This window comes from Ctenopharyngodon idella, chromosome 1, assembly GCF_019924925.1.
Source record: "Ctenopharyngodon idella isolate HZGC_01 chromosome 1, HZGC01, whole genome shotgun sequence".
Taxonomy (NCBI): domain Eukaryota; kingdom Metazoa; phylum Chordata; class Actinopteri; order Cypriniformes; family Xenocyprididae; genus Ctenopharyngodon; species Ctenopharyngodon idella.
The window spans coordinates 8,408,769-8,552,947 of NC_067220.1; the positions used below are offsets into that span (position 1 = coordinate 8,408,769).

The 144,179-nt window shown below is 37.2% G+C and overlaps 3 protein-coding genes and 1 long non-coding RNA gene across 10 annotated transcripts in view; 3 read left to right on the forward strand and 1 right to left on the reverse strand.

Annotated features, from left to right (window-relative positions):
- Positions 1-5,303: 5,303 nt before the first annotated feature.
- Positions 5,304-88,492, forward strand: nrp2a (neuropilin 2a). Its single transcript, XM_051890620.1, is given in 18 exon segments — positions 5,304-6,010; positions 17,428-17,605; positions 28,677-28,858; positions 40,133-40,363; positions 41,482-41,637; positions 42,697-42,866; positions 45,470-45,625; positions 55,197-55,341; positions 56,182-56,531; positions 57,650-57,794; positions 65,370-65,453; positions 65,893-66,054; positions 70,822-70,901; positions 70,903-71,082; positions 72,391-72,484; positions 75,242-75,274; positions 84,312-84,371; positions 86,222-88,492. Coding segments are annotated over 18 exon segments (2,784 nt in total). The 5' UTR covers positions 5,304-5,937; the 3' UTR covers positions 86,527-88,492.
- A 14,630-nt stretch (positions 88,493-103,122) lies between these two features.
- On the reverse strand, positions 103,123-132,406 carry cpo (carboxypeptidase O). 3 transcript variants are annotated; one of them, XM_051908880.1, is made up of 9 exons: positions 132,316-132,406; positions 108,309-108,369; positions 108,125-108,226; positions 106,031-106,135; positions 105,332-105,448; positions 105,138-105,231; positions 104,397-104,599; positions 104,223-104,307; positions 103,123-103,523 (listed from the first exon to the last, which is right to left on the reverse strand). In XM_051908880.1, the coding sequence occupies exons 2-9, from the start codon at positions 108,315-108,317 to the stop codon at positions 103,258-103,260; spliced, it is 981 nt and encodes a 326-aa protein (XP_051764840.1). In that variant the 5' UTR covers positions 108,318-108,369; positions 132,316-132,406; the 3' UTR covers positions 103,123-103,257. The 3 variants fall into 3 exon arrangements, with proteins under 3 accessions (XP_051764840.1, XP_051764845.1, XP_051764831.1); XM_051908885.1 differs by lacking the exon at positions 132,316-132,406 and adding an exon at positions 111,517-111,668; XM_051908871.1 differs by lacking the exon at positions 132,316-132,406 and adding an exon at positions 108,624-108,779.
- On the forward strand, positions 111,826-130,098 carry LOC127520606 (uncharacterized). The gene is made up of 3 exons (XR_007932163.1): positions 111,826-112,008; positions 127,807-127,906; positions 129,794-130,098. It is a non-coding gene; the product is annotated as an uncharacterized LOC127520606 (long non-coding RNA).
- A 2,635-nt stretch (positions 132,407-135,041) lies between the features above and the next one.
- The window catches only part of fn1b (fibronectin 1b), a 27,518-nt gene continuing 18,380 nt past the window's right edge, over positions 135,042-144,179 (forward strand). For all 5 annotated transcript variants that reach the window (XM_051888044.1, XM_051888361.1, XM_051888127.1 and 2 more), the window contains exons 1-12: positions 135,042-135,387; positions 135,546-135,671; positions 135,894-136,031; positions 136,161-136,292; positions 136,664-136,801; positions 138,240-138,401; positions 138,801-138,998; positions 139,484-139,666; positions 139,905-140,081; positions 140,975-141,127; positions 141,277-141,405; positions 141,661-141,801. In XM_051888044.1, the coding sequence (XP_051744004.1) occupies positions 135,228-135,387; positions 135,546-135,671; positions 135,894-136,031; positions 136,161-136,292; positions 136,664-136,801; positions 138,240-138,401; positions 138,801-138,998; positions 139,484-139,666; positions 139,905-140,081; positions 140,975-141,127; positions 141,277-141,405; positions 141,661-141,801 (1,837 nt within the window). In that variant the 5' untranslated portion in view covers positions 135,042-135,227. The remainder of the gene's footprint in view (positions 135,388-135,545; positions 135,672-135,893; positions 136,032-136,160; positions 136,293-136,663; positions 136,802-138,239; positions 138,402-138,800; positions 138,999-139,483; positions 139,667-139,904; positions 140,082-140,974; positions 141,128-141,276; positions 141,406-141,660; positions 141,802-144,179) is intronic.

Genomic DNA, 144,179 nt, shown 5'->3' on the forward strand with positions numbered 1-144,179 from the left:
TGACCTCATAGTCTTTGAAGCCCTGCCATTGCTCCTGTGTGGAGAGGGGTGTTGAGTGAGAACGACCTGATGGCCCATTGTACACATGGTTCTCTGTTCCTCACACACACTGGAAAAATGATTTTGTGGTGAATAGAAAGGATTCTGTCCTGAGTAAGAACAGAGCTCAGTTTGACTGCTCAGGACAAACAAGGGACTCATGAACAACCATCACAAAACAAAAAAACAGTCGTGGATCATCCAGGTAACCACACACAGTATTAAGAATCAATGGTTCACATACTTATGAATGGGGTTATTTTAATAAATTCAGTTATTTTTTTTTTTTTGTCTTGTGGATTATATGTAAACATCTTTTATGTAAAATATCTTACTCAGGACAGTACTAAATAAAAAAATAACATGCATTTTGTATTATCTCCCTTATTTTGTTAAAATTATTAACATTTTCACAGATTCTGCAAGTGGTTCACATACTTTTTCTTGCAACTGTATTTACAGAGTAATGCAATTAAATAAAAATCTAATCAATAGTGTGTTATAAAGTCATGTTATCATACAGATTAGACAACATGCCTTCAGTCCACCACATCATTGTGCTGATTTATAATGTTCCTTAAACAAGTCTACTATATATATGACTGTATGTATTTTTGTTATTTTATACAGAGCCCCACACATGTGCACACGATTTACTAACTCGTTCCCTCCATTCGCTAAATCGTGCGCACGATTTACTATTTCGTTCCCACGATTTGCTAAATCGTGCTCACAATTTACTATTTCGTTCCCTCAATTTGGAAAATCGTGTGCACTATTTACTATTTCGTTCCCTCGATTTGCGAAATCGTGCTTACGATTTACTATTTCATTGGTAAATTGATGCATGAATTAGCCTACAATTTTTCCTTAATTTCATGTGTGAGGCTCCGTAGAAATGCTTTAAGATGTATTTACTCACTTCATTTTTTTTTTTTTTTTTTGTTTGTTTAGGTCACACATGTGCGGATATGCTCTTATGGTAGCATCAGACAGACAAAATACACAAAATCAGCCTCACCAGGAACCTTTTCGATGGAGATGTGATGATGGATGTGATTTTCACTATTTCATTATAATCAAAAGAGTATCTTACACCATAAACAACCATAACTTATAAATGACATATGTTTTGATTGGCTCTTCATCAAATATGGCCAGAATAAAAATGATCATTGGCTTTTTTTATTATTATTATTTTTTAGATTTTTAGACTTTGGCACAAAAAACACCCCAACCTTGTCTGCTTAAAGTTAACTAAAAGTTGCATGCATAAAAACGGGTAAAATCTAGCAAAACAAGTCCAATAAATTGGCCTGTTTGAGTAGTCAGTACTAAAGCTGAATGTAAAACACTGCTGTGTTGCATGAAAATCTGTCCTTCCACTTGACTACTGTAAATTCCTGGTGTGAAGGCCTCCCCAAAAGCAGTTCTCAGTGAAGTATTTTCGGCATGGCATAGCTGTGCTGTGTCATTAAAAAACCTCTGTGTCTGTAGTTAGAGCTTTTGATTGTAGCTTGGCTTGGGTGGGGTGGGTTCTGTTCTGTGGCCACCGGTCCAGAAACATATGACATTTCAGCCTTATAGTTCACGGTTGTCATTTCATTTCTGCCAACAGACTGAGAAACAAACCTTTAATCCTTAAATTGTGTGTTCTGCACAAAAAACATGCATGTTCTGGCTTTATAGTATTGAACATTATGGTACTGAATACTTCACTGTATACATTTTTAAATAGAAGTTAAACAGTAGGCATTATTCTATGATTTACTGTAAGCTTAAGATGTTATGCTACAATGTCGTCACACAATCTCATCAGGTTGCTTGTGAGTGGCATCCAGTTATCATCTTGGAAATTAAATTGTCTCGGAAAGGGAAGGTTGAGGACCTATTATGCCCCTTTTACAAGATGTAATATAAGTCTCTGGTGTCCCCAGAATGTGTCTGTGAAGTTTCAGCTCAAAATACCCCACAGATAATTTATCATAGCTTGTCAAATTTGCCTCTATTTGGGTGTGAGCAAAAACACGGCATTTTTTGTGTGTCCCTTTAAATGCAAATGAGATGCTGCTCCCCGCCCCCTTTCCAGAAGAGGGCGGAGCTTTAACAGCTCGCGCTTCGGTTGCTCAACAACAACAAAGCTGGAGAATCTCACGCAGCCAAAATGAGGATTGTCAGTAACGGTGTTCAGCCTTACATTGTTCAAACTGGAGTCGGACACTGATGGAGAGACTCAGGAAGAAGTTACAACTTTTAGAATGCAACTGGATGTTTCTAAATGGTTGGTGGATAAATTTATGTAATTGCTGTGGAGTTGATTCAACTCATCGACTAGCATGTGCCGTCATGTTAATCTTTTGTGCAAATCCAGCATTGAATTGACCCTCGTTTGTGAAGCAGTCCGGCGTAAAATGACGGCATGGTAACAACACTCTACTACAACAACTCTTCCTCTTCTCTAAAGCAGCCCAACATGGCCTCGCCCCCTTTGTTGTGTGTTCTCGGAGGCGGGGTTTATGTAAATTTTAAGGTTAGTGATGTCACCAAGTGATGCTTGTCATAGTCCCTCCCAGCCGTTTGTTGTAGTCCTTAAAAAGCAATTTCTGTAAAAGAAAATATCTCCCTTTGCATTGAACTTTGAGTGTTGTAACTTTGCAGATGTTGTTTATGCTCAAACAGCAACATTACACACTAACTAAAGTTTAAAAAGTGAAATCATAATCAAGGACCCCTTTAATACCCGTGGTTCCTTACTAAACATTGAGGTCTTAAGAAGTGAAACAATCAGTCTTTGCAAGAAACCGAGGCTGTGGAATAGAGGTAATAATGCTGTAAATAATGTTCAGTTTCTTGCAGAGATCGATCGTTTCACTTCTTAAGACCTCAGTGTATCGCCAAGAGCCGTGGGTATTAAATTTGTTTTGTCTGCATATGTTTTTTGAATCTCAAAGTGACGGCACTCATTGACTTCCATTATATATATCACAGAGGACCATGTTTTCAGCTAAAAATCTTCTTTACTGTTCTACTGAAGAAAAAAAAAGTCACCTACATCTTGGATGGCCTGAGGGTGAGTAAACTAACAGCAAATTTTGAACTACCCCTTTAAGTATTCTATGTAACACAAAATTAGCTTTACTGTATACTACAGTATATACGGCACAAATAATAAGAGTACTATGTTGGTATTCTCTTTTGAACATAAGCATTTTGCATGAGTGAGGTATAAGAAAAATGAAATCCTCAATGTATCCTTTAACAGCCTAAACGGATGAGATTTTTTGAAATAAGAACCCGTGAAATGTTAGTTCATCAGGAAGGAATGGCTATGCACTAGACATTAATCTAGTCCAACTGCTGTGAAGGTCGACAGATCTGGCTATGCTCCTGCTCTGCCCTTGACGACCCGCGCTGTTCAGGTCGTGTGGTCAGGTCTGTCCCCCTGCAGGTCAAATCACGCAATGACTTCTGGGCTATGGCAGAACATGAAATAAACATTGCCACACATTGCCTCATGTAATTGTGCATTGCCCACATTGCCTGATATCACAATGACCATTACTATGCACGTGGGCAAGACAGTGAACTTTGCATTTGTATTGCGTGCAAGTCACCTACCTGGAAAGGTGAACTTGAATTTGTACAATTTATCATAGTTTCATCATGTCATATGATCCTCAAAAGTTAATTGCATTTCAGGCTGTGTATTATTGCTAGAGAGGAAGGCCAGTCAAAATCCAAAAATAACATGCACTGTAGCTTTGAATGCGTGCGTGTGTGTGTGTGTGTGTGTGTGTATTACTGGCAACTGATGAGGTAGGCTACACAAGTGTGTGAGAGGGTGAGAGAGAGGGAGACTGCAAGTGCTGATGTCTGATTCACAAATGAATCATTGTTTGGAAATGGTTAAGTATCTGCAAGTCACATGACTCTTTGAGAGAACATTAACAATTTGTCTTGTTCGAAAACAGTGATAAAAGTTATCACATGGCTATGTAATAGGCCTACTTCTGATTGTTCAATTGCTGCATTCAGCAAATATGTTTGTAAAGACAATAAACTGAATAATTTACTATTGTGCTTTGTAGGTTACTTATTAGAAAATGTATCGGTAAAATAGGAAAATGCACCAGTTCTGTGACCACGTTTGAGAAATTGCTAGATCGACTAATTATTTTTGAGCCAATTCATTGAAATGAAGCGATTCGCTCAAATGAACCCATAGGCGTAGAACGCGAGAGAAAGGATGATTCACAAACGGATTAACGGATAAACCAATTTTGAAATCGCTTGAATCGTTCGCATGTATTTAGTAATAATAATAATAATTCATGTAAAAATTCTGTGTTAAATTGAACTTCGAGCGATGGCAGATTCTATGGACCCGTTCATTAAAACGAACCGATTCGCTAAAATTAATCCGACTCTCGCGCTTAGAACCCAAGAGAAAAACAGATGATTCAGAAACGAATCTTTAAAAAAATATTTTGAATCGCTGGAACCGTTAGTAGGCTATTTATTTAACAACAACAATAATAATCATAATAATCATAATAACATAATAATAATTCATGTAAAATTATGTGGTAACTTCGAGCGATGGCCGATTATATGGACCCGTTCATTAAAACGAACCGATTCGCTAAAATTATTGCGACTCTCAGCGCCTAGAACCCATAAGAAAAACAGATGATTCAAAAACGAATCTTTAAAAAAAATCTTTTGAATCGCTGGAACCGTTAGTAGGCTATTTATTTAGCAACAACAACAACAATAATAATAATAATGTAAAAATTCTGTGGTAACATCGAGCGATGGCCGTTTCTATGGACCCGTTCATTAAAACCCTATGATTAAAACGAATCGATTCGTTCAAATTAATTCGACTCTCAGAACCAAAGAGAAATGATGATTCAGAAACGAATCTTTAAAAATATATATTTTGAATCGCTGGAACCGTTAGTATTTATTTAGCAACAACAACAACAACAACAACAACAACAATAATAATAATAATATGGGTAAAATGCCTCGCGGGACCTCTGTGATAACTTGTGCGAGGACCAGTAGCCTACTATGGATCCGTTCATTGAAACGAACTGATTCGCTGAAATGAACCGAACTTTTCAACCTGAGAGAGAGAGAGAGAGAGAGAGAGAGAGAGAGAGAGAGAGAGAGAGAGAGAGAGATGTTCTCTAATCAGTGGCTGAGGGGAGGCGGGCCAAGAAAGCTCAGTGTAATGCGATAGCTGCGCCGCTCAGAAATGCTATTACACACATACTGACTCACTCACACACATACACTCGCGCTCTCGAGCACATCCACACGCGCTGCCACAGCTCTGCGCGAGCACAGCAGTGCGCTTCAACACGCTTCTCTGTGCGTATCACCAGTTCCACTCCTGTCTGGCAGTTTGGACAAAACTTGATGCCTTCTGAGTATGATCGAATGACTTACAAGAGCAAGAAGATATCAGAACACTTAAGCTGTGTCCGGAGGGCAGCGTGTTTTAAGAAGACGATTAAGGGAGAAATCCCTGCGGAAACCTCTATCAACCCATCGGAGACCAATAAGGCAATGGAGCGCAATAACGCACGCAAATCCGTGACGGCTTCATAACGGAATACAGTTGAAGACCTCTAATTTGTTTTAAAACAGGTTTTGTGACAAAGCATGACTTTTTATGAATACATGAAATAGATCATGTCATGCACAGTTTGCATTTGCTGTGCGCAATGGGCTCAACAGAACTGCATTTGAATATGATATTCTGAGCATTATAAAGACAAAAAGGCTTGTTTCTGTGCTTTTCTTAGTCTGAATTATCGACATTTGTTCCTTGAAGAAGATCACTAGTTGAACACAGGCCACTTCTTCAAGGCAGCACATTTTGGAAAGATGGATTTCTGGATATCTCACCAAGGGATTGCATTTATCTTTTGCTTCGTTCTGAAAGTCAGCGCAAAAGAAAGTAAGTTTCTTTTTCTTTTTTTTTCTTCTTTAACTTTCATAACGGTATCTGTGTGTCTAAATTCCCATCCTGTGAGGCTATCCGCAAATGGCAAACAGATTTCTCTCCTGGCGACGCGAGCGTGTGTTTCTGCTGTCCGGGCGAACCATGCTGGGAAAAGGAGAGCTTCTGGTTTTATTTAGTGGATAAAAAGAACAGCTTTATTTATTTAAAAAAAAGGGGGGCAAATAAATGGTACACATTATTTGAGCCCTGCAGAACTGCTTTCCCTCGCACTGTTTGTTCATATCCTTAAAATGAATGTTTTGCTGAGATATTATCTCTTTTCACACAATATTCATGTCAAGATGAAACCGAGACAGACTTGGGAAGCTGGATAGCTTAGATTTCCAGACCAAAGTGGGCGGTAATATAGTTCATTTATAATCATAAAAAGTAAGGTCAACTAAAAAAACTTTAAGGCTTTTAGAGATTGATGTCATATGAGAACTTTTTTAAGTTTCTCCAATACATCATAATGCAGATCTAAATACCCGTAATTTAACATCAAGATCTTTTTCTATAAAGAACCATGTAGATAAAGCAAATATTGCTACAAAAAGCCATAGAAATACATTTTTAAGAGGGTAAAGCACAAAGTAAAATAGAGCCATGTTCACTGTAACCTTTTCAGAAAATATCAGTATGTCTTGTTACGAGTTTGATAGTATAATGAACCTGATTTTTGGTAGTAGGCTAGTATTCAACTGAATTAGCCTGTGAAGTTTTTGCGCTTCTGGCGATATTTAGGGTATATGGTATTAGATAGCCTATAGTAACTGAATAATTACGATATTCATGTAGGCTACCATTATATTTGCGGCAGGCTATTCCGAAGTACTTCAAAATACACTATCAGCCAATGTGTATTAAGGCAGTAACATAGATATTTGTACTTTCACAGAAAAGTACACTGTCAGTAATACCATAGGCTAGTTATGGTGTCAAATGCGAATATTCGCCATTGTAACGACGAGAAAACGAAAAAACTGTCATTCTGGCACAAATATAATAACTATTACCTGCTAGTCGTTGACGGTTTTATAGAAAATATCTTTGCGCGAGCTCAGCAGATGGAATTTACTGACATATTTTTCGGTAAAAAGTCGACCCCGACAGGGGTCTTTGTATTTGGTTCCTCACCGTTGAGTAGCCTAGTGAACAGTCGTTGTTGGTCTTCATAAGGGGATTTCACAGGGAAACAGAGTCACGGCGCGAGCGGACTTCAGAGCGCACGAGTTTCAGCCCGCCTCACGCGCGTACAAAACACGTAGCCTAACGCATATCGTATTTTTGTTAATTACGATGCGTTTCGCCCATTTCTCCCGGAATAACAAAACAATGGTTCATTAGAATCTGTCAAATAACCAGAAGTGATAAGGCTGCAACACCACAATGCCGTCCAAGTTTTCACAGGAGATGTTTTCAAAGATATCGTCAACAATACATCGTTAATTTGAACGCTAACAGCTATTAAAAGAGAAAATAAGCATTTGATTTGGCTAATTGGTCTTTTGACGACTCGGAACCTTGAGATACTGTGATCCTAATGAATGATGCTTTGTATAAGTATCACCATGTACAACAACCTATTAAACTAACAGTGCAGTTTACAGTCATCTCTGCCCCATTCCTATCAAAGTATAGCCTATATATAGGCTGTATTTACAGTGCAGCAGCACCTGCAGTTTTAGGCCAACAGGTCGAAACAAAAAATGATGAAGCAGCTTGAATTAGTGGTGAAAGGTCTTCAAATAATGGAAAGTTGCAGCTGCAGATGAATGAGCAGTAGAGTCTTACTTTGAATATGGATGATATTGTGGCTTGACTTTGGCTCTCCACCATTGTTGTATTATTGCTCTTGATATATAAAAACTTTCATCCAAAAGTATCTGGATTATGGGTGCGATGGCATTGCAGAAGGAATAACCACTTTAAAGTGGCTGAAGCTTTAGAAATGGAGCTCATAAATTGCAGTAGTGTGAAGCGCAGATAAATAGAGATGGCGTTTTACAATGTTGTTTATTTTCTGCAATTACTTTGATAATTGTTTTCATACTTATTTGGGGGTGATTTATGTAAACAGTTTTGATTCGTGAGCTTACATCTTGTGCAGACAATTATGGCATTATTTTAAGGTCGGGTGTTAAAAAACCCATTTGGACTACAGCCTGAAACTGCATACATGCAGCGGTCTCGCAGGTACTTCTGTGACGCCCCCTTCCCAGAGCGGCACCGACTGCAACAAGCGCAACACAATACGCTGAATTATGGACAACAAAGACACAGCGTCTCTTGTGTGAGGTCCATGCCTTTAGGGGCACTTCTCCGTTTTTGTCCGTGCCAAAAAATGACACATTGACCCACATAGAATGATATCAGACTGTCCAGAACAGAGTCTTTTTCTTTATGATCAAAAGCTCTATTTTTACCTGCCTCTCATTTGTACCTCCTATAATCAAACCTCTTATTCACATCTGGAACCTTCCTTCCAGGGAGTTTACCTGATGTTTACCCTAGACTTTTCTTGCAAATCCCTGTTTGAAAGGGAAAAGGTTCAGGATCATTGCATTGATGTATTTTTGCAGTGTATTTTAAGTTAGAGGAACCGGTGATGCATTTAGAGGGAGGAAACTATTATATTTAATCCAATTCTTGGGAAAACAACGTGGCAGAGAGCATGTTAAACTTCATTTTTACTCTTTTTGAGTGGCATTTGCCCATGCAAAACTTGCTGGCATGATGCTACAAATCTAGAAAGTGCTGGGTTAAAAACAACCCAAGTTGGGTTGAAAATGGACAAACCCAGCAATTGGGTTGTTTTAACCCAGCGGTTGGATTAAATGTTTTCCCAACGTGCTGGGTAGTTTTATTTAACCCAAATATTGTTTAAAAATGACTATATGGCTGGCTTAAAATCAACCCAAAATAGGTTGAGAGCATAGGTTGAAAACAGTGGCAGAGAGCATTTTAAACTGCATTTTAACTCTTTTTGAGTGGCGGTTGCCCATGCAAAACCTGCTGCCATAATACAATAGGGTGTAATGGGTGATTGCCACATGTTTTTGCTAGGATATTTTTGGTGGTTACTTACTGAAAAAGAGCCAACCTCCAAGTCTCTATGATATTCTGGTACTTCTATGGGATGTTTCTGCCAATTTTATCACCCTTCAGGCAAACATCCCAAGTCTGATGTCTTAGAAAAGTAATGGCATGCATCTCCAAGCTGCGCAGTTTGAGGTATCGTTCATGTCTGTAGCACAAACTGTGCAATTTTAACCAAAGTTTAATTTTTATGTTTAAGGGTTTGTTCAAATAACTATTCTGAGCATTAGTGATAGCGATATTCGCCTACTGTATGTTAGCAGCTTTCCTTTACCTCTAGGACAACTTTTTTGGCGTCCAGTTTAGCTTGATACACCTGATTAAAGGATGAAAAGACACATATAAATACTTCATGTGAACAAACAAAGCACTTAGTTCTCCCCAGCGTTCCTGCAGATAGACAGAAAGACGTTATCTACTCACACGTACACACATCATCTTTTCATCTGTAACACCCCGAGTGGTTGTGTATGCCGTTTCATCCTATTTTTCTGGTGTTCATGAATAGAAGAGGTACTAATCTATGCAGAAGCTAGCTCGGAAAAGAAGGTCAGAAATTTGCATTTGGGGCCAGGAAACCACGACCGGATCAATCCCTGCAGAGGCAGTGGGTGCCGAGAATTCCCTGGATTGCTTGAATTGAGGAGGAATTAAAAATATAGCATAAATAATTGAAACGGCCCCTCCTAGTTAGTGTCATTTTGAGCTTTTAGTGGAGCATGTGTGTGGGTGTAAGAGGGAAGACAGACAACGTGACACATTGATGTTTGTAAATTAGGACACCGCAGAAGTTTCGGTGAACGGTAACTGTAAAATTCATGATGCATGATCAGATGTTCACTGGGAATTGGTGACTGAAGTGTATTAGAAAATATTTAAAATCTGATTGGATGCACTGTGTTCGAAGTCTTTACAAAATAGCTGATGCATGGACACGACACGTGACCGCACATCTTTTGATTTCCATGGTAATTAAGCAAACGTTTGTTTTTTGTTTCTTGGAAGCAGCCTAAAGTTGGTCTAATAAACTGTATTAGTTGCTTATTGTGATTACATGTAATTATTTATTGTATTTAATGTCTTTATACTATTTAGTTCCGGTCCAGTTGTTGGTCTTGTGGTTTATGATGCTCTAACAGTGCTGTTTATGAAGGTCGGTGGCTTTTCTAAAGAATAGAGAAGGTTTAAAGTGATTTAGAAGATGTGGAATCTGTTCCAAAAAGTGAAGTCAAGAAGTTTCAGCAATGAAAATGTTTTTTAAAGGGATAATTCTCTTTTAAAAAAATGACAATTCTGTTATCATTTGCTCACCCTTATGTTTTTACAAACCAATATGGAAAAAGTACACCATAAAAGTACAATGAAAGAGGCCAATAGGATTTGTCCGTTATATTTCATGTCATTTGAAGCCACATGAAAGCTGTGTGTGAAGAATAGAATGAAATTTATTTCGTATATGGACTCTTTTGGTAGCAATGAAACTCGTGAGAAAGAGTGTGAGTGAGCAAGAGAAAGAGAGAGCTTTGGTAAGGATGAATGGATCGGTGCTGATTTCCTCACCGCGGGTGACAGCACTTTTTAATTAAGGTGCGAATGGAAGGATGCAGAGAGAAACGGAGAGAAAAAGAGTGGGAGAGAGAGATGGAGATATATCATGGCCTCTCTACATGATTGCAACTTATCGCCGCAGTGACAGCTCAGCACAGCGATGATTCCATTAATAGAAATTAATATCAGCAGAGATGAACAAAACATCTGGACACGCACACTCAAAATACACATACACACACACACACACACACAGAGAGAGAGAGAGAGAGAGAGATTTGTATTTAGGGAACTGTACATTTTAGGTCCTTTTTTGTTTTACTGCATTTTGACTCTTTTAGTCTTTTAAATACTTCAACTAGAATCTCACGTTATTAAGGGTTAGACAAAAAAAGATAAATCGATCATTATTTTAATTTTATCTTTGTCGTTCAAAACATTTTTGACCTTTAGACTGAAATATGAGTCATTATTTACTGCTAATTCTTCCCTCTAATGATCCATAACTACTGCAACTGGATCACTGAGTCAGTGAATTGAACCTGAGAACTGAATCAGTTTGAACACTGAACAAAATATTCAGACTTTTTTTTTTTTTTTTTTTTTTTTAAACTGGATTCATTGAAATGATCTAACTCAAAAGAATGTTTTGTTCACTAATCGGACATGTCTTCGTCTCTCATGAACTCTCATGAATGTGTCAAGAAGAGCCAGGGCGAATTGATTAAAGGGATAGTTCACCCCAAAATGAAAATTCTGTTATTTACTCACCCTCATGTCGTTCCAAACCCACAAGAGTTTCGTTCATCTTCGGAACACAAATAAAGATCTTTTTAATGAAATCTGAGAGCTTTCTGTCCCTCTATGGACAGCTACACTAACACGAGAATGAACCTCATTGGTTCTTGCGGAAGCTCAAACGTGATGCGTAACACGAGAATGAACCTCATTGGTTCTTGCTGAAGCTCAAAAGTGATGCATAACACGAGAATGAACCTCATTGGTTCTTGCTGAAGCTCAAAAGTGATGCGTAACACAAGAATGAACCTCATTGGTTCTTGCTGAAGCTCAAATGTGATGCGTAACACAAGAATGAACCTCATTGGTTCTTGCTGAAGCTCAAATGTGATGCTTAACACAAGAATGAACCTCACTGGTTCTTGCACGCGTCAAGCGAACATGCTTGAGCTTCTGTTTACCACAACTGATTAGTTTTACGATCTCTTTATTTACTTTTTGAAGCGTCAAAGTGTCAGTTGTGTAGCTGTCAATGGAGGGACAGAAATCTCTCAGATTTCATTAAAAATATCTTCATTTGTGTTCCGAAGATAAAAGTCTTACAGGTTTGGAATGACATGAGGGTGAGTAAATGATGACAGAATTTAAATTTTTGGGTGAACTAACACTTTAAGTTTGAACCTTGTGAGAGAAGTGGCGATGATCAGTATGGAGAAATCATTCAGTCAGATCTTTTGAATGAATCAGTAAAAAAAACCTGATCTGAAATGTTTACAAAGACTCAATCCAGTGATCCAGTCACAGCTTACTGTTAATGACTTAAATTTCAGCGTGTTCCTCACAAAAAAGATGCTGCGCAAATCATATGGATCATGTTTATGGATTTTATTTTAGGATGAACGAACCGTTTAAAATGACACAAAACCTTATTTTTATTCTTTGTTCATTCCAGCAGCCAGTTCTGAAATCTCTTCTGGAGGCTGTCTGTAGCCCCTCTCCCCGTCTGTCTCCTTACATGAAAGGACAGATCTGTCTAAAAAAGTGCCGAGCACGCAAAATCCCCCCTCATGGATTTATCCTCAAGACCCTCTTCCCTGAAAACACACAATAGAGCGATAGACACAGCCACAGAATACATGCAGACTGAATGAAAATGCTAGAATGATTGCTATCTGTCTGTCCTTTTGTGTTCCTGTAATATATTGGGTAATAATACCGAGATGAGGTGAGGAATTCATAGGAAGGGAACTGTCAAGTCATCTTCAGCACAAAATAATAAAAAAAGGAAATAATAAAAAAGGAAATGAAGCGTATTGTTAGGACCGTTTTTTTTCATGATGACTTTAACAACAAACCTCCAATTCTCATTAATGTAAAGAAAATAAAAAATGATTAATAATGTTATTTAAATGGAATTTAACATCATATTAACATATCTATCTATCTATCTATCTATATGGTAACACTTTAGTTTAGGGTCCAATTCTCACTATTAACTAGTTGCTTATTATCACTTATACTACGGGCTGTTGAATGCTCGAATCTGATTGGTTGATCAACGTTCTAAGGTGTGCAGTTATTTTCAGGGAAACGCACGGCTAAAGTAGTTCTAGGCAGGTCTTGACCGCATTACAGTTCCATATCACTGCGCCAAACGTTTTCAGTTATCTCAATAGGTCCTTACAGCCTACAACCGCAAAAGAAACAAAACCCACAATGACACCGACCAAGCAAATAAATATAGAAAACAATAGGGTGAAGACGAAAAATTATTGTCACGGTTTTTGCCACAAAATACGTTTTATTGTGTCTGGAAAGCGCATACTCTTTCTCGCGCGCGCTCTCTCTCTTTCAAACGTACTGTATAACGTAAGTACGGACACGCACTCGCACAGAAACCTGTCGTCAGCGCTGCTCTGATGAATTAATCAGTAAAATGACTCACCAGCGAGGTAATAACTGTGCGATTCTTGAGGTAGATAAACTTATAGTTGCGTTAATAACTGTATCAACGGTATTATTCTGCTATCAAGGTTCAAGCCTCCGTTACTAGTTCTGAAATTACGTTTTGGAATTAGCAACGGAGGCTTGGGATGAGATGCGTAAGAAATTAGTCCTACACACAAGAGTGTTTTAAGGACAAAAACCTGACAAATGTCTTGAAATACACCATCGAAACAGTGTCTTGAGGTGTGGTAACCGTAGTATAAGCGGAATAATTGACTCCGGGCCATTGAATTCTTAGAAAATAATGCACACCCGAGGTGTAACTCCGCTTCGCGTCGTGGCCGCATTGCCTCATTACCACACCGGGTGTGCATTATTTCCTAAGAATTCAATGGCCCGTCGTCAATTATTCCTCACGCATGTAACTAGGATATTAGTTGTTTATTAGTACTTATAAAGCACATATTAATGCCTTATTCTGCATAACCATATTCTACATCCCTTAATCTTTCCCAATTCCTAAACGTAACAACTACCTTACTGACTATTAATAAGCAGTAATTAGGGGTTTATTGAGGCAAAAGTCGTAGTTAATAGTGAGAATTGGACCCTAAAGTGTGTCCATATATACATTAAGGCAATACATATTTCTTTATATCTATTTCTTGTAATTTTTTATTAGTGTGTGTGCGCTTGGCTAGATTTTCCCCTTCGGAGGATGCAGTTAAAAGGGTTAGAAGGATTCGGTTGTTGCCTTAAATGCCACCTCATTTTAAGTGTACCTTTTACAGAGACATAATAGCAGTGGAAATGTCAACACTTGAAAGAAGCCCCAACCATCCTTATACCTTTTATTCAGGCCCTTATGACTGGCACATCAGCACATATGGGAGTATTGGCTTCAGGCAATAGTCAACTCCATGTCTCAAGATTTTCCACCACACCAATGCATAGCTCTGAAGATCTTTAGCATGGTTTTAGGATGCCCTGCAGCTCGCTTTTGAAGGGCAATTTCACAAGTTTTCTGAAAATTCTTAGATATTGAGAGTTTTGGAGTTGTGCATGGAGTCTCTTTGAGTCTAATTTTTTATTTGATTCTCTCTGGCTGCATCTCTATTCCGGTGTTGCTTTAATATCAGAGACTCCATTCCTTCTCAACCCTCTAAACTTGGGAAATGATCATATAATGTTAGAAATGTGCCCACTGGTATATATTCTCCTATGCACTAGCTTTTACCAGTTGTGGGGTAAGGATGAAGTAGTCATGAAGTTTGTTCAGTCAGAGAGGAGGAGGAGTTTTCCTAACGCTAGGTAGACAGCCGTGTTTATCTATGTATTTGCAGAAGCCAACATCAGACCCAGAACTGTCAATCAAACCACCCTCTTCCTCTCTGAGCCTGCACTATTCCCACTTTCCCTTTCCGATGTGTGCTGTGATGTATCCTACTAAACATAAGTGTGTTAGCGAGCTCCACTCACCTTTTGTGGAGGTGTACATTTTGTTTTTTTATCAGGCAGAAAATATAATCTCTAGGCTTGTCTTCTCATAAGATTGGTGACAATAACCATGTTCTCAATGTCTGAGTCATTGCTTTTTTTGCAGTACCTTTTTAACTCTGTAACCTCTAAAAATGAATATGCTTCTATTATATGAAAAATAAAATATGCTCAGGTTAAGCTCAGCTTTAATTGTAATGTTAGCTTACTTTAAAAAGTCAAAGTTTATATATATAATTGTGAACTAATTTAAAATTAATATAATTGGGATGTTCTGATAAAAGCAAACAAATTTATTTGATTTCCATTTTTGCAATTTGTGAGTTATATATATGTATGTAAGTATGTGTATATATATATATATATATATATATATATATATATATATATATATATATATGAAGATTTCGTGAAAATGTGCTGCATAGTAGTAATGACCTGTCTGCTAATTCCTCAGTTGTCGTTTGGCTGGTATGTGGTTAAAAACCCCTCTGCACGGTTGTCATGGTGAAAGACCAGAAAGTATTTCTGTCTCCTAATCTTAGCTCCATTTAGAATAATAATGACCAGAATGATATCCGCTACTGTATGTGTGAGGGCGGCATGAAAAAGGACTGTTTCGCATGTTAGAGTGAACGCTAGAATGTGGAAGGAGTGTTTGGTGAAGATAGCAGGGAGAGCACATTGGGTGGGGTGGTAGAAGAAAGCTTTGTTATGCTGGATCCTATTGCAGCTTTGGGGATGACCCTTGAACCTCCAGAGAAGAGCCCTGCGTGTCACTTCCTGTCTTAAGAGTTGGCTTATATTTTGTAGAGAGCATCATAAATTTATTGAATGCTTCTTAGCATTGTGGGGAAAGGTTGACAGAATATAAGGTAATTGGAAATGTGGGTGTCATGTCACGAATTGTCAAATTAAAACTTTATTTACTGTAGATATACAGTATATACGCATAGCAATATCATTAGGGAGATATTATTTTAGCTTTAAGTCAGCATTCCCTAACAGTTTTACCTAATGTGATGTATTTCCCACAGGCGTTGGTGACATCACCCAACTTGCACCAGTTAGTGACATAGGAACTTATATTAATGAAGGAAATAGGATTGATTTTGATTTCATGATGGTTTTATCTTCATATAGTGTTGTTTTTGTCCCTAGTGTGTTTTGAAAACATAGGTAATCCTGTTAGCCATGCAGTGCTCACTCAGAGATTTGGTAGCGTTTGTGATTTATGTATTTAATTTGCCTTGCGTTCACGCCACTCTGCTTGGCCAAACTAGTGTTAAAGGGATAGTTAACCCAAAAATGAAAATTATCCCATAATTTACTCACCCTCAAGCTATCCTAGGTGTATATGACTTTCTTCTTTCAGCCGAACACAATCAAAGTTATACTGAAAATTATCCTGGCTCTTCCAAGCTTTATAATGGGAGTGAATGGTACCCAAGATTTTGAAGTTCCAAAAAGTGCATCCATCCATTATAAAAGCAATCCATACGACTCCAGTGGGTTAATAAATGCCTTCTGAAGTGAAGTGATGGGTTTTTGTAAGAAAAATATCCATATTTAAAACTTTATACACTATAATCACTGGCTTCTGGTCGTACGTGAGTTGAGTTCTGGCAGAAGAGTGACCTCTGACCCGACACATGACGTATTGACGAACGTGGAATCGCAGAGGATAGAGCAAAACAAAATCAAGAATTAAAAGTCAATGTTGGAATGTCGGAGTATTTCGACATAGGAGGAGCTTGAGTTTGTTGCCCAGCCCTATTTGTTTGAACCGCGAGAGGCGTCTACTCTGACCTAAGCTTATGCTACTCCTACATCCTACGTCATATGTCGTGTCAGAGGTCACTCTTCCACTGGAACTCAACTTGCGTACGGCCGTTCCCGGAAGCCAGTAATTATAGTTTATAAAGTTTAAAATATGGATATTATTCTTACAAACACCCATCACTTCTATTTCAAAAGGCATTTAATAACCCACTGGAGCCATATGGATTAGGTTTATGATGTATGGATGCGTTTTTTGGGACTTCAAAAACTTGGGCGCCATTCAATCCCATTACAAAGCTCGGAAGAGCCAGGATATTTTTTTAATATAACTCCAATTGTGTTCAGCTTAAAGAAAAAAGTTATATACACCTAGGATGGCTTGAGGGTGAGTAAATTATGGGATCATTTTTATTTTCGGGTGAACTATCCCTTTAAGTATGTGCAGGGTTGCCAGGTTTTCACAACAAAACCTGCGCAATTGCTACTCAAAACTAGCCCAGTCGCTTTTCAGTGGGGGTCCCCCGGTAAAAATCGCATTCTGGGGGCATTTTTTGGCGGGATTCCCCTGGTAAATTTCACATTCAAGGGGCTAAATATGTTATTTGGGGTTGCTTCAACCTGCGGCAACAATGTTAAAGTAGCCTAATTCCGCGGGAAAACCGTAGACTTGACAACGCTGAGTATGTGGCTAATAACTAACTTATCTAAAACACTGCCTCACCTAACTTTCTTTCTGTTTGTCTCTTACCCATTTGTCTTAGTTGAGACATGTGGAGGCCACCTGGATGCCAGCGATGCTGGTTACATCACATCTCCAGGATATCCCCTGGAATACCCGCCCCATCAGAGCTGCCAGTGGGTGATCAGCGCACCTGAACCCTCACAGCGCATCGTGCTCAACTTCAACCCCCACTTTGAGCTGGAACGACTGGATTGCAGGTGAGAAGAATGTGTGGGATAAAGGAAATTAGTTTGAAAAAAGAGAAAAATTAAGCACTTGTCCTATGGAATGACGAACGATAAGGACGTGCGTGCAATTAATTTACCTCCGATGGAGCATTCGCAAACCCTGCCCTGTGTGCTGAATTGTTGATGAGGGGAAAGTGGCAGATAAGGGAAAAAAAGGGTGTGAAAGAGGCTTCTCTTAATTTATCGGATGAGAGAGAAAGATGTGAGTCAGGGGGAAGGGAGTATGTGGAAAACAGAGATATGTGGTATGGAGAATTTAGAAGAAAAAGGCGACTTGGAGAGGAGGAGTGCTAGGTGGAACTATGTGAGAAGAGGAATGACGTTAAGAGAGATATAATAGGGTTTAGAGCGAGCCTAAAGGGCTTACGCAGGGATGCAGTGCAGCTGTCACTGAGAAAGGGGGTCGTCTAGAAGGCTTTTTGTGGAACTGTTTCCCCTCAGCTGTAAAATTAATTATGTTCATCCATAGACTCTCACTTCTCAGAGTCTGACTTACATTACAATGACCAGGAAATCGGTTCTACCAATGTCAGTCCGTTTCTTTTACCCTTATATAGCTTTGAGACTTGGGGTATCCTAAAAAAGGGGTGGTCAATCCTGATTCTGGAGGGCCATTATCCTGCAGCATTTAGGTCCAGTTCTAATTAAACACATCCGAACCAGTTAATCAAGGTGTTTAGGATTGCTAGAAACTTTTAGGAGAATGTGCTGGTGAAGTTTGGAGCTAAACTCGACAGGAGCAGGATTAGACACCCTTGTCCCACAAGCTGTTTGTTTAATAGATTTCTAAAGTTTTACTGTTGTTCAGATGGCATATTCTGTTCATCAACAAATTTACAAAGAAAATTCAGGTTCTGAATTCTAAATAGCCAATCACACTTTCAATAAGAACAGTGAAAGCTAGCAATGAAAGAAAAAGCTGAGTAGAGTTCACAATGTGGTGATCTATTCCCCAAAGTCATGACAAATCTGGACAAGGTGTACATTGTTAAAGAAATAGTTCACCTGAAAATAAAAATCTTGTCATCATTTACTCACCCTCACACCGTTCCAATCCTGTATGACTTTCTTTCTTCTGGGGAATTGAAAGGAAGGTACTCCCCCTCAGTTTTAGTACAACATGAGACTGAGAAAATGATGACAGAATTTTCATTTTTGGGTGAACTACTCCATTAAGTCTCTCTAAAAGACTAGTGACAAATGGTCTTGTACTTTAGATACATTAGTCTAAATTACTGTCTGTTAATTTACTGTCTGAAATTACTGTCGTCTTTGAGGCTGCATTGTCCCTGCTGGTGTGAAATGAATGTTGTTTTTAAGCACTTTCCTTTATGAGTGGTTTAAACCCACTGTGGTTTCCCTATGGGCCACCAATTTGTAGCAGCAGTGGGGGAGGGCGTATCTCAGTTACATCTGTAGGATTTGCCTAAAAAAAACAACCAGACGTGAAGATACAGGTACCATTTTAAATTAGACCATGTGCCGAGTCTTTATTTATGTTTAAGACATTCACTGATTTATGCTTTGTGGTACATTTGGAGATTTATCCAAACAGTCAAGGAAGAGACATTGGGAAGAAGGGGGGAGAGATAGAGAAGGACAGACACCAAAAATACCCCCCTCAGTGGCTGATCTGTTCTGCTGATACAGCTCAGGCTAATGCTCCCTTCACTCCCTAAATGAACATTCTGAATTTGCTGTGTATAAATGTTCAATCTCTTTTCCTGCTTGGGTGGCTTCACCTGGTTGGACAGCTCCACTCTGGCTGTATTTGTTGTTGAGATTAGGCTACTGTACAGAGGTTTCAGAGAGGTAATACCTTGAAAAACATTCCCAATTGGACCCCAAAACAGGTAAACGCATCAGGTCACTTGGCATAAGTGGAAATGTAAAGGTTGCCCAAAATTGAGTGAATGAATAGTATTGATATTCTCTTGCATGATTTACAGTAAAACAGGGGAGAATGTTCAGTCCTGCGCTTGGAGGGCCATTTTCCTGCAGAGTTTAGCTCCAACACACTTGCCTGGAAGTTTCTAGTGATCTTGAAGGCCTTGATTAGTTGGTTAATGTGTTTAATTAGGGATGGAGCTACACTCTGCAGGAAGGTGACCCTACAAGTGTAGTATTAGACACCCCTGTGATAAAACATCCAGTTGCCGATTGGAGGCTCCAACAGAGACTGTTGACAATATGACAACCGACAGTACAGCTATATGTCAACCTTCAGCAATTTGATCGCTGGCGGAACCCTTTTTCACCAAGTACAGCATGTTCCTGGATCAACATCTTTGTTGATCCTGGAACAACATTCCAGTCAACCAATCAGATTTGAGGGACAAGTTTACAGGTTATGTCATGTTTAGGCTTACAATCAGGATTAGGTGCTTCTACATCAGTGTTATTCACATCATTTAGGGGAATGTTTAGGGGAAGGCAAATGGTTAGGACTAAATTTTCAGACAGTAATGTTGTTCCTGGATCAACAAAATATGTTCCTGGAATTCAGCAAAATCAGGACGTGCATCAGTGTGGATGCCCCTTCAGACTTTAGTAGTCTGGTGTAAAGAGAATGTGCTTATCTTGGTTACTTGCAAGTGTCTGAAACAAAACTCTTGAATAGATTTCAATGCCAAAAATGTCCCAAATCCAGCAAGTAGTTCCTTGGAAGTCTCATACTGGCCTGGTTTCCTAACAAACTGATATAAATCTGCCCACCCTGGATAGTGAGTAAAACCAGCCCATCAGATTAGAGTTTGACATTTTGGGAAAGCTCTTGCCATTTTTTTGTGTGTGCAGTGTACACCATACACTTTCAGAAACAGTGTTCAAAAATTTTACTATTAGGGGTGCTATAGTTTGTCACTGGGGTAGTACCCTTAAGAGGGCAAAATTGTACCTCATCTACACCTAAAAGGTGCATATTGCCTTAGAATAGTGTAATATGTATTATTGAGGTACTACTATGAACCATTATGGGGTAAATGTCCTTTTGAGGGTATTACCCCAGTGACAACTGTTGGTACAATTTTTGCACATTTGTTCTGAGAGTCCATCTGAGGCTGATACTAGATATTAGCAGGGAATGAGTGTTTATTTGCCGTCAGTTCAGTAGTGGGCTAAAATTGAGCTGGAAGGTCTTTTGTAGTTGTGGTTTGAGAGATTGCAGAAGTAGAAAACACACTGCCAATGTACCACACTCGTTCTTAACCCTCATTACTATGTTCCACTGAAAGAGTGGAAGGAAATTGGCAAGAAATGAGTAATGGAAAATCTGAAGAGGTGTCAGATGCTTTACGATACCGTGCTTCGTAAACAGGTCCCTTTCTAATGGTCCACTTCAAGCGTCCATCTCCTCCATCTGTATTTTGCTATATATACAATAAGTCTTCGTCAGCACATTTAGGCAAGGTATGATTGAAAGGCCTGGCTCCGTCTTTTAGATGGCAAACACTTACACACACTAGCAAGCACATTTAAATTCACCTTGTGCTTATGAGTGCTGGCTTGGAGTCTCCGTTGCTCAGAGGAGCTGCTTCGGTTTAGCTTAGCTTGCACAATTTACTCTAGACAAGGTCAAAGCAGCTTCTTGTGCCCTAAACCATACTAACTAATGTGCTTCTAAAAAGCATCTTGTGGCTCACATGATGTAGTTAGGATAGGTGTGGTATGAACGACATTTTTCAAGGGGCACTTCAGCAGGCAATTTTTATTCCAGTAGCAAAGCCAGATGGCTTTTACCTGGAGGGCTGTGAGCAGATTGATCTGAGATAGATGCAATGAAAATGGCAAATGAAATATCTGGCCATATCTTTAATGTGATACTCTTCTCCTTTGAGAAAAAAGAAAAAGAGTGGTGAGGTCAGAAGAGACCTCATGAGAATATCCATCCATCCATCCATCCATCCATCCATCCATCCATCCATCCATCCTTCTTTCAGTCCACCCATTTGTCTCATTATCATTCTCCCAATAGATCACCATTATATTTTCTCACCCTAACACATTACTCTATATGCAAACAGCAAGTTCCTTCTGAATGCTAAGCACTGTGTCCATGTAATGCATACAGAGGTAAAAGTAAACTGTTGTAGAAGGATTTAAATGCTGTACTGCAGGGGAAGGGCTTAAATCGAAACCAGATCTGATTCAGAATCACCTCTTAGACATAAAATATTGACAGAGAGACAGTTGTTTGGGCTGAGGAGGGAATCTAGAAGACTTACTGGTAAGAGTGAGACAGATGTGAGCGATGAAGTCTGCATCACTCAAGGGAGTCTACGCTTCACTCTAGTGATGAAAGTTCTCGCGTTTACTATGCAGTGATATCTGCAGATGTTGAGGTGCTAAGATATTGAGCAGCATCAGCGTTTCTAAACTGCGAGCATGATATCACCCTATTTCCACTTTTCCTTGGGGACAAGGGATCAATGCATGTCCTTTGCCCTTAATGAAGAATCAATGGACCCAGCACGTTCAGGAGAGTGAGGTCATGGTCAAGAAGGTCACAAACCAGCGGACCAAAGGCCACAAGGGTCATGTGTGCACAAAATGAGCGTCATATAAATAAAAACACCATGAACAGTATAATAAAGGCTGTTCTTAAATCAGTATTTTTTTAACAAACATTATGAATTGTTTCCAGCTTCTACAATCTGATATACCTAATATCATACGTAATGTAGGCTACATAAACCTGTGACCGCATATCAGTTCATTTCAAGCTGCAGCTTACTTGGAAATGCAACTGTATGTTTGTCAGCATTATTGGCAATTGGCATACATTACTCCTTTGTCCACTAACTGGCCACAGTCAATCAATTTTCTGGATATCGATAGCCTTTATACATGTATACATCACAGTTAGTAAAGGCTTGTCTTAGTAGAGCTTGATGATGATTTCATATGCTTGATAATTATTCAAATAGGTCAATAATGTTTTTTTAGGACACAGCAATTTCAGTGATGTTTTTAGGGCATTGGAAATATATCAGCAACCCTGAAGTGTAGCAAGATATTGATAGCTTAAAAAAATGCAATCAATCTGGAGCAGTATAAAGTGACACATTTGGGAATTCAAAGATTTAAAAAAGTCTCTTTTTACCCCGAGAAGCCAATTTCCCCCTGAAAAAAGTTTTAATATCGTTGATGGGAAAAAAAGGACCTAATGCATTCTGATAAGGCCTAAGGCTTTCAATGGCAACATAATGGGAATTTGGAGATGGCTCGTTTTGACGGGAATCTCGGAAGACCAGAAAATTCTCTCTTCTAAAGGTGTGAGATTTGGGGAAAAAAATCACAAATGTTGCTTTATAGCCAGTTTTAGTGTTGTTTATGAAAGCCTCAGGCTCCTGCGGTCTACCCCAGTCATCCGTAAATGTCAGCGCTGTATCGGACAGCCATGCTATTTGTTTCCCGACCGGATTGAAGATGGCAACCCTCCCTCCCCCTTGGGAACCCTCCCCGGCATCTATTTAATATTTCACAGGCACTTATAGCTTATTAGGCAGCCCCCCCGGGGGCCAAGCGTGCAGCTTTCCATGCAGACTCTCAGCATTATTTAATTTCAATTTTAGTGTATTGGCCGGTTGACGAGCCGTCCTGGAGCACGTCCTGCGGCTGCTGGCCTAAAAGCATGGCAGAATTTAAATGAGCGGCCATTGTGCTGTTTGATATTGAAAAGCCAGTGTGATTGTGTGTCGGACTGAATTATATTCTGAAAGCCACTGAGCTGAGTATGAGAAAGATAGAGCTACAGGACGTCTTCATAGGACAAAAAAAAGATATGCCATGCAGCTGTTTGATTTTTAGCTAAGTTTCATTTCCAGGAATCAGCAAGGAAGTTACACAGTGCTGACATATTTCTTATTGAAACAGGAAGTTGTGGCGGGAGATATCAAAGTTCTGTTTTATTAAATAGCCAATAGGCTCAAGTTTATGTCAACCATGTGAACTTTGAACCATGATTTGCTACTTGCTATTGAAAGCCAGAAGCAGATGGTTTGTCATTTTAGAGAAAATTTTATTGGACAAATTCCACCCCTTTCCATTCATCCATCCATCCATCCATCCATCCATCCATCCATCCATCCATCCATCCATCCATCCATCCATCCATCCAGGCTTTACTCACCCTCAAGCCTATCCAAGGTGTATATGAATTTCTTCTTTCAGATGAACACAATCTGATAAATATTCTGACACATCTAAGCTTGATAATGGCAGTGAACAGGACCAACGAGTATAAAGCTCAAGAAAGTGCATCCATCCAAAGCAAAACATACTCCACACAGCTCCGGGGTGTTAATAAAGGCCTTCTGAAGTGAAGCGATGCGTTTGTGTAAGAAAAAATATCCATTTTTAACAAGTTATAAAGTAAAATAACTAGCTTCCGCCAGACTGCCTTTGCTGTTCAAAACACTTACGCTACGTCCTACTCCTTCCGTATTCAACTTACGAAAAAGCTTAACTGATGCAACATCTATCTATTGTCCACTACTGTAAGGCCCTTCTATGTATACCATGATACCAATGCCATATATTTACTATGGTATTGTTTGATTACCATTCTTTTACCACAGTAGGCTACCATTAGTTACTTTTATGGTGCTATAAGGTACATAGAAGAACATGTTATCATAGCAGTGTCCACAATGCATAATATTACTCTCATATATTTTTTATGTGCAATGGACGCCTAAGCCAAATATAAGATCTGACAGTGATGTTTACCAAGCCAGAGGGTCTTGTGGTATGATTTAAGAAGCACATGCTGGAGTGTTGTTTATTGTGTAGGTAGTCAGTTTCAGGCAGTTCAGAGATTAATGGGGTCCAGGCTTATGTTACGCCCAGTGTCACCAGAGCACATCTCTTTTTTTCCATTTGATCACAGGCAGGCTACAAACACACTCAAGTACTGTATATGCACAAGACAAACAAGGATAGTAGCATCCGTACCCCTGTGTATCTGTCTGTCTGTGTATTTCTCCAGACAAACTGCTCTTTAGGGCAGCTAGTGACACCTCAGGGGACTGTGTAGGCCTGGAAAAAAATGCTTGAAAAACACCGTAGGTGTGAAAAGCAATTAGCAGTGAAGAGGCTGGAGGGGAGAGGAGACAGAAAGTGAGATTGGAGAGGAAGACATGTCTGAACATGAGACAGGGACACGGGGCCTTTGCCCTCCTCGTGTCAAGCCTCTCTTCCCAGCGCACACTTACAGACATACCACTGTCTAGGGAGTTTTTATTGCCGCCTGTAGCACCTGAATAACCATTGAATCGTGCATAATTAGCATGCATAATCACTGCTCTATTGCACCGCGGTAAACAATTTGAGCTGTACGCCTTTAAAACAACGTTATATTGCTGTGATAATGAGAAAAAGATTCTTGTGTTCAGTCACAGTTGCTGTAAAATTGATATATAATACACTTGATCTGAGGCATTAATTTTCGCGTGGTAAATAAGTGATCCGGGCACTTTTGTTGATCAATGGGCATCCTGCTTTGTTTCCACTCTCAAGCGTGTCTCGAAATGCACCGGAGCCAAGTGGAGGCGTCTAGAGATGGTCAATATCCACATTTGACACATTCACTTGTCACTGCTAATCCAGGAGCCAAGAGCCCCTACAAAATCAATTACAACCTAATTACCTTTGCACACAGTTTACAAGCCTTCATCCCAGCTTTTTGGGATGGACACAGAAAGAGAGTGAGTGAGAGTTTGTGTGTGTGTGTGGCTTTCCTCACAGTACATAGCTGTACTTTAGGAAGCTTGTTCCCAAAAGTTGTCCAGGGAAAGACTTTAATATTCACAATATACACTGCCCGGCCAAAGAAAAAAGTCGCTGTTTGGATTTAAATAGGCAAATGTTTAAGAGTCTGTGATAGGAACATTATTGCAGTGATTATTATGTTTCTAGCATGTTATATGTTTGGCAAAAATTCTTCTAACCCTAATTGATGGAGTGTATAGCTTTTCATTTCTTAAACAACCATGTAGGAAGACACATCATGGCCATATTCCAGGATGACAATGTCAAGATTAATCAGGGTCAAACTGAAAGAATGGTTGGGAGGGAGCATGAAGAATCATTTTCACACATGATTTAGCACCTCTGAGTCCAGAGCTTAAATTCATTGAAAGTCTCTGGGATGTGCTGGAGTAGACTTTACAGAGTGCTGACCTCTTGCATTGACAATACAAGATCTTGAGCAAACATTAATGCACCTCTCGATGGAAATAAATGTTGTGATGTTATCTCCATCAAGAGGTGCATCAATTTTTGGTCAAGATCTTGTATTGCCAATGCAAGAGTCAAGCACTCTGTAAAGTCTCCTCCAGCACATCACAAAGACTTGGCAGCATTAGTCTAATTTTACTTTTTTTTTTTTTTGTCCCGCTAATCTATGATTGAAACTTCAGTAGCAAAAGTTCGGTTCATTTATGTGAATCAGTTCAGATTCAATGAACTGATTCAAAACTCTGCCATCGCTTAAAAAATTCTGACATGTATATATTATAAAACACATGTGAATGTCTTATGTATTCAGATGCTGTGCATAGATATGTACGTGTGCTTGTGAATGTGTATGTTGTTGAGATGTCTTGGGTCTAAATATACTCCGCTGTACCTGAAGTCTCCAAGTGTGCGGTCGGCCAGGGGGGTCCAGAGCAATGAAGAGTCAGAGACACCTGCCTCTCTATGTCATTCTGAGGGGCCCGGGGCCGTGTCAGGTTTTCACACACACACACACACACACACACACACACGCACACACACACACACACACACACACACACACACACACACACACACTCCCTCCCAGAGTGACGTGGAGCCAGCAGTTATGTGGCTCAACCATGGATTATTCAGTCAATAGTGGTGCACTAAACTCTTAACGCTACAAGATTAAACACCACAAGACAAAACGAAACAAATAAGATATGTTTCTGTTTATGGCCTAAATGCCATATTAATACTGTTATATATTAATTATTCTCATTATTGTTGACTAGTGTTTCCATCTTGCAGTTTTACCCCTAAACAAAGTCATACAGTTCTACAAACACTTTGTGAATCAGTTTGACTGAATAATTTATTAGAATTGTTTTCGAAAGAATCATTTGATGGGGATTCAATTGGCATTATATCTTCGTAATTTATGTTCATTTTTGTTTTTAGGAGTGTAACACTAAACAAAATTCTTAAACAGAATTTTGATGTGGCTTATTTGCCTCCTAAATAGTCAGTTTTAAAGATTCATTCTCTCAGTAAAGAGGAAGTCTGGTCAGCATGTTGTGCTCTGAAGCAGTTAGGTTGGGAATGATGGCGTGTGTTTACAGGGATCTTGTTCTTGTTTAGGTTAAATGGGGCAAGCATTCCTGAGGTGTGAGAAGAAGTCTGACTCATGCCTCTCTATGGCCAGATTTATTATAAGGAAGCTCTCATGCAGACAGCCGACTGGATTTTTGGGAGTCTTTTGCCTCATTTAGACATTGTGTGTGAAGTGCTTTGGCAGAAGAGGGCAACGCACATTAAGGGATTATTTTGGCTGGACAGGTGGTCATTGTCTCAGCTCCTTCAGTCTGTCTCTGAAGTGACACGAAAAAATGTGTGTTTGTTGTGATAAGGCAGCAGTCCACTGAGGGTCAAAGGTCACCCCAGCTCAAATTAAAACAACTCCTAGCAATTCCTTCACAGTTACTCATTGCTTAGGAAGATATTGCATTGCACTTCCTTGGGTTTTTAATGCTTGTCCTTCCCAGAGGGACATATTTATTGCTCATACGTTGCTCTTTTATTGCTTTGGAGACTTAAAGGGTTAGTTCACCCAACAATTAAAATTCTGTCATTAATTACTCAGTTCATGTCGTTCCGAACTCGTAAGACTTTCGTTCATCTTCAAAACACAAATGAAGATCTTTTTGATGAAATCTGAAAGATTTCTGTCCCTCCATTGACAGCTACACAACAGAATTTTGACACTTCAAAAAGTTCATGAAGAGATCGTAAAACTAATCCATATGAATTGAGTGATTTACTCCAAATTTTCTGAAGAGACTAGATCGCTTTATATGATGAACAGATTGAATTTAGGCTTTTATTCACATATAAACGGATATAAACTTCACACATCAGTTGTGGTAAACAGAAGCTTAAGCATGTTTGCTTGATGTGTGAGAACCAGTGAGATTCATTCTCCTGTTACGCATCACATTTGAGATTCTACAAGAACCAATGAGGTTCATTCTCGTGTTACGCATCATGTTTGAGCTTCCGCAAGAACCAATGAGGTTCATTCTCATGTTATGTATCACGTTTGAGCTACCGCAAGAGGTTTGTTCTCACACGTCAAACAGGTTCGGTTGAGCTTTTATGTTTGCTGATCAATGTTTATATGTGAATAAAAGCCTAAATTTAAATCTGTTCATCATATAAAGTGATCATGTCTCTTCAGAAAATTTGGACTAAACTGCTCAATTCATATGGATTAGTTTTACAATCTCTTTATGAAGTTTTGGAAGCGTCACAGTGTCAGTTGCGAAGCTGTCTATGGAGGGACAGAAATCTCTGATTTCATCAAAAATATCTTCATTTGTGTTCCAAAGATGAATGAAAGTCTTAGGGGTTTGCAACAACATGAGGGTGAGTAATTAATGACAGAATTTTCATTTTTGAGTGAACTAACCCTTTAATAATGGAGATCTCAGTCATGCTTAAATATCAACTTTATCTGATGTAGATATTTTACAGTTCTTTATATTAGGAGAAATAGGAGATTTGTCATCAGGAGAAGTACTTTACACTAGAAGAAATAAAAATAGACAACTGTTGACTTGTCACACAATAAAAGTACAGAGCTATGAAATAAATGTGGATAGCAACTCACATCGTTTTGATCTTGGAAGAAATCTTTGAGTTCATATTGAGATGTGCGATTTTTGGTTGCAGACTCTGGCATTTTGCATGTTAGGATGCTTAAGGATGCTAAACTACCAAATCTAAAATCAGCATTAAAGCCTGCACTGTTTTCTGCTTTTAGGTATGACTTCATAGAGATCCGAGATGGGAATTCTGAGTCTGCGGACCTGCTGGGAAAGCACTGCAGTAACATCGCTCCTCCTGCCATCATTTCCTCCGGTCCCGTCATCCACATCAAGTTCGTGTCTGATTATGCGCACCAGGGTGCTGGATTCTCCCTGCGCTACGAGATCTACAAGACTGGTGAGTGAGCTCAATCCTGCTGCTGCCACGTGGTTAAGGAAACAGATAATTTGAGGAACACTTTTTTTCCAAGGAATATGTTCTATTCCTGACATTGAACAGCTCAAGCATTCCCATCCTATAATTCTTTTCACAGGTGCTCAGACTTTCTCATAACATTTCTAGATGGGGCACAAAATTATGGCTATAACCAGGGGCGGTTCTAGGATTTGAGTGGTGCCTCTTTGTAAATTGGCACTACTATATTACTATATAGTGAGTCAAAAGTACCCTACCAGTACTTAAATTGGCACCAAATTGTCATCATAAAATTGTTTATGTGAATACTCGTCAAGATGACATTTTGACAATTTTGTGTGTACTCACGAGTTGTTTGAGAGGCAGCTTGCTGTGTGCGCACACAGAAACGATCTATCACAGCGTGCGAGTACCGAATTAAGTTACTTTCATGGCATCTTGCGCTTGAATGGCTCAAAATCACTTGAGTGTTTAAGGCGAGACACTACAGGCAAAAACACTTTTTTCATGCATCTCTCAATTTTGAGATTTTGGGCTTTTTGGCTTTTCATAAAGTGTTTTTTTCAGATTAGTGGAAAGAAATCATCCAGAATACACTTTAAAGTGTATCTTTTATAGCACTTTATCTCACGTACTCAATTACAGTATGTATCTTTAATGGCTGTTTTCTCAAATTGAGTTTTTTTCTCCAGACAGTTTTTTCTCCTGAGCCAGAAATCTCCACTTTAGTAGCACTTACATACACAAACTTTACGTCTTTATTCCTATTTATATTCTGTACGTATTTATTCCTATCTATATTCTCTATTCTAGTTTTTACAGAGGGGTTTGCTCATGTATAATTTGCCTGATTTTATACATTTTATTCCTAAAAAAATTGTGATTTTAAAAAAAAAAAAATGTTTTGGCTGTTGACAGTATATTACAGTGATAATCCAAAATCCCCTCTGTAAAACATTTGACTCTAATATGTCAAAAAAGGAGAGAAAAGAAACAGAAATTTTGAACTTGACTTCATCCAATGTTCAGATTTTTGTTCTAGAAATATATGCAAATTAGTGCATATTTAATTAGATAACCCCTCATTTGCATATTTAAGCATAACATTTCAGAAAACTTGTAATACAAAAAATGCTTTTTTGCTTTTGTGTCTTGCGTTAAAAAGATAAGACTTAAAAACATGTGAAAATTATAACTTGAAGCAATATTGGCCCGATCTTTAAGATTTAAGATTTTAGGTGGGCTGAAAAAAAGGTCTAGAACCGCTTCATGCTATAACAATGCTAACATTATTCAGCATAAATGTTGTAAAAAATGTTTCAAATTTATAAAAAAAATGTATTTAAATTACATTTTGTATTCAAATGGATTTCAGAATTTTTACTTTTTTTTTTTTTTTTTTTTTTTTTACAGATTTTTACTATTTTTAAAGTTAATTTACAGCTCATTTGAGAACATTCTGCGTTTACATGCAGCTTTCACACTTTCAGTGTCAGTTGATTCTGGCGTAGATGTGTTGTGAGGCTCCTCTTGACAAGAATTTTGCAAACGTTTGGATTCTACAATTCGGAAAAATAAATGAATTCAGTTTATCCTTTCAACGACGCAATATTTCTTAAGAAACGTCTGGCACATATCACATAAGCCATTATCTTTTGGTCACTGTCTCTCCAGATGTGAAGACAAGCAACACATTTCCTTTAGCTGTTTGCTTTCGTCACTCAGTGGTCTCGGCGTTTATGTGTGAAGTCTCACTTGGTCTTGCCCCTTGATTGATGGTTGATTGGAGCAAGCTGGTTTTTGAGGGTCACGAGTGGCTCAGGTTGATTTTTGCGGTGCTCTTGTTACGCTGTAAATCTCGTTAGCGGAATGACCTCCTGCGACCTTTAACTCGCGGTTCCAGAAGGTCACGGCTCCTCCGTCCTGCTGCAAGGCCGTCAGACACGCTGATTCGTAAATGTTCCCTCAAAGTTTCCGAAATGCTCCCAGACCAATTAAACATCAAGGGAGAGAAGAAAAGAAAATAAACTGAGTTTAGAGGAAAGGCGGGGAGGGGCGACACTTAACTCTTTTCATCCCTCCACGAGCATGCCAGGAATGCCCTCTTAATTGGACTCTGATCTGTCGTCCTTGGGGAATCAGAGTTTGGAGTGCACTGGCAAATTGTGTGTGGAGCCATTTGGAGCCATCTGTAGGGATTGTACTGTACTAGCTTGAAGTATATACTTACAAGGCATCAAAAAACTATATTTTTATATGTTTTGATGAAAATGTGAAGGCGTTCGTATATATAGATAAAAAGGTGTTCTGGGTGTTGTTGTTTTTTTTCTAAAGGGCCATATTGTGGACTGTAGACATGGCTCAGGTAGCTCCTTTAATGTAAGTCAATGGGATTAGACTTAGCTAAGTATAAGCAAAAGTAATAGTCATATTTGTCTTGGCAGACACCATTAAATAGCACTACAGTGTTCCTTCAAGAATATTGCTCTAGCCGTACACTCATGGGACCACAGCGATTAATGTTGTTTTGCAACAGCGATGATTAGCCTGGTAACATAAGCACCGTGGCTTCATCGTGGCTGATGGGAAAAACAGAAGAGTTATTCTATCTCTAAGCCTTCACCTCACCTCAGTAATTGCTGAAATCATCACCATTGCCCTCAGGTACTGTTACCACAGATACAGTTGCTAACTCTAGTAGTATGACTCACGTGATAAGCTCACAATCTCATTTTACACTAACCAGAGACAGCCCAAGAACATCTTTTAATAAAGGCATGATATGCTTTTTCTCTTTTGGGATGCTAATATAGCCATATGTGGGTGTAGCAGCGATGGAGTGAAGAAGATAGATTTATGACTTGTAAATGCTGTTTTGATCGCTAGCCATTTTTGTGTTATGCTGACTTCAAGTCATGTCAGAATAATCAATATATTTATATAAATGTAATTATATATATATATATATATATATATATATATATATAGACAATTTAAAGTCATCATTGTGTTAACTGACAAAAGCATCAAATAGACATTACAAAAAGCTTTCATTGAACAGTAGGTGGCAGTAAATGTCTAAATTAGTAAGTCATTCATTCATTTGATTCGTTCAAACGCCTGATTCATTCAAGAATGAATTAAATGGCTCTCTTTATGAATGAGTCATTGAATCATTCGTTCACCCGATTCGTTCAAAACGCGAATTCATTCAGAAACGAAACACCGCTGTGTTGCTCGGAGACGCACAATCGTTCAGCTGTGGCTTTATAGGTAAGAAAAACAGACAATATTGTGTCTAAAATCTAACACAATATTAATTCCTTATTTATTGAACTGTTGTATAAAATCAGTATCACATTTGCACTCGTGATTTTCAGATCAAAAACAGCTCTTGTGTGATATTGCACTTGTTACTCGTGTGATATTGCTTAACTACAGTCAAACCAAAATTTATTCAGACACCTTGAACATTTCATTCATTAATTCAGTTTATTCACTATAGTTTAAAAAAAATGGTAATAAAATATGACAAGATCACAGAGTTAAACTGTGTCAGAAAAAAATAATCTTAATTATGTCAGATAACACTTAAGCAAAAAGTGGTCAGGTCAAAGTGTCTGAATCATTTTGGTTCCAAATTTTTATCAATTTTACTGGTAGTCCACTGTATGAAGAATTTTTGGGTATAATATGTCACAGTTTACTTTATTTTGCTATCCTCACTTACATAAATTACTTATAGTGTCCTGCACCCACTAGTAAATATATATAAAAAAATATCAAGAACATCTGAATAATTTTTTGTTTGACTGTATATGTTAAATATGAGACACAAAGTCATACAGGGGCATTTTTGCCCCAATATCTTGAATTTTAGGGGCATATAACTATATTCTATAGGCTATATCATGCAGTGAGTTGTTGCCCTGCATCATGTTCGTCACCATCAACTGTATGAAATGTCAGGTGACCTTGGTCTGGGCTGGGTGGGGTGGATGCGTTAAATGCATTAAAAAATTATTTTTATTTTTTTTTCCCCATAACAAATTAATTAAATTAACACATTAAATCGACAGCCCTAATTATTACATATATAAGTTACTATTAAATATTAGCCTGATTATAATTTTTAAACTCATCATGGCAGCATTAGTCTTTGTGTGTAAGATCTTCATGTTTGTTGCTTTGATGCTAAAGGCAAATGATTGACTGTTCCCTTTTCCTGCACGCCACAGAATAATGGTTGTTTATCTGTTAAAATCCAGGTTTTGAGGCATAGTAGTACAGAAAATCCTACTTTACAGGTTTTAAAAGATAAAGACTGTCAGAAATGAGGAAGAAAAAACACCAACCCTCATCTTTGAGGGACCTGTTGTTTATACAAACTGCTCCGATCACTGGAATTGTGGGAAAGTGTTAGCGTGGGTGAGTCTCAGCATTTATGTCTGTTTATATGGAGAGGCGTCGTAGAGATAATGATCTCTGGTGAACACTTTCCTCCAATGCACGTTCTCTTATCCAGCACTGGGAGCGAAAACATCAAACCCTCGTTCACGTTCATGCAGAAATCCCACACTGGTCTCCGGCAGACCCTCGGGTAACACGCAGTCACACTATTATGTAGACGATCTCTTCGGGCCATTACGGCTGACTAACGCTCCTTGATTTTGTTTTTTTGGCCTTTTGCTGCTTGTTTGGCTTAGAGCAACAACATGTTTGAAACCTTTAAAGTTAAACAGTGCTGACAAGACACCTTAAATAAGTTTACAAAATAGTGGATTAGCTCATGCTTTGCTTAGTCATGGACAGAATCTCCACAGATAACTGCACAATCTCAATGCCTGTCATTCATAAAATTTAGTGCACATTGTATGCTCATTCATTATATATTTTGGCTAATTAATGCTTTAAATATCATTGTCATTCTCTCAATTCAATTGCATTTTGCAGTTACACTCTTTGAAGGATAATTTGCACGATAGTAATGAGTATAACACGCTTTGAAGGTGTGGAAAGAGCGGGTGGGAATATAAACGGACTGGGAATTAAAGGGGTAGTTCACCCAAAAATAAAAATTCAAAGCTCATGTGTACATTGCAAGTTTGAATCTGACCCCTGACCCTTAATCTCCCATGGTCATGTATTCCTCAATCCCAGTCCCCTTTGCTGCCCCATTTCTTTGCCCCAGTTTAGTCAGGCCAGATTGTTACCCCCAGTGGCATGTGCAGCACAACAACCCCTCCTGCCCCAGTCACATGACTCTGATGCTGTTGCTACGGTTACAGCGGAAGACTTCCCGCCGTACAGCCTTCGGGCCCACCGCTGCTGCCGTCTTCTGAGTGCACACTCAAAAGAAAGCGCTAGATAGAGGAAGCGATCAGGGCCATAGGTCTCTGTCGCTCTGGGTAACGTCAGTGCCGCCCCCCACCTGTGCTGGAGAAGCGGTCTTGAGGCTATCGTGGTCACCCAGTGGAATTTACTGCCACTTTAATACTTTGAATCAGGTGCCGTCTGTCTCGCTTCCTCTTCTCCTATAAAACGCCACATTTAAAGCCTTCAGCTCTAACTACCTCTTCGAGCAAACCCAGCTTTCTCCTAGATAGCATTGGCATGAAATGGAGAGCAAATGGATGGATGTCTACTTTGATTCTCTTAAGCAAAAGCCGCCAGTCAGAAGAGATGCAACAAATTTCCTCCTATACCAACCCTGAAGAAAATAAACTAGATAACTTTAGAAGAAGACTTTATATGCAGTAATGTTGACTTTTTATTTAATTATGACTTAGTACGCCACAATTTCAACTTTTAACTCATAATAATGAATTAGTATCTCGTATTTTCAACTTTTTATCTAATAATTTTGACTTTTTAAAACTAATTAAGACTTAGTATGTCACAATTTTAACTGTTTTTCATAATTATGACTTAGTATCTCCCATTTTCAACTTTTTATTTTAGCACAACTGTTTTCAACATTGATAATCAGAAATGTTTCTTGAGCAGCAAATCAGCATATTAGAATGATTTCTGAAGGATCATGTGACACTGAAGAATCATGTGACACTGAAGACTGGAGTAATGATGCTGAAAAATCAGCTTTGCATCACAGGAATAAATTACATTTTACAATATATTCACAAAGAATACAGCTATTGTAAATCGTGATAATATAACACAATTTTTACAGTATTTTTGATCAAATGAATGTTTCAAAACATTTAAAACTTTTGAAAAGTAGTGTATTATAATCATTCTACATAGTATGTCGTGTGTCAGATGCCTATGCTAAACTGGTGGCAGCTGTAAAACATCATGTTAAACTATGTTTGACATGTTCTCCACTGGCTTAAGTGCTGTTCTCCATTCTTCTTTCTTCTCTAACGCAGATCCCAAAAGCAGATTTGAGACTTAAACTAGCTCAGTAAGAGTCCCCGTGCAGCGCTTTTCAATTGTAAGCACAGATAATCTATTAATAAAACCGTTTAATCTTACAGAACCCTTGGCAAACCATAATAAACCATAACCAATCTTCTGGGAAAATGTTCCATTTGTTATTTGTTAAAAAATTGCTGCTCGCTCAACATAGCAGAATGATAATTTTCCATTTATTCGTTCAATTTAACAGATAGATGCGTGTTATTTTTATTGTCACCCATCCTGGAAGTCCTGGGATGGATGAAACACAGAGAGCAGAGACGTCAGAGATTCACTGACATCAAGGTGATCTCGACCGACTGGTGAAAATGAGTGAATAATGCGGTGAGTGAACACAGACTTTGTCGTCCCACAAGAGGTCAGATAGAACGAGCGACAGACAGCAGAGGGGGGAAACCCCTCGCACGTTTGAGCATGAGCTCTCATGCCACCCGAGTTTCTGCCTGGCAACTAACCCTTTCAGTGCCACGCCTCCTCCATTACCGTACGGTCAACTGTAGTGACAGGCGGGCCGCAGACACTGTACCGCAGCAGGAGGCATGTCCTGAGGATGAGGAAGAGACTGTTTTTGGTGTGTTCATAAGCATGAACTAATAAGCAGTAAGGGTGGGCGCTCATGCATGCATGCTCCCCGTGACTGCGTTTTACACACACACAATGCAGTCATGCAGTGGCGGTAGGCATGTCAGGGTTTGAGTGTGTGGGGCAGACGGCCAAGTGGAGTAATAGAAGCGGACTTTGACGGGACGACCCACTGCTACTGCATCCAGACCCACTATGTGAAGGAACTTTATTTATAACAAACACAGACACAAACGCTTACCAAAAGACATGGCGGAGTGGGTTGTGCATGTACTTGTGCCTCAAAGGGTTCAAACCTGGCCTGTGTCCTGTGTCATGTCCCAATTCTCTTTATGATTGTCCTCCTTCAGTGTTTCCACTGTCATATAAATGAAAATAAATAATTACTGTGGTGATGTTATGTACTTTTTATATGCTAGCATTAGTGCTGTATTCCAGTACTCCAAAGTACATGATCTTATCATCTGAGTAGCGTCCAAACAGTTCAAAAAACACTGTAATGTATCAGGGAAAGTAGGGTAAATTGAGCCAACCCCATATCAAGAAAACTGTGCAATATTTTGATTGGAGCACTAGAGAAAAGGGCTAAATATTCATATGTGTATATACACACATTATATAATATTTTTTTATACATATAAAGTTATATATATTTATACAACAGTTCTTTCTGGTTCTCGAATCTGATTAGATGAGAGCCGTGTGATATTCCCCCAGTATCAGCACTGGAACCGTTTGTATCACTCTGCTTGCGGAGACTATCATGGCGGTCGAGCAAATTCAGCATATTTTTTTAAAAATACTACTGTTGTTATGTCATGAAATGTAGTTTTAAGAGTTTTTTAGGTGAGAATGTAGTTGTTTAGACATGAAATATGTGACTCATATTTAATCATAGTGCCTATTTTACTATTTGTTTTGACGCTTTTGCAGATGCGAGCTCCAGGCCACTCATTGCTCATGTACCCACTGAGAACAGCTTCATCTCGGCCAGTGCTTTGGGGATTTGCCGCTGGCTCTTATGTAGATAGTGGTTAAACATGAGATATAATTAATTTGGGGTATATCAAACGGGCAATCTTTGGTCTTATTATGGACTTCAGTGAAATGGACTTCAGTGAAAGTTACATTATTACACCATTAGATGGTGGCAAAGACTGTCTTTATGAGTGAGTCAGGACAAGGAAGTTGTTTTAGCACTGTAATGGGAAATCCACTTAACTTTTAAAAGGACAAAGACAAAGATATCGTTTTCCTCAGTGGACATTTAAACAGATTTTTTTATAATGTATATAATATTATGGACATCAATCTGAAGAATGACTGCTATATCAGATGCATGTACAGTAATACACTCGTTTAGTCAATCTCTCTCTCATAATACCTACTGTACATAATACAATAAGCTTCAATGAAGTGACTCAACATTTCCTTCGTTACTAGTTATAAAGTGACGTTTTAGAATTAGTAACGGAGGCTTGGGCTCAACTGTTAAACTGTCAACTTGAGATTTGAATCCATGGCGGAAGGAAGTAGTTCTGCACAAAAGAGGGTTTTCAAAGAAACTTTGTTGTTGTTTCTTATTTAACTGTTGTTTAAATGCAATATCACACTAGTAGCCATGCAGTGTATCATCATACTTTGATTACTTGCATCCTTTATTCACCTGGCATAGAGGACAAAACATGGCTCATCTTACCCCCATTCTCCACCATGCTCTTCTTTTCATCATTTGCAGTCAGTTTAAAAGACTTTTCTGCGAATTATCCACATTTCTCTTGATATAGGTTCCTTTCTTTTTGTAATATGGAGGCATGGTGTTACCGTCCTCCACACAAGCTGCAGCAGTGATATTTCCATCACTGTGTGTGGGAGAGCGTCAGAGCGAAGGTAGCTTTGAAAAGCAGGAAGGCGTGTGTGCATTTGTGTGTGTGTTACACTACATCTCATCTCATTTTTGTTTTCTTTCCTTCTGCTTGTGTGGCTTCCCGGGGTTTTTGTCTGTGCTCAAGTGAGCATGTGCACCCAACACATACATTTACCGCGGTACCAGCCGTCATTCACGTGTGTGTTGAGTGTCACAAACATACTGGAACCTGCTGTTCATTTGGCCTGGAGTTGCACAGGTCCACTGCTCCTCATTAGACACGTCGAGACACTGACCTCTTGACAGCCGCCACAAGTACCTATAAGACCTGTCTCTTCTTTTTATAGAATTCTGGGTAATTTGCACCCCTCCACACAGGCTGTTTACCACAAGGAACATTGCAGTTGAGGAAATGCGTTGGTTAGATGGTGTCACTGGTGCGAGAAACAAACAAGGGAGACCACGAGTAATTTGCACATGGTTTTACTGAGAAAAATCTGATTGTAGTGGCTGTGTTAGACGTCGGGAGCCAATCTCAGAGCGCCTTAAAGGGACAGTTCACCAACAAATGACAATTCTGTCATCATTTACTCAAAAAATGATGTCATCCTCATGTAATTCCAAACCTGTAGGTCTTTCTTCCATCTGTATACCTCAAACAGACATGTTAGGCAGGAGGGTCATGCTGTTCTTTTGCATATTGAAAAAAAAAAAAAATATATATATATATATATAATTTATTATAATTAATTTATATTTATAATTACAATTTAATATTTAATATTATATATAATAATATAATATTAAATATAATAATAATAATAATAATAATAATAATAATAACCATATATTTTAATAATTTATCATTAATTTATATTTAGAAATTACGATATTTACATTCATGTGTAAATAAATAGAAATATATTTAGAATTATAATGTAATATTTATATTAAATATATTAAATATTATATATAATTTATTATAATTGTAATAATTTATCATTAATTTATATTTATAATTATTATTTAATATTTATAGTGTATATAATATTAAATATTACAGTAAAATATTTTAATATTTTATCATTAATTTATGTTTATAAATTATGTATATTTACATTAATGTGTAAATAAATATAAATATATATGTAATATATATTTATAATATATATTTAAATGTAATATTATATTATATTATTAGTATAATAAAATTTTAAATATTATATATATATATTTAAAATATTTTAGGTTTATCAAGTGTTGTATAGGTTTGAAGTATTTGACATAATAAATGAGTGGCATGCTCTGTGTTTTTATTTGTTTGGTAATGAAATGCCCATGCACATAAAAGTACAACTGCCCTTGAAAAACAGTTCCAGGAGGCAAATATTGTCCCCTTAATAAAATAATTAATTCTTATGATCTCTTAATAAAGATCCTAACATCAGGGAACATCATAAGTGGCCATTTCTATGATATTCTCATCCCTAAATATGGCTCTGGTCCATCCTCCAATGACCTTTGATCCAGTGTCAACTTATATAGGTTTGTCTGTACCACATTTGAGAGCAAGGCATAGGCCACACATTTGCTCAAGGTGAGCACCGTGCATAATCTGTATACTTTACAAACTACGTCCATCTTCTGCCACCCACTTAGTCTTGTTTGTTTTGTGTAATCTCTCTTTGTTTCTCTCACTCCCTCTTCCTCATATTTACGCTTGTTTTCGCCGCCTCACTTCCGCTCTGAATTCAGATGGCGTGCCAAACACGGTGGCATCGTGAGCAGGGGAGTGGAGAGGTTGAACAGCAGTTTGAAATGTGAATTAGAGGGCAAGAGGGGTGTGCGAGAGCTCTCTGAGGCCAGGAATCAGTAACCACGCTTTCATTTTATGACATTCTCTCGCTCGAGTGTGTCTGGTAAACACATGCACAGAATACAGCACGATATCACACCGCTGAACAAGAGAAGCACGTTCACCAGAATATCCAGAAAGGTTTACGAGTGGTTGAGCAACTGCTTACTTAGGGAAATGCATCTCTTTGACAAAAACATATTGTTTTCGTTTAGCAAACTGAATTTACAATGTAAAATTATTCATCGATTCTGAGCTAAAGATGAATGCTTACATATTGTGCTAAGCTGATTAAATGAGGTGTAAAATATATATTATGAGTCATTTTAAGGCTTATAAATATAATGATGTTGTATTAATATAATATAATTATATTATGTACTTCTATATATATTATGATTATTATGATAAATTATGATTTTTACTTTTTCTGATGAAAAAAAGTAAGCAGCGCTAATTAATTTCTGTCTGAGTTATCTGAATCCACGTTTCTCTTTTGTGTTGTCTGTTGCAGGAGCCGAGCACTGTTTCCGTAATTTCAGTGCTCCGACTGGAGTGATTGAGTCTCCCGGTTTCCCTGACAAGTACCCTCATAATTTGGAGTGCTCCTTCATCATCATCGCTCCTCCTCAGACAGAGGTCACACTCACCTTCCAGACCTTTGATCTGGAAAATGACCCTTTGCTGATGGGGGAAGGAGAATGCAAGTACGACTGGCTGGACGTTTGGGACGGTCTACCACAAGGTTAGTGTCTGTCTGTCTGTCTGTCTGTCTATCTATCTATCTATCTAACCCATCCATCCATCCATCCATAATCCCATCCATCCATTATCCCACCAACCAACCCATCCATCCATCCATCCATAATCCCACCAACCCATCATCCATCCATCCATCCATCCATCCATCCATCCATCCATCCATTCATCCATCCATCCATCCATCCATCCATTATCCCACTCACCCATCCATCCATCCATCCATCCATCCATCCATCCATCCATCATCCATCCATCCATCCATCCATCCATCCATAATCTCACCCACTCATCCATCCATCCATCCATCCATCCATCCATAATCTCATCCATCCATCCATCCATCCATCCATCCATCCATCCATCCATCCATCCATAATCCCACCAACCAAACTCTATCCATTCATCCCTCCAAAATATTGCGCAGCACAACTGTTTTCAACATTGATAATAATAATACATGTTTCTTGAGCAGCAAATCAGCATATTAGAATGATTTCTGAAGGATCATGTGACACTGAAGACTGGAGTAATGATGCTGAAAATTCAGCTTTGATCACAGGAATAAATTACATTTTAAAATATATTCAAATAGAAAATGGTTATTTTAAATCATAATAATAATTCACAATGTTACTGTTTTTACTGTATTTTTGATGAATTCAGTCTTGGTGAGCATAAGAGACATTCAAAAATATCTTACTGACCCCAAACTTTTGAATGGCATTTTTTTCCCTCATATTTTTTGTTTTTATCAAGTCCCACAAATAGTGTCTATGCTATTGTGAACATCTCCACTACTAGCACAGTAACCCAAATTTATTCACTTCCCATCTCACACGCTATCAGTCTGGGATCAGACTCAGCTCTTGTTGTGCTGACATCTAGGGATCATAGGAGCAAGGGAGAGGGACAGTAAATCAGGGATAAGAAGGGGAGAAATCAGAGGAATACTGTGAGGAAAGCTCATAATCCATGGATCTGGGGGAATCTGAGGCACGCAATGCCTCAGCAGATCCACTTCACACTGAGAAATGCTTCTAGCCTCTCTAACTGATCTGGGATCAGCTCATTTTCCCCTTTCCTACATGTTCTTGTGTTCAGTGGGACCCCTGATCGGACGATACTGTGGGACGAAGATCCCTCCAGAGATCCAGTCTTCCACAGGTCTTCTGTCGCTTTCCTTCCACACTGACATGGCTGTGGCCAAAGATGGTTTCTCTGCCCGCTATAACATGACTCACAAGGAAGTTAGTGACAGTAAGTATAATTTGTGTTTCTTGGTTTTGTTTTTTAAAGGTAAAGTGTATCACTTTCTGATCAGATAAACACTGTGATGCAAAACATTGCTCTGTTTGTTTGAGCATCCTCACCAGCCTAACTTAGTTGCATTAGATCTATGGTGGAGTTTGGGGGCGGGACTATCTATTTGGATGACCAATGGCAGATGGGGGAGTGTTCAACCTGTTTGAAATAGTCACTATTATTGTAATTCTGTTTGATGGCTTTAGTGGTGCAGAAATATATGGAAACTTGTTTCCGCCATACAATAAAACATTTAAAAAAGGCAATTGCAACTTTATTTCACATTTCTGACTTTTTTTTCTCAGAATTCAGTTTATATCTATTTGGACTTAATCACTCTCAATTGTAAGTTTATAACTTGCAATTCTGACTTTATATCTTGCAATTCCAAGTTTATTTCTCGCAAGTTTATATCTAAACTCGTAACTGCAAAAAAAATCAGAATTGTGAGATATAAACTCACAATTGCGAGAAAAAAGTCTGAATTGCAAGTTTATATATCTCAATTCTGAGTTTATAACTCACAGTTCTGACTTTTGCTCCTCAGAATTGTGATATAAACCCACAGTTACGAGTTATAAAGTGAGAATTGCGAGATATAAACTCGTAATTGCGGGAATAAATAAATAATGTTTATATCTCACAATTCCAGTTTTATAACTTGAAACTCTGACTTTTTTCTTGTGAGATATAAACTCACAATTGCAAGTTTTAAAGTCTGAATTGCGAAATATAAACTCACAATTCTAAGGGGGAAAAAAATCAGTATTGTGAGATAAAACGTTGTCAATTGGCGGAAACAAGCTTCCATGAAATGGCATTCACAGCACATTTAAACTTCCATAATGCGACATTTCTGAGTGAAATTTACAAAGTATAAATAGGGTCATTTATTAATTTATTAAGAAAGTGAATATGTTCTATTGTTACCAAGTTATCTTGAAAATATATAAAATAAAGTAAAAAAGTAAATGTTTTAGTTTGTCTTAATATCTCTCTTTCTCTCTCATTCAGCATTTCACTGCAGCAATGCGTTTGGAATGGAGTCTGGTAAGATCTCTGACGATCAGATCTCGGCCTCCACCTCATTTTATGATGGTCGCTGGCAGCCCCGTCAGGCCCGTCTGAACAACGAGGACAACGCCTGGACGCCTGGTGAGGACAGCAACAAGGAATACATACAGGTGAGCCAATCACACATTGGAGATTATTGGTGCATTTGACATATTACCTACAACATTTCATATTTATTAGATGATATATTTCAATCGAAAAATGATGCGGTGATGGAAGTACAATTTGTTCAGAAACCTTTTTTTTTTTTTACGTAAAATGTCTCACTGAACTGAATGATTTTACAAAGGATTTACTGCAGACAGACCTGAGTGTCGTTTGACTGATATACTATTAAAATATGTCAAAAGATAGACATGACGTAGAACCTTAAAGTTAACTTGAACTCAAAATCAGCCATCTTAAGTACATATTCCTGTTTTATTGTGAAGGAAAAAACAAAATGGTCTTTTTTAAATGTTTTTTTTTTTTTTTTTTTTTCCCAAGAAGTGTGTATATATATATATATATATATATATATATATATATATATATATGTTGTCAAATGATTAATCACGATTAGTCGCATCCAAAATAAAAGTTTGTGTTTACATAATATATGTGTGTGTACTGTGTATAATTATTATATATGTGTGTGTATATATATATATATATATATATATATATACACACACACACACACACACACATACATGTATATATTTAACAAAAATGTATTATATTTATATACAAAATATTTGTATTTATATATAATATAAATTATATATAAATATTTCTTAAATATATACATGTATGTGTGTGTATTTATATATAAATAATAATTATACACAGTACACACACATATATTATGTAAACACAAACTTTTATTTTGGATGCAATTAATCTTGATAAATCGTTTGACAGCACTAATATATATATATATATATATATATATATATATATATATATATATTTGTTATTGCGATGACAAAGCTGTATTTTCTGCAGACATTACTCTTTGATGAATATAATTATTTGATGAATTTATTTGAAATATAAATTGTTTGTAACAATATAAATGTCATTACTATCATTTTTTATACATTTAATGCATCTTTGCTGAATAGAAGCGTTAATTTCTTTCAAAAAAAAAAAAGAAAAAGAAAGCATAGCATAGTTTCAACTGGAAATATGTTATATTATGAATGAAAAATGGATAGCAAACGTGTTTTGTGTTGACTTGGTCACACTTTAGGTTAGGGTCCAATTCTCACTATTAACTATGACTTTTGCCCCAATAAACTCCTAATTACTGCTTATTAATAGTTAGTAAGGTAGTTGTTAAGTTTAGGTATTGGGTAGGGTTAAAGGATGTAGAATAAGGCATTAATATGTGCTTTATAATTACTAATAAACAACCAATATCCTAGTAATATGCGTGCTAATAAGCAACTAGATAATACTACGAATAGGACCCTAAACTTAAGTGTTACCGTTGACTTTATGATATTAACACATAATAAACGATTCTGTCAGTCACAGCCTCATTTTCATTTGCATCACATTAAATATGCTATTTACTCCGTCCTTGCTTCGTTCCCTTTAATCCACTGGGATTCTCAATCTCACAAACACACACACGTGGTAAATTTACACACCACTACATTTCCAGGCCCTTCTACACCCTGTATAGAGCACTCCATCTTTCCCGTCAGCATACGCCCCTTAGCTTGAGCGCTGCGTTTGTTGTGTTGGTGCAGACCGATGATGCATGGAAGGTTGCTGTGATGCTAACTGCTCGATGATGGATGAGGACAGTCTAGAGAAATACGTAGTTAGCAACCTTCTCCAGTGCTATTGATTTCAGAGTTCGTCCCCACACCCCTCACCTGCATTCAGGATCTTGATAGCATGAGGGTCTGGGAGCGTTTCCTTCTTACATTTGACAGATGAGCAAAGACGGCACTGCCGGTATGTGTAGAGGTCAGGGAGTTTTAATTAGGCAGTGATGCATTATTATGTTGAATTCTACTATAATTGCAAATTGTTTATAAAATACGATATGATATATACAGTTAAGTCAAGAATGATATGACATATGCAATATATAATATATGCAATTAGCGTTAAAATGTCATTAAAACAGCATTAAAATATACCTAGGCTACCAAACTAAATTTCACATTTAAAAAACAAATTGTTTATATTCTTTTTTGCATAAATAAATCTAAAATATAATAATTATAGTTTATCATTGTTTATTTGCATAAATAAATGTCTTTTTTTTTTTTTTTTTTTTAAATTTGCAGTAAATGTAATTATTTTTTTTTATTTGCAGTTGTCGCCGTTTAAAAAACAACACATTTTTTATATTGCCATGTAAAAGTCACTTCCATGAGTCTAGGATGTTGTTGTTAAGGTGATTATCCTGTTTATCATGCTAAATTGTAATGGTTTACCGTGGTAAAATCACAGTTGAGTAGCTTATTCTTTAAAATAGCACCCTTGTTTTTTTCCAGTCACAGATTTGGCATCACTAGGAAGAAAAAACTTGTCCTCCACATCCTCTCAATACGTGTTCAAGATGTATTTATAAACTGCAAAGGAACTGTTCATTACTCACATCAGAAATCTTCATTGATCGGCTGTCGAAAGAAACTAAATTTGGTCCGATCTGTTGGGCATTGTTATCCCTCCCTATTTCCCGCTTTCATCAATCACCTTCCTTTCCCAGGTGGATCTTCAATTCCTCAAGGTTCTGACCGGGATCGCTACCCAAGGAGCCATCTCCAAGGAGACCCTTAAGTCCTACTACGTCACCACCTTCAAACTAGAAGTCAGCACTAATGGAGAGGACTGGATGATGTATCGGCATGGCAAAAACCATAAGGCAAGGATCATATGATACATTTGTGTACTCTCTGTGTTTACAAGTGGCAAAATACCTAATGAACAGGGGCTGGATTCACGAAAATCTGTAAAGAAACTAAACATTTTATTCTACACAAAATATATTTTACAAAATAATTTGGACTAAAATTGTTAGATAATCAAACTGTCTAACTAAATTGTGTTCCAATTTTGAAGCTGATTTCACAAAAATAGGTATATGATATCTAATTTATGATGATTAATGTACAGAAAAAAAAAAGGAATTAAAAGCATGCCAAGTGTACAGGTTTGCAGGTTATAATTTAGGGTAACACTTTAGTTTAGGGTCCAGTTCTCACTATTAACTAGTTGCTTATTAGCATGCATATTACTAGGATATTGTCTGTTTATTAGTACTTATAAAGCACATATTAATGCCTTATTCTGCATGATCATATTCTACATCCCTTAATCCTACACAATACCTAAACTTAACAACTACCTTACTAACTATTAATAAGCAGTAATTTGGGGTTTATTGAGGCAAAAATCATAGTTAATAGTGAGAATTGGACCCTAAACTAAAGTGTGACCAAATTTAGAAACTTAAGAAAGTTTTGTGAATCCAGCCAGGTCACATAAACACAAACCCAACAATCCACATAAAAAGAACTATGATTTTGTGGACCAAGACCTTTAACTATATATTACACTAAAAGATTTTAACCACAATGCCTTCCCAAATCTATCATTTGTTTTCACTAAAAATGTGTACTTAAATGGATATATTCTTTGTTCTAATGGAATCAGTGGTTAAATATTCTGTTTTAGCACAAATCTATTGAAATGAATGAATGTAAACTGCTGTAGGAGGCAGCTGAGCATCTGCAGAAAGAAGTAACTCTAGTTCCAGGTGAACTTTGTTGGTCTAAAAAGAGAAAGTGACATGGGAATAAGTTGAGAGATGGTTATCTGGTGGTTGCGAACAATGCGACCCTTTATGCGCCCTTATCTCTCTGGCCGTTCCTAATGCCTGTGAGCTACCTGCCGTAAACACACCTGCGTGACCGGTCACACCTGGCCCTGCGTGGGATACGCTTATACGTGTTCATACGTTATCGGAATTCAGGGATTGGTCTCGTGATTTTGACCCATTTGAAGACCAGTAAAGACTGTGTTTCAAATCATTTTTCCTTTCTAGACTGATCCTATTAAGACTGCAGGAATTTGAAGAAGGCAGGAATTTCCCAAATTCAATCACGGAGCTTTGGACAACCCTCAGTAACTCCATCAAAAAATATATTTAAGACGGATATAGAGCATTTGGGTTGTGAAGATTATTGCGGCAAAGTCAAATTATGATGAGGACACAACTGAGCAAACCCGACAGAAATGCTTTTGTTTGGTTAGCATTAGCGCAGCTAGTAATTAAAGCATCAATCAACCGCCGTCGCTTCATTTACCCCGCCTGCCCAATGACATCCTAATCTCTGTTTGTTTTGACGCTGTCCACTGCTTGAAAGTTCGTCTTTCTCATTTCGTGACAACTAATCCCACTGTAACCGCGTTGGCCACAGTTTAATCAGAGCCTCGGAAAGATGCTTATGCATTTTAACTCTATGTTACGCCGAGGGGCGCCGTGTAATAAAAGTGCTAGGATTAACCTTTTGGTCATCTTTTTAGTGGATCTGCTTTTGATTAAAAGATTAGTCTCCTGTTTGGGAATAAGTTGCACATGAAAGTAGTATTGACCTGCAGACATGTCTGGGATTAGAGCTCCGAACATAGTTCTGGTCCCAAACCACAGTTATTTTTAGGGGGTGGGATGTAAATAGTTAAACTAGTTTGTTTGTATACTGGTTACTGAATTGTTTATCATTGTTTATCATTGTTTATCATTCTGAACATGAAGACCAATTTATGAGTAATGATGGTTGGTAAATTTGATGTTTTTTTTATGTTTTTCAGCCTTGAAAGAGCCTTGATGATGTTTTGATGTTTTCAGACTTTTGACAATATTCAGTTTATATTGAAATATTGTCAAAAGGCTGGAATTTACAGTATATTTAGGCAGCCCATATAACCGCTTGCTTCAAAATGATGAGATTTGGCGCACAGATAGAGGGTAGTCTGAATATTAAACAAAGCAAACCCCTACTAGGTACTAAATTTGAAATCTAATAAATTTATATAAATGTATGAATAAATTTCATACATAAATTTCTTATATATTCATGATGTTACTTATTATTTAATATAGCAATGTTCTACATTCCAAAATCATTGTGGAAGTATTCAATATATCTTTTGAGCTATATATTTTTCTCATTATTTTTTTTTTAATACTTTTCTAAATATTTTATTTTATCAAGCGTACCTGAGCCATGTAGACTCACAAGTGTACACTAGGGCTGGAGATTTAAAAATAATAATAATAATATTATGATATTTTCCACCCTTTTCATGATATTCAATACATATTTTAAAAAAATTTAATCAGAGAAATCATCATTTTAGCTGAACAGCTATTGTTTTAATGTGAGATCTAAAGGAATTTTGAATTGATTCACTTAGACAGTTTGAACTGATTCACTGATTCATTTTTGCTGCTGACGTTTGAAACAGAGATGCTTCTTGTACTTGCCAGTCATGACGCAATGAATAACTGTAACCTTATACCTTATTCACTTTTTTTTTTTTTGCTTAATTTGATTTTATACAGTAATCTCATCTCACATATTTCATGAATATTCAATATACTGTACCACTTTTTGCATAGATGCATCAATAAATGGCAAAAAGGTTCCTCAAGCATGAAAAATTGCAACGTATACTGTTTATTATTGAAATTCCTATAAATCCCTTGTGGACAGCAAGTAATAAATCTGTCACACGCTCACTTGATACATGATGAATATAGCATATAAAGCCATTTAGCCTCTGCGTTCACCACCTGTGACAGAGAAGTGACGACTGGGAGAGTTGAAAAGGATGGAATGAGAGACACAAAGATGAAGGAAGATGGGAAACGAAAAGATGAGAAGAAATTGGGTTTAAGGGGGGAGTCTTGTCATTTCTTTCCCCCATTGAGAGAATGCTCACTGGAGGGGGAGCAGGTATTGTTTAGTAGTGAGTGCATTTCATTCTCTCTCTCTCTCTCTCTCTCTCTCTCTCTCTCTCTCTCTCTCTCTCTCTCTCTCTCTCTCTCTCACACACACACACACACACACACACACACACACACACACACACACACACACAACTGTCTGTTTTCCTGCTCTTCAAGACGATGCTTTAGGCTGGTGAGCCGCCAACCGGAACCAGCTTCTACTGTCAACATCTTCATCTAGAGAAGAGTGAGAGAAAACAGGTGGACAAAGAAAGGAAAGATAGATTTGATTTGACGAAAGCCTGCTGAAAAGACTCACCTTAGCAGAAATGTCCATTTTAGTGGTTTTGCTGGTTAGTGCTGGTGTGGTGCTGGTTTAGCTGGTTGTCCAACGTATTATTTCTGGTATAGCTGGTTAATCAAGTTAAGACTTTTTTTTATTTTTTATTTTTTTATTTTGGCTGTTTGTTTATTCGTTTGTTTGTTTGTTCAGACAACTTTTTTTTAGACTATTTTATTTGCAATTTATTATTATTTATTATAATTATTTATTATTTATTTGACATTAAATGTATCATTATATTTATTGAAAACTAAATATTTGTATTTAGATTTATTCAATTTATTCAATCTGTTTTGGACTATTGGACTATTGCTATTGATTTTATTGTATTTATTTGACATTAAATATATTAAATATATTATTAATTATTTTTATTGAAAGGAAGACATTTCATTTTTACTTAGTTTTTTATTTGTTAAAAAATTTATTTACATCTTCAGGCACTCTAAATAAATAATTTAGGTCAAAGGCATTCAACAAAAAAAGGGAATCATTGAATTAATATGAGTATTAATAAACAATATTGCCGTTATTAGTTTATTTGTTTGTTTATTTATTTATTTTCATTTTTTATGTCATAAGAATTCTAATGTAAATGATAAAATCCGAGAATTACTCTGAAAAGGTTTGGCACCAGACATCAGAAGTTGGGTATTTTATAGCAAAACACACATTTCCTCCTGTCTTTGGCCAGACGTGCTCTTTCACGACTTTCATCAATACTTAAACACCTCGAGACCTTTTGTCCCCTAGCAGTCTGCATAGGATGTCTGTTCTGACCGGCCCAGGGGTGGAGACGGACTCACGCAGGGTTTCATCTCCTAGCATTGGAGGGACAGTGGAAAAAGTCTTTATAATTTCATGATCTATCACTCGTAGACTCACAACATGGCAGGTTTAATTATTTAGTATCCCTAGCTAGTGTTCTACTTTAACTGGATGGGTGGAACCATCCCGCCGTGGGCCGCCCCGCCACCAACTCTCTTGTTGTCAGGCAGATTTTGGTCTTGTTTACCACTTTGAATGGCTTAAAGCTTAAACGGCTTATAGCTCTATAGGTTATCTGTAATTTGCTTATGCAGTGTCATTTCAATTTGAAACACGTCTTTATGGTTTAGTACTAATCGTTTACTGGTTATTTGTGTGTTGTATTAAATTGCGCAAACTTTTCTTAGCAAACACTCAAGCCATCCATCTGCTTGTTATTCTAAAGGCCAGTCCTATAGGAAATATCTCCCATTATCAACAAAGAGAAATAGTCTTCGATTGATTTGTACAGGAAACAGTCATTATTCAAGCTGACTTGGTCAGACATCACATGTTGCTCAGACCTCTTTATGATCTTAATTAACCTTTGAACTGTGTAACTAGGCTTATTGACAGGGGTCAAAGATCGCCGCTGAACCACTGATGGAATCTTTGATCTTAGCAGGTGAAGAAAACCTGAATGCATTAACCATAAGCAATTCGACCTCTTGACTGCTTTTAAACTGTACCATATTTCTTTTCCTTATGTCTTGTGTTTGATCTACGTATTTAGTATTTTCTTGTGTCTAATATATCTTAGTAGATGCCATTTGATGAACAAAACAGCAAGACTGGTGGAAAAAGGAATTACGTTTTTTTCATGTTGGACTATCTTGAGGTTACAAATCTAGGTTATGTTTAATTTTCACCAGCCATTTTTTTTGTGAAAATGTGTGCAACTACATAATTTCAGTGTTTTTACAACACAATGATTCCCACACTGTAAAAAAAAAAAAAAAAAAGAATTGTTGGTTTAACTTAAAAAAGTAAGTTACCTGAGTTCATTGAAATTAAAAATTTGAGTTAATACAATGAAGGCAATTGATTTAATCAACAGAAACTCAAAATATTATGTTATCTGAACTACATTAATTATCTTGATTTGACAAAAGAAAAAATGTTGTGATAACAAATTATGAAAATATTTTTTTACACTGCAGGTACAAAAAAAAATAAGCGCTACATTCATTAAACGCAAAAATGTACATGCAAATGGTTTTACGAATAATTTGCACAGAAATGTGTTATGTAAATTAATGTAAAAATGGTTTTATGCACACTTTACACAGAAATTAATTGCATAGGAGTTACACATGAATGGTTTTTGTATAAATTCATTATATTTTTTTTGTGTAGAAATTATTACAAATTGTATACACAGAAATTGCACATATAGTGTACATTTTTTAAAATGATTTTCATGCAAATTTGTTTTACGTAAATTTACGTAAGAACGGATTTACAAGCAATTTACAATGCAATGTGTCACCTAAATGTACGTAAAAATGGTTTTACAAATAATTTACACTGAAATTTACAAATTTACAATGGTTTTATGAATGATTTACAAATACATTTGATATGTTATTAATGTAATTTACTCTGTCAAAATGATTTTTCAAAGCTGTAAAAGATTATTGAAGTATGTTTTAAAGAAAATGCTAGTCTATCTACTTCAAAATGTGCTACTTGCCTTTTCTTTGTAATTATTTGTGAAATTTATTAGCAATTTTTAAAGATAGTAAAAGATCTTTGAAAAATAGCTTCAAAGTAAACCTATTTTTATCAGTGTTGTTATATGGAAAATTTATACAGAAAGGAATGAGTCCCAGTGAATGAACTGTAATTCTGTCCCACTCAACCAATATGCCATTTACTCTGACTATGGGCCAGTCCTTCTTTCTCATATATTCCCAATTGTCCTGGTATCTATGATATTTTCTTCCCCATGATTTTTTCGTCTTGTTGATTGGTCTATGTTATCATCTCTCAGACCCTGAGCTCCTCCTCCCGTCTCTTTCGTTTAACCTCTGTCTTCTCTTCCATCGTTATCCGTGAACTCTTGCGGAGCTGCCACGATGTTTTGCCATGGAGTTGGATGGCTGAATGCGTCTTATTCCAGCATCTGGAAAGGGGTCATCCGTCTAGTCAGCTGTCTTGTCTGTCTGGCTTCAGCAGCCACAACACACTCGAGATCAGCATTTAAAAAAAGGGTTCGAGAAAACCTTCCCCCACCTCTCCATCCTTCTGCCACTGCATCATTGAAGCATTATGAGTGTGGTCCTTTGTGAGTGTGCCGAATTCCCCTGCTGGGAATACACACACACTCACTCACACAGAGTATTTGTAGCCTTGAGCATAGAGCACAGAAAAGGGATTCTTCCATATGGATTACTCTGCCCAGAGCCCGTAACTCTCGATGGGACGTGACTTATGGCCACTGGATGGAGAGGATGAGGTGAACAATGGGGATGAATGAGGTTTAGGCCTTGAGGAAAAAGGAACAGGGGGAAATTTAACTGTGGTGAAAACGAGCTCAAAAGACTCTTTGTTTGTCTTCGTCTAATCCACTACTTTTTCTAGTGCCACTTGACTTAATCAGCCCGTTTCACTGCATCACTGGTGTCGGTCATAGTCACAGCTTTGTAAGTGAGCCAGGATACTTGTGTGTGTGTGTGTGTGTGTGTGTGTGTTTGTGTGTGTGTGTTCGCTTTTGAAAGCCCTTACAGCCCATCTTGGCCTATGTTACACTTCATCTCAGGTGAGGAATGTTTTCGGTTGGCTAAGACACATCCATCGCTAAACCTCCCACATGGATGGAAGAACACGGACGAGTGTGTGTGGGAGGTCATGTGTTAAGTTCCAATCTCCTCTGTATGTATATATATATATATATATGTATATATATATATATGTGTATATATATATATATATATATATATATATATATATATAATGTGTGTATATATATATATATATATATATATATATACACACACACAGGATTTTAACTGTGACAAGATGATAGGCAGGGCAGTTTAAACGGTGAGAGGATGCAATCAACTATGTGCCAAATAATCCGTTAAAGGCACAGTTATTATTAGTTAATATATTAGTATTTCCCAAAGCTTGCCTACTCTTCTGCTACATCCTCTAAAGTACTTTTTCTTCACAAAATCAGTACCTGTTTTAAGAACATAGTATAAGTTGGGACAGCCGTCTTTATGACTGAGTCATTGAATCATTTACTTGACCGGTTTGTTCAAAACAGTGATTCACTCATGAATAAAACACGTAACTGGTCTTATCAATCCAGTCATCTGTTAAGTCGATGGCTGTCTCCGAAATCGCATACTATCTTGAGTATGTACTTACTTTGCGAGTGCTAAAAAGTACGTTCTATATAGTATGAATGTGTGTAGTATGAATGTAATCCGGACGTACTTCATTTGCCATGTTATCATTGTCATGTGACCTACCAGCATCAGTTGCATCGCTTCACCGCCATCTACAAATCCTCTCCCGTGGCTTCACGGGATATTAAAGTGCCCATCGTATGCAAACTTCAGAATCTCACCGGAAGCAGTAGGTCATCCGGGTACTTTTTGCCTACTCTTTTATAAGTACTGCCTTTTGTCACATACTGTTTTTTGCCTACTATATAGTAGGGAATTTCGGACGCAGCCGCTGGCTTTATGAATCTGGTCAGCTTTATGAAGTCGAGTCATTCATTCAACCAATTCATTCAAAAACACTGATTCATTCAGGACCCTTATGAATGGGTCTTTGAATTATTCGATCATCCGATTTGTTCAAAGGGACCGTCTTTATGAGTGAGTCATTAAAATATTTAATTATTCGTTCATTCGATTAGTTCAAAAACATTCAGAAACTAAGCGTGTGAAGTGAGTCATTGAAGAATTTGCTCATAGGATTCATTCAAAACACTGATTCATTACAAAACAAGCGACACGCTGAATTCAGTAATGCATACTAGTATACTACTTGTACTTCGTTTACCATATCTTTCTATGGCAGAAACAGTAAGAGTAGTATGCTAGTATGCAGTTCCGAATTCAATTATCTGAATCATTGATTCATTCAGAATTGCTGCTGCTGTGTGTTGCTCGAAGATGTGCGACAGCTAATTCTGCCATGGCTTTGTTTAGAGCTAGTTTCATTGGTGGCGGGACAAAAACAGACAAAGTGACTGTCAATACTGTGTCTAAAATGCAAGTTACTCTTCAACAACTGGTTTATTGGGACTGTTGTATAAATCTTTGTGAAGATTATGCAGTGCTACTTTCAGTAGCTTTAGAAACATTGTTTACGTGCCTCTAGGCAGCCATAATTCTTATCCTCTAGCTTTGATAGATCTGTTGTAATACCTGTTATGTAACCTCAAGCTCACTCACTGCACGTCTTCTGTTTTCCTAATTTTGAGGTCCTGTGGGTTTACATTTCAGTTATCTGTCAACCATTTGACTCTACATGGGAAGTTCATCTCTTATCTATAGTGATTTTTCATTGGTATTCAGTCTAATCTAGTCTTTATCACACTTTACAGAGAAGTTGTAGGATCTCTTGTGGTTCTGAGGTATGTGAACGAGAGAATGTGTTTTAGTTAAAGGGGACCTATTATGCCCCCTTTCCCCAGAATTTGTCTGTGAAGTTTGAGCTCAAAATACCCCACAGATCATTTATTATAGCTTGTCAAATTTGCCCCTATTTGGGTGTGAGCAAAAACACGCCATTTTTGTGTGTGTCCCTTTAAATGCAAATGAGCTGCTGCTCCAGGGCCCTTTTCCAGAAGAGGGCAGAGCTTTAACAGCTCGCGTTTCGGTTGCTGAACAACAACAAAGCTGGAGAATCTCACGCAGCCAAAATGAGGATTGTTAGTAATGGTGTTCAGCCTTACATTGTTCAAACCGGAGTCGACACTAAGAAGTTACAACTTCTAGAATGCATCTGGACGTTTCTGAATGTTTAGTGGATACATTTATGTAGTTACTGTGGAGTTGATTCAACTCATCGACTAGCATGTTTCTGTAAAAGAAAATATCTCCCTTTGCATTGAACTTTGAGCGTTGTAACTTTGCAGATGTTGTTTATGCTCAAACTGCAACATTACACACTAACTAAAGTTAAAAAAAAAAAATAAAAAATGGAAATCATAATCAAGGACCCCTTTAATTCTTAATGGCTATCAAACCAAAATATAAGATGGGAGTATCATGAGAGAACGTTTCCTTTGGGAAGAACTCAATGAATTGACTGGATGATACTTTGCAACAAGTGTAATCTGTGTTGTGTGTTTTCTTTCTTTTGCAGATTTTCCATGCCAACACTGACCCATCTGAGGTGGTTTTAAATCGTATTCCTCAGCCCGTTCTGGCCCGCTTTGTTCGTATTCGACCACAGTCGTGGAATAACGGCATTGCACTACGCTTTGAGCTTTATGGTTGCCAGATTACAGGTGAGTGTTTAGACTCACATTGTTTCTTTTCATTTTACCATTCAATGCAATTTTCTGAGGTCATTATATGATAACTATCGTCTGTTTGTGGAAAAAAAATTCCCCTCTGTTGAAGATCTCAAATCTGATTTGTGTTTGTGTACATTCAGTTATAAAGCTTTGCATATGTTTATTATGTTGAGTGTGATATTTGATACATCAGGCTTTTATGGCTCACATAGTTTGATATAGTGAGCTCATACCTGAGTGAAAAACAGCTCAATTTTATTCAGGCACCCAAACTGAGCAAAAATATGCAACTTGGTGCACTTGCTGATGTTTATATGGACAAAAATGTCTGATGCAATTCTGATAGCTTGTAATGTAAATCAGTGAGATCTTTATGAAATTATAGCAGACTACTTGCATAAAATGCATATAAAAAAATCAGCTGCTACTCTATATCTGCCAATAATATGTCTTAAGATGATATTTAAATGCTTAGTTTTATGATCAAATCTCTGTAGTTTTTAAAATGCAATGCAACATATTAGTCAGTTCAATACAGTGATGATTGAGAGATGTACAAATAAACATTCCTCAAAAGGAATATGTTCCTTCATCTTGAAATATTTCTAACAATATAAAAGACTTTCTAACAATATAAACAAGAATTTCTAACAATATAAAAGACAAAAAACAAACCCAGCATTATTAGAGTGTAGGCTTAATAAGGTTAACTATTCTTTAACTTCAAATTTCCCGGTAAAACTGTAATAAGTGTATTGTAAGACACTTTGGATATCAACATTTGAAGGCTGCAGTCGGTGTGTACATCTCTCTCATTCTATTTCGTCTCAGATGCTCCTTGTTCAGAGCTCCAGGGAATGCTGTCCGGGCTCCTCCCTGATTCCCAGATCTCAGCCTCCTCAGTGAGGGACCTTCACTGGGTCCCTGGAGCGGCACGTCTGGTGGCCAGTAGATCAGGATGGTTTCCCGGCCCTGCCCAGCCTATAGCTGGAGAAGAATGGCTCCAGGTGGACCTCGGGACACCCAAGACGGTGCGAGGAGTGATAACCCAAGGAGCGCGTAGCGGGGAGGGAGGAACCAGCTCAGAGAACCGGGCTTTCGTACGGAAGTATCGCCTAGCACACAGCCTGAATGGGAAAGACTGGAACTTTGTAATGGATAGCAAGACTAGCATGCCCAAGGTATTTCATTTGTCTATAGGTAGCATAATATAAACATAAGCAGAATGTTTAGCTCTCATTATGGAGCGTGATCATCCACAGCACAACAAGACCTAAAAGACTCTGCTGGAAAAAACAAGTCATTGTTTTACCATAGTTCTGGAACATACACTACCATTCAAAGGTTTGGTGTCACTAAGAAATTAAAAGAAATAAACCAAGTTGGTTTAAAAATGAACAAACCCAGCGGTTGGGTTGTTTTAACCCAGTGGTTGGGTTAAATGTTTGCCCAATGTGCTGGGTAGTTTTATTTAACTCAACTATTGTTTTTAAAATTACTGTTTTATTGTTTTAAATTACTTTACTGCTCACTTAAAATGAACCCAAATTAGGTTGGAAATTGACATTTATTAATATGTTTAATAAATGAACTTATGTTTGACCCAACCTGCTGGGCAGTGTTATTTAACTCAACAATTGTTTAAAAATGACTATATTTCTGGCTTAAAATGAACCCAAAATAGGTTGGAAATTAAAAATCAGACACATAATTACTAGAGGCAACAATAATAATCAAAAGGTCAATTTTTATTAATAAGCAATTTAATAAATGTTTATTGTTTAATTATTATTCATGAAACTTATTATAATAAGTGTTCATTTATTAAACATAATAATAAATGTTAATTTCCAACATACTTTGGGTTCATTTTAAGCAAGCAATACAGTAATTTTTAAACAGTAGTAGAGTTAAATAAAACTACCCAACCGCTGGGTTAAAACAACCCAGTCGCTGGGTTTGTCCATTTTCAACCCAACTTGGGTTGTTTTTAACCCAGCATTTTTTAGAATGTAATAATATTTCACTTACTGACCCCAAACATTTGAACAGTAGTGTAAGTGGTTTGTTGCTTTTCTAAGATGAACTTGGTTCAACTAATCATCATACATGACCAGCTAAAAACCTTGCAAGCATTTTCTGGGATTTTCCAGTAGGGAATCAACACAAATGGGCCACTTCAGGGGTTCCAACTAAATGCACTATCCAAATTCTTTTACTAAAAAGTTTAAACATCACCTGTGATTCAATGTCTAAATTCAGTAAGTTTGTGTATGAGTAGTCTCTTTTTTTTCCATAGATTTTTGAGGGAAACACACATTATGACACCCCGGAGCTGAGACGTTTTGAGGAGCTGCCGGCACAGTTCATCCGCATCTATCCAGAGCGCTGGTCTCCGGCAGGGATCGGAATGAGAATGGAAGTCCTGGGCTGCAACCTGCCAGGTAGGGCCCTCAGATACACCACTGTTGTGAAATCATAAGCTAAATTACTTGTTGTTGATTGGGCAGTTCCTGTTGTAGGGTGAAACTACAACTGACACTGAGCTGCTGCCCAGAAACGCATCGTCAGCTGAACCCTATTGCAGCCTGAACAATTTTTTTCTTTTCATTTATGGTGGGGAGAAGTAAAAAAAAAGAGAGAAGAGAAAATAGAAACGTAGAAACAGTGATTCTCTCTAAGAGAAGTGGATGAGAGAAAACAACCAATTTAAAATTGGCGAAGGCTGGATGAATTTTGTAAGGTAGAAGCTTTAGTGTGACGTCTCAGTTGCTTGTGTGCTGTGTATGCTACCGTTCACTGTTTCTATTTGAATATATTTTAAAATGTAATTTATTCCTGTGAACAAAGTTGAATTTTCAGCATCATTACTCCAGTCTTCAGTGTCACATGACCCTTCAGAAATCATTCTAATATGATGATTTGCTGCTTAAGAAACATTTATTATCATTGTTGAAAACAGCTGTGCTGCTTTTGATGAATAGACAGTTCAAAAGAACATTTATTTTAAACAGAATTTTGTAACATTATAAATGTTTTTCTTTTGATCAATTTAATACATCCTTGCTGAATAAAACTTCATTAAAAATAACAAAAAACTTTCTGACCCCAAACTTTTGAACGGTAGTGTATGTTTGGGACATTCTAACTCATTTAAGCATCAACCTTGTTTTAGATGTTTTTTAATCAAATAGCAATGATCTGAAGTGCTATGTATTAATTGGTATTCTAAGAAATGGCTGAGTTCATATTGAGATTTCAGCACAATCTGAGATCTCGTCTTAAAATGTTTGAAGAGACACGTGAGATTGCTGGGATCTTTTTCTCAGGACAAAAATCTCTCCATTTAATCTGATTCCTTTCTAGGAGACACAAATGAGAAATTAAAGAGATTAGCTTGCTGTGGGAGCAACTGCGTGTTAATGTTATTATGATCGATTTTTAGGGATTGTTTGTGCTTATCTGACCAGACTTGCTATAGAGCGTCAACCTGCACGAATACACAATTCCCATGTCTACAATATTATAAACATGAAAGACACACACAAACGCACTCACGCAGCTCTGCTATAATCAGACAGCTACCCCCTGTGCCAATTATCCTCTATGTTGTATAATTTATCATAGAGCTGCTGGAGATACATCTGATTGAGTGTGTGTGTGTGTGTGTGTGTGTGTGTGTGTGTGTGTGTATGCAAATGTACGGTATGCTCTACTTTTAGGTGTGAAAACCAAATGCTCAAAGTTCTAGAGACCTTCAGCATGGATTGATTGATCAGCATTGCAAATTTAGAAACCCTCACAATTACATAAATGTACTGTGGCGGTGCTAAGATTCAGTGATGGTATCAGATGGTTATTCTCTATAGATAGATAGATAGATGGATGGATGGATGGATGCATGGATGGATAGATGGATGGATGGATGGATGGATAGATAGATAGATAGATAGATAGATAGATAGATAGATAGATAGATAGATAGATAGATAGATGAATGGATTGATGGATGGATGGATGGATGGATCTCTAGATAGATGATGGATCGATCTCTAGATAGATGGATGGATGGATGGATGGATAAATGGATGGATAGATAGATGGATAGATGGATGGATGGATGGATGGATGGATGGATGGATGGATCTCTAGATAGATAGATAGATAGATGAATAGATAGATGGATGGATGGATCTCTAGATAGATAGATAGATGGATAGATGGATGGATGGATCTCTAGATAGATAGATGGATGGATTGATGGATGGATGGATGGATCTCTAGATAGATAGATAGATAGATAGATAGATAGATAGATAGATGGATGGATGAATGGATCTCTAGATAGATAGATAGATAGATAGATAGATGGATGGATGGATCTCTAGATAGATAGATAGATGGATAGATGGATGGATCGATCTCTAGATAGATAGATAGATAGATAGATGATGGATGGATGGATGGATCTCTATATAGATAGATAGATAGATAGATAGATAGATAAATGATGGATGGATGGATGGATCTCTAGATAGATAGATAGATGGATAGATGGATGGATCGATCTCTAGATAGATAGATAGATAAGTTTTGGGTGAACTGTCCCTTTATGAAGCACACCCTTTCTCTCTAGCTCTAACTTTGTTTTCCAATCAGTCTCTCTCTCTCTCACTTTCTCTCTCTCTGTTCCCACCATTTGTTTTCAGGGAGTGTTCTTGCCTGTGTAAATGTTTTTCTTCTGGTCCTGCTCTCATCACTTCTCCTCCTCTTTCTGTTTCTCATCAGAGACCACGTAACTCTCTTTCCCATGTTCTCTCTCCCACACACACACACACACACACACACACACACACACACACACACACACACACACACACACGCACAGTGTCACACAGTCACACACACACTCATATGTTCTACATGTTCGTCCCACAGAACAGCTGTTGTAGTGTATGCAAACATATACCTGCCCACACTGGGTTACTTAGTATGTACATGTGAAAAAACAAATCTCCCAGAAGTAATTGCTACAGTGTTCTGAGTGGTTGCCTTGTTCTTCATAAAATGTATATGAAGTTGAATTTGAACTTATTTCTTGGGTTTATCAGAATAGTGTCAAGTTTGATAAAATGAGATAATTAATCCATCTTTTTGTATTTTATCTCAGCCATGTGTCTGTCATCATATTCTCATGTCCTCAGGCTTTGTGTGCTGTGGTCATCATGAAACAATCTAATGCATATAATATATAGTACACTGCATGAGTCCCAGGTGAATTATGGGGCCCTAATGGCAGCTGTTTTATTTTCCCAGCATGCACTACTGCTCTCGGCAGCCCTGCCGAGCTCTGGTTAGCAGGCTGAAATATGCAGAAAAGCTTTATGCATAATTGAGGGTATTTTATTTATTTATTTATATATCTATTTTTCATTATTGATTTATTATTTTTTTGCTGAATCAGGTTCTTTGGAGAATGATGTGACAGTTTTCCTTAAGGAAGGGTGAGAATTTGATGAAAGCAGAAATGACAGGACAAGAGTAGAGAGAGAGAAGAGAATGATGGGATATGAGCTGAGAGAGGGGGAGCAGAACTGAATGGATGGAAGACAGATTACAGCTATCAATAATACGCTTTCATTTCTTCGCCTTACTTCCCATTACTTCCAACACACTCAGACACACACACACACACACACACACACACACACACACACACACACACACACACACACACACGAAAGGCAATGATCTTCCCGCTAGTCTTAATCACATTAAGGAAACTGCAGCCTGCGGTGAGGTGTACAGTTACACGTACGGTTTAAAAAGACGGATAACATATACAGCCATTTTGAAACAGCAATAACCTTCACTCTAAGAAAAGTCTATGAAAATATTTCCTGACGTACGGTGTTAATATGAAGGAGTTTTCTGTATTGATTTTCACAGGTGTTTTACCCATATTTTGACCTACTCATTGCCTTGTGTTTAGTTTTAGAGTTAAAGGAAATGTCTGTAAACTTAATGTATAATGTCCTGTTTTTTTTCTACAGATTTTTTTTCTTACAGTGTTTAGTAGGGGTGAATTCATGGTGATTTTGACAGTTTTTGCCATTGAGATGACTTGGGAAAAAGTGTCCCAATCCACCTGAATTTACCCTACATTAAGAAAAATGAATAAATAAATTCAAGGGTAATTTTTGGATCACAAACATTAGCATGTTTTGAAATTTAAAATATGTTAAAGGCTACTAAATTTAGCATAGTTAACACATTTAACTAATTTGGCATTAAAGGACGAAAAAGAAAATTCTGCCATATGAAAATTATTCATGCACCAGTGTTGTTATCTATGGAAGCTTGTTTCCGCCAAGAAACAAAATTTTTTTTTTATCAGAATTGCAAGATATAAACTCAATTGCGAGTTATAAAGTCAGAATTGTGTGATATAAAGTCAGAATTGCGAGTTATAAAGTCAGAATTGTGTGATATAAAGTCAGAATTGTGTGATATAAAGTCAGAATTGCGAGTTATAAAGTCAGAATTGCGAGTTATAAAGTCAGAATTGTGAGATATAAAGTCAGAATTGTGAGATATAAAGTCAGAATTGTGTGATATAAAGTCAGAATTGCGAGTTATAAAGTCAGAATTGTGAGTTAAGAAGTCAGAATTGTGAGATATAAAGTCAGAATTGTGTGATATAAAGTCAGAATTGTGAGATATAAAGTCAGAATTGTGTGATATAAAGTCAGAATTTTGTGATATAAAGTCAGAATTGTGAGATATAAAGTCAGAATTGTGTGATATAAAGTCAGAATTGTGTGATATAAAGTCAGAATTGTGAGATATAAAGTCAGAATTGCGAGTTATAAAGTCAGAATTGTGAGATATAAAGTCAGAATTGTGTGATATAAAGTCAGAATTGTGAGATATAAAGTCAGAATTGTGTGATATAAAGTCAGAATTGTGAGATATAAAGTCAGAATTGTGTGATATAAAGTCAGAATTGCGAGTTATAAAGTCAGAATTGTGAGATATAAAGTCAGAATTGTGTGATATAAAGTCAGAATTGTGAGATATAGTCAGAATTGTGTGATATAAAGTCAGAATTGTGAGATATAAAGTCAGAATTGTGTGATATAAAGTCAGAATTGTGTGATATAAAGTCAGAATTGTGTGATATAAAGTCAGAATTGTGAGATATAAAGTCAGAATTTTGTGATATAAAGTCAGAATTGCGAGTTATAAAGTCAGAATTGTGAGATATAAAGTCAGAATTGTGTGATATAAAGTCAGAATTGTGAGATATAAAGTCAGAATTGTGTGATATAAAGTCAGAATTGCGAGTTATAAAGTCAGAATTGTGTGATATAAAGTCAGAATTGCGAGTTATAAAGTCAGAATTGTGTGATATAGTCAGAATTGTAAGAAAAAAGTCAGAATCACGACTATATCTTGCAATTCTGACTTTTTTTCTCAAAATTGCGAGATATAAACTCAAGTCAGAATTGCATGATAAAAACTCACAACTGCGAGAAAAAAGTCAGAATTATGACTATATCTCGCAATTCTGACTAAAGTCAATTCTGACTTTTTTCTCGCAAATGTCGCAATTACCTTTTTTATTTATTTATTTTTGTGGCAGAAACAAGCTTCCATAGTTATCGTTAACTAAAATGCAAACTATTGAAATGGATAGTTATTGAAATGGAAGTTTGTTTGTTTTTTTAAGAAAACTGAAGGTAGATTTTTAAGTTTAAGTTTTTCACCTAATATTTATATTTTATTTTAATAAAATATAAACACTAGATAAAAAAAAAAACCTTAAACTTAAAATAATAAAATAATAAAAATAAATTTAAGCTAAATAGAAATATATACAGTATATAGAAAAATGACAAAAAAACGTCACCAAAACTTAAATTAAAATGAAAACTGAAAATGTGAAAATAAGTTAATTCAAAATATTTATAAATATCATAATATTATATAAATAATATTAAAATAACACTGCCATGCACATCTTACTCTTTATGCAAAGTCATAACATATTTGTATTGATATTTTTTTTTATTAATTTTTTATTGACTCATCCACCATCTTGGTTCAAACTTTTTAGTGAGCCCATCACAGAGCATTCTTACACTGCCCTGAAAGCTGCATACAGAGCTGTTGAAGATTGTAGAAGGATGCATAATTATGCTCCTACCTCTTAGAACAGCCTTGTAATGTGACGGTAGAAGTACAGCGCTTTGTGTGACGGCGTTCCCTGTATTTGTCTTGTATGTTGTGCTGACACGACTGTCACATCTCTGAAAGGTCAAAATCATTACACCGTGACACACAGCGACCTTTAAACCCTGACAGAACATCTTCACGGCACGGAGAGTGTTTGCACATCGCAAGAGCACAGTCCCGCGCAGGTGATGATATTTATCCGTCATCCCTGTACTAATTGAATCAGAAGACAAAGAAAAACAAATGGACACAGACTGCAGGTGTGGAGGCATATGAAAGAATGATCGAGGGAAAGAGGATGGCGTAGAGAGGGAGGCCGTTAGCAATAGGGCAGAGGAAGTGGTATTAGCTGGCTAATTGCTTCAGAAAAGGCCATGGCATTACAGTGACAAATATCACCAGCTGTGGCTCACCTTTTATGAATTCAAAATATTAATGTATGCACCGATTCACTTCCTTTGCAGATACTACTGTGTGAGTGACCGTTCAGTTCATATACTAGATGGACTTCTGTTCTTATTTAAGTCTAAAACATTTTCATTTAATGCAGTTTATTTGTTTCCTAGGCAGTTTTACAAGATTGCTAAACTATTTTCTACCCACTAGATAGATTTATATATATTAGGGGTGTAACAATACACAAACATGATGGTTCATGAAATTATTTTTCAATTATTTTTCTACTCCAATTCATTTTTTGAAATATGATCATTTACACAGTTACTGTCATAACTTGTTTTAATGACACATTTATTTAAATATAATTTAAATAATTAAGACATTACTAACAGGTAAAGTAAATATAATGAATATATAAGCTAATATAGTGCATATATTCAGTGAAATGCTCCCCTCTAGAGTTCATTTCTCTAGTGAACTAACATGCTGCGGACACTAAATGACTTACCTGAGGTAAATGTAATGCTGCGTAAGATATTATTCTCAAGCTGTTTTATTGATGTCTTTCCACGGTTGAAACACTGGTTGAGAGATTACACGTAAACATATCTATGCATGTTCTTCTTCTGCGCTTTTTCCTGTTGTGGCGGTTAGCAAACAGCGTTGCATTACTGCGCGCGCCCCCTTCTGGACTGGAGTGTGGATCACTTGTGACTGACTGTATTCGTCGTCTGACTGTATGAACCAAACCGTGACGCCCGTACCGTGATAGTTCGCGATGAATACATGTACTGTTACACCCCTAATATACAGTATATATATATATATATTCTCATATATTGTTCTTGTTTTAATGTTGAAAACATTTCAGACATTATAGGGGACATTTTGGTGCCTGTATGTTTTACTGTTCATTATTTTACAGTACCATTTTTTTGAACAGCTAAAAACTGGTGATACTTTTTTTTTGTTAGCATAATGGATTTGTGGTCCTATATATTAGTATGCATGTATGTATACATGTGTTGTTTTCATTCAACACCCCATGGTTTGTCTGTTTTTTCTCCCTACAGCAACGCCATCCATCAGTCTGATGTCATTATTTAAGACAGATGTAAAGACCTGCAGGCGATACGGGGACAAAATGATAGTTTTGCACAGTATTGCATACTGTGCACATAGTTTATATACCCCTCTGCGCTGACATAAATTCTGAGTTTGGAGCTTTATGATTTAATTTATGAATATCTGACTCATGGCTGGCTGCATAATTAAAATGAAAGGGAATCTCATTTGAAATGGAAAGAAAAGAGATTTGTTTTAATGGAAATGCATTCTGGTCTGGGTTAAGATAAGATTGTTAATTATGTTTCCATCCGCAGAAACCTCCACACCAGCTGTAGAGACATCCAAACCAACTCAACCTTCCTCTGTAGAAACCACCACAACACAGAAACCCAGTCCAGGTTAGTAGTTTTTTTACTCACAATACATGATTACTCAAACACCCTAAACCTCTAGAAATCAGCCACATTTTGGGTTGTTGTTGCATGCATATGTGAAATGGGAGCAGGATACCAGTAAGTCACGAAATGTTGCTTTAAGTGAAGTTTGATCCCTGATTGAATACATCACAACGGCATAAATATATGAATATGACCCGTAAGCACACTCACACCACTTTTTAATTCAATAAATATAATTTCCCTTTAACATAAGCAACACTATCATGATTTTCAGTGGATTGTTTTGGCAGAATTGTTGTCATTTCTTTATTTTTGAACATTGATGCAGCTGAAGTCAAAGGTCAGAGCTCAGTTTAGCTTAAAGTGCTGTTAGCCGTCCAATGTTTTGCCAGCATTGATGAATATTAATGCGGATGTATTGATGTATTCTCTCCGTCAGTTACCAGCGCTGCCCTGCCGTCTCACAAAGGACTGTGTGATTTTGAGCAAGGATTGTGTGGTTGGACCCTTGACCCGGATTCTGACCTCAGCTGGGCGCTACACAGCTCCAGCAAAAGCACCGCCTTGGGTCAAAGTCAAGATCTCTCCGTGGGCTCAAACAGTGAGTATCACACACACACATACACACATTCATATGCATAGAGAGGTTGTCATGCCTGTAGGCTCTCGGCTGTGTTCGTGCTTAGAAACACACTACGTTTACAAAACAAACAAATATTATATTATATTACATTACATTAAGTTAAGTTATATGAAGTTATATGAATTACATTATATGATGGGACAACAGTTAATTTACAGTTTGTTGTCATTATACAAAAATATGTAATATTTAAATAAATCATAATTTATACTTTTTGTTTCTTTATTATATAGTGTATATTAATATATTTTGTGATTTGATTTTTATAATATTTTATACTGATAAGAAATATAATTTGCATTGACAAAAACTTAGCGTCATTATATACAAATATATACTATAATGTTTAAATAAAATATACTATAAAATAAATATAATATAGTATAATTTTTTTAATAAAATAAACCATATATAAAATATATAAACTTATAAAATATAAATTATATTTTATAATAAAATTTTTATAATAATTTATAATGATATTTCTCATTTTTACATTTTATTATATATTAATTTTAATTATCTTTAATTTACTGTTTTGAAATTTTCTTCACCAGTCTTCCTAACTAGTTTTACAAGCTTTACTGCCATGTTCTGTAAAACCTAACAGTGTAAATCGCTAAATAAAATAAGTTCATTTTACTTAAACTTTTTAAAAAGTTGATTCAACTTAACAAATATTTGTTTTGTGAACTCAAAAACGAATTATAGTAAGTAGAACTCAATCGGAATAAGTTACTAGAAATAATATGATATTTTAACTCTAAATTAATTTCTGTAATTTAAATCATTAATCTAGTAGTTTACATTTATGGCTGACCACAACATATTTAAAAGAAATTTGAACTTATTTCATGGTTTCTAATTTCTTTTAAACAATGCTTTCCGAGAAATTACATTTTTATAGCGTAGGTTAAGCTTTTATAGCTTTGATCTCCTGTTCTGTCATCATTGCTTTGCACCAATGATAGTTTTTGCTTAGTCTTATGTGACTTTATTACTTTGAGTTTGATGAACTTAAACCATTTAAGGCACTTGGTTTCCTTAAACCATTTAAGTAGCTATATAGTTGTTAAAACTTAGTTAGATTAATGATTGACTAAATCAACACTAAAATATACGTGAATGTAACTTAATGTATATGAGTTTACAGTACTCATACTTATTGGTTTTAAAACTTAAATGGTTTAAGGCAATCGGTTTCCTCAAATGGTTTGAGTTACCGTAATTTATCGGGTTTTACAGTGAGCTTTTCCATAAAAGATCATGTTGCCAGTTTTGGCAGTGAACATCTAGGCTTGCACCAGACATGTACCAACCAGAATAAACCAGCCTGGGTCCACATAGAAATTGATGCCAGTGTAAACTCAGCAGGCTATTTTGCCCCTTTTTCTTTGTATTATGACTTCATTCTGTTTCCAAATCAGTTTCCTATTAACTTTTTTATGCCTCACGCCAAAGACAAGCACCTGGACTGTTCCCAGAACAGCCTTTCCCCTTTCTATCCCCAGTACGTGCTCTCGTAAACTCCTGTGACCTCATTCCCTCTGTACACGGCGGTCTGCTTTCCACATGTCAGACACTGCCATGAGATCTAGAAGAGGAAAACAGGATGAATGCTCGGCATGCTTTCTCTCCTCCTTTCTCCCTCCCGAACACTGTCACACTCCCTTTATTTCTATCCCATGACACATCGCAATTAGAAGCGTACACCAGGAACAAAGCATGGCAGTGAAGACAGAAATAATCTTGGAATGCCGAAACAATCACTGTTTGATTGAGAGCTGGGAACCAGTGAGCCGCAGATTACTACATGTTTGTCAATAAGAAAGCAAAAATTACCATATTTACTGTCTTAATACACCCTCATGTTCTGGTTGTGAACGATTGTGAAAGAAAGAAATTATGATGAATTATACATCAGCTTACGGAAGTAAAATGGGTTGCCATTTCATGTTAGCAATATGCCACTCGAGGGCTTGTGTTACAGTGATTTCACCATGTTTGAGTCAGGTGTTGACTGTAAAATCACTGTAATGCTGGGTGTCGAGTGACATATTGCTCAGCAACAGCATTATGACGGAGACACCAATGTTCACTAAATAATTACATTAATTATTAACAGTAAACACAATAAATAATTCTCCCGCCTAGTACTATAGCCTAACCATAGGCTGTCTGTGGCTGCCAAACATTAATAAAGAATTCAGTTGATTTGAGGTCACTGGTTTGCATATGTTGGCTGTTTTACAACAGCTTCAAATGTGGCTCATTCTGTCAGATTTTAGAGATTAAACAATTAGTTTCATACGTTTGCATTCATGCTACTGATTTGAAATTTTCTGTATATTTTCAATTATACACTACCGTTCAAATGTTTTCTATTTTAATACACTCTAAAAAATGCTGGGTTAAAAATAACCCAAGTTCGGTTAAATATGGACAAACCCAGCGATTGGGTTGTTTTAACCCAGCAGGTTGGGTCAAACATTTTATTTATTTTTATTGAACTCAGCTATTGTTTAAAAATTACTATATTGCTTGCTTAAAATGAAGGCAAAGTTAACATTAATAAATTAACATTTATTAATATGTTTAATGAATAATGATTAAATAATAAACATTTATTAAATCGCTTATTAATAAATGTACACCATTTGATTATAACTATTGGCTCTAGTAATTATGTGTCTGATTTTTAATTTCCAACCTATTTTGGGTTCATTTTAAGCCAGCCATATAGTAATTTTTAATCAATAGTTGGGTTAAATAAAACTACCCAGCAGGTTGGTCAAACATTTAACCCAACCGCTGGGTTAAAACAACCCAATTGCTGGGTTTGACCATATTTAACCCAACTTGGGTTGTTGGGTTTAGAGTGTATATTTCAAAATGTATTAATGTAATTTATTCCTGTGATGAAAGCTGAATTTTCAGCATCATTACTCCAGTCTTCAGTGTCACATGATCCTTCAGAAAACATTCTAATATTTGCTGCTCAAAAAAACATTTATTATTATCAATGTTGAAAACAGTTGTGCTGCTTAAGATTTTTGTAGACAAAAGAACATAAATGACTACTGTTACTTTTGATTAATGTAATGCATCCTTGATGAATAAAAGTATTAATTTCTTTAAAAAAACAAAAAACAAAACAAACTACTGACCCCAAACTTTTGAATAGTATATATCATTATATTATATTAAATATAATATATCATTATATTATATTTAATATAATGATACATTATATATTTAATATAATCATTATATTATATTTAATATAATATATGTGATTTGCTAAGCAATATTGTTTTAATAATTTATTTTGTTCCAAAAACCTTTAAAAAGTCAGAAGCATTGCAATTTCCCAGAACTCCTTTCTGGAAGTTCAAAAATCCCTTATTTCAGTTTTTTCAGCTGTCGTGTGGCAAAGGGTTAAATCTTTAATTGACTTCAGAGGTGCAGATTCTTGTGGAAAAACTGCATTTCCCACCATGTATTCCAGTCCTTCACCTGCCTTCCAGGCAGATTTTTGCATAGACTTCCATGTACTTAGAGCCTCTTTCAAGAAATCATTATTCGTTTCCCCTTATAAATATAGTACTTACGATCAAAAAGGGGATTTTTTTTTTATTTCACATAAATAAAAGATATTCACTATTCCCCCCTTCACATCTCCTTATATATGCATTCCCAGTGAAGTTAAGGGGATTGTTATCCTAAACCTATTTTAAATTCATTGCCTTGGAATATTTTAAATGCTCTCTCTGAAAGACTTAACAAGCCGTGCCGACAGCTGCAAGGTGTTATAGGCGGTTTTTGACAGTTCTCAAAATGTTTAAGACTCCAATAGGTCACATGTCTCCTCCCCGTCCAATCGGATCACTCAGAGAGATGCCGACCGCCACCACATGAGCTGTCTTTTTGACCTTGAAACGTCTGGAAAAATTATTCACAAATATACAGAGAGATAAAAGAGTGCGCACCTGTCTCGCCACTCTTTCTTCACTGTAGGGGTCGTGCCATGCTCCCACTTAACGCTCTTTCACTCTCGGCTTAGCAAACAGACACCTGCCGTCACCTAAAGTGCCTACAGTAAAGCCTAGTGGGCTACCGTCGCTCACGAAAGACACTAATACTAGTGACGAGGTGCTTGACTTTTCCCACAGTGACACACTTGACTTTTCCGTATAATCACACAGCGTGATGTTTAGGCGAATCATGTTGCTCAAAATCACAGTTTGGGTTCAGGAAGTGCTCACCGGCTGTTTGATAGGTTGGATCCAAAGTGACACAAACCAGACTGTTAAAATGTCATGTGCTTAAAGGGATAGTTCACCCAAAAATGAAAATTCTGTCATCTTTTACTCACCCTCATGTCGTCCGTAAGACTTTCGTTCATCTTCAGAGCACAGATGAAGATCTTTTTGATGAAATCTGAGAGATTTCTATCCCTCCATTGACAGCTACGCATCTACCACTTTGGCGCTTCAAAAAGTTCATGAAGATCGTAAAACTAATCCAAAGCGGTTTAGTCCAAATTTTCTGAAGAGACTCGATCACTTTATATCACTTGCCCAGTAAGGAATAAACAAGATTACATGTAACTAACCAAAAGGCTGCAAGGTTTTCATCTGTCACTTGGTAGAAACGAATCAGATTAGACAGATGCAGACATGGACAGGTGATATGACACACTGTATTATGTTTGATCTCTCACAGGTTTGGGAAACTACCTGTACATTGAGGCCAGTCCTGAGACGCAGGGTCAGAAAGCCAGACTGTTCAGTCCCAGTGTGGATCCCTGACACCGGGCCTCTCTGCCTGATCTTCTCCTATCAGCTGGAGGATCAGGCAACCCTGAGGGTCCTGCTGCAGAACAAACACCAAGAGGAAACCCTCCTCTGGTCCCTCCGTGGAGACCAGGAGCCCATCTGGAAAGAAGGACGGACCATCATACCTCGATCTCCAAATGAATTTCAGGTAGGCAGATTAGACATTCAAATACAGTCAAAAAACAGTCAAATACATTTAAAACTGCAATGTTTGGTTAATAGTGTTGATAAATCTTTTCAAAAAGGCTGTACAATTAGGGCTGTCAAGCATGGTAATTTTGGAGATCATTGATCTTGAAAGGCATTATTACACATTTCTGTCATTTTCTAAAGACGGTCTTGTTTTCTTTCTTTAACTTTGTCATAAACAAAATAACTTCTGTTGAGATCACAAAGAAAATCTGTTTTTGATCTTGAGAAAATGAAATAATTATAATAGTAGTGTTCAAAATTTGAGATTAGTCGAATGAGTCCCACACATTTGACCCCAAATTCAAAAGAAAAAGTGTATTTTGTCTATTTTGACCCAAAAGTCTTTTTTAAAGTCTAATTTGTGCATTATTGTGATGCAAAAAATTTATTAAAAAATAGATAGATTAAATTGCAAGGGTAAATTAATTAAATTGTAAATTGTAACAATTTAAAAAATCAAATAATGGCACTATATTTTTAACACTACAATTAGGTTTTATTTTTGGAAACTTTCCAGGATTTTTGGGAAATTTTTGGAAACTTTTGGAAAGTTTCTGGAAATTTAACAGAAATGTTCAGCCCCTTTGCAACCCTAACTACAATACAGTCAAAAAATGAGGATCTGATGAGAATAACATGGGTTTATAATGGAAAGGAAAATTATTAAAAAGTATAATAAAATGTCACATTTCAAAAATTGTCATGCCCACAATAGATTTTGCTTTATTCAAATCATACTTTCTTATTTCTTTTGATATTTTAGTGAAATTCACCCCCAAAAATGTAATTAACTCTTTCCCCGCCACTGACGGAATTTTCCGGCTTTCTGTGTTTTCACTGTTATACGGTAGGGGGCGCTATTATGCATCTTCTGAAAGAGTACTGAATCTCCTGATCAAAACACAGGCAAAGAAGAAGCAGAAACAAGCGATATCATATGTAAGCAGATGCATATGTAAAATAATGCGATCATCAACATTGAACATCATATAAATCAAAACTGCCTAACGTTACCGAATGACATGTTGACCTAGGACGAGCTAAAGGACCAAAAATGCTGGCGCTGGCTGGCAACTTTTTTTTCAAACGTGCTGGCAAGGAAAGAGTTAATTATTCAAATCTATTGCCCAAATTTGAATCATTATTAAAGTTTCGACAACCCGTAAACCTTTGTTGTTGTATTTGTTTAGTCCTGGTAGCCTGACAAATATCATAGTGACATTTTCTGTTTTCTATGTGCTCATATTGTCATGTTATCACACAGGTGGTAATCGAAGGATTTTTTGAGGGTACCAAAGGCCACATTTGGATCGATAACATCCACATGAGTGTGAACACACCGCTGGAGGAGTGTACTCGTAAGTGTGCATGTCTCACCTTTTTCTTCCATCATTTGTTTTATCCTTTATGCTTTTGTTGTCATTTATAGCGACAACTTAAGCCAAAGCCTTGCATTATCTCTACCAGATGTTTCTCCCTGCCACGCTCTTTCTGGTTTCCTGTGAAGTCACCTTTATCTCTTCATTACAGATTGCACATATTCCAGTTCCACCATTTTCGCCATAATTTGTTGAGATTTTGAAGACACTCGCTCCATAAACCTCTCCATTTACTGTGATCAAACCTAGCCATCACAGCCACTATCTCAAAGAGCTTCTCAAAATAGAATTTATTAACATGAAAGGAGGACACACACAAAAAAATAGTGTGCCTCGTTGTTTGCCATCAAAAGCAAAATGTAGAATCAAATCTAGGCCACAAATGCCCCTGGGCCCCGATGCTAATCTATGTTTCATTATTTCCTTCGCGCTTCTCCTTCCATGTTTGTAAACAGAGATTTTTTAACGGAATTAGTCGATAGCCAGAGCTTTTTGAGGATGGATCTTGCACAGAAGCTTTGTGGTTTATGGTCTTAAGGATATCAGAATGTGACCATGTGCTCGCCGCTACTCCAATTCCTGGTCCATAACTAGAAACTCTTGATTTAGTCATTTTTGGCTCACAGCGCCGCTGCTTGGCTCGCTCCGAGGCTACGGGACTTGGTGGTTTATTTCGAATCCAAAAATTGGAAGCCTCCAGAGCTCATGTTCCACCATGTGCCTGCTGTGATTCTTCCCAAAGCATGCTGGGAGAGTTCTTATCAACCCGTGCAGTTGGACTTGGAGTTCCCGCCAAAAAGAGATCCCCGAGCCGCTGGCCCTCACGATAGTTCCTCGTCTTTTTCTAATTGTTTGTATTTCAAGAATTTAAGCAATGTCCTCCATGTTCGCTCTCCAAAACAAAACCTGAAAACATGAAAACAACTTAAAACTTGAAAACATGCTTCTCTGCCAACTAATTGAGAATCAAAATGCCTTATCTGATCACTGTATGGGAGATGGGACAGAGAATTTAGCTGCAGAAAAAAAATGCTTTTAAGCAAATCAGCACCTGTGTGAAGAACATGTCCAGGTCATATTTCATTCCAAAAATCAAGGACTGTGAAGATTTTTTGCATTGTTACATTATTTTCATGACTATTAGGCATGTCATGGAATATTTGTACTTTTAAAAATTCATTAGCAACACAGCAGGATCACTTAAAATGATTTAGTGAAGGTGTGATACACACTTTCCCGTAATCATTTATATACATTTTAATCTAGAATGGTTGATTTAAAGATATAGATATCATTTTGTGGGGAAGAGTCAATCATTTACAGTATATGTAGTAGTATTTGTTCTTGTTTAAAGGGGACCTATTATGCAAAATTCACTTTTATAGGTGTTTGAACACAGATGTGTGTCCACAGTGTGTGTAAACAACCAGCATTTAATGGTAAAAATCCACGCACTCCTTTTTTATAATCCACATAAATCATAAACAGTCTCTCCAAACGAGTGGTTCCAGATTTCTCCCTACACTTACATAAGAGTATGTTGAAGCCCCGCCCATGACTGGTGATGATCTGCCCTATTAGCATAAATCCCACCCTGAGTGAGCCATAACAATCCGCCATTTCTGTTTACTCGCTGTAGCAGCTGGAGATGTACAATGTCTGCCCCAAAAAAACATTACAACTGTTCTGTTATTGGATGTACCAAGAGACTCTTGGCATCTGAGCCACTGAGGACACAGTGTTTGAATTTCATTTATGAATGAAATGTGCCGAAGAAAGTCTGTAAAGTGTTCTATATTTGCGCGAATCATTTTACGCCAGACTGCTTCTCAAACGAGGGTCAGTTTAACACTGGATTTCCTCAAAAGATTAACATGACGGCACATGCTAGTAGATGAGTTGAATCAACTCCACAGCAACTACATAAATTTATCCACTAACCATTCAGAAACGTCCAGATGCATTCAAAAAATTGTAGTCTCTCCATCAGTGTCCGGTTTGAACAATGTAAGGCTGAACGCCGTTACTGACAATTTCTGACATTTTGGCTGTGTGAGATTCTCCAGCTTTGTTGTTGTTGAGTATCTGAAGCGCAAGCTGTACAGGCTCCACCCACTTTTGGAAAGGGGGCAGGGAGCAGCAGCTCATTTGCATTTAAGGGGACACACAAAAACAGCGTGTTTTTGCTCACACCCAAATAGGGGCAAATTTGACAAGCTATAATAAATGATCTGTGGGGTATTTTGAGCTGAAACTTCACAGACACATTCTGAGGACATCAGAGACTTATATTACATCTTGTGAAAAGGGGCATAATTGGTCCCCTTTAATATATAGGTTTTAATATGGCAATTCATTGAGAATTTGATTTGATTAATCGACACATTACAGTTATGAGAGTTTTGTAGTAAATTAATATGCTTAACTATGATGAAAATAATGTCACAATCCATAAAATCATAATGGTGCTTATTTCTTTCTTTTGATTTGAGGCCGAAATATTTCCGGAAAAGTCCTTTGATGTCCTCTGTGTCCTTGTTTGATTTCCTCTGTGGTCTCTGATGTAGGTTATTCATCATTTTATGAAGTTCAGTGCATGTTTTCAGAGTCATCAGTGTCTGATACAGTAAGGCAGGGATGTACCCCACCATTAACCTTACATTACATATTAACATTTTACTCTGTTTGTCTTTCTCTCTTTCTCTGCCTCTCCCCATCCTCCTCTCCCTCATCCAGAGCCTTTTGTCGCGTTCCCTCCGGACATGACCGGTGAGTTTAAACTCTCTGCCTCGGGTGTGAATGTTTGCACTTCCTGCTCTCTGCCCTGCTCAGCAGTTATTGTTTACAAGGAAGATATAGGGTTTGTTTTACTTCCTAGCATGTGGTATTTATGCAGTGAGTTGAGGAGCCTGGGTTTGGGTCGGTTATTTGAGGTGACCAATCCGTTTCTGACATATTTTTTTATGACCTGTCAAGGTCCCAATTGGGAAAGATGCCCAAACTTGGACTGTCAGGCTGCTGAACCTGTAAGTCTCATGGCAGAGACCCGTTGTGCCACAATATGACACAATTTGACATTCAAGGAATAATTCCCCATGAAATAATCAAAATTTCACTCTCACATCATTTCAAAACGTACTTTCTTGCATGAAATATTTCAGTTATTATTTGCTGAACATTGTCCCCTCTGTCATAGCTATCAAATCTCATACAGGTTGTGTCAAAATTGTACTGTTTGATGCCATTGAATACATGGCCTATATGTTGCAGTCCTAACCAGACGGGTGTCCTGTCAGTCTATTTTGGAGCCATCTTTCTCCCTTCAGCCTGTTAAGCAGCTATACTAACACACTTGTGCAATTTTACAGTCACTGAAAATTCGGGAAATATTCCAGGGTTTAAACATTTTTAAAGAAATCAATACTATAATAAAAGTCTATAGGAAATATAGAAAGGGCAGCTTCCTTTGTGACTCATTGGATGCCAAATGTTACTAACGGAAAATCGTTTCTTATGGGACGCAAGGTCTTCTTAAATGTTGTCTGTTTAAATCTTAATTTCGTATGTGAATGCATGTGCATTTGTGTTTTATTTGAGACATTTGAAATCTGAAGTGCATATTTTATTCATCTACTATAGACAGGTTTTTGAATGGTTGATCCTGCATTGACTTCATTTGGACCTATTTTCATTAGCAGAGCCGAATAACTGCACATACTGTGTCTAAAATGTATTTTAGACATGGACAGTTATAAATAACTTTTATAGAACTGTTGATTAAAAGCAATATCATAGTCGCAGTCACCAGTAATATTTTTATGATTGTGCTTAATCGTTTATCTGGAGTGCATTAAGGGGATAGTTCACCCAAAAATGAAAATTTTGTCATCACTTACTCACTCAAGCTGTTCCAAACCTGTATGAGTTTCTTTCTTTTGCTAAACATGGAATGTTGGTAATCAATCAGTTGACAGTAGGGTTTGGAACAACATGAGGGTGAGTAAACGATGACAACATTTTCATTTTTGGATGAACTGTCCCTTTAATTTCAAATATTTTGTACCTGACAACAGATCAAATGATTTTTCTAATGAAAAATCCTCATTCGTAATCACAAACGACTAGAAAAGTCATGGGAATTGTCGGAAAGGTGTGGGATCCCTTGAGGACAGAGTATTTGTTAGTGTATATGGACACATAGATGTGAATTTTTCCTCTTCAAATGACTGCAGTCCAACACTGGACATTGAGAAGCAGTGTGATGGTTTTTATATTTGGAGCTCCATTTTTTTTTAACTTGCATTGGCAAGAATACCTAAACAAGCTACCAGCATATTAGCACCTCCACTTCCTTTTGTGAAATGATTGTCAATAAAAGACACAGGCAGAGCCAAGTCGCTCTCCCTAATGAGTGGCTCAGTCATGCTCCGTGGCTGAATATAGCATAACAAGATGTCTGCCTGTGCCGGGTTCTGCTCAGATGGCAGCATTGCATCAGAGACTCAGGGTATGTCTCGGAGTCCCTGGAGAACTGTTTTTTTTTTTTGTCATTCTTTTCTCGAATGTTCGCTTCTCACACAGTGCTTACTAATCCATGAGATAGACAAAGCAGAGCTGACAAGAACCTCTGCTCCCACTTGTTGTGTGATCATAATGTTTGTTACTATTTTGGTTTCTTTCGTCAAGATGTACGGTTGTTTTTATTTTCAATGTGTCAGAAATTGGTCAGAGCTTTTTCAAAGTTAAATTCAACATGCGCCGTGTCACGTTGGCTTTAAATTAGAACAGTTGAACTCAACCCGCAGCAGTGTGGTTGCAACTCCTTGAGTTTTACAATATATGGTTTAATAATTGTAATTTAACTTACAAACTGGATGTGTGTACAATCTAAAAAATGCTGGGTTGTTTCTACCCAAAATTGGGTTTGTCCGTTTTTGACCCAATTTTGGAAACATCCCAGCATTTTTTTAGAGTGTAGATTAATTCATATATCTATAGCAATTATTATTATTTTTCTCATGATATTCTAACTTTTTTAACTTATGTATTTTATTAATTTAACTTATTATTTATTTATTTATGAGTGCATTCATATAATTTCAGTAGTTCAGTTAATAATAATCAAAATTCATCACATAAGTAATTACAAAATTTTAACCTAATATAATAACCGTAATATTAATTAACTACATAGACTTACTATAGAGTTATGGTTGGGGTTAGGGTTTGGTTTAGGGTTAGTTACTTGTAATTATGCATAATTTACTGTTATTAATATAGTAATGTTAGTAATATAGTACATGTAGTAACGTGTAACTAATTCACCTTAAAAGTGTTAACGAATTTCTTTTTTTTTTTTTGATTGACGCAAGTGTGATTTACAGAAACATAAATGCATGTTATTATAATTTAAAACATGGCATACTAGACAAAATTGGAGCGAAACCATGCCAAAAAGATTGAAACCTATTCCACAGAATCATTCTTGTATGTGGTTACACTGGGTCTAAATCTCAGTTGCAATCCATTTATAATATGCATCACAATATATTGATGAAGCTGGCAATGCCCAGCCCTGTTACAAACTTGTGCTATAGTCAAGTATCAGTCAGCATTCTGCAATAAGCAGAAGTCAAACTGAGGGAGAAAAGAATGCATGTGCCTCTGCTTGGCAAAACAGCCTCTTGTTTGAATGCAGCCCCAATGTACCCCTAAGACGTAACGGTTTAGAGAACTACCAGCACTACCTGCCCTATAAGTAGTCCTGGAGAGCCGCTTGTCCCAAATCCAGCATGCAAAAAATATGATTTATAGTACGGCATCCCCACTCCCCAGGACTAGAGCGGGGCAGTCTTTATTTGCAACATGCTTGGACTCTGACTCAGGTGCCTATTTGAAAGCACGTTACATAACAGCACTGCATTCACAGCCATTGTTTCACTGTACACGGCGCTATGCAACCCAACTTAGATCCCTCAATAACTGTTCCTCTCCTGGAAAGTGATCATTTCATGGTGATTTCGAACAGTGAAACATGGAGCATGAAGCTTCTACCCTACATGATCGTATGCCAAAACAGTCAATACAGCATCTTTCATGGTGTATTTCATTAGTGTGTTTGCATTTGAACCCTGGAGTAGTGTGGCGTGTTTCACAGTTTGTATATCTCTCCACCAGGGGGAGCCCTACCTGGCAAGAGTGAGCCAACAATAGATACCCTGTCAGTACCGGCTGTTTTGCCCAACTGGTATTACATAATGGCTGGTGGAGGAGCCATCTTGTTCCTGGTTATTGTCATTGTCATGGCCGTTAGCTGTCGCCATCTTACGGCCAGGAGGAACCAACCCACAATGGCCTACTACAGCCCACACAGTGCACATTACCCAAACGGCGGCGTGCACAGGTCTGGGGTGACACCCAAATTGACTGTATGGGTTGAGAAGGGCGATGGGAATTCCTACTGGTGAGAGACCTGGACTAAAGTTTTAGAGGTTTGTCTGCAAATGCTGACTTCTTGAAGGAAGTCCTTGATGAAGCAGATCTCAGACTGAAGAGTTGGAGGAGAACGCTCCCGGATGCTTGGATTCGGATGCATCCAGATGAACCCAACACTTCGATTTTTCTGTTTCCTCATTCTTTTCATGTTCTTTTCTTTCTTGGATACTAACGACCCTGTCTTACTGGTGTGCTCAGCTTGTTTACTACATCTAGCCAGCTCATACTCATCTGGAGGGACCTTCTCCAAGAGTGAATCCATATCCAGCCTCATGATGGACGCCGAGCCAAGAGGACGTGTTGTCCAATGACCTTAATCACTGATCCTGGACTGACTTTGATCCAGTGTGCTGTACTTATGTTAAATCAATGTGGTCAGAACATTGTGGAGTTAAGAGCTGTTGTGGACATGCTGTCTGACACAGTGTTTGCACTTTGACTAGTCCCTGAGATTGATTAAGAGTACCTCTTTACCTTATTATTGCAGAACAAGGGAACAGACCTTTGGTGAAAGAGAGAACACAAAGCTTTCAGATAAATTAAAGCATACAGGAGGGAGCTCCAATACTGAGAATGTGCTTCTTAGCACTTTTTGAATACAACGCAAGCATGATTTAATAATAAGGGAAGGTAAAGTATTGCATAAAAGGTTTCTGCATGTAAACAACTTGAGTTAAGTCTGGTAAATGGAGAGTCCACCTAAGATGATATATCCAAAAGCTGTCATGATGAATATTGCCTTTAAAGTCAACATGAAATCAAAATTGAGTTTCTTAATACATGCTCTTGGTCTTATTGTGAACGACTGATCAGTTCCTAAGAGAAAAATATTTGTGTAATGAGTTTCCTTTTCTGCTGACCTCGCTTAGATTGTGCCAGTTATTGGTTAACGTTATTGGTAACTTGTTTTAGGCTGCTGTTGTAGGTAATACAGCCTTTCTAAAACCTTGCCGGTTGTCAATAACGTAATAAAGACTGCTTCAAATGGTAGATTTGAAAAGTAGGTTTTAACATTGGGATTCCCAATCAAAAAGCTTCGTCAAAAGTGGCAGCAGTGGAGTAGTGCTCCACAAGCCATTAAAGGACAACTTTTCACCAGCCAATTACATTTTTTAGGGTGTGTTCACACTTGGCATGTTTGGTTTGATTAAAACGAACCCTGTTGCAATTGCTCTGTTAGTGCGGTTCATTTGAATGTGACCCCTGGTGCACGCCAAACAAGCGGACCGATACTGCTGAAAAGTTGGGTCTCGGTCCGCTTCCAAACAAACTCTGGTGCGGTACGAATAAAATATGAATGCAACACGGACCAAAGACTTGTAAACAAACCAAAAACTGGACATGATGTCACAAGATGCAACCCTCAAAAAGACTCAAGCATACCTTTTTTCTCATCATAGTCGTGATTTTGCCCATCACAGTTTGGTACTGGCATCAGAACCGCGTCTCCTCGCAGCAGATCTTCGTTTGTGTGTGTGACGGAGGGATTCCTGCTAGGGATGTCAAAAGTACCGACTTCAGTACCAAGTCGATACTGAAATTTAAAAAAATACCAGCATTACCTGATAGCATTTTGAGCGATGTTGAACGGATTTTTAAACACCTCTGATTGGTCATTGTGTTCATGTACTGCTGGTATCTGGGAATGGTGGTATTTTTAAATTTGGTACCGAAGTCGGTACTTTTGACAACCCTAATTCCTGCCACTGTTCTGACTAATTTGCACATTTTATAAGCTCTTCACGAGTTCTCAGCTGGTCAAAATACCATCATATGTAGGCTACGCACATACAACGAGCGCATTTATCCCAGCACACAGCATTGTTTTGGATGTTCGTTAAGTTCGACCAATCAGGTTGTGAACGTATCCCTCTAACTTTAGGTTCGGTGTTAAAAATGCCAATGTGAATGCTAAGAAAACCAGGACTAAAACGAACCGGACCAAACAAACCAAGTAAAGCTAACTACAAGTGTGAACACACCCTTCACGAATAAAATTAAAAAGTCCAGTTTTAATTGAAAATGCATCATTATATAAGTAAAACGGATTGTTGATGTTCTTTCATGTTGACTTTAAACATTGCATTAGGCATGGTTTCATATCAATGATGTGCTAAACTTAAAAGAATTGATGGCGCCACCTTTGAGATAAGAGAAGGGGGATTGTGTAAGGAAGTCTTCATGTTTTGTGTTTATTTCTGTGTTCTCTGTGGCAGTATCTAGGTTATTCCTTTGTATCTCGCATTTCTCACATTTTTTTCCCCAAAGATCCCCAAAACTGCGTTGGCGTGTGTTATTCTGAGCAAACGCTTGCTGGTGTTGAGGCTCCAAAAACAAGTCCCATAAACAAAGACAGCTGTTTCCTTTCTCCGACGTTTCCATGTGATGAGGAAGCACTGAGCGCTGGGGTGGGAGAGAACTTTGTGCAGATATCAACACCTGGTAGCAATTTTGGTTCACTGAAGCGTCGTGAAGCTTCAAGAGTGATTAGTAGTGAATGGTGTCCAAGACTGCCATATGCTTTTTCATAGCCATGTTGAATCATTTATTGAATTAAGTTGTCATTCAGTTTTATAGGATAAAGTAATCAGTTCTGTATTAGGACGGGGTGAGCATCACAAATAAACTGTGGCCATGCCATTTGATTATAATGTCTATAGTATTTAAAGGGGTAGTTCAATCAAAATAAAAATTCAGTCATCATTTACTCACACTCATGTCGTTCCAAACCCGTAAGACTTTTGTTCATCTTCAGAACACAAATGAAGATCTTTTTGATGAAATCTGAGAGCTTTCTGTCACTCCATAGACAGCTACACAACTGACACTTTGACGCTTATAACACTGATATAGCATAAACATTGATCAGCGAATATAAAAAAGCTCAACTGAACCTGCGTAACATGTGAGTTTATGTTTATATGTGAATAAATGCCTAAATTCAATCTGTTCATCATATAAAGCGATCGTGTCTCTTCAAAAAAATTTTGACCAAAAACCGCTCAATTCATATGGATTAGTTTTATGATCTCTTTATGAACTTTTTGAAGCGTCAAAGTGTCAGTTGCATAGCTGTCAATGGAGGGACAGAAATCTCTCACATTTCATCAAAAAGATCTTCATTTGTGTTTTAAAGATGAACGAAAGCCTTACAGGTTTGGAACAACATGAGGGTGAGTAAATGATGACAGAATTTTCATTTTTGGGTGAACTATCCCTTTAAGTGGTCCTCCAAGGTATTAATTACCATAGTACAATCTTTTTTAAAGGAATAGGTCACCCCAAAATGAAATGTCTTTCTTTTATGGCCTTCTTTCTTCTATGAAACACAAAATGAAATGTTTTGAAGAACGTTCACACTGCTCCTTTATGGGAAAATGACAAAAAAAAAAGTAGTTTGTATGACTAGAAGTCTTCTTGATGGCTTCATATGAACAAAAATAATGTAATTATTTGCTCAAATCTAATTTGCATAATCATATATTCTGGCAAGTTTGACAACAAAAATGACGGCAGTGATTATCAAATATGTCGTAACCAGAATCTTCTGGTACTTTTGACAGCATCCATCACTTTTATTTGATAGAAATACACAGTGTAAACATTTTTTTTTAAAACATTCTTTTGTCTTTCACATTTGAAAGAAAGTCATACAGGTTTAAAATGACTTGAGGGTGAGTGAAGTTTCCATTTTCATTTTTGAACTATACCTTTAAGAACATTCAGCAGATCTAGAATCAGGGCTCAAAGTAGCTTATTTCATTATGGGACATATAGAGCTGTTCAAAATGGAAATAAAAAGATAAAGACCCCTGGCTCCTCAGGGGCTTTTTAATGCCATTTCCTTTTGTGAGGTGGTAAGAGATGTTTTGGCACCGTCAAGCAATGTGCTTTTAAAGCAGCCACTTTATCGCTCTTTTCTTCCCTAAACTGTGTCCCCCACTTCTTTCTTCACTCTTAATATTTTTTAATTAGTTAATGGACCAGATACCATTTATTAAAGCTGCTATAGGCGTTCCAGGCCCCCGCCCCGTGCCTCTTGTCGACTCGGGAAACCACATTAATGAGTGCGAGCTTTCTCTTGAGAACGCCGTCAACACGTCACCCAGCGCCTCGCTGCCAAACAGCCATTCTTCTCGGGCTCTTAAATGCATCACGTATACCGAACCGAGAAGCTTCTAATAAAGTAAAACAGTCTATTTTTCAAAGAGCAGAGGATTGCGGTTGATGCTCACACCCCTGCAAATGACTCACCAACTTTTGGACACGGCATCTCAGGGGTTGTCGAACAGTCAACAGCGTTCTCCTTGGACGTGGGGAGTTGGGTAGAAAAGATCACTCACAATGGATCCAGTCAGGCTACCGCCTCTCACATTGATTTCTCTGCTTTTAGACACAGCGGGCTCCGACTGAGACATTTTTGGAACAAAGCAACGCTGATCCATAAGGCCATTTGAAAGTTATGGGCCTTTTATTGTACCGCAAAGCTTACTTAGGTGGTGGTGGTGATGCTTCTGATACAGACTATGAATTTAATCATGATGATGAGGATGATGATGATGATGATTATAATGCACTTTGCTTTATGAAAGTACCTTCTAACTGTGGTCAGCCTATACCTCAACTTTGAAATTAGTAAATTGTTTAAAATGCGAATGTGAACAAAATATTTTTGCTTGATGGATTTGTGTCTTGAAAACCTGCTTTTAAAATGTGACAATAAAATCTTATTTTTCTAATCGTCACTTCTTTTTATATCCATTTATATCAGTGCAGTAACAATAGACATTGGCCTATTTTTGCTGCTATATTTGTGTGTGCCCTTAATGTGTAAATGCGGGTGTGCTTCAATTAGTAATTATGTAGGTCACATGATGTTATTTTCTGTACTCTGTAATTATGTTACAAATCTTACGTACCTTTAATAATTTATTACTTAGCCTCAAATCTCAAAATATACTCATTTAGATCTCTGTTAATCCAAGACTCACAACTCAAGTATGTGAATGTATTGTGTAAATCAGCTAGTACACTAGCAGGTTTGTTAAAGTTAGTTACTGTAAATCTGAATTCTGAATAATCAAATGTTGTTATTATTATGTCTGGCACAGATATTTGAAGAATTCACACCAAGTATGTAGTATGCAAACATGTGCATGAGTTGTGCAATGAGTTAGCCAAGCTTTCACGTCTGCGTACTTGTTTCTGGCCTAACATTTATTGCAAGTTTGCATTAATAATATTCCTTTGAGCACAAAACACATATTTTGTATTCTATATTTCAATACAGTGTCTTTGCTCCTTTCCACAGTTAAAAAGCCAACGGTTGGAAATGGGCGTCTCTTTAATGGGAAAGACCATATAAATGCAGGTTAGTTCCCACAATACATACTGTAAATACAATATATGACTGCTTCCTGGCAGGCTATTTATTTTAACCAAGTTTCAAAGAACGGGATCCAGGAATGAGAAATCTTTCATCTGTTGGGTATTTTTTTCCTCAAGGTTTTTAGATTATAAGGCCAAAACAAAAACAGATGGTTTGGACACATTTAACGTGAACATGAAATCACCCTAATTATTTCAATAATGCATGTTTTCCTGGTCTTGTTGTGAAAGATTTGTCAGTGCATATTATTTTGAATATTTAACAATTATTTTTATCTGTCAAATCAATTCCCAATCTTTTTTTTTTTTCCTCTTTGAAATCTTTTTTATTTGAAAATGCATCACATTATGTATTTAATTGGGTTGTGAATGCTGCTTCCCATTCTATAACAGCGATTCTGTGCATATGTTTGCATGGGTAGAGCTGACATGCTACAGTTTGTTTGTGTGGGTTCACACTCGAATCACCCTCACCCCGCATTTCTGCACAAAAACAAAAAAACGTCTCCGGTTATCAGACTTTCCGCCCTCCTTCTTCCTGCTATCACACAGTTGGAATCCATCTAACTCATAAAGATGTCTTTGTTTTGGCTCTTAAATAAAAAAAATAAAAAAGACAAGGATGAGTTAATTACCCGACCGAAATCTGTTCATCCTTACAGACTGTCAACCCCCTCCGTCTGTCTTTCTTTCACTCTCCCTGACTTCTTTTATCGATGTATTCCATCTTTTTCTCATTTCCCCTCTACTCTAATACAACGTAATGAAGTCTGTGTTTAGCTCACACTCTACACAAGCTGTCAATCACCTCGGATCCCATTTGTTGGAACTAAAAGGGCAAAGGGAAATTTGCTTTAGCAAAATGCAACAGATATCAGTCAATGTGCAAAAGCGGCTCAGCTGGTGTGAGTTTTGGCATCGGCTCGCTGTCAAAAGCAGCCTAATTAAGCCTAATGCAACCGCTAGCAAGACGCAGGGTGCCACAAAAGAGTTTACGGCTTAGTTTTGTCAGCTGAAAACATGCCGACGCCGTTCCCCTTCAGGCCTTGCCATTAGTTTGTTATACTGTGTCTGTGTCTTCCTCCATAGGATATTATGCAGGAAAACAAAAAAAACCTTCTGTTTAGCCTCCAAAGGCTGTAGTGTTGAACAAAACATGCTTATAAATATGTGCTATAGATGTACTACCACTGATTACTATATTAATTTACCAAGGTATATGTAATACCATGGTATTCTTTGAAGTACTTTGGAGTACCATGGTATTTACTTCACAATAGTTCAAAGAATACCATAAAAACATGGTAATACAATTCTACTTGAACTACTATGGTATTGTTAACATGTGCCATGTTAGTACTTGAAAGTACCATGTTTTACAACAAAAAATCATGGTATATGAATTTAAGTACTATGGTATTACCATCTTATGCCATTTCTGTACCATGGTACCAGGACAGTACTTTTTGAAAGTGTACAATCTAACACAATCACTATATTTTTGGGGGGATTATGACACCCCTTTACCATGATGTTACCACAAAAACATGGTAACGCCATGGTACTTTTTTACTTACAAAAAATGTTTTTTGGACATGGTACTACTGTGATGTTTTGGTCATGTATGGTAGTACCATGGTATTCTTGAAAATACCGTGATTTACCATATAAAAACCATGGTACATGAATTTCACTGCTTTTTTGTAAGGGTACCTGATACTATCACTATTTTTCGGGGGTATTACCATGGTATTATGTTCGAAAACAAAAGTTTATGTGCATGATTTTGTTGTGAACATCCTTTTAATGTGTTCTCCCCTCTTGCTGTTGTAGGTTTCCAGTTTCCAGAGTGGAGCACAGCCGAAACGCCATCAGAGCCTCCGGTGACACATGTGGTCGATAAGGACAACGCATGGCTGTACTCTCTGGACCCCATTCTCCTGACCATCATCGTCATGAGCTCTCTGGGTGTTCTTCTAGGTGCCGTGTGTGCCGGCCTCCTCCTTTACTGCACCTGCTCATATGGCGGCTTGACGTCACGCTCGTCCACCACCTTGGAGAACTACAACTTTGAGTTGTACGACGGGATTAAGCACAAAGTGAAGCTCAACCAACAGCGCTGCTGCTCTGAGGCTTGAGGAGAACAGATGGGGAGATATCAAGTATCCTAAAATGACCTCAAAATAACCCGATTTGACTCTTTGAAGAGATGAGCCTCATCTCTTAGTATTCCTGGAATGCATGTCCATCTCAGCTGGAGAGCTCCTAGACCGAACTTCTCCTGGAGCTTATTTTCCAAGCAGTCATGCTTACTCAGCTCTAGCGCTGCTGCCAAGGACTTCCTCGTCTTTCACTGGATTACATCAAAAATGGAGCATTTGGTGCCACAAGGATTGAAACCCTTTCCATGGCTCAGCCTCAAAATAAATGTTGATACATATCAATGTTCTGCTATTCCAAAAAGATGAGAGTATATCAGTTTAGATTTCTAAGAGGTCTAGTTTTTAAAATGGGAGATCTGAGGCTGGACATTCAAGCCACAAACTTCTTTCCCCCATCATTCCCAAAAGTACATTTTGTGGCCTAGGATGTGGTGAATTGTTTTAAAGGCTTTGATGGATTTGTTTAATGTTGCTTTATTGTTTTTTTCCCTCGCAGAGAAGTTCAGTAGCCCAGGATGATTATACGTCATCATTATTGTGTGTTTACAACCCATTGCTTTCAGCCCACCATTTTGTGTTTCTCTTGTCAGTTTGGAAATGGAAAAGTAAGATTAAGGAGCGAAGGGTTCGTAGATTTAGTTTTAGGCACTGTGTGTTTGGTAAATTTTGTTCTGGAAAAAAGGCAGCACACTTGTTTGAAACGACTAAGGATTTTGTCAGTGCAACCTATGGATTGCTGTAACTGGGAGACAAAGACTGCCAAGCTAATGTGTGAGCTTTGAGCTAGCAAACAGGCATTAAATTATGTGAAACAATGGTTGAAAGGCCAACAGATACTTAAGGGATGGGTTTGAAATGCAATTTCTCTCATTTTTACTCTGGGCCTTCAAGAATGCTACAGTTATTGGCTCAGAGAGGTTCAGGTCCACTGCTTGTATTTTGTAAAAGGAAAGTTCATTTTCAAAAACAGTCTAAAATCTACACCGGTTTGCTGTGCCAGTCATGTACAGTATATCTTGGCTTTTGGGTCAAACAGATATTTTTACACATCAAAATGATTGTTTAAAGCATCTGTACGAGTTAAAATAGTTTACATTTGGATCAATTTGAAGCAAAATAAAGTGTATAGGTAAATATTTAATATATTTTTTTCAAATCCTTTTTGAGAGGCCAAGTTGAGTGTTACAAAACCTGTCAGTGGTGAAAAACATGAATTAAGCTTAAAAACTTTAATAGTTGCTATTCTTTTAGGTTATTTTCAAACCGTTTAGGACCTAACACAGAGCCTTGAGGAACACCAGTACTTTCAAATGTACATCATACAGCAGTTCTTTCCTTTGTTTCATTCTCAATTGATTTTTTCCCCTCTTTTACTCAGTTTTATGTTTCCATGCTAAGGTTTTATGTTAACAGGAGACAGGTTTGGTTGTAAATCTGCTCCCCTGTGGTTTTCAAAGACTGGCAAAAGGTGGAAGACAGATGCCGTAAATCTTTACTTACTTGCTCAGATGGGATTCCTCACCTTCATTCATGCTCAAAAACAGATTGTGAGTTGGTGGAAGTAAATGCACCCAAAGCACACTACACCTCTGCAGAATAAGACACGTTATGAGAGTCTGGGATCTTCGATATGGAGTTTTGAGACACTGATAGGTGAGCCTGTATGTTTCTACTGACCCTGCTCCTTATCTTCTTGAAGACTCTTGCTACTGGACCCCTGGACTTTTGCAAGTGCCTTGGAGCTACTCTGTTCCAGCCTCGGCTCTGGACCTGAAAAAGACTGCTTTTGAGCTTTTGTCTGTCTTAAACACTCGAAATACTTGAGAATCACAGCACTGGGTAGAATTCCAGTCTCTCTTTGGACACTTTGTACAGAAATTTTGCTTTTTATGATGATGATTATTGTTATTATGATTATTTAATAAAGGATTGTTAACATACAGTAGCGGGTTGATGTGCTGTTGTACACTCCAAGGTGGATCCAAGAGGAGCATTTCAAGGTGACTGAGTTTGATGTTTTACAGTGGGTCTTGAGTTTCGAGGTTACAAGAGCAAGGGGTTATGGGATTGTTAAATGAGTAGAATACTTTGACATTGCTCAACACGCTCACACACATGCAATTGATGTTACAAATACCAGACCAGTGCATAACGTACCTCCGCTGACAACAAAAGGAGTCCATCAATAGAACCTTTGACTCCATTATACATCAACTCATTCAATCCCAAATACACACAAGCTCCCTCACTCTTTCTCTCTTTCCAGCTACGTCTGCTACAGTTTCTCTCATCTCCCCATGGGCTCCCATTAGCACGGACCTTCAGTCGCCTTCATTTAGGGGCTCACAACATCAAAGCTTTGAAGTGCCTAACTGTTCCACCCCCTAAAGTTCCCTTCATCCCTCCACCTCATCCAACCACCCAGTTGCATCCATTTAACTATTTCTCTACCTCAGCTTTCTCTCTGCTCCATAGTGTGCCTGCCTTTGCCTTTACCACTGTGGCTTTTTCACTGACTAATGATGTGTACAGTAAGATCTAGTAAGGTCGATCGAATCAGCCTTGTTCGAGATCCCAAGAAAATCAAAGACATTATTATGGCAGGCAAATAAAATATTGAATAGACTTTAAAAAAAAAACACCATCAAACATAAACCTATAACTGTCCTACAGCCATCCGTTTTACAATCAGGTTTGTCCATCTGAAACTATTTTAAGTTTTTCTTCAGTATCATAAGAACCACGTAAAAAAACTGAAATACTCATTGCCGTTCTTTCATCTTAAATGAATAAAATTGCGCTAAATTAATGTGTTTAATTAACATCAACAGTAGAAATGTAGGACATGGAAACTTTTGCAGAGTTTCTAAAAAAGGGGTCGCCAGTATGGACATATGGACATCATCAGACTCTGGACATGGACTGTAAACTTCAAATACTGTTCAGTCGAGCTTTGACCATGATCTAGATCTAGAGGAAAATCATTCACCCTTCTCACGCTTCTTCAGAATTCTGACCAGCACATCAGTCATTTCTAATGTAGAATCTCTAAAAGGCATTTTAAAGAAATAAATCAGTGATTTTCTTGACTGGAAGAAAGTCTTTCCAAATATTTCAAAATCTTCTATTGGCTGATTCCTGATTAATGAAGTTCTGTCTTTAAACTCAACCCAAGGCATCCGGATTTGTGGCTTTGATCGGCAGGCTGGACTGAGCGATGGAGAACCAGGAAATTGCTCTGAGGAGCCCGGCCGTCGGGCTGTGCTTTTCCTCTCAAATTATTCTAAACTTTTGTTTCGTAAATGTTGTTTTCCCTCCCTGTCAGATTGAAATCTAATTCTCCACTGGGGCCTTGCAGGCGAAGATCAGAGAGCTTTCTTTCTTTCTCAGTAAGCCGGACTTTCCATCAAAGCTCAGCCTTGCACGCTTGAAGCTTATAGGTGATCAGCTTTTGAAGAGGCCGCACTAAGAAATACAAAGAGCATGCGGCTAATTCATCTCTAGAGAGAAGAACCTGACAAATGATGGAGAACTATAGAGGCACACAACTGTACTCCTCCATTCCCGGATGTTTATTGAGTCTAATGTCAAAGGGTTTGGGGCGTCTGAACGTCTCTGTTGAGGAAGGGCTTTTCATGTTGCAGATTATTCATTTGCTTTAACTATTTTAACAGATGCTGTTTCTTAGCAAGGTCACTTACAAGACCTCCTCAGCTAGGGTAAAACTGGTTTTGCACAAAAAATTTAAGATCAAGAGTTCATGGTTTCTATCTTAAAAAACAAACAAACAAACAAACAAACAGCATATTGTGCCATTGACAGTCAATAACCACATGCTCTACTGGTACTTTTTACATCAGCATCTTTCTCTGCTCTGTCCTTGTACATCTAATGGACTGAATTGTTTCCAAACATCTGAGGTCTCAGGAAAAATAACTAAATGTGCAAAATTCATCTAGACTTCTTCAGCTCTCACTGGAAGCACTGTGTGTAAAATAGCTTGATATTATTTTGCCAAATCAATAGGATTTTAGGGGTAGTTAATGGTTAGGTATAAATTAAATGGTTACATGTAGTGTGTGCTAACAAGCTGAGAAAATAATTACAATAAAAAAAAAAAAAAATTCAAGAGTGTGGTAGAAAAAACAAGAAAAATTTTGAATATAAATAGACGTAAAATTAATGCAATAAAAATATCCATAAAATAGTGTTAAATAATTAAAAAGAATATTTTACCCCAAAATTATGTGCTATATTTAGATATTTAGATTTTTTTTTTTACTATGTGTGCTATGCATATTTTGACAAGCTCAGAAAATAATCATTTAAAAAAAATCCAAGATGGTGGACAAAACAAGAAAAATGTTGATAATATACTTCAAATTCATGTAACACTGAAAAATATCTATAACATAGCTTTAATTTAATTTAATAAAAACAAAATTGCTATTTTAACCTGAATGTATCTGTGCTGTGTATAATTATTATTTTTATGGTTATTTTTTATTATGTGAGCAATGCATATTTTATATTGGCAACACTTCTAGCAACAAAATACTTCTAAAGCATTTATTAATCTTCATTTCTACATTTACTAATACATTTTTTACAATTAAAAAAAAAATAATCTGATAATATTAATGAACTGTGAACTGTGAACAATTTTATTTTTAACATTAACATATAACATTAACATTAATATATATATATATATATATATATATATATATATATATGATTATTAGATTATAATATTGCTCCTTTTATGTGATATTGAACTCTTTTATTGGGTCTAGAGTGTTGCAGATTAGTTACTTATGAGGTTCTATTTCAATAAGGATGCTTTCTATGTAGGCAGCAGGCAACAAGGCAGCTCACTGTTTTGGAACAGAGCGAATATGTTGATCCAAAAGTATGCACTAATTAAAAGGTACCTCTATTAAGCACAAAACACTATCTTTATTTACCAATACATTGCAAATAACAGATCATATTGTCTGTCAATTATAGTATAGTACAGTATAGATTCATTTTTTACATTCTGTTCTCTATCTCAAGCTCTGCTCGGGCTCTTTGGCTCACTCAGCAGGTTGTGGGATGTCCTCCCAGAGAAGCAGCTCTCCTCTCCCCTCGGCCAGCAGTTGAAAGCTCTTATCTGGGTCAGTCGAGTGGGAAGGGATCGAGGGGGATCTGTGTTTCCACTGGAGCTGCTGACAGCTTCAGACCTCCTGCTCTCCTGCATCTTCATTATCAGCTGCGCATGAAATCAGCAGAGGAACTGAATTAGAAAATTGGGTAGTCAATGGAAACTAAACTGTTTTTATTATCAGTTTATTGTGTAAATAAAGTTCAAATGCTGAAATAATAAGTTAAAATCGTCTGTACTAAAAAAAAGTACCAAAAACATAGTGCTATCGTATATTGGACATTGTTAAAAGTTAAAATGAATCACACTGCTTGCCGTATTTGGTTTCACTTGCTCTGCAGACTCTTTAAATACAGTATAGACTGGAACAGATGTGAAAAGAATTACATGAAAATGTAGTGTTTATGTGAGTTGTGCATGTGTTACAGCTTTGAATGAAGTGTGAATTGAAAAAGGTAAGATTCAAGACACTCAAGAGACTCAGGAGTTAATGTTCTGCCCAGCTGTTTGGACCTTTAGTGTTGTTTCATCTTCTCCAGATCATAATTAATGTCACTTAAACACATTTATCAGCAAACACTCATTCTAACTGAGTGGAAATGCGTGTGTTCTCCAATACAGTATATATGTATAATGGACGCTTTATTAGATACACTTGTAAAGCTGCTTGTTAACACAAATATCTAATCAACAATCACATGGCAGCAACTTAATGCATTTAGACATGTAGACATGATCAAGATGATCTGCTGAAGTTCAAACTGAGCATCAGAATGGGGAAGAAATGTTATTTAAGTAACTTTGACCGTGACATGGTTGTTGGTGCCAGATGGGCTTGTCTGAGTATTTCAGAAACTGCTGATCTGCTGGGATTTTCACACACAACCATCTCTGGGATTTACAGAGGTCTGAAAAAGAGAAAATGTCCATTGAGTGGCAGTTCTGTGGGTGAAAATGCCTTGTTGATGCCAGAGGTCAGAGGAGAATGACCATTTCAAGCTGATAGAAAGGCAACAGTAACTCAAATAAGCACTCGTTACAACCGAGGTCTGCAGAAGAGCATCTCTGAACACACAACACAACACACAACTCGAAGCAGATGAGCTACAGCAGCAGAAAACTGAGGCTACAGTTCACACGGCCTCACCAAAATTAGACAATAGAAGATTGGAAAAACATTGCCTGGTCTGATGAGTCTTGATTTCTGCTGCAACATTCAGATGGTAGGGTCAGAATTTGGTGTAAACAACATGAAAGCATGGATCCATCCTGCCTTGTATCAACGGTTCAAGCTGCTGCTGGTGGTGTAATGGTGTGTGGGATGTTTTCTTGGCACACTTTGGGCCTCTTACTACCAATTGAGCATCGTTTAAATGCCACAGCCAACCTGAGTATTGTTGCTGACCATGTCCATCCCTTTATGACCACATTGGACCATCTTCTGATTACATGCCATGTCACAAATCTTAGATCATCTCAAACTGGTTTCTTGAACAAGACAATGAGTTCACTATACTCAAATGGCCTCCACAGTCACCAGATAGCAGATAAGGCAGTTCTGAAGAAGGGCATTCAACCGGATACTATGGTGAAGCATACTTAATAAAGTGGCCATTTGTGATTTCACTTGCAATAAAAAAAATACATTTTTGAATGACTTTTTAATTGAAAAATATGGAGCAGTCTCAGCATCTACTAGCAGGCGTTAACTAGATTTACATTTATCCTCTGATCTATATCATTTATATCCTGCAGATTAGTGCATTTAACACACTACAAACCAGCAGGTTGCAGAAAAGGCGTGTCACCACCAATAAAAAGCAAAACAAGAAGATTTTGTGTTAACATTTTTGTTTGTTCCTCACATAATACCCTTATACAGGGCTCGATTTGAGGGGGGATTTGTTGGTCATTCCCCTTGTAAAGCCGTCATCCCCCCTTACCATCCCCTTTAGATTAACAGTGTTATGTATTATGTAAAGAAAAAAGAGCCAGTTTTTTCAATGACAATTGATTTTCATTGTCAGTCAGTTTTGTTCAGTTTCGAGATCTCAATACAGTGTGTTTTGTTTTTACGAGATTTTAATGACAGTTGGTTTTGTTCCATTACAAGATTTCAGTGACGGTCGGTTTTATTAGGTTATGAGATTTCAATGGCGGTCGGTTTTGCTGGATTAAGAGATTTCAGTTACGGTCGGTTTGTTCCTCTACGAGATTTCAATAGCGACCGTTTTTCCATTATGGGATTTCAATGTTACTTGTTTTTGTTCCCTAACGAGATCTCAATGATGGTCGGTTTTGTTCCATTTTTTTTCTTTCTTTTTTGAGAGCAAAATTATTATTTTTTTTTTCAGGAAAGATCCAACATTGATAATAAATCAGCATATTAGAATGATTTCTGAAGGATCATGTGACACTGAAGACTGGAGTAATGGCTGATTAAAATTCAGCTTTGCATCACAGAAATAAATAATATTTTAAAGTACATTTAAATACAAAAACATTATTTTAAATTTAATATTTCACAATATTACTGTTTTTCTGTATATTTGATCAAATAAATGCAGGCTTGATTAGCATATGAGACTTCTTTCAAAAACATTAAAAATAGTAATGAAAAAAAAATAAAGTGGTTCCATGTAAGTTGTAAGAACTAAATAAAGTACTGTATCATTTGTGATGTGATGTAAGGGGATTATTTTTGCTCCAGGGTTACACCCCTTATTTTCTGGGGTTTATTTTAACCCTTTATTCGGTACAGTTTATGGAGACTGTACTGGGGCGTTGGGCAGTATGGGATGTACTGTATGGGCTATTTTACACCAGGGTCACACCCCTTACGTTCTGAGGTTTATGTTAACTCTTTATACAATACAACTTATTGCAACTGTACTGGGGCGTTAGGTCCCACTCAGGCCACAGGTTGATCAGACCCAATAGCCTCTCTAACACCTCTTTCTGCAGCTACCCAGTCTCAGAGGAGGTCTCCCATCCAGATAAAGAACGAGCTCAACCCTGTTTAGCTTCAGTGGGTGTGCAGGTGAAAGCTTCAGGTTGACCGCTGCAGGGTTTCTCAAACATCTTTCCAACCATAGGCCCTCTTACGGAGAAATATAAATCTCAACAATGGTGACATGCTTCATGCCGCAATGCATTCTATAACAGACTATTGTAAAGTTAAAAATGAACTGCATTACATCTACATGATCAAAAAACAAACAAACAAAAAAACACTCCCTTGCTATTGCCACAGCTAACACAATTTCAGCAGCAAGAGAAAAACTAACACTAAAGGTATGTTTACACGACAACGGTAAAGCTTTTTGTTGATCGTCACCATTGTTGAGATTCATATGCTGATTCTTGATGTCTGTGTGTCTGAATGATACTGTACAGCACGTTTTTTTTTTTTTTTTTATAATTCTTCAAATGATCAGATTATCATTACACTGCTGGAGTAAATGTTGTAGTCTCACATGATCAGAAGAAAGTTTAGAGGCACTAATAAAACTAAAACCTAACAATCAGTGACTTTATGATATCATTAATAAGCAGCAAGTGTCTGATTTCTGTCTTTCTTCAACACAACAAGCATGTTTTCTAAACACAGTGTTAAAACAACACGAAAAAAAAAGGTTAATTGGAAAGTTCAAGGATCAAGAGTACATATATATAACTAAGAAATAAGTCAAATTAGGTTAAATGAACATGAACTGTGGTATTGAAAACTTAAAGTTCACTTTATTTTTGAAAAGTTTTTTTTTTCTCAACTAAACTTTGTTCAAATTTGTCAAGTAGAAAACAAATAAAATTCTAAGTAAATGCAACAATACTGAGTCAATGTAAAAAGATAACTCAAAAAGTTAAGGTAAAGAAACTTCCTTTTTTTTTTTTTTACAGTGTATGGCCTGCCTGTGGCTCAGATCTGGTAAACAGGAGCGGTCCGCCAAAGTGCCATCATTCTACGCCACATGTGATCCAGATCATCATACCATGCAAGGCAGATGTGGGCCGGATTTGGGCCGGCACAAAGTTGCTATCTGTCATTTGGAACTCATTTATAGAGTTATTTTTATTACAAATATATGTTGATAATGATTAAACACTTTATTGCCCTCCAAAGGCACCATTTTAAGTAGCCTATATAAAGGGATGGATTGTGTGTGTGTGTGTGTGTGTGTGTGTGTGTGTGTGTGTGTGTGTGTGTGTGTGTGTGTGTGTGTGTGTGTGTGTGTGTGTGTGTGTGTGTGTGTGTGTGTGTGTGTGTGTGTGTGTGTGTGTGTGTGTGTGAGAGAGAGAGATTCTGGTGGTCACTCCAACACTACAATGAAATAAATTTTACGAATAATGCTTATTTTACTACTCTTTAAACCAATAAATAAAAATGTTTAAGGTACAGTCACACAGATGACCACAAATGGCATCAGTATCCTATTACTATTGAAATTATTGTTGTTGCAAGACAGATTTGTTGCAGAAGCATTAGGATGTCCACATATGTATGTAGGCCTATTTGTTTATTTATTTGGCGGGTAAAAATATGAATTCCTTGTTGGTTCCTGCTCATGAGGTTTATTTATTTGTTTAACCTTTTTTGATCACAATTTAATTTATACGTACTTTAATTTGTGCTATTTCATATCGTTTAGTATTATTCTAAAATTCGGGAAATAATACTAATAAATAAGCTTTTGACTGGTAGTGTATGTTTGTGAAGTCAAGGAAGTTGGCTTTATGGAGGTCCATCATCATGTGGACTGAATGAAAATGCAGGTAGTGAAAATACAGCGGGATCTGCAGAAGATAGTGTATTGAAGTGTGGGAAGTTGTGAGATGGAAATCTCTAGATAAGCTCAGGGAGATTTGAATTTTCCGAGTCTGCCTGCTGCCTATGAATCAAGAGCATACGATAAAGGCTTTTGTTAAGTAACAAAAAATGTTTCCACAGCAAAACAAGTGAGATAAAGACAGAAGATATCTGTTGAATGAAGGAAAACTAGAACAGTTGCCTACAAATGAACAACAAAAAAACAGGGGAATTGCAGAAAATCCCTCATGCTTCACAGGACAAAAGCTAGTAATAATAAAATCTGCAGTGGAAGAGATTTTCTTATATTCACCAATATGGTAAAATTAAAACTCCATAGTTTTACTAAAACCTTATCTTTCAGAAGATAAGCAAATCGCACATATGCAATTCCTTTCTGCACAACCCACACACACACACCCTGAGCCAGGAATACACACAACGGCCATCTACAACAATAAACAGTAGAATCCGCACACAAATATTCTCAATATCCGCTCTTTATTTAGTGAAAGGCGTTGTCATGTGTCATATGTTGGATCCCATGGGGACTCAAACATCTGTTGGAAAAAACTGGGCTAGTAAACTTCCTCTTTCTCTCCTATTCATTTATCTGTGATGCTATATTACACATGGCAATATAATTCAAATGAAATTTTACCAGTTGACATACATATGGAGCTCTAAAATGAATGCGGATAGTATGACTTGAGAAAACAATTAAAGGGTTAGTTCACCCAAAACTGAAAATTCTGTCATCATTTACTCACCCTCATGTCATTCTAAACCTGTAAGACTTTTGTTAATCTTCAGAACACAAATGAAGATATTTTTAATGAAATCTGAGAGATTTTTGGCTCTCTATTGACAGTCTACATTCATCAACACACACATCAGTTGTAGTAAACGGAAGCTCAAGCATGTTTGTTTAACGCAAGAACCAATGAGGTTCATTCTTGTGTTGCGCATCACGTTTGAACCAATGAGGTTTGTTCTGTTTATGTTTGCTGTTCAAAGTTTAAATGTATATAAAAGCCTAAATTCAGTCGAGGGAAAAAAATGTAGACAAAAAATATTTCGAAAGCAACAGGCTCAAGTTTGATATGACTTCAACTGAACGTCTCCATTTGCTTTTCATTTAGTCTCATTTTGGAGAAATAGTTGTAATACCAAAAAGATCTCATTTGTGTTTTCCTCTGGATGAGCATGTGATTTCCTACAGTCTGTCATATAACCGCCATTATATTAGCTGCTAACAAGGATCTTGCGGAATCAAACCGAATAAGCGTGCGGCTGATCATAGACCCCATCATCTGACAAAGCGGCGAGCCAAAAGTATCTCCGGGAGAACATGACAGAAAGCAGAATGTTTCAGGGTGGCAGAAACACGCCTCAGATCTGGTTAAAGCAGTCTTGGTGGCAGTTGTCATGGAAACAGAGGTGGGCGGCAGGGTTGTCACAGTCCCATTAGTCGAGGTGATGAGTGTGTGGCACGTGGGCAGCTCCGAAGTGTTGCACTGCAATAATAAGGCATCATATACTGTATGATATGTCATATTAGAATTTCATAAAGGTTTTGTACAAAAAACCTAGAAGTCCAACATCAAAATGTCTTTGCACTTGTTGTCCGATACATTGATGGAGGAGAAAAAAACATGCATCAAAGAGGGATGATATTCGGAAAGGAATATGAAATGAAATAAAAATATTGTAATTTAGGAGGAAGGGAAAACTGAGGTGGAAGAAGCAACACAAAGACAAAAGCAGAAAAAAACAATGAAAAAAACTAAACTACAACTACAATACAATTAAATGGAGAGCAAAGGGAGACTTTTGACATTTCATGCTTTTCAGATTATTTGCATATAATAATCTCACATGCGTCTCCTCTAGAGTTTAAGAAGAGAGATGAATTTCATCTAGTGGAAACGTTTGGTATAGCGCCCAAACAAATTCTTACAGAAAGCTAATTTTTTGAGATATCAACCTCAATTTTGGAACACAGCTTGTTTATAATTATGCCTTTGATTTTCTCACAGTTTCAGAGTAAAACGTGTTTTGGAAAATATGTATTTCATAACTCTAAATATATATTAGAGTTTAAGAAGAGATGTCAACAATATCTCAAACTGTGCTCAGATTTGCCAAGACACCAAAATCTGAAATAAAAAAAATCATTTCATAATAATCTCAAACATTTCTCATTAAGTTCTCACAAAATGATCTGAGCTATGCTATCTACATTCACTTTGGAATTATGATTTATTATTTAATTAATATACACTACCATTGAAATGTTTGTGGTCAGGAAGATTAATAGTTTTGTTCAGCAAGGATGCATTAAATTAATCAAATGTGACAGCTTTTATAATGTTACAAAAGATTTCTATTTCAAATAAATTTTCTATTTATCAAAGAATATTAAAGCCAAAAATATGTATCAATGCAACTTTCATGAAGTAAACTGTCACTAAAAGCCTTCCTTCCACCGGAAAAAATAGTCCCTGACCGTGAACAGCAACAGAAGTTACATTATTACGCCATTAGATGGCGGCAAAGACTGTCTTCATGAGTGTGTCAGTCAGTAGCAAAGACTTTTACATTGAAAAGACTGAACTGTTGTGTACGGAGCCCCGCACATGACATGCAAGAAAAAAAATTAAATCATGCGCACGATTTACTAATTTGTTCCCTCGATATACTAAATCGTGCACACGATTTGATAAAACGTGCGCACGATTTACTATTCCGTTCCCTCGATTTATAAATCATGCGCATGATTTATAAATCAAGGGAATGAAATAGTAAATCGTGCGCACGTTTTAGTAAATCGAGGGAACTAAATATAAATCGTACGCACGTTTTAGTAAATTGAGGGAACAAATTAATAAATCGTGCGCACGATTTAGCCTACTATTTTTTATTTGCATGTCATGTCTGGCGCTCTGTAGTTGTGAACACGGAAGTTGTGAAGACGCAACTTAGAAATGCTTTGACTAGCGCTGTCAGTCATGGGAAAACCCCTTAACTGTTAAAAGGACAAGATAATACATCAGACATTTAAACAGATTTTTTATTATGAACATAGGACTGACCTGAAGGAAAATGCTAAATCTGAATGGAGGTAATAAACTCGCTCACTCGATCTCTTTCTCACAATACTTTTCTACATAATACAGTAAGCTTCAATGAACAATATCAATTGAGAACATACAGTTTACATTGCTAAGAGTGGTTGCTAAGGGTGTTGTGTAGTGATACACAGAACCGTTGGGTGAAGCGGTCATAGCCGTGTTTTATCATGAATAAAACACAGCTATTAGCCAATCAGAATCAAGGTCAGGAACTAACCGTTTTATAAAATAAAATAAATCATGGACATGATTTGTAAAGGTTAATGGTCCTGAAAAAATAGTCCCACTTGTATTGTTCGCAGTCAAAAATGGCTGCATTGGGAATGAACGAGAGATGAATTTCATCTAGTGGAAACGTTTGGTACTGCGCCCAAACAAATTCTTACAGAAAGCTAATTTTTTGAGATATCAACCTCAATTTTGGAACACAGCTTGTTTATAATTCTGACTTTGATTTTCTCACAGTTTCAGAGTAAAGAGTGTTTTGGAAAATATATATTTCATTTAAAAACTGAAAATGGTATTTCACTTTTTAAAACTTTTTTTTCACTTCAGCAATAATTTGCCAAGTGTGTCTTTAAAAAGAGACCAAACTTAAAGGTGCAGTAAGCAATTTCTGAAAATCTCTGTTGATATTTGAATTCACCAAAACAAACTTAAAAGTTTCACACCCCTATCTTGATAGCTCCGCCCCAAATTCACAAACACACTATGCAGCACAGGCACCTCCCCCCTAACGATTTGACACGCCCCTTACTGCTGATTGGCTACAAGTTTGTTTTGGTACTCGGTCTGATCCACTTTCAACAGCGTTTCTCAGAAATTGCTTACTGCACCTTTAAGTCTGTGCTCCAAAGCATTCGAGATACAAAATATTAATTAAAAAATAATATAAAACTAAAATATAGTGCAATCATTTAACTGAAAAATAAATCAATAAATAAATAAAAAAATCGGTCATTTTTGACCATCACGCGAACAGTACCAGAGGGTTAAATTTTAATAATATTTTACTATATTACTGATTTTACTCTAATTTAAAAAAAAAAAAAAAAAATACAGCCTTGGTGAGCATAAGAGACTTCTTTTACATTGAACAGTGGTGTACATAATCATAATTTCTAAATTTATATATGTACTCTTGCTGTATGTCAATGATTTTCTGATTTTTGTTTGCTTTTATTTCTCAAAAAGAATGTAGGAGAGACAGTCTGAGTCTATACTTACTGTAAATACAAAACTAAGATCCCTGTTAAGTCTCCTGAGATATAAAAGAGAGAAAAGAAAAGAAAAAAACATTCCTGAGGGGGTGATTTAAATGTAATAGGTTTAGTTACAATTTATGGTTTAGCTATGAGTTTACGATCCAAAAATCACATTCTTGTGATCAGTAGATACATCATGACAAACGGCGTGTACTAAATGTTTTGACGTTGACTAATGAATACGCCTTAATGTTGCACATTAACGTACAGCACATTCCCACCACAGTCATGTTAAAAATGCTTTCTATAGCCTTCGAACGACAAGTAAAGTGAAAAAACTCAAGCCCAGCTGTGCGTCTATCACGAGACGTCAAGTCTGACTTCTATTTTCACCACTCCGAACGTCTCTTCACAGATCTGGCTGGAGCCCAGTGGACGATCATATTACCTTCATGTCACAGCACACAGCTATGATGGATGGCTGTTGTTGGGACTGTAACGCTCATGCACATTATTCACCAGCACTGCTCCTCCAAACAGAGATTGTCTTTCTCATACGGGGCCACCACAGCGCAGGAATGGAGATTGAGAGGTCTCTGAGAGGGACTGTTTCTCATGACGGTCCAATGGCCTGACTTTTGTTTTGGGAGATCTAGTTCATGAGGGTATAGTGGTGGTGCCATGGTTCAATAGCTGCGGGTAAAGGTTGAACGTCTGCTGCATGAGATCAGGGGTTCCCAAGCTTTTCTGTCAGCTGAACTCTTATGATATAGATGATTCGCTTGAAGAATTCACTTTAGACTGCAACTAATATTCGAATCTTTCTATACATATAATGAATAAAAAATTTAGTCATAATTTTTGTTGGTAACAAGTTATAATTTGGTTATCTCTAAGGTTATTTTTCTGTTGAATATATATATATATATAATAGTGTGTGTGTATATATATATATATATATATATATATATATATATATATATATATACAAACCTTAAAGATTTTTGGGTTAATAAAAAAACCTTAAAAATAACCAAAATCTAACTTATTACCAAAACAATTTATGACTACATTTTGTATTCATTATAATATAATCTTAAATCTAAATAAATAAATTTAGATTTAAATCTTAAATCTATATAATCTTAAAAATAACCAAATTCTAAAAAAAATTATTTGGTTAATAAAAATAACCTTAATTAATAATTCATTAAAACAACCTTAAAAATAACCAAATTAGAACTTATTACCAACTAAAATTTATGATTACATTTATAGAAATAATATATACACTATATATATATATATATATTAGATTTAATTTAATTTAATTTAATTTAATTTGCCATTAGTAGTACCCAGTACTATTATACTATTCATACTATGTATATGTGCAGTATATATGCTGTGCACATTATGCAATTTTTGGTTTTCACAAAATTGGATTTAAACCATTTATTTGCAAAATAATAACTGGACAACGCTCACAAAATTAAACAAGTTATGTGCAAAACAATTGCATACTAAACAATAGCATACTACAAAATGCATACTGTTTCACACATAGGCAGTTTATAGTATATATAGTGGACAGTATGCAGTACTCAGTGCACTAATATTCCATTCCAGACATAGCTGATGTCCTTGTTGGCTTTTGGCTTGAATTCAATGGACCAACACTGCAAAAAAAAGGTTGACCCCCTGACCTTTGGTCCAAGTGAACTGAAGAGAGGTATACTTTGTATCTTCCATCTTGATCTCTCTGGGAATTGTTAGTATCACGAACAGGGCATATCTCTGTTCTCTTTATCATCCAGTCAGTCAGTGATAAATAGAGGAGTTTCAGTGAGTCTAGAGCTGGCCTCTGTGTGTGTACAGGGTTGACACGAGGGAGATCTTATCACTCATTTCTCTGATATGTTTAACTTCTGTGCGGTTGTGGAAGGAATGTCTGATCCGTCCCAGAAGCACTGATCTGTGTCCCTTTTCTTTAGTTATACCTTTATTGTTTTATCTTATCTGATGCTGTTGATGTTGACAGCAGTTTATACAAGAGTTCAACCAGTGATTTCTGTGTATATACTGCCATCAGCTGGACAAATGGAGCTCTGCGATAAATATTAAAAAACACAAATAATTTCTCACTAATATAATAATGCTAAAAAATGTTGTATGTTTCTGTTTATTAATTATTTTATTATTTAAATTAATTTTCCCTGCTTCCTTGGTTACAGGTCTATATATCTATATTAAAATATATAAAAGTATTTGAACACAAGCCACACTTAAAAATATTTTATTACATTCCACAGTGAAATATCAAACCATGTGGTTTCTGCACAGTTATTTAAGCATAAAAGAAAATCTAAAACGATAAAATTGCATAATGCAACAAAAAATGTGACAAAATCCATTTTAAAACACACTAGTGCTTGAGATCCATAGGGCCGTCAGTGTTGTGCACAATGTGGCTGTGACTGTAATCGCTGCACTTTTGAAATTCTTATCATGGACGTAGTTTATGATGGACATTGCACCCTGGTAAGCTTCTTGACATGTGGGCTGGATTTGATCCTCGGGTAGAATGAAGCCGTGCTGCCCTTCGTCCCTTAACTCAAAGGTGAAGGAGTATGGGATCCCTATGAGTCTGGCAAAATCACGTGAAGAGCCGGAATTCGCATCTGTGAAGAAAATGAAAGCATTTTCACAAGTGATAACTCACATTCATTTTATGTATCACTGGGTGATGCGACAGGCCAATACGGATGAGCAAATAATTATTTTCATAATGTGCAGTTAGTAGTGTGTTGAAATTCGTGGAAAAAATTCAGCAAAAACAAAATCAAGAGATATAAACAGTTTTGACTTTTTTCCTCAGAACTGGACTTTGTAACTTTATATCTGGACTTTCTGAGTTTATATCTCACAATTCTGATTGCAAGCAATTCTGACTTTATTTCTTTACAATATATCCTGCATTTTTGACTTTTATAACTCGCAATTGCTAGTTTATATCGCTCAATTCTGAGAAGAAAAGTCAGAATTATGAGATAAAACATCACAATTATCTTTTAAATTGTTTTATTCTTTGGCGGAAAAAAGCTTTCATAGATATGTATATACAGTATTTTGCATCTCTACTTGATATTGACACAAATAAAATGCAGCATCACACAAAAGCAGAAGTTTTGCTTACCAATGCCATTGTAAAACAAATACAGTATTTTCAGATATTTCGTGTCTAATAATGTAAAGTTTACCAGGATAAAATGAACAATATTTGGCTGCTCATGTGATTTCAAAATGGCAGCCGCCATGGGCAGGGATTACCATTATGTGGATTAGAACAGTTTCTTCTCAATCATTGTAAACATACTCACACAGCACATCAGGGGAAGTGCCCACTTTGTAGCTCTTCCCATGAACTGCTTTGATGGCTTTAGCCGCAGCGAGACCTACTTCCATCTGCAGACACATTGACAGACGTGCATATTTCATTTGAAACAATGTGCGGTATGCTGGAAAGCTCCCAATCCTAATTTATTTCTACTTACCAGTTCATTGTAATTGGGTGCTGAGATGTTGGGGTGCCCGTAAGGGACGAGGATCAGCTGACTGTACGAGTGGATGGTGAGATAACAGAGTATTTGGTTTTGATGTGCTCCCAAAAAGTCAGTGACGGCTTTGGCCTCTGGCTCAGACAGAGCAGTCGGACCGTTATAGATCTCTGAACAGCAGTTCCTGGAGATCCCGACCACTATGCGAACAAAGACAAATAGAAATAGACTAGATCATGATGTGATGCTTTTGACAGTACTTACGTCAATGTAGGTGTAAAAAATATATTATCAGCTACTTTAGCATTGGTTGCATGTCTGCTATATCATGCTTGACAGCTACTTTGCAAAATCACAGCAAGTGAGAATGATGGGTTATCCTTGTAACTTTTTATTTGTTTACTATTACAACATTAGGTTTATCTCTGCCACCTTAAGCCTGGAATCTATAACCTGTAGAGGGTGGGAATGTAGGAAAGACAAGATTAATAGAGTACACCGAGTGCTGTTAAGTCATCTGTGGATGTTATATCATTTTTATAACCCTTATCTCTCATATATAGCTGATATTTACATTTTTCAGATGCCAAACAGTTCATTCGGTTATCTAAACTTGTTTCAGTGCTGGAAATTATTTTGGCAAATTGCTTGTGAATATTTCATACTCTCATGTGGTTTATTATAGTTAACTGAAACTAAAACCATAAAATTATTAGCAAAAAGAAAAAAGTTACTTACTCCCCCAGTTAGCGTAAAAGTTGCGGTTGAGATCAGTGCCAAAGCAAGTGCAGTTTTCAGTGCCTGGTGATCTGGACTTCCTCCATAGTCTAGTCTTTAAAACACATCACATATGTTTGCTAAAAACATGAAAACATGATCATCAAATATCATTTAATATGTCAGAATAAAGTACTCGAATGGATGAAACTCACTGTGTTATCCTTCCAGGAATAAATATATCCGTCCATGTTCAGCACTGGGGTGATGTAAAAGTCCAGATTTTTAAACAATGTGTTCACCTTCGAGTCCGTTTTGTAGGAGCCCAGGATCTTTTTTTGGCATTAAAACAGTTTAAAGTTGTATAGGTGGAGAAACATATAAACTCTCTAAAAGCATTATTAACAAATTGAACTCTTATAACCACATAAAAATAATGCATGATTTAAAATTACTTTATTTTGCCCACACAAAATACTGTGTCACTCACTTCTCATTGTTTATTGTGCACACCCGTGTCTTATTTAGCCGTTTCATTTATTTAGCATTTGTAATGGTATGACTTTGTGAATTCTTGCCCTTGTATCATTATCAGGGTGACCAAGCTACAATAGGAGCTTCACATCCATTATCAATCAGCAGTATCAATATTTGTAAGCTCTACACATATTTTTTTGTAGTTCATATGTACAAGAATGTAACATAAGCATCCAAATCCAGAGCATTTTTAGGATAACAAATTGTTCCTGAGTCCTAAAAACATTTAAACTCAGCAGTGGTAATGCATTCACAGACAGAGGCAGTACATTATAAACAATGGCCTGTCATGTTATGTAATGGATGTCATATTTTTGGGAATAACAAGTCAGGTGTGTGCCATAATTCATAATAACTTCCCTGTACTAAAGTCTCACCTCTTTAACAAAATGCTGACAGAAAGCTGGAGCGATCCATTCTCTGGCATGAATCCCACAGTCCATCCAAACGGCTTTCTTTGGTGTGGTGCTGTTGAAGCCGATCTGCATATCAGATTCAAACAAATGAACAAGAAAGTACTATGGTAATACCATGGCATTATTTCATGTACCTTGTAATATTATCTTTGCATGATGGTTCACCACAGAACGGGGCATGAAATCTGAGTTGTGCCTAATAAATACAATGATTAGGTTGGTTGAAATCCACCAGTTGGCAAGAAGTTCACTCTGGCTGTGTCCGAAATTGCATACTCTCTTGAGTAGGTACTTATTTAGTACTTTCTTTGCGAGTGATCACCCTGATCTCAAGAGGTGCACTGTCGACTGACACTAGAGACTGCGGTGTTTGGCATCCTTGTTAGTGCACCTGACTCCCATGCTGGAGACGCCGACTCAAGTCCTGTACGTCGCAGGGCGAATAGGACCGGAGGGGTTACATTGGTGCCATGACCCAGATGGGAGTGAGGTTTATGGGGGTGAGTGTAGGTCACTGTGATTTTGGCAAGTAAGACATATTCCTGGATCAACATATTTTGTTGATCCTAGAACAACATTCCTGTCTGAAAACTTAGTCCTAAATCTATCCCTATCCCTAAACCTAACCCTGCCCATAACTTATCCCTAATATCAGAGGGAAATGATAGGTGAATAACACTGATGTTGAAGCACCTAACCCTGGTTGTAAGCCAAAACTTGACATAAACTGTAAATTTGTCCCTCAAATCTGATTGGTTGATTGGAATGTTGTTGGAACATGTACTTGGTGAAATCACCTTCACAGTGAGTGTAACAGAGACCAGCTAGTGAGAGCTGTGCAGGTAAACATCACTCCCCTGATCTCAAGAGGTGCATTGACGAATGACATTAGAGACTGCAATCTTTAGCGTCCTTGTTAGCACCCGCCTCCCATGCCAGAGATACCGGTTAAAGTCCCGCATGGAGCGGGGTGAGTAGAGCCAGAGGGGTTACATTGGTGCCGTGACCTAGATGGGAGTGAGGTTTAGGGGGTGAGTATAACGGAGGCCAGCTAGTAAGAGCTGTGCAGGTAAACCTCACTCCCCTGATTTTAAAAGGCGCAGTAGCGACTGACGCTAGAGACCGCGGTCTTTAGCATCCCTTGTTAGCGCGACTGCCTCGCGTTCTGGAGACGCCAGTTCGAGTCCCGCACAGAGCGGGGTGAGTAGGACCAGAGGAGTTAGATTGGTGCCATGACCATTATTTAGGGGGGTGAGTGTAACAGAGGCCAACTAGTAAGAGCTGTGAAGGTAAGCTTCACTCCCCTGATCTCAAGAGGCACACTGGTGACTAATGCTAGAGACTGTGGTCTTTAGCATCCTTGTTAGCGTGCCCGTCTCCAATGCCGGAAACCCTGGTTAAAGTCCTGCACGGAGCGGGGCGAGTAGAACTGGAGGGGTTACATTGGTGCCGTGACCCGGATGGGAGTGAGGTTTAGGGGGGTGAGTATAACGAAGGCAAGCTAGTAAGAGCTGTGCAGATAAACCTCACTCCCCTGATTTTAAGAGGTGCACTAGCAACTGACGCTAGAGAATGCAGTCTTTAGCATCCTTGTTAACGCGTCCACTTCCCATGCCAGAGACGCAAGTTCAAGTCCCGCATAGAGCGGGGCAAGTAGGAACATAGGGGTTACACAAGCACTAAAAAAGTATTGTATAGTATGAATGTGTGTAGTATGAAGGAAATCTGGACGCACTACATTTGCCATGGTGTTATTATCATGTGACCCTACCAGCGTCAGTTGCGTCGCTTCACTTTCATTCACAAATCTTCTCCTGTGGCCTCATGAGATAGTAAAGTATCCATCATATGCACACTTCAGAATCTTGCCGAAAGTAGTAGGTCCTCCGAGTACTTTTTACCTACTCTTTTATTAGTACTGTGAATTCGGACATACTACTCTTGCTGCATACTGTTTTTTGCCTACTATATATTAGGGAAGTATACGATTTCAGACGCATCCTCTGTCTTTTATTTGTTGATACCAAATGGAGTATTGCACTACACAGATAGTACCTTTAGTAATTTAATGTTCCTTTTCTCATAAGTTTGTCCATACGTCATGCTGGACACAACGTCTGGGTTTTCCGTTTCGATCTGATTCATCCAGTCTGAAATCTGTGTGGAGAGATTTATCGGGTCAATAAATGTATCAATCAATCAATGTGAATCAACAGCAGCAAGTACAGGATAATCTCACCTCATCCATGGTGTGGTACTTTGTGTAGTCATAAGATCTGTGTTCCAGTCCACCAGCCAATCTGTAATGTATTAAAATACTTTACTGACTCAAATGACGGAAAAGCAGGCTCTTTATGCATCAGATGTAATGCTTAAAAAAAGACAGATCTTATCTATCCAAATGTCTTTGCATTCAAAGGGTATCCCATGTCCTAATGTCAGATATTTACACAGAATGATCTAGAATGAGAACTTTTCAAACAAAACTTAATTTTTTGTTCTTAATTCAACCTCTGGAGTCCATTAAGGCAATGCCATAACCCTAAAATCTTACCTTTCCTGGGCCACTAGAGCCAGGATCACCAAAACAGGCAATATTGAGCCCTGCATGGTTCTGTTTGTTATCCAAGCTTCTTTTCAACCTGACAGTGTGGACCTAGTACAGTCTGACAGTGACTTATAAAGCCATCCCCATATGATTGAGATACAGTCCCAGACAACACCTCAACTGAGAGCGAGAGATGCACAGATAACTGTGTTAATATTTAAACCCAAGACATTTATCCCCACCCAAAAGTACAGCATTTCGAAGCAGAATTTTAGCATCAAACTTATCGTAAATCTGGTCTAAAACTGTTATTAATCAGGGTATTGTGATAATAAATACTAGAAATTTCCGTGATTAACCTTAACTGTGCAGTCAGCTCATGTACTTTATCTGGTAATATGATATTTCGGAAGTTTTGTTATGTGTGACGGGTTCAAACTGTGCACTATGTCCACAAGCCATCAGCTCACGTCATCAGTAATGACATCTGAGTGATTTAACATCATATAGACAATCTGTATATATTCAGCAATCACTTATCAACAATAATGAGTATTTTCCTTGGGCTGGGCATCATTATAGCACTGAAGGTTATATCATTTTATTGTGATATGACATATTTTATATGACATCCTATAAACAGAAGCAGTCCAATGGTCAAAAGGTCATGAATGTTGCATTTATGACTTTTCATTTTTATGGATGCAATGCTTAGTACATTTTTTTTTTTTTTTTTCAAAATTGGGGAATGTATAGATGGATAGTTGTTATTATTTTTAATATTATTATTAGAATTATTATCATAATTTTTTTGCTTTCTTTCTTTTCATTTTGAAAAGCTTGCTGCTAAATGAGGAGGTCTACGCTATGTTAAAAAGTATCATTTTATTTTTTGAAAATAATGGTGGTACTAATATCAAGCTTTGTAGTGTAAAAATAAGTGTAGTTAAATATACTGAAATATTTGAAATTCATAGTGGGTCATATCCAAGATATACATTAAGGCATAATATATTGCAAACAATACAGGTAACTGAAACAGAAGCCATTGATAATCTATAGCAGTATGTCTTTCTAAGGAATACAACCACTAGATGGCGACAGAGGTGTGTTTAAAGCATTTTACAGAAGGTTTTTTTTTGCCCATATTTTCATTGAATAAGAAATTGCTGTATTGAATTGAATAAAAATATCAATATAATTGTATTATATAATATTTGTTTTTTATTTTTAAAATAAATAAACTATATTATTAAATAACAAGTGAACATATATTATGAAATCCATTATAGTTACTAATCATAAGGTTTCAGCAGGCAAAAAAAAAAAAAAAAAAAATCTTGAGAATGAAATTAAATCAATTAGTAAAGATTTAAAAACAGAAAGTAGTAGGTGGACAGAGCAATTTAGGTCTGCTGTTGTTATTGGATAGCATCCATTAGTTTACACAGTTAATTATGGTGCAGCTTTGCAAAGAAACACTCATAAAATCCTTCTCCCTTCAGCTGATTTTGTCACTAGCACATTTCAGGCCCCGTGCTGCAGTTTGAACATGATGCTTTGGGTAGGATGAGTAACAGACCTCTGTTTATGAACATTAATTTAGACAGGAAACCACAAACTTTGAGCATCACTTGTGTAGAGAAAAGATAAAGGCTAAAAGCACAGTGTGAGTGTGTGTTTTGGTGGATGTCTTGGCATGCAGCGTCATAAGTAGTTATTATTTTTTTAAATCCAAATGAGAAAACGACTCTTTGGGACAGGAAATGTCTCGGTACATGCTGTTCATGCCAGTTTGCGTCCAGCTGATAATAGTTATTATTACAGTTTAATGTGTTTAGAGACCACATACAGACTTTTCTGTCCATTACTGTCTTTCACCGAATTTGGTGGCAGGATGTGTATTGTATCATTGAAATCACTGAAATGATAATAAAATGAAAGAAAATTCTCAGTTAACAAAATAAAACTTTCATTTCTGCAAGTGGGTCGTATTGTCAAAAGAATATTTGTAATTATAAATCATGGAATATGGAGTAGTAATAAGAGGTTAAATTACATTTTAGGCAGACCGCAGCTGCAGATTCAAACAGGTTTGTGAATTAATTATGTAATGCAATACTGCTCAGACAGTCTTTTGTTTCTTTGTTTCTGCACAAGCTGTGCATGGAAGTTATATCATGCCTGCATGGTCATCGTAATGTGTCTGGTATGTTGGGAAAAAGATCCACATTGCTCTCAGACAAGAAACAGAGCAACCCCTGCTGTTTTACTGTGTGTGAGAGAGACGTTTCTGTTAATAAGCTTTGTTAACGAGTCTAGCTTGTTTACATAGTTCTGTGCATTGTTTACATAGTTTCCTTATACTGTTGTTGTGAAAATAAAGTCAAAAGTATGGTATTACCATAAAAATTACCATGGATAAACAATGTTTATTCCTGGTAATGCCATGGTGTTTGAAGAAGTTTATAGTGTCATGGTATATCAAAGTACCATCTAATGAGACTTCAGGGCAGGACAGTTAAACTTTTGATTGCCTGTATGCATAGTTTTCAAAAGAACTACAGGGATGTCTGTTATGTAATACAGTCAATCATTTTTTTGGCAGGGTGAATTAACATGACTTAACTGAATGAAATTACTCAACGAAAAAACTGTATGAATGTTGGAGCTACATATATTCGCTGCTGGATATCCACAGATTTGTCAATATGACAAATAACCCTGGTGAAATATCACTTGGCATGTCCTGATTCAAACATGCACTTTATTTGTTAATGCTGTGCTGTCTGTATACATTCACTTATGTACATTTAATGTAGTCATTAGGTCACTAATTCATGTTTATAAATCAGAAAAGAAAGAAAATATTTTTACAAGTAACATTTAAAGCACTCACCCAAACAAATAGCAGCAAAACAAACTAGCGGCCCATGAAAGAGAATAACAACAAGAGTTCTTCCATCATTGAGAGCCATTTGTGTAAAGAGCTTAACCTATCAACGTAAATAATGATGAATTTATGACAGTATGGGTGCCATTAGCAATCTGGGAACTCTAAAGCCCAAAGTATAGTTCACTTTTTACACGTACGCGAGGGTCAGTGTACAGTGCGCGTAATACGAATTTCATACACGCGTACTGTATGCGCACCGCCGGATTTTTGTAACCGCGCGTACAAGTACACGCAGGTCGCATATGCGCATTTCATTTTTTATGTATTTATTTATTTTTGTTGCAGTAATTAGTTTATGCACAAGGTGGCAACCGTGTCCTGGGGGTGTCAATTCACACTGTAGTCAAAGAAAAACTGCATAAACAGAACAGACCGGAACGCATGCAATCTATAGCGACAATGGAGGCCTACATAGACGAGAGATTGTGCCAAGAGGTTAGAAAGTACCCTCATTTGTACAACTATAGTGTGACAGAATACAAAGTTATTTACAAGGGTTGTAACTCGTGGTGAAAAACTGCGCATGTGTCGAACGTCTATATATGCTTACGAGTCAAAATAAGTATACTTTCCAAGGCTTGTGCGTTTGACTAAAAAAAACAAGTATACCCAGGGCTTAACAGACACAACAATTGATATTCTGTTTATTTTTTCTCTATAGTGAGCTTAATTCTGGCGTTTTGTTTTGTTTTTACTCATTGAATGTCTAAAAAATTAATAATGAAAGCCTCTCGCTTCTCAGTGCTTGTTTTGGAAAACTATTCAAAATCATAAATATCAGAATTTAAATACTTCTTGAAGCCAGTGTATATACTGTATAACATTTTCTTTCTTTCCTTGATTATTACTTTTTTTTTTTTTTTAAACAAGATATAATAATGTCACATGTTACATTTAGAATTTTGATAATTGTAAAAATCTATGGCAGGCAGAAGGTTCTAAATTTTGACTCCATTATCTTTCCCTCAGGATGTTTCCTGTGTAGAGGAGCTCTTTTAGAACAACTCTAACTGCATGTCATGTTGTTGTTGTTAACCTATGTTTATGAATATGCATATTAGTAACTTAAATTTCAAATCAGAAATACTTTGCAGGGTTTTTTGCTGCTGGAAATGGAGGTCTTATCAGTCAGGTAGTTTCCAGACTGTTGATGTTTTTTTCCCTGTCACCAAAACAGTCTGGCACATGTCGAAACCCAACTGTCAGCACCATCCTAAGAGGGAGATAAGGGATCTTTGGAATTATGTTTACTGTATTTCACTTCCTACTGAAAAACTGTATGAAAGGAATAGTGCAGGATTTCTGGATATCATCCTATTTGATTTATGTATGAAGAATAGACCAATTCTTCTATAAAGACTACTACCAGAGGAGAGTTTCAACTTAAGGTTCTTAGTTGTTTCATTTAAGTACCAACTTTGTCTCAGAGGTTTCTTGTAAAATTCCTTAGGAGAAATAAAAATAGACACAAATGAGACAATAATTGTTGAATAAAGTCAGAGAGCTCATTTTAAAAATCGAACCTTTTAAAGTAACAGGAAAAAATGAGCGTCTCTTTTAAAAAGCTTTGTTTGCTTATCAACATCTTGAGTCATAAATCTCCACAGTGATCTCAAGCCCTGAGGAACAGGCTGTTCTCTGAGCAGATAGTTTTTCATCATGGCTTGACTGGACGAGTACAGCTGCTGATTGTCAGACACGAATGATCACTGAGACAGGAGAACAGTGCTGGACCCAGAGGAAACCTGTATTGCGTAGAGGTTTATCTGTCATTGCTCAGCAGATTGTGTATCAGTCGTGGTTGATCTATCAACTTTGTTTCAGATGTTGCTGGCATACAGTAAAGATAAAAAAATTCCATCTGCTGGTCTTGAGATATATTTGGTGAGAAATGTTTGAGATCTCTTGACTTTTCTATCTAAAACAAATATGGAAAATATTTAATGATTGAGAATGGAGAAATGTTCTCTAAAAGATGCCCAATTTGTGTCATTATAAGTACTCAAGAACGGTGTTGGGGGAAAAGCATTACATGTAACTTAAGTTACGTAATCAGATTACTTTTTCAAGTAACTAGTAAAGTAACGCATTACTTTTTCAATTTACAACAACATATCCAAGTTATTTTTTCAAACAAGTAAAGTAAGTTACGGCTCTCCTGTCTCCATGTTGAGAGAAATAAAGCACAGAGGTGTTGTGTGCGCTGTGTGAACATGATGGTTATTGTAGTTCTAGACATGCATTTACTCATCTCATTTGCACAAAAACATTCATTATTCCTCAAAGTGAAAAGTGAAATGCAATCTCAGAATTTTATGCAAACCTGTAATAATTAACTATATTAAATTACACAAATATACTTTATGCATTTAATCTCACTTTATTAAAGGATTAGTTGACTTTCAAATGAAAATTAGCCTAAGCTTTACTCACCTTCAAGCCATCCTAGGTGTATATGACTCTCTTCTTTCTGATGAACACAATCGGAGATATATTAGTAAATATCCTGACACATCCGAGCTTTATAATGGCAGTGAACAGGGGTCACAAGTATGAGCTGAAGAAAGTGCTTCCATCCATCATAAACGTATACTCCGCACGGGGGGTTAATAAAGGCCTTCTGAAGCGAAGCGATGCGTTTGTTTAAAAAATATCCATATTTAACAAGTTCCGCCAGACCGCCTTCCGTATTTAACGTACGAAGAAAGTGTAAAACTCTTGCAGTTCAAAAAGCTTACGCTACGTCTTACACCTTCCCTATTCAACTTACGGAAAAAGTGTAACTGACGCGACTCCAGTTTACACTTTCTTCGTAACTTTAGATTAGAAAAAAAAAAAAAAATAGATTAAATTTAGAAATAAGAGTGTTGAACTTCCATGTCCTGTATCCTATTCTTCTTTAATCCAGAATGGCAGCACAGCTGAGAGGTTTGTTTGAGCTGTGCCCTCTACTGTACAGGCGTAAATATGCATTTCCTTCAGCCTGAGGCTTATTCATTTCACTTTTGGTGTGAAAGGGCCTTAATATTTGCTAAAAATACAACTGTTTTTGTTATTAAAAACAAACAAGCAAGCCCAGCCCAAATGAGAAAAAGTAGCGGAAATGTTACATCATATATTACTTTCCATTAAAAGTAACTAAGTACTACAGTCTCTTGCTAGACATGGGAGAAATATGCTTTAGAAAAATATTGGTGGCAGGCTGTTGAATCAATGCATTTACATGCACATGCCTTCATATGACACTTCATGTTTAGTCTGCAGACTCTGTTTTGGTAAACAAAGACTCACCTCATGGTCATTTTTGTAATGTACCACCATGCGAATGATATTCCCTTAAAAACAAGTGTCGGAATGGACAAGTGGAATTTTGCATTGACTTTGTCTCACGTTTTCCCTAGAATTACTTAAAAAGTAGGCACACAAGAGACTGTACGTTTAATGGTTAAATGTTCTGCTGGGTAATTTTACTGCACTGAACCGCGATGATGTCACACCTTCTGGAAGTCTCGTGGCACTTCCCGCTTGTGGCTCATGAGCCGTGTCTCCTCTCCGGCTCTTTGTTTGGCCAAGGAAACAAACTGTACCTCACATAACCACATTAAACTGCAGGCTTATTTGGTCGGCCTTGTCCTGCCAGTATACAGTCTTACCCAATGTTGTCGCTGTCTGAGGTTTGACCATCGCTCTTTGACTGTACGCACACATACTGTACGCTTTAAAAAACCATGGAGAGACGGAAAGTATTTATTTTCTCTCTTGGCTCATGTCTAACAAAACCAGACTTGTTTGCACTCAGTCTGCTTATTAGATTATGTAAGACTCACTTCCCTTAGAAAGCAGGAGTGATACACACATCACAGCACCTGTGGGCTCTATATTATGAGTGATCATAAACATTACCTTTCATCACCTTTCGCAGGCAATCCGACTGATACAGAACGATTGCCAATGTGATATTGGTACAGAGTTTAATAACAAGAGATTAATACTGATTAACTTGTATTTTAGACACAATATTGTTAGTTATTTTGTGTACGTTTGCTTCTGCAATGAAAATAGTTCCAAACAACGTTAAAAAAAAAAACAGTAGATGCATTCTTGAATGAATCAGTTGTTTTTGAACAAATCAGTTGATTAATCACTGTGTCCCTCATAAAGACAGATGTTTTGTTTATGAATGAATTAGTGTTGTTTAACAATTTGGCAGAATTAATGATTTAATGTCTCGCCAATAAAGACAGTTCCTGAGAGAATGAGTGTTTTTGAATGGATCGGTTGAACGAATGATTCAATGACTCACTCACAAAGACAGTCACTCGATTCTTTCCTTTTGGCCCAATCGGAACCAAACCAGTGCAGCGAGATTGTCTGGAGTCTGATAATTATTGGAGTCTGTAATTATCAAAAAAAAAAAAAAAAAATGGATTCACAGTCCCTAAGGGCCGCAAAAACGTTCTAAGTGGGTGGAGCTACTTTTACTAAAATGGCTATAACTCGTGAATGGAGATATTTTCACCAAACTCAGCACACCTATGTAAGAGCTCATTTTGTGGTCGCATGAAAAAGAATGCGGCGACTGGCCACTTGGTGGTGCTATAACAGAAAAAAACACATGAAAACGGCTATTAAGGATTGTGTATAGCACGATTTTTCGCACACGCCACGACATTTGTACCACATGGTATAACTTGGAGATTATTTCAAAAAACAACTTTGACGAACTAGTCCTAGGTTTTTTGCTCAACCTCGACAAAACCACTGCGGCACAATTCTCTGAACTCTCTAGGTCAATAGTTATCAAAAAATTGTTGAACTTTGGCCTTTGGATAGCTATAGCGGGGTCATTTAATCATAATAAACACACTGGTTTGTAGCGCAAATACTTTTACCATTTACTGCACTTTGTTATTTCTCTAGTTATTTACATATAGCAGGTAATGAATCAAAAGTCTTGCACATTCAAAGAAAAAAACTTCCACGCTGCAAAATAAGGTGGATAATGAGTGTATGCTTCTTCACAATAGTTAAATGGTTACATATGGCTTCTATGAATATTGCTTTATCTAAAAAATGAACAACAAAGATCTTAGCCTCTGCAAAAATTACAGCATTTTGATTCCTGATGTTAAACAAGTGCATTCAAGTGATATATGATTCTGAACAGATGTCCTATTTAATAGAAACATACAAGTTTTGGGGAAAGTTTTTGGGGTGCCACTGGATAAAAAAAAAGGGTAAAGTTTTTTAATTCTAACATTTTTTTCCTCAGTATTGTGTGATGTAAACTCGCAATTGTGAGTTATAAAGTCCATATTGCGAGATATATAAACTTGCAATTCTGAGAAAAAATGTTTTTTATCCCCCTCAGAATTGGACTTTTTAACTCGCAATTCTGAATTGCAAGAAAAAAGTCTTTTATTAGTCTTTTATTATCTCGCAATTCTGACATTATAACTCGCAATTCATAATAAAATCAAATGGGTAAAAATGGAGCAGTTTCTCAGTATTTGATCAGAACTGATTTGATCGGTATTATTGCTGTTTTTATTGTGAAATAGCTCAGCCTTTACTGAGTGGAACAAACCTAGCGTGGGAATGGTAGATGGTATCAGACGGTTTTGACGGTACTAAATGAGTACTATGTACATGCATTTAGTTGGTACTCCATGGTATATGTCTAAAAACCATGATGTTGCTATGGTACATGTCCAAAAATTGTATTTCAATAAAAATCATGATGCAGTTTTTTCTTACTAAACCTATAGAGTCATTTACTCTGCATGGCAATGGTTCACTCCCTGGTGCCAAGCTAGTTTTTGCACAACGTCAAATGCACATTCCAGTGCCATTTTCCCATTATACTCTTAAAGGTCACACTGAGTCCAGTGAATGCCTTGGAATGGCAAAGTTAGTAGGCTTTTGTTGCAGAGCATATTTGTATTGAGCGATAACGGCATCGTATGAGAGCCACTGACATGTTGAAAATAAAGCTTGACACAGGGCACAGTATTTAACATGGGCCTGTTTTCTGGGTTCAGTTGAGTTCAGGATCTTACCATAAATTCATCACAGTATTTTAGGAATTGAATCGTTCCGATGGTTCACACTCGCACACTTCCAAAACAAAGCCAGTTATCAACCGCACCCTGGACTCTCCTTTTAACACAGGAACTCAAGAAGGACAAAAAAGGGGAAATGCAAACAGCAGTCAGTATGCTGGCTTTTGTTGGACTCTTAACGGTGGAGTGAAAGTTTCTCTCGATTGGAGCCGAGTCATTTTTGCTCTCCTCCACATGACTCAGACTCCGTCTGACTGTGGGAGGCGTAGACCCGGTGCTAATTAAGGTATTTCCCAGCAACCACCACTCCTGTTTTGGGAGGGAATTACTGCAGGGACTTGTTTTGCATTTTGTGTATTGCCAGACATTTTCCATATGTGGGTGCTTAATGGTATTTCAAAAGTACTATCTTCATAAAACTGTTCAAAAACTGTGCAAAGAACTCAATATTGTTATAGAAATTTGCCTTCGCTAATAGTCAATATTCATTCGAAATGAATATTCTAATAATGTCCTACTCTAACTTTAAAAGTGGCAGTTCTGATAGATTTGTTGCTCATACAATTATATAAATATCATTTTATGCAAAATGTAAATATTTCTTGTGTGTGTTTTTGTGGATTTTCCAGTCGTTACCATCTTTTTGTCTAACTAATGGAATCTTTATGGGATCTGTTGATGAATGCAAGAAATGGCTGATGGGCAATTGTAAATACAAATATAGCTGCGAGCAGAAATTATCAGGGTTCAAATGTTTTACGGCATTAAGCCAATGCGTAAAAAAAGTATTATGTTTTATTTAGCAAGCATGTAACCACTTAAATCATAGAAGGAAAAGACCATTTACAGCCAATACAGGCAATTTACCATAGGAAATATATGGTTTTTAAAGCTTTTTTAACAGTTATAGTGCCACCTATAGACCGATCTCCATAAAAGTATGCATGCTTCTTTAGAATCATGTGCCACATGTGCTCACCTAATGATGCAAAGCTCTGAGTTTTCGTTTAGGCTTTTGGGTAGCCTGTTTTTTAATTAAAATAATATAACAAATGCCAGTTATCAAGCAGCATAATAGACTGTTTTTGGAAAGGTAAAATAACAGGAAGCAAATGACACCGGAAGCCTTGAACATTCAAGTTACAAAAGGCTGAGCCGCACGTATGTTAAAAATATAGTGGATAAGGCCAATGCTGTTATCATGTTTGGGTTCTGGTTGGCCAAGAGTTAAAATTGCTGGGCCATTGAACCCTTAAGAAAGGAGATTGATGCAGGGAGACTGTCCTTAAATTGGTGTGCTGTAAGTACTTGTTTCCACGATTAGATGAATCACAGCCGAGCATGTGTTTGGTACAGATTGTTTTCATGTTTTGGCTAGAAGAGATTCGGATGTCTAAACCTTACTTTTGTGTGGTCCGTAAGTTAATATCTGCTTATTTCAAATTAGTCATGTATGAAGACTGGCTGTTTATCAGAGAAAATGTGCTGTAAACAAGGTTAACTTCAGGGAGCAAGTGTTTCATGTTCACTGAAGTCTTCAATGCTCTTCTGTTGGTCTAAAGTTTGCTATCCTTTGAATTTTGTTCTCCAGATAAACAAACTGAAGTTTTTAGGATCAAGCCTTAAACAAGCTGATTATCTCATTTGTAAATAGTCTGGAAGCTGAAATACTAGGGCGTCCACAACACAAATGTACAGCTGTTGTGTTACGTCACCTACAGATAGAAATGACATCTGAAACCAATTGTCCTGATAAATGATGAAAAGCTGAGCTTGCTCAGCTGTGAACAATCTCCTCGGCTCTTTTGGCTTGTCTCACTGGATGTAATAAAACATTCATTTCCAGTTAATGCAGTAAGATTTCTGGGTAATTATACTCTTTCTGAATGCAGTCATTAAAGATGGTTTTGTCAGCCCTTATGTGATTTGATTTGCAACATTTATGCTTAAAACATGCTTTTGTGATTGGCCATACAAATCAACTTTTGTTGCTTTAGATGACAAGCACTAATACAGCTTCAACTAGAGGATCACAGAAAAGATTATTAGCAGAGCGTTCATTAACTTGCCTTTGGTTGGATGTGATGACTCAGGACATTTTTGCTCTTGGCTAGCAGAGAAAACACAGACAGCTTTGCCCATTTTAGGCATGTCTCTTTCACCCCAACCTGTGTGTGTGTCTGTACATTTGGAGAACAGAGAACGCTATTAGTACCAGCGGATGGTCGGGTCATACTATCATCACTCACTAAATCAACATCGCATAGGCATGAAACTGTGGCCTGGTCTGGGCAAAATGTCCTGAATGTTGCCAAATAAAGAGAGACCACAGTCATCAGGAAGGACAGCAAGAGTAGACTGTGTTAACTAACAAAGAATTGTTTGGTGAGTAGATTTCATCATCTATGATACTTATAAGATATAATGATGAAATCTAAGTTATATATTACAATTTAAAATGAGGGTGTATAAAGGACTATTTGAAAAATGTGTGTGGGGGGCTTGAATGCATGACTCAAAAAAAAAAAATTATTGAGGGGACAAACTTAGACCTTTCTATAATTTATAATGGTTGTTACGCCCCTGAAAATGATTATATTTAGATATTGTTAATTACTGTGTTTATATATAACAATACAGTGGCCCTGAAAAGTATTTAGACACATGCACCATATGTAAAACTGAAAGCATTGGATACAAAAAAAAACTGGCATTTGCAGAGAAAAGATGCTTTTTTCCATTACCCTCATTGACTATATTAATGCATTTCACAACCACAGAGTGTTCAAAAATGTTTGGTATATCTGTTGTATAATCATTTAACACCTAAAAAGCTTATTTTTGTGATATAGGAAAAGTGTTTGTGCTAATGTTCTTTAAATTACCACTTGCTTGGATGTTTTAAAATGATACTCATACATTTAAGGGGCCGTTTACATGACACCGTTTTAAACTAAAAATGTAAAAGTTTTTATGACGTTTGGCTAGGGGTGTATCGGTACATGTATTCATCCCGAATCGTCACGGTACGGACGTCATGGTTCGGTGCGTGCAGTCAGACGATGAATATAGTCAGTCACAGGCGATCCACACTCCAATCCAGAAGGGGGCGCACACAGTAATGATTACAAAAAAAAAAGTCTCACCATTAAAAGCCATGCCACAAGCACACAATTGTAATGTTCTCATTATAATCTTATGTAGCCTATATGACAGACTTTACTTAACTGTATTTTCCTTTCTGAAGTGATTTCAGTCATATTTCAAGCAATTCAAAACCATAATGGCAGACAGTGCACATCTGAAGTGTCTCAGCTGAAGGAAATAATCCATTATTTATCTGCTTTAATATATCAGCCAAATTTTCTTATCAGGCCGATAATGATAACATTAAAAATAAACATACAGGTGCTGGTCATATAATTAGAATATCGTGAAAAAGTTCATTTTTTTATTGTAAATTATTTTAAAAAATGAAACTTTCATATATTCTAGATTCCCTACATGTAAAGTAAAACATTTCAAAAGTTTTTTTTTTTTAATTTGTTGATTAGAGCGTACAGCTCATGAAAGTCCAAAATCCAGTATCTCAAAATATTAGAATATTTACATTTGAGTTTCATTAAATGACCATCCCTACAGTATAAATTCCGGGTATCTTTTGTTCTTTGAAACCACACTAATGGGGAAGACTGCTGACTTGGCAATGGTCCAGGAGACAATCATTGACACCCTCCACAAAGAGAGTAAGTCACAGAAGGTCATTACTGAATGGGGTGGCTGTTTACAGAGTGTATATCAAAGCATATTAAATGCAAAGTTGACTGGAAGGAAGAAATTGGGTAGGCAAAGGTGCACAAGCAACAGGGATGACCGCAAGCTTGAGAATACTGTCAAGTAAAGCCAATTCAAACACTTGGGAGAGCTTCACAATGAGTAGAATGAAGCCGGAGTCAGCGCATCAAGAGTCACCACACTCAGACATCTTCAGGAAAAGGACTACCAAGCCACTTCTGAACCAGAGACAATGTCAGAAGCATCTTACCTGGGCTAAGGAGAAAAAGAACTGGACAGTGAACAGTGGTCGAAAGTCCTCTTTTCAGATAAAAGTAAATTTTGCATTTCATGTTGAAATCATGGTCCCAGAGTCTGAAGGAAGACTGGAGAGGCACAGAATCCAAGCTGCTTGAAGTCTAGTGTGAAGTTTCTGAAGTCAATAATGATTTGGGGGGGCCGTGACGTCTGCTGGTGTTGGTCCATTGTGTTTTATCAAGTGCAAAGTCAATGCAGCCATCTTCCAGGAGATTTTGGAGCACTTTATGCTTCCATCTGCTGACAAGCTTTATGGAGATGCTGATTTCCTTTTCCAGCAGGACTTTAGCACCTGCCCACAGTGCAAAAACCACTTCCAAGTGGTTTGCTGAGCATGATATTACTGTGCTTTAATGGCCAGCCAATATGCCTGACCTGAATCTATGGGATATTTTCAAGAGAAAGATGAGAAACAGTCGATCCAACAATATACAGATGATCTGAAGGCTCAATAGTGCCTCAGCAGTGCCACAGGCTGATCACTTCCATGCCACACTTCACTGATGCAGTAATTTGTGCTAGGAGCAAGTCATTTGCTGTAATATGTCCTGCCGATCAAGTATTGAGTGCACAAAAGAACATACTTTAAAATACTTGAACTTTACTGTTTTGCAAATCCATTTTTTGATTGATCTTAGGAAATATTCTAATATTTTGAAATACTGGATTTTGGACTTTCATGAGCTGTACGCTCTAATCATCAAAATTAAAAAAAAAAACTTTTGAAATGTTTTACTTTACATGTAGGGAATCTAGAATATATGAAAGTTTCATTTTTAAAAATAATTTATAATAAAAAAATGAACTTTTTGATGATATTCTAATTATATGACCAGCACCTGTATATCGGCCGATACGTATATGGTGGCCGATATATTGTGCATCCCTATAAAAAAGTAAACAAAAATGTCTTTAAAATTAAACATAAAATGTATTCATATTACCGTCAACTGCACAGGCCAAACTATATGCAAAAGTAGTGTTTATTTTCTTAATGTCCCTTGAATTTTGCCGTTTCATGTTGTTGTCAGCCAGTAATTCATTTTACTAGGTGCTAGAGACAGATGAATCTAGATACAGATGATAAAGATGCACAGCCTTTGATGTCAACGACAAAAGATAAGGGAAATGTTTTCTCCTCCCTTTTAAAAGATGATACGCCTATTCATTTTTCCATCCTATCTATGCACAATTATATAGTTGCACTTTATAATTTGCATTTAGATAATCTCTGCTGTATGTGGCCCATTTTTGGTCTACATCCCACCTGTTATAAGTAGCATTTTCGCTAGTGTCTGATTTTAAGTGTGGTTAAGAGAGATTGTATTTCTATGCAAATATAAAGTGTATTTCTCTGCACTGGGTTTAGTAGAGAACAAAACTTCTGTAGAACCACAGAGTCATTCAGACATTTTAGTGGTCGCATGAGATGTAAAAAAAGAAACCAGTCAGACACCTTAGCAAACAGCACCTCCCAGGTCTTGTAGAGGCAACTGTTTCATTACTTCTCTCACCCTGTACCTGCAGAGTGAGTGTGTGTGTGTGTGTGTGTGTGTGTTCAAGTCCCACCCTGTCCTGCCAGTTTCCAGACACTGTTTAGACTTTACTAAGGTGTGCTGACTGAAATTTGAAGTCTTGCAATCACCTTACAATGGAAATGACCCCTCTTACATGACCCCTCACCCCCGGTCCCAGAATTTTTGGTGTGCAGATGATAGTGTGATGCATGACTTTAGTATAAACCTACACTGCCAGGCTAATAAGGTTTGAATAATAGGTAAAGAATCATTTGAGAAACCCTTAGTTTGCACTAACCAGATACAGTCTTACCAGCAGTGGTGAGCATGAGAAAAAATTGAACTGTTCAGATATTTTATTTGAGGCATGAAAAAGTATATATGTATATGTCACCAGAACACAATGAGTGTTGAATGAGCTTTGTTCTCAACATACTGTGCTACCATGGTATAATGATGGTACTGAATTGAAAAATGATGCCACTGGATTACATTTATATCTATCCATTTCGCAGTCACATGTTTTCAAAAGTGATTTACAAACGCTTGAAAATAATACAAGCAGAAGCCATTAATATCCGAGTGCTGCTGGGATGATGTTTTTTTGTAGGCCAACCCAGAGCATCACCCTGTTTTCCTCGATAAAGAGCCAATAGAAGCCACTGGCTTTTGTATTATTGCAGAAATTAAGCTCTGTGACCAACAAAAGTTTATGACTCGTACATGTTTTGTTCATCAAGATAATCTTCACAAATAATTTCATGCCTAAACACAAATGCCAGAAGAACAAATCTAAAGTTAGGCTTTAAAGAACTACACCACTGTCGCATGACTTCAAAATATCCACCACCAAGCTTCTGATAACTTTATGAAACTTTATTTAAATCTACAATTGTAAAGTTTGAGCTATAAAGCCAATAAGGCTGTGAAAGTTTACCTAATGGTGTGATGATGTTTAAAGTCTTTGACAACCTCAATAGTCCTATTTAGCCACTTGTTAGCAGCCATCTTTTTCAAGACACGTAAAAGTCACAAGTGTGGCATTACTGATTTATTTTGTCGTAGAATAAAATGTAAAAATATCTTGAGCTTGTGTTAACCATTGACTTTATTTCAGGCATTTAACCAAAAACCCATTAACTTTTCCCAGCCATTGACAGAATTTTGTTTTCACTGTTATAAAGTAGGGGAAGCTATAACGCATCTTCTAAAAGAGTACTGAATCTCTGGACCAAAACACAGGCAAAAAAGGAGCATAAACAAGAGATAAAAGCATTGCTTATGCATGTTGTAGTCTTTGAAAAAACATGATTTTCTCAGCTTTTTGTTCCAAATGTTGCATTTTTATGAAAATTACCCACATTCAAGTGTTGATAAAAAAGAATTCATGAAGCTAGAATAAAACGTTGGTTTTTTTTTTTTTTTTTTTTTTTAAATCAGAGGCTTTGTTCTTTCTTTTGATATATTGCATGTTCAGATATTCATTAAACAAAATATTCTAGAAAATTATCAAAAAATGCTGGCTGTGGCTGGGAACTTTTAAAAAAAAGTTGGCAGGGAAACAGTTAAAAAAGCCCATTGACTGAAGGGGAATGAAACCGGAAGAGCAAAAAACACATTTTTGTGAGTTTTGTGAATTATATCATTTGTTAAATAATAGTGATTTAGCCTATTTTCAGTGCATACACTTCAAATGGAATATTTGTAAGTCTTAATGCGCTCTATAGAAAATCAAACCATTATTTCTTTTTGTTTTAATGACAGTTGTTGATTAATTGAACTGGGTGTTTATTGGTGAACTTTCAGATGACCTAAGAAAGGCTACATTATTTCCCCCAGACATCATAACACAAGAAACAAGAGACATCATAAAAACCAACCATCTGCAGAGACAAGAGCGGTCTGGAGGTCAAGAACGTTGCCGACACTGTTGAGTGACTGAACAACCGTCACCATTCACACACCGTCAACAAACACACACTCATGTCTACCTGAGCACAAACGCTGAGTCACTGAGTTTCCCTGAGGATAATATGGTCTCGCCACTACCAGGCTTGGCCGTCCGTTCACCATAGAGTGTCCCGACAAACAGGAACTGGTTCAGTGGAGCATCGTGTTTATGTGGAATCCAGCACGTTGTCAAAGCTCCGTCAGCCCAACATGAGCTGGATGAGGCGAAGTGACTTCCTGCGAGATTAGTATGGAGAAACCGGAATTCTGTGTGTGAATGTAAAACAATTTTCACGTGAAGGTGAAGAGTGAGGAAGAGAGAAAGAATAAGTGGCGGACAGGAAGAAGAGAAGGACTAGACAAGTTAGTCAAGACAAACTTTGGTTTTCAAGAGCAAAAACCTTGTCTGGAAGTAAAGAAAGTTAAAAAAAATTACCTCACTTCACTGCATTTTATAACTGCAAGCAGAAGATCATTCATCCTTATTACACAATGTGAAATTATGTCATTAAGTTTGACTTCTTAATCAATTTGCCATCTTGGGAATAGCTCAGAAATGCTATTTCTAGTCATACAAATAAAGATTCTTTCTGCCATCTATTTTAATGGAGAAAGACCAAAATATCCATAACTCAGACGATCTGAGTGCTTTCTTTTCTCCTATTCATTTTAGACTGGACAAAGTCAGAACTGAATAGGAGAGACCATTACTATATATACTGCAAAAAGAGAATCTACAAAAAGACAGATTATCCTGGGTGAATAGTGTATTTTCGATATATGGAAGAAGTTGTTTTTGTCCTTTATATACTAATTGCAGTAACATCTGGCATTTGAACAGTAATTTAGCCCATCTATGTGACTCAACGGTTTCTGGCTAAACATTGTGTTTGTCTACAGAGACTCCATGGAAACATATCTATTACGTTTAAAAGAAATCTGGTACAAATATCCCCTAAAATGGTTGACAGTGTCTCGCAGGCTTTATCCCTCTGACCGTAAATGTACTCCCACCTGGTCCTGGCAGGACATGAGATGAAAATATCTCAACCACAATGTACCACAAATGAGCAGTGATGACATAGAACATTGATATCACTTTTATATAACCGTTTCATTTTATGGAAGTGAAGGTTCTCAAGTGTAGTTCGCAGTGTAAAGTGCAGAGACTATAAGGGCCTTGTCCCAAATGGCACACATCATATGCATTTACGGTCTTGTGGACTTACATTGGCTGCTGCTTGCGCATGTCTGTTATGTCCATGAGACCGTAGGGTGTCCCATTTGTCATTTTAGGTTTCAGAAGGATGCTCATGAGTGCCCCCTAATGGGGCCTCGATGCAGTCTTTTGCTGAGCCTGCACAGTCAAAGCAGCATTACGTCATGAAAGTGCAGATTCGTATGAAGATCGTGAGTGTTTTGGGTGCCATTTGGGACAGGGCCAAGGAAGCCATTTTTAGGGTGATATACCTGAAATCACCGAACTGCTGTTTGAGCATTTTAAACAGTGGAGAGAGTGCAATTTAAATGCAATTTAGGCTCTATTGAAATTTGTCCCAAAAATGCTATGATATGATGTCCTACCTGCCTGTCAGCATATGTATTTCCATACCTCCACGCACCATGTTTCCGCAGACATCAGCGCATTTTTTAAGGCTATTCAGAGTTGTAGACAGACATCAGTCACCGAGCACCACAAACAAACAGCGGCCATCTTTAACTGTACTCGAAGCCGTTCACATCCTCAGACTCGGATTTATGAGTTTCTTTATCAACACTATCAATGCCAAAATGAATCTGTAAGTTGTTTATGTTCATAATTATTGTAATTTAATGTGCCTCGAGACATGAGGTAATTTAACACCATATCTCAACTCGTGATTGTTTGCAGACTCTGCTGTGTGCGTTCATGTGATTTGAAGGAGGCGTGGCTTTGGAGACACTCTGAAGGGAGGGTGGGATCTTATGCTTTCAAAGCTAGCTTGCTTTTACTAGCCTCTCCAAAATTGCCTACCCTACCTTTAATCTTTGGAACACAAATGAGGATATTTTTAATATAATATGAGTGATCAAGGAAGTACGTCAAGTATGACTGTTTACCACATTTGAGTGCTCTATGTACTGTATGTTCGCTGATCAATGTTTATATGTGAATAAAACCCTAAATTAAATCTAAATTCATCATATGAAGTGATCATGTCTCTTAAACCACTCGATTCATATGGGTTTATTTTACAATCTCTTTATGAACGTTTTGAAGCATTTTGGATCAATAGACTTTTAATGGAGGGACAGAAATCTCTCAGTGGTTTTTGTAACAGAAGAAAAAAACCTCACACCACAAAAACAGTTTTCCAGTTGCTACCGGCCTTATTAAGATGAACAAAAGTCTTAGTTTTGAACGATATGAGAGTAATTGATGACAGAATTTTTGTTTTTGGGAGAACTACCCCTTTAAAAATCAGAAAATTCTTTCAAAAATGAAGGTCTTTGGGGTTTAGGGGTTAATCTAATAGTCATTTCTAGTCGAATTGCATACAGTGATGTCAGAATTTTACATGATAAATGATAGTTATTCTGCTCTTTTGTATATTTTCTCATATCATATTTAGCCAGTCAGGCGTTCACACAGAATCTACGTTCACAGAACTCTAGAAACAACAGAGACTCCTCCAGTGATTTAATGGTCAATGAATGTGTGACTCTGTCCAGGTGAGTGGATCTCACACAGGGTTAACACAGGCTTAAGCAAAAATACATCAAAATGTATTTTAAAATAAAATACCAAATACTTTAATTTTAAGTGTATCAAAATAAACTACAAAATAAAGCAGCCACACCATGTATCAAAATAAACTACTGTATTTTTGTATTTTAAAAATACTAAAAAATACTTTTACAAGGGAGCATGAAATTTCTTCGCAAACCTTCCATTGGCCTATTTGATGCAATAAAGTCATGCAATAAATCTGACATATGCAACCAGTTAAAGGCACAATATGTACAGCAGGATTTTTGGATTAAAATATCCAAAAACCTCTAGAACAATGTTGTATACAGTCAAACCAAAATTTATTCAGACACCTTGAACATTTAATTCATTAATACAGTTTATTCACTATAGTTTAAATAAAATGGTAATATAATATGACGATCTCAAAGTGTAACTGTCAGAAAAAAATGATCTTAATTATGTCAGATAACACTTAAGCAAAACATGGTCAGGTCAAAGTGTCTGAATTATTAATTTGGTTCCAAATTTTTATCAATTTTACTGGTAGTCCACTGTATGAAGAATTTTTGGGTACAATATGTCACAGTTTACTTTATTTTGCTATCCTCACTTACATAAATGAACTATAGTGTCCTATAGTTTATTTTGTAGAAACCATGGAAACACTAAAGACACATTATATTCCTCATCTGCTTAATGAAACACATTATATGTTTTATTAGACAGATGAGGAACTGTTTGGATTCATTCATTGACAGAAAACGAATCATGTTATGTAGCTTTTTGTTTAAATCTCGTTTTCTTGATTTACCGTGAGTACCATGTTTTACCTTGACTAATATTGATCTAGTTTACAACAAGTGTCTCATAGCCGAATGAACGCAGAGTAGCACTATAACAACTTTCAACATGCTCAACATGCTAGACCGAATAAAGCGGAAGCGGCGACTGTGGCATAATAAAAGCTCTGCTGTTCTCAAGACATGGTTTGTGTTCGTCTCTCATTATCAATTGCTCCAGCGGTCTCATTCAGCTCCAACATCACTCGCCCTGCTCTGCTTCATACTACAGTAACGTTAATAATCGCATCCATGAACATGATTTTTGCCCGAGTCCCGTCCTGATTCTTTTCCACTGGCTGTAGACGTGAAGACAACACATCCATGATTCCACAAAATCAAAGATAAGCGACTGAATAAGGGACCTCTAGCGATTGAAATTAACATATTGTGGCTTTAATAGATCAAATATTCACATATCCCTGTGATCTCCCAGATAAAGGTTAATTTTAAAGTAACCAACAGTTTAATGTTTAACAGTTTATGAATGACTCATAATTGTATCCTAATTTAGTTACTTGGTGTTTGGTAATGAAGGGCCTACTTTGCATCAGCAACACTGACTCAATGACAAAGTCATTCATAAGAAGACAACTGATGGCACCTGTATTCATAGCAACTAGTTTCTAACTAGTTAATCATTTGATTGTTAATCATAAATATAGGGGGCTGCTGCTTGGTTTCAAGAACATTATGAAAACTGGTAAACTATTTATAGGCTACTAAAACAAACAACAAAACTTAACATCTGTTCTGAGCTCAACAAGACTGGGCAAGTCTGAGCACCAATCAGAGGCCGCATTTTTATGATGTCATCATGTAGACTTCTTACAAAGTATTTTACAGTATTTTAAAACTACAAAAATACAAAACACTAAAGTATTTTGATACAAAATACAAACCAATTTTCATTAACCCTGTCAAATACAAATTACAAAATACTATTTTGTATTTGAAATACGTATTTGAAATACATGTATCATAAATACTGCCCATCCCTGATCTCTGATCCTTCCTTCCTGAAAGAACATGGAAAATCACTCCACCTCGCAGACATATGTGGGCGTCGGACAAGATTCCAAAGTCTCCTCACAATGCCGGGTCTGGCTCGAAGCTCAAGCTGACCAAACACTTCAGTCCTGGACATTCTGCCTGCATGTTTATTGAAAAGCCCTTACTTAGATACATGAAATAATTCCTCTACAAGGAAATTTGTAGAATAGTTATTTGTTTTTTTTAATAGTATTTTAGTGTTGTTGCACTTCTCATAACTGTTTCCAAATAATTTTTATTTGTCATGCATTCTTGCTTTCTTTCTTGTCTTGTATAGCACAACCATCAGCATAATGGCTAGTCCACTTTCCATCTTATTCTGAATCACTAACTTAGACAAAAAGAAGTCATCTGTCATACTGTTCAAAAGTTTGGGGTCGGTAAGATGTATTGATCAGTAATATTGTGAATATATTATTACAATTTAAAATAACTTTTTTCTATTTTAATATATTTTAAAATGTAATGCGATGCAAAGTTGAATTTTCTGCATCATTACTCCAGTCTTAAGTGTCACATGATCCTTCAGAAATCATTCTAAAATGCTGATTTCATGGTAATATTAATGTAGAAAACAGTGGTGTTGCTTAATATATGTTGTTTTCATGGAAACCATGATACAATTTTTTTTTTCAGGATTCTTTGATGAACAGAAAGTTCAAAAGAACAGAATTTATTTGAAATAGAAATCTTTTGTAACATTGTAAGAGTCTTTACTGTAACGTTTGATCAATTTAAAGGTACACTACGCAACTTTTTTCTTCAAAATTAACAAAATTTAAATAATGAGTCAATACATCATCGATCTTTCTTACAAAACGTGTTTTGTTTTACCATGATTCACTCTGGTAAGCACACTATCTTTTTTCAGTTATGAGAAAAAACTACATTCTTCCGCACAGTCACACAGAGCCGAAGCACAACCAAAACAATGTTCTTCTGCAAAAATGCAAGCAGTTTTTTTTAACAGCTAAAGGGCCAAAAGTTAGATAGTGTACCTTTAATGAGTCCTTGCTGAATAAAAGTATTAATTTCTTCTTCTTCAAAAAAAAAAAAAATCACGGTATGCTGTTATATGCTGTTAAGTGGTGGGCAAATTGACAAAAGAACCTACAACTAAGATGAACATCTATACAAATTACCATCACCTCCATAACTCTTTGACAGTGTTAAAATATATAAAACCATGGCTGGCAAAAGTGGGCGATAGCACCGATACAACAGGGCTGAACTCTGGGTGTGTGGGTGGAGATATTTCATCGTTGGGTTTGTGCATTGCATTGACCATTACATACATCATACTCAAGTACTCATACTTCTGTTGCCAACAGAATATGAAAAATGTGGTGAACAAAGCTGTTAAGTGTTGAGCATTTTTCAGATGGCTTGGCAAATCCAAGCCAACTAAGAAATACTTGTTGTTATCTGTAATTTGTCATTTGGGAATGCTTTAACTGAGAAATAATTTAAACAAACAGTTAATAACACTCAGAAGATAAATTCAAATAATGGTCAAGGAGGGATGGTCCATCTCACATTTGACTAAGACTGATTCAGTCACTTACTGCAGAAAACTGCAAAACTACAACCAGTTACAATAATGTTCATGAATTTTCTCTCAGGCAAGGTGAAAGAGCCTATAGCCCGTCTGGGAGTCTTGGAGAATGTCAGCAAGGTGTTCTGGGTTATATCTGTGACTGTGCACTTACATCATTGTTAAGGCCCGTTCACACCAAGAACAATAACTATAGATAACCATAGCGATAACTATATTAGCGTACACACCAAAGAACGATAACACTCTGTTTGTTATAAGCATGCACTGAGTTTTGTCGTCTGCAGCTTTAAATGCTTGAGCTCTTTAAAGGGGACATATTTTCCGTGTTTAAGTGCTATAATTGGGTCCCCAGTGCATCTACCAACCCAGAAAACTTGAAAAAGCACAACCCAGTAACTTTGTTTTGGCAAGCCTTTCTTTGCAAAAATGTGGAAAAAACAAGCCGGTCAGATTTCGCTGCCCTTGTGATGTAGGAAGGGGATCTTATTATAATTTTACCACCCCTTAATCTGCACGTTTCCACCCACAGCGCCGCCATTTTGTTTTTGCAAGCGACAATGGTGTACTAGTTCTAAGGCCATGGCAAATGTTTGAGCAAAGCATGTTAACTGTTCTGTCATTGGCTGCACAGACGCGCACAGAACACTATTTAAAGTCTCGTTAGCTTTGATAGCTTGCAAGTTGGCCCTGGCAAGCTCGACTGCTAAAAAAATGAGCGTTTCTGTCTGAGCGTTATTTTGGAAAAAATATTACACCATTCACAGCAATTGATAGCAATCACAAACGTTAGTCTGGTGCATATGGCTCTGTTTGGCAAACAGGTACGCTATGTATAGTGGGTGTCCATACGGGTTTGCACAAAAGATTAACATGACGGCACATCCTAGTCAATGAGTTGAATCAACTCCACAGCAACTACATAAATTTACCCACTAACCATTCAGAAACGTCCAGTTGCATTCTAAAAGTTGTAAAAGTTGTCCGACTCCGGTTTGACAAATGTACGGCACCATTACTGACAATCATCATTTTGGCTGCGTGAAATTCTCCAGCTTTGTTGTTGTTGAGCACCCGAAGCGTGAGCTGTTAAAGCTCCGCCCTCTTCTGGAAAGCTTGCAGAGAGCTGCGGCTCATTTGCATTTAAAGGGGCATGCATAAAAAACGCTCACACCCAAATAGTGGTAACTTTGACAAGCTATAATAAATGATCTGTGATCTGTTTTGAGCTGAAACTTCACAGACACATTCTGGGGACACCAGAGACTTATATTACATCTTGTGAAAAAGGTCCCCTTTAAAGCGGAATGGATTCTGATTGGCTGTCAACGTTTTTATTGTTCATCAGCTGTAAAAAGTAAAGACCTGTTGGCACCAAGAATGATAACTATAAAGATAACAATAATGATATAGCTCTAAAAATCGTTATCAATATTAAAAAATAGCAGAGTTCACAAGTTCACACCACAGCTACAACGATAACGGCACAGAGAAAGTATATCGTTGGAATTACTTTCAGAATGATTTTATCCAACTAATGAACAATAAAAACATTGACAGCCAATCAGAATCCATCCTGCAATAACGAGCTCGAGCATTTAAAGTGACAGACAAGAACGCGCTTAGAAAAAACAGAACAATATCATTCGCACAGTATTTTTCAAAGTGCTTTGACTAGTTTGGATCTTTTATTTTTGTTTTAGATCCACAACCGTGAAAACCCCAGACTGTACAGGGTTAGATTTTGAACTCTATAAACTCTATGAGTTGAACATGAATTCTAAAGAATTGTGACATCTACACATGGATAAGCAAATTGCTTAGTGAACAAAATATCTTGTTGCACTTGACGAAACAGAAGGCTTGTAAACTTTTGGAGAACGTTGGGCGGCCCTGTCAGTGAAGTCCTGTTTTGCATCAGTTTTGAGGGGAAAAGTTCAGCAAAGTGTTACGGAGTAGATGTACTGCACACACCAATCACACTGACTTTATATTAAACTAACTCTGCACAGATCCACGCTGTTATGCAACTATATACTAGAGCAAGGCTTTCTCAATGACATTTTGTTTAAATAGTGAATCCTCTGTTGATTCTTTAGCATATACATAAAAAAAATTGCAGTGAAAAAAAAAAACCAAAAAAACAGCTGGAGGCAAAATCTTGTAGAGGCCGTATCTTGATGAGCTCACCTGTCTGTCGTTGAGTCACTGCCTGTTATGTCAATTCACTTCTGAATCATGAGGTTTTTGAACTTGTCAAATGGTCAACGTGCCTTTGCTCCGTGCCTGCGGTGTTTGTGCGAGTGCTTGTTTGCTTCTGATTCAGACGGTCCCTTACAACACTGCTTTACTGTAACTGGATATGGGGTGTGAGACAACTTCATACACAGAAGACCTTGTGAGTATGCACCATACAAAAAAAAAAAATGGTGTAGAGTTTTCACTCAGAAATTGCTAGTAAATTTCACACAGAAGTAACGCATTGAATTGAATGTTAATATTACGTGGAATGCTTGAAATATTATAATGTAGAATGTTGTGGAATGCTTGATTCTGATTGGTCAATTGTGCATGAAGTATTTTGCTTTTTTTTTTCTCATTTAACGTAGCTTTTTTCATTACAAATTATATTAGCTTACAATTTTAGTGAACAGTTGAACTGAAAAATATTTTAGTTTATGAATGTCTTAGTACTTGGTTTGTCCTTGAGCAGCACTCAAGATTTCATGGACTTTATAATGATTAAAAGGATTATTCCTAAAAATTCTTCTGATGTGTTTCACAGATGTGAAAAGGAAAGAGTTGGATGACAAAACTGAACAAACTTGCAGCAGTAGACCGCTGGAATTGAGAGTTTTATAATGAGTCGCATGCCTAGACATGGACACCACTGGACATCAGTTCCTGTAAATGAACGTTTGTGAAGGCCTCATAATACTAAATCATAAATAATACAGCTATTTCCCTTTCTACTCAGTAACTTCCAGAATCACCTAGGCTAGACGAAAACATGCATCAGCAATATCACATATTTTCCACACATAAAAAAAAAAAAAAAAAAAAAAAAAACTCAAGGCATGATGGGTACGCAGTATGACCAGAAGTGCTCTGCTCTCTTTTCTCTTTATTCAGCATGGAGGATAAATCTTAAGCTAAGCAAATTAAAAAACATAAGGGCTAAGGGAAAAGATAGCACATTTGTTACATGTGTATTTTAAAGAGTACACCAAAGACAAACAGTATGAAATACTGTTGAAATGAATGAAATACGGTATGAAGTGAATTTTGTTATTTGATTGTAATCCAAAATAGATAGATAGGCCTACACTGATTTTTTTTTATAAATACACATTTATAAAGATATATAGATAATCTAAAATATTTCTAATGTTAATTTAATGTTAATGTAATAATGTTAATGTTAATGTCAACTCTGCATAATTGTGAACTCTAGATGACAGTACCTGCGGGTTTATGACTGCGCAGGTGATGCTTGTGTCGTGCCAGATTTCCCGACATTTACGCACGCAGAGACTGGAGAGGGTGAGATATCCCTCCCCTCAAGCCCCTAAACACACACGCTCTCTCTCTCTCTCTCTCTCTCTCTCTCTCTCTCTCTCTCTCTCTCCACACTGGGCTGGATAAAATCCCCCTTTAAAAGAGCACTCGTCCCACATCAGCTGGACGGCGGAGGTTCAGTACAGTCAGGGGAAGGCAGCTGAAAAACAAACGTGCGCAAAGATAATCAGCCTCCGCGAACCTTTCCGCGCCTTCCTCTTCAGTGCGCAACAGAAAATACTGCACATTGACACACACATACACACAAAATATTGTTCTCCTTAACGGGTGAAAATGACCCGTATCTCAGTAAAGAAGCTTCTGCTCCTGCTGTGCATCGGGGGATCTGTCCACTGTATGCCAAAATCTGCAGGGAAAAGTACAAGACAAACGCAGCAACAAATCAGTCTGGACCCGGTCTACGAGGAAGCCAGGAGTTTAGCCATCCATGAAAGTAAGTTCATCATCTTATTTATTTGAAGAAAAAAAATTATCTAATCTAACAAACTTTCCAGGGCATATCATAAATCAGACCAATGTACAAGAAAAAAGTTGACTACATAGGTGTTGTATATAGGAATATATACGCTAATTTTATCTTTTTAACTGTAGATGGATGCAACGACAATGGTCGGTTTTATAGGATGAACGATAACTGGGAGCGCCCGTACATGGACAGCACTCTCATCTGCACTTGTGAGGGGGCTTCAGGGGTCAAGTGTAAATCCAAACCTGCAGGTGACCGTTTTTATGATTAAGACTCTTTCATTCTGATCTTTGATACATTAAGGTTGCGTTTTTTCCTAATGCGTTTCTGTGACTGCGCAATACCGCGCAATTACGCACGGCGCTGAACTGACTGTGTTTAATAGGCTATGAAGCTTTATTTAAGTAATAAATTTGTAGTATTTTGTAAATCAAGTTATATGTCGTTTATATGCTAATTTTTGGCACCTGTAGCTGAGGAGACGTGCTATGACAAATTCAATGCGCGCTCCTACCGAGTCGGAGAGACCTACGAGCGACCTAAGGATAGCATGATATGGGACTGTACCTGCATTGGGTCCGGTAAAGGCAAAATTAGCTGCACCATCGCAAGTAAGTCCAATAAAATAAAATAAAAGTATGAATTGTACATTTAAAAAAAATGCTCACATTAAAGTGTTTTTTTTCCCCCTCGTTATTCTACTAAACTGATCAGTTTTTTTTTTTTTTTTTTCTGTACAGATCGCTGCCATGAAGGAGGTAATTCATACAGAATCGGGGACACCTGGACACGACCCCACGACACTGGAGACTACATGCTTGAATGTGTGTGTCTTGGCAATGGAAAGGGAGAGTGGACCTGTAAACCCGTTGGTGAGACAGTGTTTACCAGTGCATTTGTCTTTAGACTAATAGGTATTCCTGTAATTCTGTATAAATATTGAAGTTGTTTGCAAACAGCTGTAAAGAAGGGATTAAGGCATGACTATTTTTAAAATAATTTTAAAATGTCACTTAATTTAATTTGTATTTCTTTGAAAGCTTATGCATGTATTTTTATTCATTTATTTAAGGTTATGTATAGGCAATGACTTGTGGATTTAGTTATTATTTGTTTGTTAGTTGCTTTGTTTATTTGTTGCTTGGTTGATTATGACTGTTTTCGGAAATTTGGCATGCCAGCATGCCAGCATGCCACACCCGAGTGGTAAGAACAAGATGCTAAATTTACTGTATCTTCACAGCGGAGCGTTGCTATGATGACTCACAGGGATCTTCATATGTGGTTGGTCAGACATGGCAAAAACCCTATCAAGGATGGATGATAGTGGACTGCACCTGTTTGGGGGAGGGCAACGGACGCATCACCTGCACATCCAGAAGTAAGAGTCTTCTTTCAGCATTGCATGTGTAACCGGTCCTACTCGACCCGCTCTGAGCAGGACTCGAACCGGCGTCTCCGGCATGGGAGGCAGGTGCGCTAACAAGGACGCTAAAGACCGCAGCCTTGAGATCAGGGGAGTGAGGTTTACACACACAGCTTTTACTAGCTTGCTTCCGTTACACCCCCCCCCAAACCTCACTCCCATTCGGGTCACGGCACCAAGTGTAACCCCTCAGGTCCTACTTACCCCGCTCTGAGCGGGACTCGAACCGGTGTCTCCGGCATGCGAGGCGGAGACACTAAGAAGGACGCTAAAGGCCGCAGTCTCTTGAGATCAGGGGAGTGGGGTTTACACACACAGCTCTCACTAGCTTGCTTCCGTTACACTCACCCCCCTAAACCTCACTCCCATCCAGGTCATGGCACCAAGAGTAGCCCCTCAGATCATACTCAACCCGCTCTGAGCGGGACTCAAACCGTTGTCTCCGGCATGGGAGGCGGGCACACTAAGAAGGACACAGTCTCTTGAGATCAGGGCAATGAGGTTCATATGCACAGCTCTCACTAGCTTGCTTCCGTTACACTCACCACCCTAAACCTCACTCCCATACGGGTCATGGCACCAAGTATAGCCCCTCAGGTCCTACTCACCCCGCTCTGTGCGGGCCTCAAACCGGGGTCAATGGTGTGGGAGGTAAGTGCACTAACAAGGATGCTAAAGACCGCAGTCTCTAGGTGTCAACCACTAGCGCACCTCTTTAGGCCAGAGGAGTGAGGTTTACATGCACAGCTCTTTCTAGCTTGTTTCCATTGCACATCTTCAACATCAGTAAAAAACAAACAAAAAAAAACTTGAAATTTGTGAGAGATTTTTTAAAAACACCTCTTTGTTGTGTTTGTTGCTCAGTAGACGCCTACTTGTTTCTAAGGTCCTGTTTTTTTTTCTCCAAAGCACACATTTTTCCCATTCACACATTTTCCCCATCCCTCTTCCCATCTCCTTTCGTGACTTTGTAGTTATTTACATGACACACCCTTATAATTACCAATGAGCTCTGTAGAGCTGCAAGCTTCCTGTAACTGGATGAGATTATGCGCATGGAAAATTACAGCGTGCACTAGTTTGCAGGGCTATTGAAGTTGAAGTCTTGCAGTGAAAGGAAGTGGTGTGGGTGAAGAAACACTATTAAGATCTTGGCTTCCTTCACCTGTTCTGCTTGGAAAGTGTCGGAAAACACTTCATCATGGGTCATAAATAAAGACCTACTGAAGTGTGATGGTGTGAAAGTGTTTCCTAAACAAGCTTGTGCCAAGCATGACGATCGGAAGAGAAAGGGTGGGATGAATGGATATGAATGTTTCTTAGTAAAGCGGCTTCTCCATGTTTGTTATGTTCCACTTACCACTTACTACATGTCTTGCACTGTCTTTTCCAGACCGCTGTAATGACCAGGACACCAGAACCTCCTACCGTATTGGTGAGACTTGGACCAAAACTGACTCCAATGGAAACACTCTGCAGTGTCTTTGCACAGGCAACGGTCGTGGAGAGTGGAAGTGTGATAGACATGCTGCTTCCCATGCAACACCTGCCATTGGTAAGTGTGCAAAGTCTGCTGTCAGATAGTAATAATTAATTAATTTCAGTAGGATAATAGAATCATATTTCTCAATGGGACTGATCTGACCAATAGGAACCCAGTAACACTTTATTTTACAGTCCTGTTCCCCATGTACATACTATGTACTTACAATAACTGGGTAATAACTAGGTGCTAACCCTGAACCTACCCCTAAACCTAACCGTAACCCATGTAGTTACCTTATATTACCCAGTACTTTCTTAGGTAAGTACACTGTAAGTACACGTAAGTGCACTTACTTTAAAATACAGTGCAACAAGGAACCCTTTAGAATTTTTATTCCCACAAGGCAATTTATTATTATTTTTTTGGCCATAAGCTTAAACGGCTTGTCTCTGTTGTCTTTGTGACTAGGTTCTGGCTCTTCCGTGGCTCATAGAGTTACAACAGTGATGAACCAAGTCAACGTCCTGTCTGAACTTCTTGAGGAGGGTAACTGTAAAACCGATTCAGGTGTGTCCTATTTCAATGGCATGAGCTGGATCAGAACTCAGGGCAGCAAGGAAATGCTGTGCACTTGTGTTGGAGGAGGAATCAGCTGCGAGGAGCAAGGTGATGTTTAAATTCGGGATATTTTCTACACTTAGTGTGTTATACAGTTCTTAGAACTTAACGTGCATGTTTACTTTACAACCTTGTTGAAACTTGTAGGTCATGTGACCAATGTAGGTTCAAGTCCTTTCTCACCCATTTCTACTATTTCTATGGATAAAATGGCAAAAACGTTTACTTTTGTGCATCTGGCATACGCTTCATCCAAAGCGACTTACTAAGCGTTTAATTTGCATATTACCAGTTAGTACATTCTCTGGGAATCGTTCCAATGAACTTGGCATTGCTAGGCCTGTGCTTTACTCTTTGAGCTATAGGGAAAAGGCCTAAAACAAACTGTTTTGGACAACCCATTGACCCTCATTCTGTACCCAATGACACATACTGATTATCTCCCAAAAAGTTGGGGAATGACTATAGAATTTTTTTAAATATTGGTGGGACATTTCTAATGATTGATGCTATCCTCTCTTTGATTTACGCAGATGGACAGTCCCAGGTTTATGGTGGCAACTCTGGTGGGCAGCCATGTGTGTTCCCCTTTGTTTTTAGTGGGAACACCTACTACTCCTGCATTTCTGAGGGCCGAACCGATGGGCAGCTATGGTGCAGTACCACGTCTGACTATGACAGTGATGGCATGTACTCATTCTGTACCGGAAAGAACCGTAAGTACATTTCAGAGCCTCTTTCTTCATGTTCCCTGCAGAACAGACCAACTTAAACCAGCAGAAATGTCTATACTTGTCCATACTTGGTTTGGACCACCCTAGCCACATTGCACTTTCACATGTCTTTCTAGTAAAGCTGGTTGACCAAGATAAAACATGGTGGCCTGCATCACTAGAGTAATGGGTCAAGTTTTCATTCTTGGTTTGTCTGATTGTTCTTTCTTTGGTCTTTCAGAGCTTGTGACGACCCGTGGAGGAAACTCTAATGGCGCTCTGTGCCAGTTCCCATTCAAGTATAATGGACGCAACTACACCGACTGCACATCTGATGGCCGTCGTGATGGGATGAAGTGGTGTGGTACCACTACTGACTATGATGGGGAGCGGAAATATGGATTCTGTCCTATGGCTGGTGAGTTTGTCCATTTTCAACCCAACCTAGGTTGTTTTTAACCCAGCATTTCAGAGTGTAATATTGGAAATATATTAGTAGCTTAGAAATAAAAATTTTCATCACACTTTACATTAGGGTCCAATTCTCACTATTAATGAACTATTAACTACGACTTTCACCTCAATAAACTCCTAATTACTGCATACTAATAGTTAGTAAGGTAGTTATTACGTTAAGGTATTAGGTAGGGTTAAGGGATGTAGAATATGGTCATGTGCTTTATAAGTACTAATAAACAACCAATATCCTAGTAAGATGCATGCTAATAAGCAACTAGTTAATAGTGAGAACTGGACCCTAAACTAAAGTGTTACCAAAATTTCAAACTGAACTTTGAGTATACTGTAAATACTCAAAGATTTCAGCACATAGCTACATAAAGATCGCATTTTTACAGATTTCATGTACTCAGTGTGCCAGTAGGAGTATGTGGATTGTTATCTATTTAAATTTACTGGTTCTTTTTAATGCATTTAGCTGAAGTCAGGTTTTATAGACAGTAATAGGTTTTTTGGCCTTAATTGGTCATTTATGTGCTCGGGCCATGACACTCAGTGGCCTGCAAATGAGTTCTCGAGCTGTATTTAAGAGCCATTAAGGGAGTTGGATTTTTTAAGACCATGTAATGTGGTACTGATTTGTGGCTCCGCTGACTGGATCTATGGGGTCCGCCCTTGTCAGGGTTTTAAGCCTGGCTCCACTCCAGACCAGACATGATTCCTGGCTTTGATCCAGGGAGAATGAGATCAGAATGGACACCGAACATTACATGCATTCTGAATAGAAGTCCGTGTTATAAATATTTGTTTTTTTAACGCAATCATAAATTCACTTTCTGCATTTTAATCCAGCTCATGAGGAAGTCTGCACTGTGAATGATGTAATGTACCGCGTGGGTGACGAGTGGGACAAGCGCCATGACACACTTGGTCACATGATGCGCTGCACGTGCCAGGGCAATGGACGCGGGGAGTGGAACTGCATTTCCCACACTCAGCTCAAAGGTCATTCGATGTTCCCAAATACACTTATCTTACAAATATACTGGTGATTTTTGAAAAACAAAAAAGTAGTTCTGGACATGACACATCATGAAATACACTAAATACAAAATATGTCATCATAAACACGTTCAAAAACTAACGAATTTCAGACCAGTGCGTTGTGAATGGACAGACATATGACGTGAATGAAACCTTCGAGAAGCGTCATGACCAGGGCTACATGATGAACTGCACATGCTTTGGCCAAGGCCGTGGTCGCTGGAAATGTGATGCCATCGGTAAGCTGGCATTTGCTAATTTTGTTGCTATGCTCAGCCTTTTGTTCTGTTTTCTTTTTCTAACCTTTTTCTCAAAATGTTAGAACTTCCCTTTATACATTCAAAGTATTTTACAACATGAATGGTCCATGTTTCCTTCAATTCAAATCGAACAGACTCATTCTAAACAATAGTTTTTGTAGACATGTCAGAGTTGAAATGAAAGAAAGACTATTTTTACTTTGTCTGCACAAACTATTTATTCTTTTCCTTTAGACCAGTGCCAGGAACCCGAGACCAAGGTGTTCTACCAGATTGGCCAGACATGGAACAAGGTCATCCAAGGCAGCCCGTATAGATGTTCCTGCTATGGGAACGGCATTGGAGAACTGGCCTGTGAGCCTCTGCAGTCTACTGGTAAGAGATTGCACAGCTTCATAAAAGACCTAGTTTAAATAAAATAATGTAAATGGCAAGAAGCAATACTGTTAATGCCAACAGTTTATTGGCATAATTTTGTCTTAAAAAGTGGTGGGTACCATGGTGATTTTAATGGGGGGAAACCTGATGAAACCTAAATCTAAATAGAAAAACCTAAATTTTATCATGATGAAACCTAAAATTATTGTAACTCTATATATAATATTCAAGCACTTTTATGATAGTTTCATGTAATTTGTGTACTCCATTCATGAGAGTGGTAGGTATATTTAATCTAAATATGTAAATGGAAAGCTTCATCTCTTTACTTCATCTTTTCGAAGGTAAAAGAGTGCAATGCGCAAATGTATTTTGTGAAGCATGTATGAATGAACTCTTTCCCAGCCATTGACGGAATTTTCCAGCTTTCCGTGTTTTCACTGTTATACGGTAGAGGGCACTATTACGCATCTTCTGAAAGAGTACTGAATCTCCTGATCAAAACACAAGCAAAGAAGAAGCAGAAACAAGCGATAACATATGTAAGAAGATGCATATGTAAAATAACGCGATCATCAAAATTAAACAGCATATAAATCAAAACCACCTAACGTTATCGAATGAAATGTCGACCCAGGATGAGATTTAAGACTGTGCATGCTTTGGGGGGTGTTGATGGACTCAATCTACTCCATTTATGTTCCAGATGTAGTCTTTGACAAAAATGCGATTTTCTCAGCTTTTAGCTCAAAATGTTGCTTTTTTTTGTTGTGAAAATTACCCACATTCACATGTTGATAAAAGAATGCATGAAGCTGAAATAAAACTGATTTTTGTTTGTTTGTTTGTTTAATAAATTTGTAAGATATTGCATGTTCAGATATTCATACAACAAAATATTCTGGGGACCATAAAAATTTTTGTGAAAATGATCAAAAATACTGGCACTGGCTGGCAACTTTTTTTCAAAAACGCTGGTGGGGAAAGAGTTAAAATGTAATGAAAGACGGATTGGAGATGCTGTTTCTTTGTGTTGTAAGTCTGCTATTATTTAGTGGCTTTCAAAAAGTGGTGAGGACAAATCTGACTTTGGCAAAAAGTAGTGGGGGAATGTCCCACCCGTCCCACCTGCAAATTACGCCTATGCAACAGTCACTTTCCCACAATTACTCTTCTTTGACTTGAATAACACTTGATTATGTATGTTTGTTTTTCTTTTAAAAGCCTCAAATGGTCTCACTAAAAGAGCTGTCACCCATCGTTTACCAAACAACAACCTCTTTGAAATTCAGCAGATGTAGATCAACCTCTATCTAACCTCTCAACAGGGGAAACATTAACCATTTGAAGTTAGGCAGATAGGACAGATGTTTATGCCATTTTTTTTTTCTTTCTTCCATGGAGGACAAAAGATGTTTAGAAGAATTTGTAGGCTGCTATTTTCTAAAAAAAAAAAAAAAAAAAAAAAAAAAAAAACACATTTAAGTTACTAGCGCTTTTAACCATAAAAGTAGTTCATATGATTCGTGCACTACTGTATATTTCACATCTGAAACCAAATTACAGCTTTGTGGTAGAAACGGACCGAAATTTTAGTTGTTATTCAATGAAAATCCTGCCTTTGATCAACATTAGAGTTTTATTTTAGTCTATGGTTTCGGCAAACTTGTGCAAAATACCAAATGTGATTCTCAAACAGAATTTATAGCTTTTAATACCATGGTTTGATGTTCAGTTGCGATTCTTTGCAACCAAATGGCTTGTAGGGGCAGCAATAAGTAATGTAAGACAGGTTGCCATTTGTTAGCAGTTTGTCTTTTTTGAGGAAAGTGTGAGCTGTATTTTTACGACCTTCACAGAACCTAAAAAGTACAGCCGCACTATGTACACAGACCATCTGTAAATGATTGTCTTTAACACTATATGTTGACGGTTGTGCTTTTGAAGGGCCACTGTGAATTTGTATCTGGGTTACCATCTTCCCATTTTGGTTTTGATACCACAAAAGCTGATGTATTTTCTGCCAAAGGTGAAGGAGACATCAGAATTGTTCAAAATGATCTCACCGCCTTGAATTGCATGCAGCTGTTAACCAAACTCTGTGAAGGCCTATGGATAATAAAGGGTAAAGTGGGTGCAGAATGTTTTGGCCAGGTGTGATTTTTAACACCACACCCATGCAATCATCCTCTGGACTGTTTAACACCCCTCACTTGACAAACTGGGGTAATTTTGATCCATTTTCAAACATCTGGCCAGACAAAAGATTTGATTGCCTTATCCAAACTTAATATGAAACAGACTGTTTTCAAAGTCATCTCTCCTTTTCTTTGTTTTCTTTTCCTTCACTGTGAATTAATCACATGTTTTGTCTC

Coding starts and splice junctions, on each gene's coding strand:
- cpo (XM_051908871.1), bottom strand. CDS start 108,679: ATGCAGGGCTCAATATTGCCTGTTTTGGTGATCCTGGCTCTAGTGGCC. Junction 108,370..108,623: donor GCTCTAGTGGCCCAGGAAAG/GTAAGATTTTAG, acceptor AATACATTACAG/ATTGGCTGGTGGACTGGAAC. Junction 104,308..104,396: donor CACCCAATTACAATGAACTG/GTAAGTAGAAAT, acceptor ATGTGTCTGCAG/ATGGAAGTAGGTCTCGCTGC.